Raw genomic sequence first — 143,207 nt, 5'->3', positions numbered from 1 at the left:
AAGGAATTTGGGGAATGCAAATGTTGATAATGGTAGTTCCTGTGCTATAGTTAGCCTGAGGGCCAGACGGCTGCCCTGAAGCACACCCCTCCGGGTGCCAAGAGCTGCACACAGGACAAAAGACACAGATCCCATTGCAAGGGGAGAGGCCGGATTCTGATGTCCCTGTCCTTTCTCTGTCAAAGTTATCACAGGGTATTTCCCAAAGAAAGACCAGGAAGAGTCCCAAGAACCTTAAATAGATGAAGACTGGTAGGTTTCATTTCTTTTTCTGGGAGAAGGTTGTAACTCTTCCCCCCCCTCTTTATTAACCTGTGCCTGAGTTGCTAACTAACCAAATCTAGTAAGATAATTCGGCCTGGTTGTGCAGATACACCCCCACTCTTACTTCATAACACAGATTTTTAAAAGCACAGAACAAGCTGCCTGTCCCAAATGACCAACAGTACGGTGTCACTTTGGCTAGGCTGTGTTTCAGGAGGTACACAAACAGCCCGTCAGATTGAAGTACTGTCAACATCAGCACTATTTTTAGTGGACTTGGAGACTCTTGAGGGTAAAACAAGCCTTGTTGTAGAAATGGCTTTTTCAAAAAGGCAAATTCTGTAGTGGTTTTGGTTCTTTTTGCTTTTTCTGGATCTGTATTTGGAGCCTGTGTCCTAAAGAGCTCAGAGGCACTGGCTTTAAGCTCTGCCTGCTCTCTGAGCCCATGCAGCAGTTACTGGAAAGTCAGAGGTCTGGAGTGAATATGAATGAAGCAAGGAGTGTCCCCTCTGAATGACAAAGGTAGAAGGGAAGAAGTATTGCTTGAAATAGACCTGGTAGCAAGCTTTCAGTATGGCTTAAGCACTGCTGCTCCCATCATGGCTGTACTCGGCTTCTGCTCTCATGGGCTGAACGTAGACATGAGCCTCTGCAAGAGGTTTGTTTCCAACTGCAGGCAGCCTAAGAGTCTCAACCTGCTGCTCCTTAATCATCCATTGTGTTGGAATGAGGATAAAAACCCTGTGTGCCCTTGCAGGATGCTCTGGGTCCTGAACTTGAAGTCCTGCGGCACTCTCTCCATCCTGCGCTGGTGCTCCCAGGCATCTCCTTCCCTCCTGTCCCGGCTCTGTAGATAACCCCAATAGGAGCTGACACCCTCCCGACGGCCACATCACTTCTGTTTAAGGCACTGGAAGCTGAACGCAGGCTGGCAGCGCTCACCCTGTTCCCTCACGAAGCCTTTCCTCAGTAAGGAAAATCTCCAGGCGAAACAAAGCGGTTCGAAGAGGCTTGGGATTCACCATGTCCAGTTTCCTTGCAGACATTGCATCAGACAGCTTTCTGGAGACTTAATCTAATTACACAAATCTAAGGTGCTACTAATCGCTTAACACCTCTCTGGTCTTTATACATGAAATGGGACTCAAAGCAGGGGAATTATTGGCGTGCATGAGAGCACATTTAGTATCCAATTTCCTCTGCTGGCTAGGAAGCCCTACAAGGTGGTGCTCCTACAGTGAAGGTGCCACAGATTCATGCTGCCATTGCTTCCTTCCCCTAGGGCAGTGTGATTTCTGGTAGAGCTTCCCACTGTGAAGTACTTTGCAGAGAGAGGTGAACATGGGCTGAGGAAGAAATGGAGTGCTGTGCAAAGATGCCCAAGGTGGCCAAGGCACCTCATTACCCCAGACCAGCAGAGCAGCACCACAACCAAGCCCTGTTTGTACCCTGGTGTGCAGAAGTACAGAGGGGAAACAAGAGCTGATGAACCTTTTAATTTTATTTTAATAATAAGTTTTACCTTATCTGATAGAGCTGCAGATGTTATTCTGAATCCTCCAAATGCCAGATCTTTGTTTAAAACTCACCTGCTTGCTTTACCTCCCTGACAGCTGATGGCTTTCATAGGTCACAGAAATCATCTGCTGTGGCAATGCTCAGCCCATGCCTCATGCAGGCTGGCAGTAGCGTCCTGACATCTGCTGTCAGTGAGGCAGGCAGAGCCCGTCACAGGAGGCTGCAGGGGAGAGCAGTGCCAGGCAGAGGAGTCACGTTCACCTCCGCTTCTGCTCCAGCCAAGAAGGAGAAGAAACATGCTCCTTCCCCCCAGGCAGCTGGAGGGGAAAAGAAACCACAGAGGACCACAAAACCATCGCAGGACAACATCTGCCAAGGCTGTGCTCTGCCTCTAGCAGGCGGGGACACAAGCAGATGAAGATAATGCTGTGTGGCAAATTCACATCAGTTGTTCTGCGGTCTGCTTTCACATGCAAGGAATTAGGTGGAATCCAGTGTGAGATCAGAGCTGACAATTATATTTTAATATGGAAAAGAAAAAAAAAAAGCCCACAGAATGTCTTAGGGACATACCCCTGCTCAGCCTGCTCCTAGCCCTGCCACTGATCTCCCTCTACCAAACAGGAGGGAGTGCCTGAAAGCCACCTTTATGCAGCTGGGGCAGCTTTTCCCATCAGGCAAAGCTTTATTAAGCAGACAGCGAGAGCCCAGCTTGGGAGCTCTTTTCTTGAGCTGTGGTTTTGAGGGTCTTTTTTTCTAGTTGCATTTTTATGCAAAAATACAGTGAAATCCTGAGGTTTTATTTTTTCTTCAGGGATTTCTCAGTTGATAATAAGCCTTCAGCCTGATCCTAGGAAGAAGCAGGCCCAGCTAACAGCTGGGGTAGAAAACCTGAGGAGCGCGCTTTGTAAGCCCCTACCCATTGCAGGTATGTGTTTGTTTCTCTTAGAGTGGTCTGCAAACCAACCTCTAGACAAGGTGTTCTAAGAGCTGGTAGATCATATATTGAGGCGCACCTGGGGGACAGAGCAGTCATTGGTCCCAGCCAGCATGGGTTTGTGAAGGGTAGGTCCTGCCTAACTAACCTGATTTCCTTTTATGATAAGATCACCCGTATGGTGGACCAAGGGAAACCAGCTGATGTGATTTTTTTGGACTTCAGCAAGGCTTTTGACACGGTTTCCCATAGGATCCTACTGGACAAAATGTCCACCATACAGCTAAATAAAAACATCATACGATGGGTGAGCAATTGGCTAACGGGCAGGGCCCAAAGGGTTATGGTAAATGGGGCTGCGTCAGGCTGGCGGGCGGTCACCAGTGGGGTCCCTCAAGGCTCCATTTTAGGGCCGGTACTTTTCAATATTTTTATAAACGATCTGGATGTAGGAATAGAGGGTATTTTGAGCAAGTTTGCTGATGACACCAAACTTGGAGGAGTTGTGGACTCAAATGAGGGCGTAAAGGCCTTACAGAGGGATCTGGACAGGTTGGAGAGCTGGGCGATCACCAACCGCATGAAGTTCAATAAGAGCAAGTGCCGGGTCCTGCACCTGGGACGGGGAAACCCTGGCTGCATGTACAGACTGGGCGATGAGACGCTGGAGAGCAGCCTGGAAGAGAGGGATCTGGGGGTCGTGGTAGACAGCAAGTTGAATATGAGCCAGCAGTGTGCCCTGGCAGCCAGGAGGGCCAACCGTGTCCTGGGGTGCATCAAGCACGGCATCGCTAGTAGGTCAAGGGAGGTGATTGTCCCGCTCTACTCTGCGCTGGTGCGGCCTCACCTCGAGTACTGTGTGCAGTTCTGGGCACCACAGTATAAAAAGGACATGAAACTGTTGGAAAGTGTCCAGAGGAGGGCTACGAAGATGGTGAAAGGCCTGGAGGGGAAGACGTACGAGGAACGGCTGAGGTCACTGGGCCTGTTCAGCCTGGAGAAGAGGAGACTGAGGGGAGACCTCATCACAGTCTACAACTTCCTCGTAAGGGGGTGTCGAGAGGCAGGAGACCTTTTCTCCATTAACACTAGTGACAGGACCCGCGGGAACGGGGTTAAGCTGAGGCAGGGGAAATTTAGGCTTGACGTCAGGAGGGGGTTCTTCACAGAGAGGGTGGTTGCACACTGGAACAGGCTCCCCAGGGAAGTGGTCACTGCACCGAGCCTGGCTGAATTTAAGAAGAGATTGGACTGTGCACTTAGTCACATGGTCTGAACTTTTGGGTAGACCTGTGCGGTGTCAAGAGTTGGACTTGATGATCCTTAAGGGTCCCTTCCAACTCAGGATATTCTATGATTCTATGATTCTATATATTTTTGTAGTTTGCAAAACTGGCAAAGGTAAGTGAGGATTGTTCATCTCAACAAGGGAGAAGTGTAGAAGTGGTGTAAGCAAGCGTACCTTCTTGCAGGAAGCTTTTGCCTTCTGCAGCTATAACTGCTTATTGGGGAAAGAAGGAGAAGATAGCAGAGAAAGCTGACCACTTTTCCTGTAGCAGCCGTATATTTACAAGCCAACAGCAAGCAAACTAACACAGACACCTGCCTTCAATCACTGGCTCACAAATATTTGAACTGGCCCTGCAGGCTTGTGCTCATCTGTCTGAATTAGCAGCCAAGGGAAGGAGATGTACCTCCTCACGTGTCCTTGGTGTCCTGTCGTCATACGCATGAGCACTTTTGTGATATGGGAGTTTATTTTTGGATCTGATGCTCCTTTCATCTGCGGTGTTGTGCCTGTGTGAGGGCAGCTTCTCAGCAGAGCTAAATGATGTCGGCTCTCAAATTCTTCATTAACTGTAACCTCAGTTGCTGTTAGAGGGGTTTAATTGTAATGTGGTTTAGTGACAGTGTAACTAGTGGTAGGGAGAAGAGGTGGACCTTGCCTGGGCTCCCACTTTTGCTCAGTATCCACTTTCCAGGGAGCGTTCAAGCTGTGCCTGAAGGATGCCAGGCGCCTCTGGAAGCTCTCCAAGGCAGCCTGTGGCACAGCTGCAATTCAGCAAAGGCCAGGGTGCATGGTGCGTGTGTCTCCTTGGTGAATAAATTCACTGCCTTTCAGCTTTCCCCAAGATTAAATGAATGTTTAATAATTACTTCTTGCAAGGCTGACAGAGAGGAGTGTTGTGAGGGGGCAGATTAAGGCGATGTTAAATAGCAGGTCCTGCCGTTGGAAAGCTGAAATGTGATTTAGGCCAACAACAGAGAGGAGACCGCCCACCTGTAGGAGGGATGCTGCAAGCTGTGGAGAATTTCAGTGCAGCTGCTGAAGCTCCTCTGCTTTGTACTCATCACTTTGGGCCAGGCTATGTGTTTCTGGAGGCAGCAAGAGCTGCTGCCCTTTCTGTAGTTGTAAATTAAGATGTGGTTTGGGGGTTAGCTTCTTGTTTTCCCTCCTACAAAGCTTCCCACCAGTGAACAGCTCTCTCTGGGTGCAGAAATGGACCCATGGGGCGACACCCAGCAGCTGGGCCTTGCCCTGCCTGTGGGGCTGTGGCCTCCCAGAGCTGCTGAGGATTTCCTCCTCTGTGGGCTCGGGCCTGCTGAGATTGTTTATGACCCCTCTGAATGGGAAATGTGTGTGACAGGGCAAGACGGAAACAAAATAGAGTCCAAAGAGACACAGGAATGGGGCTTGTGGGATTAGACCAGGCGGGTCTGTAGGGCTGTATCCCGCCCTGCTGCTCCCCTGTCACACATGGCGCTGAGGGGCGAGGAGCACCCGGCCCTGGCCATCACCTCTCCACAGGCTGCACCCAGCAGGGTCTCAGTGCCTGCGGTGCTGCTTCAAAACTTCAAATTCCTTAGACTTTGGGAAAGCCCAAATTCACATGCTAATCTCCGGGCCCCTGATGATGCCAGAGTGGAGCTCAAAAAACCCCTCACAAACTAAACAGGTTTGAAAGAGCAGCAGTAATGAGCGGACCGTGTTCGCAGTGGGTGGCTCTGTCTTTCCTGTGTAGCCAAATGTCAGAACCACAGGCAAAAAGATTTATTGCTGTACAGTACAGGGGGAGGCTGCGGAGAGCCACGGCTCCTTCTTGCTGCTGCCAGCCACGTGGGGAGGGTGCCCCAGCACCGGCCACCGACAGGGCATCCCCCCTCCAAATAACGCAGGATTGCACTGCTAAGTGCTAACAGCTGAGGGCTTTCCACAGGGAAGTAAATAAATGAGGAGCTGCCCCCTTCCCTCCACCTGACTTGTTGCAGAAAAACCACCCATGGTGTGTTTGGGGGTGGAGGGTTGGGAACAAGGTCTCTGATGTGCAAGTCTGAAGAAATTAAAAATGATTAATCCCTTCCTGTTGAGGTGCATGGCAAACTGCTTTGTCTTCAAGTGCCAGAAGAGGAATCATCCCTCTTGAGAGTGTGCTTGGCTCCTGGTGCACGCAGTGAGGGGCTGGGGCTGTGCTGGCCTTGCCCTGCTGCTGCCATGGATTTACGGTCTGACCCGGGTCCAGAGCACTGCTTCATGTCAGCAGCTGGTTCCCCAGGGGCAGTATCCGTGTGTGTGGCCCTGGGTAGAGGCTCAGGCAGATGGCTCCTGTCCCTGATGAGCCACACTGCAGAGACAGAGCGTCCCGGAGCAGGCACAGATGTCTTTGGTGCTTGGAGGGGGGGGAATTGAGGCACAGAGCAGCGGCTGCTGCAGCAGTGTCAGAAGCAAATCCTTGCCTGCCTCCACCGGGAAGGACAGGGGCAGCATCGCCCTGTGCCCGGCTCTCACTGCTGGCAGCTTGGCTGAGCCTGGGTTGGATTCCTCGTGCCTCAGCACGGCCGCGGCCCTGCAGTGCCCCCAGCCCCCTTTGAGCAGGGCAGCTCAGAGGGTGTGCTGGGATGGATGTCAGCTCCCTCTGAGCTCCTTTCATCACTCAGAGGCGGTCATTAGCCGCCAGACCTGAGGGCATCTCATCTCCCACACCGATTCCTCTCCTGGCTGCTGATCCGGGTCATAATTGCTTCATTTTTTTTTTTTTTTTCTTCCCAGGGCCAGGCATGAAGTAGACTGAAAATGAGTAGAAAGCTGGGGTCAAAGGAGGAAGAAGTACAAACCCCCAAGGAAAAACATTTCTTGGTTAATGAAGTGTGAATCCAAACGCGAGGGAGGGGATGAGGACCAGCAAGCTACCAGGCAGTGTTCATTAAACCTGTGAGTACTCGGAGATGTGATGAGGGCCCTGGTCCACAAAGGGGCCAGCCAAGAGGGAGTCGGGTGCATTGGGGCCTCTTGGTTTCTCTCCAGCTTGAAAAGGAGGAGAGGGGCTGGGATGGGGTCGGTCTGTGGGGTGGCTCACAGATTGAGGGGACCACATGGTGCCTGCAAGAGCAGGGTTAGCCATGGGGGCTGTGAGGATATCGAGGAGCTACCAAGGGGCAGCACAAGCGTGTTCCTGCTGGGTGGGGGTGATGTGGGGGTGCAAGGAGAGCCCTGCCAAGCAAGGCTGCCTCTCGTGGGCAGGGGGGCTGCACAGCATGGCCCGTCACACAGCTGGCAACCCAAAGGGATGCAGAATAAACCTTTCCCATCCCTCTCTGTTCTGAATCTTGTGGGGATATCAGCAGAGAAAAACAACCAATACTGAAAGGATAGGAAGGGAGTGAGAGCTCCCACTAAAAGGCAATAGATTTCCAAGTGAAAAGTGTTATTTCCATGGCTTCCTCCCCGTCTGCAGAGCAGACAAGACAAATATGGCCTCACGTTCACAGGTGCTGGGCACCCATAAATCCCTCCCACTTTAGCGGGTGCTGCAGATGCTTGGTTCCTCTGCAGAACAGAAAGCAGGTCATAAATCTCTCCTTCTGCCTGCGTCTTTTTCAAACTTTTTAATTAAAACTCTGCTGTCTATTGTATCTGGGGTCTGGAAATTAATTGTCATTATTACGGTTTAAGGCACTGTTGCTCAGATCCTTTTGTCCTTCAGGTGTGTGGTGTGATCAGAAATCTGGAGCATACCTCATCCCTGCTGCCTTAAGGGAAAAAATAATCCATTTTTAGAGTTCACCTTGCAATGGTCATGAGCCTCGTTAAGCTCGGTGCTGCTGCAGCTCCCCTCTGATGGCTGGTGGTATTTCTGTCAAGTTCCCTGTGTAACTGTGCTAGACCTGCTCTGCTACTGCTGGGAAAGCCAGGCCTGTGAATAAGTGAGAACAGAGAACTGGGCAAGTGACATGAGGTTGGTTTTCAGGTTGTGAACCTGGATGGATATTTTCCCAATATTTTATGTCCATCTTCCACCCTGACTTTTCTCCCCACTGCTAAGTGGCCATGGCCACGGCTCGCTCTGCCCAGCACTCAGCTCTTTGTGGTTTATTTGGTGCGTAGCGCTCACGGTCTCCTGTGTTTCACCAGAAGCAGCTGGTGAGCAGCGCACATCAACACACACTGGGCCACTGTGGCTGCTGGTTTAGTTTCTTACCTGCTTTTCTGCGCTTCGTGGGAGGATTTCTGATCTGTGTGCTGTGTATTTCCAGGCATGCTACGTGTTCACAGGCACACACGTTCAGATGAAAGATGTTCGTATTTAATGCATTTTCTGCATCTCCATCCAAAATCCAGCAAAAATAAACAAATCTCAAGAGTAAATGATCCCTCGGTGTATGTTAATTGCAGCTCTTCCAGATGCAGCTTTTCTTCACCAGCTTTTCCCTGTCACTTTGCTCTGCCACCTTCTGTCGCTGCTGGGCTGCTCTGTGCCTGCTCCATGCCCTCCTTGCAGAGCGCAGGATGGAGCTACTGCTGTTCCTTAACATCCAATCTCTTTTGACATTGGTGATTCCTGTGACATGGCAGGGCTTCTCTGGAGTGAAGGTCCAAACAACACCAATGTTGGAAGCTCTGTGTTTGCAGGGGACATGTTAGCATTGCCCCGGGCACTGCTCCCACGGGCAGTGAGGGCAAACGTGGCACTGGAGCTCTGTAGCTCTGCCCATCTCTATCTGATGTTGAGGCTGTTGAAGAAAGCATCTAGATCTGAGCAGCAGCAAACAGGTTTCATCTGTTCATGTAAATTTTATAAAATGCTTACAGGGGAACAAGCAACAGCTGTCATTTACCCTGTGGTTCATATGCAACAGCACATAACCCCCAGGAGGAGGGAACGCTGTCACTCTGGAAAGCTCTGTGTTAGTAAATTTACATGGGGAAGATATGAAGGAAAATAAAATATTCTTATCTGTAGTTGCAGGAAACTAGCCTTGGTGGCCCATCGAGTCCCTTCTCTATACTCTTCAAAACGTTCAAAATATTTGCCATGTAGCCTGGAAATGTCTTCCAACAGCTTGTGGAAGAGAGGAGCAGAGCGCCATGGCTGCCTGTGCCTGCGCCTCCACCCGGCGGGCGGCTCTGTAGGGACACAAATCATTTAAAATACCTCTAACGCAGACTGCTTGCTTTCTTTCCTTTTTTTTTTTTTTTTCTTAGTAACTAAAATGACTGAAAATGAGCAAAATGTGATCCTTGAGTTGGGGTTGCAACTCAAATCTAATCAGCCAAGTCATGAATTGGCAGCAGTATGAAATGAAGTCAACAGCTGATCAAATCATCAAACAAGCACATACAAGATTTGAGTAATGAAGCCACACAACATATGGCAAATTTCATGAAACAATGAGCACTGCTCTTCCTTACTCCAGCTACGCTTGTCACTTGCCCACGCACACTTTCTTTCTCCTCTTCCTTATCTCCTTTTTTTCCTAGGAAGTAACTGGAGAAGCGAAGGTAGGTTTGTTTGTTCCGATCTGGTAAAGACCACCTGTTGATGAGGGATGGTTTTGGTGTAAAACCACCTAAGGAAATACAAAGAGCTTGCAAAAAGGGGCAGTTGGAGTTTATTCTTGTTATTATGTACACCGTAATAGCTTTATTAGTTGAGACTATTCCATAAGATAAGGTCAGGGTTATTTGGAGAAGCAGGATGGGGAATCACACAAAGTGTCCACTTCTCTTGAGAGCTTAGAAGAGGCCCTGATGCATTGCACCCCAACTGGCTGCTGCAGCTTTTACCTGGGTTTAGCTTTTACCAGATCTGCTGCCTGCAAACAGCTCGGATGCAGCCAGGGCTACATGGGCTGTGCTGGGGGGTAAAGAGCAGCAGAACAAGTCGGGCTGGAAACCTGATGGCCATCTGTGCTGTAGTTTGGCTTGAGGTGTTTGGTGTGGGGATATAAGGAGATACCTTGTGGTGATTAAGCTAAGAAAAGGAGGTGCATGTTGAGAGAAGAGATGAATGTATAAAAAAAAAAAAAAAAGGAAAACCAACATAATTTGTCCTCAGCCACCCTCAAACTCTTACTGACCTAACCAGCAGCTAGCTGTCACAGTATCTACTTTTCTCCTTGAAAATTATGTCAGCTGTCTGTGCATAATGCTTCCGCTCTCATCCAGACGAACAGAAGTGTCATGTGTGCACGCGTGTGTGATCTCAAGGATTTCAGATTCCTGGGGAAATTCAGAGACAGAGCATTTAGATGCTCTATGCCTGCCTTTGTACTGCTGGTGTAGTTTACAGGCTCTCGCTGTCACAGTGAAATGCAGCTTAGCAAAGGCAGTCCTAGCTCCTGGACCCGTGGGTTGTGTGCTTGCGTGTAGAGCTGGGTCCCATCCTCCTGTCTCACACTGGCTGGATCCTGGGATGCATCTAGTGATGGTTCTTAGATCACTGCATATCCTTTGTGGGTAAGAAAGCATGAAGATCCTTTGGCAGGTGGCTCTGTATGGCCAGGGGCCCAACCAGCTCTTCAGTGAGCAGTCGTGGATGGCTGATGAGGTGGGTGGGAAGCCGCTCAGCCTGCTGCTGATGGCCTGGGTGAGCTCCATGCCCAGGGCTCTCTTGTGGCCCGGTGTTTCAAGCAATCTGAGCATGGGATCAAGTGGCACTTGAGCTGGGTGAATGTTTTTGTGGTGAGCCCATTGGTGTCTGGGGCATCCGTGTCCTTGGTTGTCAGCTGGGAGCTCTCCAAACCCCTGTTCAGCTGTGGGGATTTGAATTTGTATTAAGAAGGATGGAAAGCCAAAGACTCGAGGCGAGTTCCAAAAAATGCCAGATGCTCAGTGGGTTGATCCATCATTTATTTCTAGCATTTGTCATCCTGGAGTGACTCTGCTGTGAAAACATGAAAAAGCCAGGTCCCTGCTGACTGCAGGGCAGCAAACTCGAGGTTCAAAGGCATGGCAGTGAAACTAAATAAAATAAACAGAAAGAAGGCAATAGTGCACCAAAGGCATCGATCGCAGCAAGAAAGTTTCGGGAAGTTGTTACGAAGGAGGTCAGGAATGTGCTGGAAACTTGGGTCACTGTCTCAAAGACAACTGCAAACAAGCCAAGGTCGTTGCTACTGCAGGACAGCTGGCTACAGGGAATAAATTGGGTGTAGCCTTGGTTCCTGCTGCTTGGGGCCCCCTTGCCACCGACAGCCAGGGGGAGGACAGTCATTTTTTGGGTGACCCCACCTCCCTGACCACCACTGCTGAGGCCGGGCAGGGGATGCTCTCGGCACGGAGTGGTGGCTTGTGGTGTCCCTCAGTGTTTCCACTTCTCACTAGCATCACAGCCTGGCCCTGGGCTCTTGTTCTGTGCCCACACCTTTGCTACTTCAACATAGTAAGACCATAAACTGCTCCCCATCACGTTTGCAGAGGGCGCGTAACCAGAGCTCTGCAGCTTTTGGAGACGGATGGTCTTGTTAATAAGAGGGGTGAGGTGATGGTGTGCTAGAAAGGTCCCCAGGGGTGCATTTGCCACTCTTGGCACTTGAAAGATGATAAGCTGCTGGATCAATCTCCTAAAAATATCACTTAGGCCAAAGTGGGTTGGTCAAAGGTGGTCAAAAGAGTTTGCAAAATGCTCCTTCAGGCTTACACACTGACAGATGGAAAATATAAGGTAGAAAAGCATGGGAGCAGAGATTTTAAAAGCCATGAAGGGGCAGCCACATCAGCATGCCCAGCCACTGCATGCCTGCCCAACTGTAATGCCATCTTCTTCAGCCTCTTTTTGCACCTGAAAAAAGAGGTTTCACTTGTGGAGAACAAAGGTCTGAATGCAATTTGGATAATTGCGTGGTGGAGGGATGGAGCTTAGATCAGGTGAGATTGGTAACAGGGGAAGAAACAACCTCAAAGTGCTGCATTTTGTGGTCACCAGCATCTTTCTCTACCCGTGTATGACCACGGCGTTGACATTTCTTGCCTGAAGACCTGGCCAGTTCAGAAGATGTTTACGGGCTGAGGGCGCCTGCCTCTCTCCAAGGTGGGCGCAGGCATTTCCCCTGCTGCAAGGCATCCACCAGCTCCTCCAGCAGCATGGGGCTGGGGCTTCGCCAGGATCCAGTTGCCATCTGCAGGAAAGAAGAGCATCTCCCATCTGTGCTGGTATGAATTGTTCTCCGCTCCTCCCACTGCAGTCTTTGCTGCACAGGTGTCCTGTGCTTGGGCTGCAAAGAAAAAAAAACACACAACTTTTTATCTTCTTGCTGTAATTGTGCTTTGTGAGTGAGTGCAGCTGAAGGGCAATGTGCACCTGCTGGTGCAGACTTCAGACGGGCCCGTTTGCTCTCATGTTGAAGTTATTTGCTTTTCTCATCTGTTCCTGAGGGGTTAATGAAGACGTGTGTCTCTCCTGGACTATTTCTCGTCTGCAGAGGGGCTGAAGATGCAGCTTTGTTTTTATCTATGACAATGTAGTCAGATGTCCTGATGGCTGCAGGCAGAGCTGGAAGCAGCTTACCAGGCCAGCCGATATATCTCCCTCCCGATGCGAGGTTCATCCTTGAAGGGCAGTCCTCGTGTTTTAATCAATATGATATATAGGAGCTTTGATTACTTCCCTTGCTACCTCCCGCTTCTCTGCTGTTCGCAAATCCTAGAGCTGGCTGGAAACCCTGAGAAATTTGTTCTGCGTTCATAGCGTTGGCAGTGTGGGGAGGTCTGCTTCTGGTTGCAGTTAGCGCCTGGTAAGAGCCATGCATACAGATTGTTTGGAGGTTTGCTTTTAGGCTCTGGCCAGGCTGGGCTGCTCTGCCATAGCATGGCTGCCGATGAACACAGGAATGTGTCCTTTGAGTTTTGCCTCAAATGGTGAAGTTCAACATTTTCCAGGCTCCGTGAGCAGCACGGACGATGAGGGTGTTTTATCTTCATGGGAAGATTAATGTCAAGCGTGAGGATTAGTTCTCTGCAGCGCAGGAGATTAAGTTAGGATTTTGCAAGCTTTCCCATTATCAGCTTTCTGCTGGGACGATCCCCACGTGAGTGGCTCGCCTCGCCATTTCCCCCAGCTCGGCTGGTGCTGGTCAGCGGGGATGTGCTGGGGACTGGCCTGTGTCTGTCTTCAGATCACATCGCTCTCCTTGCAGGCTTGGTCTGTGGGACCCCACAGACGTGTAGCCCAACCAGCAGCCACGCCAGGACCGTGCAGCCCCTGCCCTGTCCCCATTGAGCCAGCACCGAAGCAGTGAAATCTGAGAGCTGTAAAAAATGCGTTTTGACTTGAGTAATCAAGAAAGTGTCAAAGGAAAGGCCCTGTTTTATTACGAGCTATAAAACACAAGGAAAAGGCCCCATTCATTCTCGCCGGTTTTATTTTTAATAGATTTACTTAATGGGTTGGTGCAGAGGTAAATATATGTGTGCATAAAGAGAGCTTCAAAACGACGGTGCCCATACTAATGACCCCTCACAATGCTAAGGAAAACAGAGCGTGTGAAAGTGCAGCTAGCTCTCGATCTGTCAGGCCAGTTTTTATTTTGCACCTTAGCAAAGCCGGTCTCCAAACCTCAGTCTCCAGCCATAACTCCTTGCCCTGCCTCCCGAGGCTTCCCCTTCCCACCCCAGCACCAGACCAGCGATCCCAGTACATGCAGTGAAGACCAGGGGAGCATGTGTAGGAGCAGCCTGACCTTCTGGGCAGGGTTTTAGGGGCTTTCCTGAGGGGCAGGAGGGCAGTGCCCTCGGTGGGGAGCGCTCTGGCTGCCGGGGCTGGCGGTGTGGTGCTCTGAGCAGCCGCACACATCTGTGTCTGCTGAGGTAATGTGCTGATGTGCCCTTCCTAAAGCAAAGAAAATAATCTCTGCTAACCTCGCGAGCCCTCTATTGTTTACTGGAAAAGGCTAATAGGAAAAAAGGAAGGAGACAGAAAGAAACAAGCCTTGAAATGAAAAGAAAATAATTGCATTGGATGGGATATGAAATCAGGGACAATATTTTTCCTCCCTGCTATAGGCATTTATTTTTACTAGTCGAGTACTGGGATAAGGAGACATTGTTCTCCTAACACAGTCAAAACAAATGTAAGATTCTCAGTCTGACATTGGAAATGACGGATGCTTTTGCAGAAGGCTGGACTGGGGCAATCCAGCTCGGTGTCGCTGTGTTCGCTCACGTTTAACTCGCCTCCTTCACGTCCACATAGAAGAATCCCAAACAGGCAGCTCGGGGTGCTGCCTGTCACATAAATGCAGTATCTGCGAATCAGAGCAAAATGCATACAGAAACAAAATGCCTTAAATCCGCAGTATTATGTAAATTTTCCTAATTGACTTTGTTAATCAGTAGAGCTTTAGGAGCTACAGAGAGCTGTGTGCTTGCGAAGGAGAGCACTAAGACCCCGAGCTCAGAGGGAGCGCGCTAAGGAAGAGGCTCTCTCGGAGAACAATAACTCAGCCTTCAGCTTCTAATAATTTTAGAAACAATTTCATGGCCAAACACTCGCATGTTGGGGATTACCTAGCAGCAAATTATATGACTGTCGGCAAACCGAATCGTTTTGAATAGGGACGAACGAGACACGTAAGCTGAGTCAGAAAACTATTGTTAACTAATCGCTTGTCTGACCTTAACTGCTCCCTAATAACAGCGTGTAGATGCTGGGTGCCTTAGATAAACGCGTATAATAACATAATGCCTGTTACAGAAAGACCAGCAGCGCCTTGTATTTAGGCTCCTCAAGTTGAGAGCAGCGTTAAGCCCTGTGAGATGGAGCCGGGGCTGACGGCTGTCCTCTGGTTATCTCCCTGCTGCGGGATGGACCAGGTGGGACTTGGGGCATCGCTTTGGTCCCCAGTTCCCCCCTAGTTGTCCTCCCGGAGCTGGTGTCCCACAGCCCCTTTCCTCCTATCAGGGAGGGATCGGCTTCTCCACTTTTATGGGTTTTGGCCGCCTGAGGCCTCCTGCTGAACGGCACCTGGCTGCGGGGGGAGCCGGCAGGGGCAGAGAGGCTCTGTGATCACCTCAGGCACACGCGGGGCTGTTCTCCCAAGCACGTCTGTCGTGACGGCATCGCAGGGGCCTCGGTCACGAGTGAGGCCTTCCTGGGGCTGAGCACGGCGCTAGCACACCGGGGAGCGGTCGTCCAAACAGACAGAGAATAAAAGGGAAGTGATTGCAAAGAAATTCTAGGGTTAGCTTTTGGCTCCCGAGAAGGAAAATGAATGGAATAGGATATCCTTTTGGTTAGCTAATATAACTCGTGCTGGAAAGGGTTGCCAGCACTCCAGTACTCTGCCAAGGCCGAGACTTTCTGGGGTAGTCTTACAGCACGAAATTGTTTTCCCATTCCTGGCTGAATTCCCCCTCTCTCCTCGGGATGCAGGTTAAATTCAAAGGTGTCTTCTCCATTTTTAATAACCGTCTTGTTTTTTTTCCAGGTGTCTGCTTTTGCATTTCTCTGATGTTTCCTGTGGGGATTTTCCTCCGCGACTCCCTGCGATGACACTCAGGAAGACAGACTGCTAAATATGAATCACAGATGCTCTGAAGAATTCCCTGACAGCGCTACCAAAAGGGAGGTGGAGGAGGTAAGAGTTAAGGGCAAAAAGTAATATCACAGTGGAAGAGATTTTTTCAATCCTACATGCTGCAGGAAAGAATTTTGTTAATGGAGTGTTACAATCTTTTGAGTGTGTCCCTTTCCCAGAAGGATTTCTTGGAAGCTCGTAAGTGCCTTTGGTAGGTCTTTGCATATAGGCCATACATCTCTTGTGTGGAGGACATGGAAACTCTAGCTCCTGCTTCAGAGCAGAAGGGCAGACCCTAAGCATTGCTTTAACTCTTTCATGTTTTATTTGGGATGGGATTGATGCAAGGTCTATTATAACATGCTGGACAGAAGTTGACTTGATGTGGTGATTTTAAGCTGTCTGATGTTAATAGCTGCTTGTTTGCGTTCTTGTTGCCTTGCTTCCTGTTGAGTTACCACGTGCTTTAAAGTATTGTGACAGACCTGATGTGGGATCAAGTCATTAACTCCTTCCTCCTCTGTACAAATAAGAAAAAAATTATGCCCTCCTGCATTGGCGTGAGATGAAGACAGGAGATTTGTCATGATCAACTAATGCTATTGCTAGGATCCCTCTCACTCTTGAAAAAATACTAAAATTTTTTCCTCATTTTAAAGTCTTCAACTCTGTTTGCCCTAGATTTTTCCCAATTTTATGTTTCTTTAGCCATCCATTTTCTATAATTTATAATCCTGATTGATTGTATACCATACAAACTTGTACTCAAACGTGTTTCTAAACTGGAGCTTCAGTTTTGTGCAGAAATCAGAGCAGGGAGGACTGTCTTTTAAATGACACTTCTTAGTCGGTTTTGGGCCAGTCTAATCTGACCTGCCACACCTCAGTGCGTGTTGCAATTTAGCCATTAATGTTGTCAAATTTAGAAAGAAGAACTGACTGATTCAAACATGAGGCTTTGAGGTGAGGATTAATAAAGATAGTTCCCATTTTCATGCCATCGCAGCAGGTCCAGCTGCCAGCATTTCAAACAGCTCCACTAGGGCCTGACTTCCTTTAATGTTTGCAAGCTCAGGGCAGTGCTCCCTGTTTATGTCACTAAATTTTTACAACTAACCCAAAGGAATGCCTATATGGCGCTCTAGTCACCCTTAAGAGGTTTCTAATAGTACACTGAATAAATAAATGCTCAGCAGTTAACTAATAACCGAAATCAATCAACCCAATGGCCATGTACAGGCAGGAAAAGCACATGCTAGGTATTTGTGCAACATCTAGCGCAGGACTGTAAGTGTAATACAAACAGTAATGAAAGTATTTCAGGAGCGTTAGCCCCAGCTTCTAAAAAAAGGAACCCTTTGGGCTTTGGGGACATTTTGTGCTCAGATCCAAATTTGCATTGGTTTTATATGAAAAATAAAATACTGTAAAACTGGAGCGACAGCTTCTCTGGCAGTGGTTCTGTGGTCTTCCTCTACACCCATGAAAGCTGTACCCTGTCTCTAGAGGTCAGCTGGACAGTCTCTTACATGATGCCTCGTGTACTGTGAGTATGGGCAAACACAGCTTCTCTCGTAGTCAGCGACACAGCACGGCACATTTCACAAACATCAGCTGTCCCGCAGCGGAGCACACACTTGCTCCTTTTGTCGGACAGAGAAGAAGCAGAGGCTTTTGCAGGGGGAGATGCACAGGGCAGGTGAATCTGCTGGCAGGAGAGTTTCAGGTGCAACCGCGCTGCTGCGGGTTCTGGTTTGCAGCACCATCGTGTGTTTCGCTGTCGGCCCTGCTGATGCTCCCAGCAGCCTCTGGACCTGCAAACCCCTTTGTGCTTCTGGTGTGTGAAACAAATACCAATGCACGCGCAGGAGAGGTCACTTTGGATTTCCATACAGACAGGTTTTCCTTTTTTTCTTTAATGAGATTTCAGGAGAGGGCGAGGGAAAGTGGCTGATGGAACACTATTATGGAGCTTGTAATTGCTTATACAGCTCTCCAACCTACCTGCACTAAGAAGAGCGTGAGGGAAGAGGCAAGGGGCTGCTGCTCTCTAGAGTGTGGTGGGGAAGGGCAGGGACGCAGGGGGGTGAGGGGTGGAGAAGGGCTCTTCTGACATTGCATGTGTAATCTAATCTAGGCCATAATCATTTCCTACTGGCTCAGCATCAGTCACATCGTTAGCCTAACGCTGAAATTAGATCTTGCCCGTCAGTGACATTTGCTTTCCTATCTGGACCATCTCCATACTGCAGCACTTCCTGGCTCAATTCATATGGGACCAGCAATCCCAGTTATGTCGATCCAGACATAGCAGAAAGCTTTTACTGAGCACTCCCTGCAGACCAGGGAAACCATCAAAGTGAGTGTTTCAATATGCCATTGCTCTCTTGTGTAAAATAAGAACAACTTCACGTTACAGTTTGGGGTCTTACGCCCTTCCGACTCCCTGCATTGATCACAAACAAGCAACAAAGACTAAAAAGGGATGTGAAGGATATCCCGTATTGAAATCCATGCCACAGCTGTGCCTATGCTGCATGCAGTCTGGGTGAGACAACCGGGCTGCTGGGCCAGATTCCTGCAGCTGTTACTCCGCTTCCCCTGCTGGCAGTAGGACCACAGAGATGCAGTACTGCTGGCCCCTGTACCACACCTCTGGCCATACAAGCTTGGGATGTGATCTTACTTGTTCAACTCTGTTTAGCCAGCTCGTTTCTCACTTAACAAGACTCAAAGTTTTCAAAAGTTGTGGCAAGGAAACGGGAGGTGCCCTTTCCTCGGATCAGCGCTATTAGAGCCACCACACTGACAATGCTACAAGCACTGAAGTTTTCCCTCTGTCCCGTGCCCCAAAAATGACAGATTATTCAGAACTACTTGTAATAACCAGAGACTGCTTCACACTTCAACAAATCAGCAAATCAGAAAAATCTGGACAAGTTCCTGTGCAGATCATAAATTTCTGCGGGGTCTCCTGCACTGCCCAGGGTGCCAACTGCTTGTTGTGCCCCACTACGCTGTCACGCTGCTGTGTCTCCGCCAGCCAGCCAGATGGCTGCACCTCAGAGGCAGCAGAAGTAATCTGGGCACCCCTCCTGCCCCAGGAGGATGGCAGCGAAGTAAAGGGGATGTGCTTCCTTCCAGTCGCAGGTCTGTCTGTGAATGCATGAGCGAGGGATTCGTCCCCTCTTTGCTCAAGACATTTCCAGTGTAGTTGTTTCCTCCACAACCAGGCATTGTGGTTCTTAAACATTCAATAGGCAAGTCTAGGCATTGAGCTCATCCTGAAGCAGACATTGAAAAGGCAGGTGAAGCCTAGAAGCGCTTTCTAGGAGGACGTTATCAGTGAAGAGCAGTAGCCATTGAAAAGTCTAACCTTTGGACAAACTCCAAGTTCCTTTTACCGCTTAAAAATGGAGCGTTTTAAACATTTTAATGTAAGCAAACATTCAATTTACTCTTGGTAGCAAACACAAAGTGACTAAATTCACAATTTAAAAAATACCAGCAGGGTTTCCAGTTAGGAACTGCAAACGCCGTAAAAATGCCCTTCTCCCATCATCTCATTGCCTTGCATTTCAGGAGGGCTTTGAAGAGCCAAGATGGGTTCCCTTTTTCACCTCTTATCTAATCTTGAAGTCCCTTTGTGGTCAAGACCGTCTTTCAAGCTCCGGGGAGGTTTGTCTGATTAAGGACCTCAGGGTTCAATTCCAAAAGAATAAATTTCAAATCCAGCACTCAGAAAATGCAGTTTAGCTCAGGTCTTATTTTCGCGTGAAGGTTTTAGGATCCTGGCTATTCCATTCCCTCCCAGCCTTGTATTTTTAATGACTTCTCTGCTTCTTGCTACGTTCCCTCTACCCTGTATACAAAGGCATCAGTGTGAGATAGATAGCACAAATATTTTGAGAAAATATTAAAAAAAAATAAAAATAAAAATCCCACATCTGCACATAAAAAGAGGCTTTCATGATGTGTTTTTTCATGACCTGGAGCAAACGAGAGACGCTCTGCTTTTAAAATAGGTGTTAAACCAGTGCCATGAATTAAGCTGTCAGACCTTCAGGTGGCACAGATAGGTGGTGTAACATTTTACTTGAGCTGGGGATTTACACACGTAATGCAGTTTTATGGCATTTTCCTGCAAATTGAACCAAATTGTCATCATCCCGACATATCGATTTGCCTTTTGTTATTTATTTGTTAAAACCTCTTTAAGGGACAATTGGAGCTAAACTGCTGTGGTCCTGCTAGGCGATGCGTATTGATCCGGGCATTCATTTATTGATTATCTACTTTACTGCCAAATAATCCTCTCTTGTTTGCTTGTCTTCACCTGCTTTGGATTCGGGAAGCAGACTGGAAATTTCACACACTGCCCATTACGTTAATGGGAAGTATTGATATGCTAATTGTCCGGGAGGTGAGCAGAAGAAATGGGAACCACATAATCATCCTGCTGCTCCACTTCCTGTCTATGATTACTGATTTTACAATCATTAGCTGAAAATATTGACATGTTGGGTAATGAATAAAACTCACATCAAAGAAACAAAATTACTTTTGGAATTAAAAAAAAAAAGAAAGCCCGCAAACACAATGGATTTCTAATCAGTCCTTCCAGAAAATACGACTCCTCAGAAGGTCAAGTATAATAAAACTGCGAGCTGAGGCGGTGGGAGGGGTGGGGGTGAGGAGCTCACAAACAAGAAGACCTCTGTCTGGCTTTGTAGCTAGAAACTGTAAGTACAGAACCGCCTAATTTATATGTACATTCATAAATACACAGAATGGCAAGGAGGCAGGTTTTTGAAAGTGCTTTTATATTGCAATTGAATCTGCTAGGGTAGTCTGCTGCTCCAGAGAAGGATTGAAAGGTAAAACAGGCATTGCAACTTCGCATCATCATCTCTGATTTTGAACTTCGTCCTTTGCGTCAGAGTTGCTGAAATTGGGACTTTGCTGGGCTTGGGGAAGTGGCGTAGGGATGTGGAGTTGTCTGGATGGACTTGGGCAGCCACGTACATGGGGTGGGCAGGGCAGAGGAGTAGGAGAACTGCTCTGAAAGTGCTCCAGATGAAACTTAACATCGCTCAGAGTGAAGTGGGGAGAAGGGAAGCCAGCTGTGTCACGGTGGGCAGAGCGATGAGCCCTGCTGTTGGGCAGAGCGATGAGCCCTGCTGTTGGGCAGTGCCCTGGGATGTGCTGCTCCCTGCCATGGCTTTGGCAGCAGGGGAGAGCTCGCAACCCAGCGCGGCCTGGGTCAGTAACTCTGGAGCAAGTGTGTGCCAGCATGGGCGCAGTTTGTGCTGAGAGCAGAAGGACAGGGCTGAAGTTGTGAAGGCCAAAGTTATGCCCTTGGCATGGAAAAGGCGAGGAGAAGGGCCTTGGCCCACCCCAGGTCCCACCATCAGAAGGATGGGAGGCAGGTGGAGGAGGCCTGGCACAGCATGGGGGCCTCCCATCTCCTGGGGGGCAGCCCCTCCATGCAGGCCTGTAAGAGCGGCCTAGGCAGGAGGCAGAAAGGTTGACTGTGCAAAAGAGAACAACCTCTGCTCCGTCAAGGGCATGGACAAACTGACCTAACACGCCTTTTCCATCTGTAATTCCTGAGTCACACACAGGGAATGCCACTACAGCCACAGCAGGGCCAAGTGGGAGCTGTGCGGCAGGGGGCTCTTTGCAGATGGGTGATGGGCGAGGAATAAAATGAAGAGGAATGAGCCAGAGCTTCGGGGCCTTCCCTTTGCATCGCGCTGGGACAGAAAGCCCAGCAGCTAGCGTAGAGCAAGGAGTGCTGCAGTTTCTGTGCATTTTGTAACATGCAGAGCCCACAGCCTGGGGGCTCACAGAGAGGAAGAAGGGGGGGTTAGCACTTAAGCTAGCTGAATTTGTACAAGCAGAACACCCCAGATCAGGTCTGCCATAACACACTTTTTCTGGATGCTCATTAAAACCCTCTCCGCACACAGAAAATAGAGCAGGTCGGATCTGCAGAGACCAGAGCTGGCGTTAACCATGTGCGTGCCCCAGGCAGCGCTCCGGGAGCGGGCAGGCTGGGCACGGTGCCTCTGAGGTGCTGCCCCCAAACCTGGCGCTTCTGGGGCTCCAGGACAGGTGTAGCCAGGTGCCTCCTGCAGCCGTGGGCTCTGCTATCCACAGTGTGCAGGGGATGGGGAAGCTTGTTGCTCTCTCTGAGCTTTGTTGTGGTTGGGTTTGCTTTTCTGAAAGGGCTGCCAGTGGAATTGCATGTCTGAAAACAGTTCCCTACTTTTGTGATGGGTACCAATGCATTAAGGCATACAGTTTTTGCATGTTAAGATGTTATCAGAGAAGCGTATGAGTGATATGAGGGAATCTGAATGCCTATTATGGCTCCTCCTTTGAAAACTGATCTCTAGCTCTGCTTTCTAAAGAGAATAATGTTGCAATATTCAGGAGAGCTTCAAGCTTGATGCAGAGCTAAAGATCAAAACACTCCGGAGCCATAATGGAGATGAATCCTAATGGATAGATGGATATAGGGTGATATGCTAATACTCCTGTTTAACTTGATAGATGTTAATGGTGATGACAAATTGATAAATGTATTTGGATCTACATTTATCATTTTGCTGCAATATATTAAGAACAGGATTACTATTATTTTGAATCCATCAAAAGCTGTTGCTAAGCATAGTGCCAAACTCTCTGGCTTCCTAAGTGGCATTCAGTCATATACAAAACATTGCAATATATTATTACAAATTTTTATCTTTAATTAACACGTTCGTGAATTTTCATCATCATTTTCATCAATCCCGTCAGTGGGCATGACACATATAAATGACTAGAATTAATTTTTTTTCAAAGCACTATTTCTAGATTGAAGTCAGCAAGTTTAGATTGCATCTACAGGCATTATTGCATTTTGCTTCTGTGCCTCAAAACAGTCCAAACGCCCTAAAAAATCAACCGCTAGGTTATAGGAATGACTGTGAAATTAAATAGGAGTTGTATACGGAGCTGCTTAGAAAGGAGAAATGAAAAAGGTCTGAGCTTCAGCTTACAATGTGCAGAGTGCCATTACCTCCTTAGCTCCTGGAGAGGTCAGGTGCTTGTGGAGGTGCAGATCCTCTGCAACGTATTTACAATTTGTCCCTCAGAGTAAGCACAGGCACATCTGCCAATATGAGATGAAGACACTCCACAGTCTGCTATAAGCTAAAGAGAGTAGTTCTTCAGTTAATAATTGGCAGTCATTAGCTATATTTCAATAAATACCTGCATAATTTTATGGTGGGAAACCCTTTAAATTGATACCTTTCATGCGGGCATCTCTAAAGAATATGTAACTAAAAGGGGTTTGAATCCCACAATCCTGGTGGCAGGCTTGCAATACTAAGCCTAAATGCCTGACCCTTTGCAGCAAAGTAGATCGGAAAATGAACTTGGTGCCAAAGCCAGATATCCTCACACCTATCCTGCTGTCATCAGACACCCAGACTTTAAGAGTTTGCTGAGGGAACACCTGACTTATTCAGAGAGATTGGGATGTTTATGAAGTAGAGGGCTGATGATTTCATTGCAGAAGGTAAAGCTGCATTTGGAAACGAAACGCCAGCAGCACAAACCCCGCATCTTTTAGAGCAGTGAAGAAAGCACCAAAACTTTTGGCTAGCAGCAGTTGTGCTCATATACATGAGCCTCTCTGATAAGCTGGGCTCGGAAGAAAATTTCCCTTTCTAGCCTTCAGTCCTCATGCACAAAGCTCCAGTAAGTGGCTCTCTCCCAATGGCTCTTGCCAAGACCCCAGGCCAAGCACAACTCTTCATTACCCTGGCATCATTCACTGTGGTGCTAATAAAAGGAAGGAAATAATATTTTTTCAGGGTGTATCTCCTTGTTTGTTCGGACCACCTTTCTCTGCTGGTGCCCTGCATTACTCTCGCAGAACACGCAGTCAGGGCGCCCTACAGCCACCCCTTTCTCCTCGCAGCACCCCCGTGGTGCAGGCGGCCTGGGATGGCTCCCTGCCTCCCCGTCCCGAAGCAGAAACCCCTCAGGTGCGGAGCGGGGCCTCGGGGCGGCCTCGGCGGGGCGGGGCGGCAGCGGGCGCCGCCCCCGGGCCCTGCCACCACCGCCACCGCCACCGCCTCCTCCCCGCCCCGCTCCTCCCCGCCCCGCTCCTCCCGGCCGCCGGCTGCGTGGGGGCCGGGCCGGCGGCGCAGCCCCGGAGCTGGCGGAGCGGCCGGGGCCATGTGGCTGCTGTGGCTGCTGCTGGGCTCGGCGGGTGAGTGAGGGCGGCCGCGGGGGGCTCGGCGGGAGGGAGGGAAGGCGCCGGGGCCTCCCCGCAGCGCCTGGCGGGCCGGGATGGGGGCTGCCGGCCTCCCCTGCCCTCCCATTCCCTCCCTCCCCTCCCTTCCCTTCTCCTCCCTTCTCCTCCCTTCTCCTCCCCGGTGGCAGCCCGGCCCCTGCTGGGGTCGCCCCTTGCAGGGGGTGAGCCCTCGGTCACACGGCGCGGTTTCGTTTTTTAAGGGGTGTTTGTTGTCGCGAGCAAGTTTGGAGCCTGCCGGCTCCTGCAGCAGAACTTGGCACCCCGTGGGTGTAGGGGGGAAATTGCTGAAATTGGGGAGCTTCTCAGGCTGGGGGCCCTGCTCACGGGTATCCCAGCAGAGCCGTGCTGGGGAGCCTGCAGGAGCAGCCTGGCGTTGTTTATCTGCCTGGTGTTGCCTCCTTCCCCACCGAGCCCCATCACGCTGCCAAACCGTGGCCCAGCTGCTCGCAGGACGTGCGGGTGCCCACCTGCTGATAGGACCTGCGTGCAGCCTCCCCATCAGCCTAACACACAGGACTCCGTGCCCCCAGCGCCCTGTCTGGGCAGGGGGAGGCTCCCCAGACCCCAGCCCGTGTCCCCTTAGGGCCCTGGCCATGCAGACCCAGACCTGTTTCTCATCTGGGACTCAGCGCCGCAGCCCGTCCGATGCTCTTGCACAAGAGTCAGGCTGCAGTTGTTTAACCAGAGCCCCTGGCTTACTTTGGGGCAGATTCAAGGAGTTTTCTGAAACTTCTTGAACGCCTTCGGTTTTGCTTTTGAAGGCCGAAGCATCGGGTCTTCGGGGATTTCTTAAAAATGTTTCTTCCTCTGTATGTTTTGGCACCCCCGTAACCTCCCCACAGGGACAGCTAGTTGGTCTTTGCCCAGCCTGCGCTCTGTTTTGGATTTTAGTTTTGATAACTCCTGAAAGTATTTCTTTCCTTTTGAGTCTGTTTTGGGTACGGATCAGAAACTTTGAAGCCCTGGGGATCAATTTCAGTTAACAGAAAATAAACGCTGATTCCAGTCTGCCTAAACAATTGTTCCTGCTGGCTTGCACAAGTAACTGGTGGCTTGGTTCGTGTCAGTGAAGACTTGCAAGGCAAAGTTCAATACTTTATTTGCATCTTTTTTTCTCAACAGTGTAGTTGGATTGAATACTGCTTTTGCTCCTGGAAGACCTTATCTGCATGGGAAAGGTTGTATCTTGTCACGATACCTAGTGTGAACTCACACAGGGCTGGTTTAATTTTACTGAGGGCTGATTAGAAAGAGATTGTTGATCTGCGGCTGCAACCTCTGCTCCCAGTGCAGGAGCTCCTCGCCTGCCTTGCTTTCTTTTTCCACTCCCCACCTCGTTTCAAGTCCTATCAAGCTCTCACATGCGAGCACACCCAGGCTCTTTCATCTCTCTGTGCTCTTGCCCATATACCCAGGTAGTGCTCGGCTCTGATCCCATCCCTCTGCCGTCTTTGTGCTATGCTCAGACCCGGTTCCCAGTGCTTTACGGTGGCTCCGTGTCCTCTTGGGGGTTCCTGGATGTGGGCTAGGTCCACATACTTAGGAGTCACACATACTTAGCTGAATGAACTGCTTTAAAAACGTGTGATTACAAAGTGAGCTGAGAAGGAAGACAGCGTTTCTTCTGACAGCTACAAAACTTGTTCCTGTGTGGGTATGAGGTAGTCTTACAAACATCAGCCTTCAGCAGGCCGGGCAGTCAGACTGCAGGACACAGCTGGAATGCCTCCGTGTGGCCTCTGGGATGTCACAGGCCATTGCAAAGACCTTTCTAAATATATAGTATAGATATTATGCTTCTTAAAATGCATTCAACCTGCTCAGCTTTAGGGGGAGGCTTTTTTGTTCTGCTCCCCCCAGTCTTTTGAGCTAATGCTGTTGGCATCCAGACCTTGTTCCATACAAAGCGTAAACATGCAGGGCCATGTGTGCTGTCATCACAATGTGCCACTACTTTTCAACAGCTTGGAAAAGAAATGACACCCCCAAAACCAAGTAGGAGTGGAAAGCTGCTGGAGAGTAATGTTACCTCCTCCGTACTCTGCATTGCAACGCCCAATAGCTTAAAACTTCTGCACACTGCGAAGGAAATACCTAGGATTTCCCTGTGCAGGTGTTCATTTGTGCTGAGGTACAGAAGTGCTGCCTTGGTGTGGAATTGCCTTGCTGAAAACCTCCATGTGCCGCATGGGAGCTGAAGAGTTTTACAGCTCTACTGCCGTATAAATGGAGCAAGAAAACCACTCTGTACTTGGAGACACACGTGTGTCCTGTGTGTACGGTACATTCATTTCATATTCTTGATACAGCCCTCTTAAAAACTCTCAGACTGGGACTAGTGAGTCAATAACCAATATTTTCCTCTTTCACCACGCAGGGAAGCTGCAGAGGGGTGTAGCACATGGGCATGGGAGAGATGAACAAGGATTCCTGTAGCAGCTTTGGCAAGTCAGGAAACTTGCAGCTTGGCAGACTAATGGAAGAGAGGTGTTACACAAGAGGCACTGGGTATGTGCTGGAGGAGTAAACCCGGCAGCAGGCATGGTGAGAGCAGCTGGAGGGGCTACCTTGGTGACAAGCTCCACGTCCCTTCTGGGGACGATGCCTGGGATCTCTAGCAGGAGACGGGACCCACAGGCAGGCTCTCTCAGGTCACTCGCTGGTTATGGGGCGTTTGATGCCTAAAGACTTCTTTTTTAGACAACTGGTACCCTGCTCCTTGTGTTGCTGTCTGAACCACTGCGTGCTGCAGAGTCTGTCACTGCTCCCTTTGCTTTTGGGGTGCAAACAGTTGCCAGGCTCCACTTTTGTAAGTACAATTCTTGATGCAAGGACTCAAGTAAGCAGATGATGATTTCGTGAGTTTCACGTTAATGTCAGGGACCTCTGATAGCGGCAGGGAAACAAACCTGGCCTTGACCAGGGGTTTGCAAGTTTCCCGTTGCTGCTGGGCTATGGGGAGTTGCAAGGCCCAGGAGCTTCCAGCCACCCTGCGTGAGACAAGGTGATCTCAGCAGTAGCCTCGGCTGCCTGGGCTTGGGAGGCTGAACGTCTGGCTGCGATGTTGCAGTCACATATTGGGATAGGAAGTGGAGCCTGTGAACTATAAAGTAGGTTGCAAAAATGCACCTTTTGTGCAAATGGGAAATAAAATGTTTAGGCTGACCATCAGTCCGCAGAGCCTGTTGCACCAAGAGGCTAGCAAGCTCTTTGGATGAAAAAAAATCATGGTGATAGTGTGACGCGGGTTGTGACAGCAGGAATCTGGCATCCCACTGCCATTTGCATGTTGACTGTCTACCAGGTGAGGAATAAAATGGCTCTTCCCTTTGCTGTAAATGTGGAAGACTGTCTGGGAGGTGATGGTTTGTTAGACAGCAATGGTGGAGCGAGCAGACGTTCAGGCATCCCTCTGTTTCAGGGCAGTGGGCTGGCAAGGACTGATGCAAAATTAATTTATCACCTGGGGACAGACTTTGGTTTCTCTTTTTTGCTTGTTTGCTTAAGCCAATAAATCTGAGCAGAATAGCTTCTGTGACACCCTGTCCTGTGCTTGCTCTCTGTGCAGGCAGAAAGGCAGAAACGTAGCAGGCCTGAAAAATCTGTAATGTGAGGCCTCTAGTGATGATAGCCGTGCTTTACGTGATGACTTTTGTGAGCTGGTAGGAAGCCTTGGAGGCTGTCATTGCTCGGTTGCCCTACCTGTTGCAGACAAGCTGTGGACGTCCTACCTTTGGTGGCAGGCACTCTGTGATGAGTATTTAAACTGGTGTCTTCAGAGCCTGAACTTGGAAACAATTTTGTTGTCAGCAGGTAGGTTTTGAAGGTGAAGAAGGAAAAAAAAAATTATATCTTAGTAGCTGGTTGTTCTTTTTTTGTTGTTTTTGGTTTTTGTCTTTTAAATATTAAAGCAAAACTCTCCTGCTCTGGCAAGATCTCCTAACAAGATATGCTAAGATGCAGAATGGAATATTTCAAGTGAAACCAGTTCTAATGATGAGATGCATTTTGAAGTGTCTCTAAAATGAAAAACTGAATGACAGACTGCCCTTTGCCTGAAATGTAAGTAGATCATGGCTGAGGGTAATTTTATAGTCAGCCATTAGTGTAATCAGTTTATGGTAAATTTACTGAATGCTGAAGAATTTTTGAGGGGGAGCTTTGTATGTCATTATAAACAACAACAAAAAAAGGCAAACAGTTCTGCAGAAAAACATTAAACTAAATTAACATCTCCTCTAATGAAACTTTTAACTTACACATGATGAATGGAAGATTCAGTCTGAGAGTTTTACACTGCTTTTGGCGTGGACTGAGGTTGTGTATCCAGATCCTTATTTGACAAGTAAGAACTTGTTAAGCTGCAGTAACTTGATCATGTTGAGTCTATTTTTTTTTTTTTATTCATGGATCTTCTTGCGCAGTAAACCTGTGAGATTAGGAGCCAGTTCAAGCAAGCCTTGTGTTGCATGCAGTGTTTTCCATCAGGTCAGAAGGGTCCTTTTCAGGGGAAAAAAAAGATGATGTAATGCTAATTGGTTTAGGTGTGCGTTTGTGTGTAGTTTAATTTGCACATGTGAGGTAGTGAGGAGGTTTCTAAACAGAGCCACTGCTCTCTTTGTTCATGTTTGTTCCCAGCTGCTGGCACAGATAGCTGCATCTTGATTGCAAAGAAACCTGTGGAGTTAGATCTCCGATTGAGCTGCGGCTCACAGAAACATGCCCTTCAAAGTCTGAGAGCAGAGAGAGGCTCCCTGGGAGGGCGAGAAGTGTGTGGAGGGGCTGGGGAGAAATGTGGTAGGTAACCCGCGTGGCCCAGGTGAGTGAAATAAGCATGGAAGCGATTTGCAGGAGGGCTGCTGGTCACCACCTTCGCTTTTGCATTTCTTTTTTTGCGTTTCTCCTGTGACGGCCGGACCAGCTGTGAACTTGAGCACAATTAAAACACACGGAGTAGAGCTGCTTTGTGCATGAGTAAGCAGCGGCGTGAGTCGCTCAGTGATACACCTCCGGGTGAGCAGGGAACCGAGGTGCAGCGATGTGGCAGTGGCACTGCTGAAATCCTTTCTGCTGTGAGGGTGAGCCTTCGCCCAGGTGTGCAGCATCAGCTAGGGCTAGGGGCTGGGGAACCCCCAGCAGATCGGGGAGCTCCTGAATGCCTCTTATCCAGGGCATTCCCATTTTAAAATGGGTATTGCACCTCTCAGGAGGCCTGTGAGGCTTCATTTATTAATGATCGTGAAGTGCTTAGGCTGCAGATGATTAAAGTGTGCTGTTGTGTTTTTGAAATACCATTTTTTCTGTAGGGCCCAAAATACAATTACTCAATTTTTAGTGGTGTATTTTTTTTTCTTTAGCAGAGTTCCTGATTTCTTTCTTCCTTAAATTAAAGAAAAAGTCCCCATGTTCCGCACCTTGCTGTGAGTCTCTGCTGTTGTGATGTTCCCTGTCATCCTCTTAGACATTTTTATATTTGATTTGGTTTATTATGGGGGGGGGGGAATAAATGGAGATTTGTTTTTTCTTTGGTTCTGGGTTCTTTTTATTACAAATATCGTTTGGAGACTAATTGGACCAGTCAAGGTAGGTTAGATGAGGTTTACTTTGAAATAACTGCGTGTGTGGGATGAAGAGTTCACTCAAGAAAATGTTACTTAAAATTGGTTTTATGGGGTTTTGATCAAGAACAGCAAGGTTACTGTAGCAAGTAGGTTGCAGTCCCATTAGATATCGAAGTGTGAATTCTGCCTGCTGAGTTATCACTTTCTCCTTCCTGCCCTGTTTCCTTCATTTCACAAAGTCCTTCTTCTCGCTTTATATATATTGCACAAATCTATTAGCTAAATTACGAGCAATTAAGATGACACACACCTACAGCTCCTGGCAGAGCCCCGTTGCCAGCCAAATCTGTCAGTGGAGGACGGGTGCTGTGCTGGGCAGAGCTCCTCAGCTCTTAGTGCAGCGCCTTGTTCTCCGGGCTGTGCTCCTGACCACGGTGTGACTTTCACACAGGTTGTTGTATTTTTTGGTTTTGGAAAGCAGCTCTTTGTTCCCTGCCTTTCTTCGTGCTATTGGCACTGTGGATCCCTAATTTTTGCCAGGAGCTACGTGCTGCAGGTAACTACAGACGTGCTTCTGAAGTGCAAAATAGCTCTTCTCCTTGACATGTTCTGTCCACCTGGTAGGAGTTGGGGACAACGTAAGTACTGTACTCAACACTATGAGTTTTTCTCAGGTATTCCTCTTCTCCCTCTCTCTTCTTTTTTCGTTGTTGCTGTTATGGTACAGATTCTTCAATTGGAAGAGTTTCAGGTTTAGCATAACATGAAACACGATGTAAACACACTGACATAATTATGAAAATCCATACAATTGGCAAGTTGCACGTTGTTTTCCTCTTGTAAGGCAGAGCAAGAGCTGGCAACTGGTAGCACTGTTGCTTGCCCGGAGGGCTCTGTGTGCAGCCCACTGTGCCTCATGCTGACCCTGTGGCTGGTGCCTGCTGGTTGCTGTCACAGGGAGCGTGGTCGTTGCCCCCACGGTGGTGTTTCTGAGTTTGGGGGCTGCAACAAGGCCTTCTGCTCTTCTGCTGCTGTTCTCCTGAAACAAGAGTAAGTTATTTCAGGGGCTGTGTCTTTCTATAAGCTTAAATAGCGCTCTACAGCTAAGCCTAGCTGCTATTTCTTTGACTGCGAATCCGTTTCTTGTCAGATTACAACTTTTTTCCCCTTTCTTTCTCTGCCTGTATCCCTCTTCTCTCATTCTGTAGCTGCGTTTTGATGGCTTAGCCTCCCTCTGCTTCTTACCTCCCTCCTACATGAACCTTGGTAACCCATCGTCTTCTTTGCTTTGTGTGTCGAGACTTCACCCAAAATTGTACCTGTTGGTGCTAGTTGTAGGCACAGGCTTCCTCCTCGTTCCTCTGTACTTGCTTTTAAATGGAAAGGTGACACATACACTTGTTCCTATACCTGCATGCTAGGATTGTATATGTAGGAGGGCAATATGCTTCTGTTGGCCTAACTTGCAGCTGGGAGTTGTCTTTCCCTTGCCTACTCGTGCTCTGCACCCCTCTGTGGCCCAGTTCGTGTTGGTAGTGAGCAGCATGTCAAGACACCGCCTTTACCAGGCCGTGCTCCATTGCATCTGCCTTCCGATTTGGATCTCACACTGTGTATTCAGCAGAATGTGGTGTCACTGGTAGAGGAACCTTTGACACACAGGATGAGCTTACGGTGCTGAACCTGCTCCTTTTTATCCGTCCTTCCCCTTACCCAGCGCTCTGTGAGGGCACAGGCTTGGTGCAGCTCCTGCCGTGGCTGTGGCTGGCGGTGTTTGCTCAGAGCAGGCTGCGGGGCCTCGCTCTCCCTGGCTTCTCGATGCGGTTTGACAGGTGCATTGTGCCTCCTGAGCAGATTAACGAATTGCTCGGTGATTAGTTATGAAGTTCAGTTAATATTTACTTGCCACACAGCGCAAGGTGTGCCTGTCTCAATGGCTCAGAGTTTTGTGGATGTCAGCACTGCTGGAGAGGCTGATACCGAATGTGCCAGACCGCTTCCTCGGGCTGCTCAATATGCAGAGAATATTGAATATATGCAGAGAATGTGCCAAAGCACATCAGTTCTTCGTGGATAGATAAGTTAATAGACTCGGCACTTAAAACCTCGGAAGGAAACACGTTGCAGCAATGACAATGAGCTTCAAAGGCAAACAAACTCCTCCAGCTTGCTAACCCGTCTCCTGTCAGTGGCACAAGTTGTGCTTGTGGCTAGGGCTGAAAATCGGCAGTTTCCAGGGCCGGGTGGGAGTGCAGGCTGCTACAGCAAATGCTTGGTCTAACTGGAACCTGCATCACGTGCATTTCTTCTTGAGGAGAGCAGCTGTCGACTGGAGGAGTTCGGGGCTCCCTGAGGTTTGTCAGGGTGCTGCTCTCGGGGCTGGGGATCCGACAGCCCTCCACGACCCGGACAACGCTAAGAAATGTGCCTTATCGGGGACCTGGCACATTGTGAAGCAGAGCCCACAGTGTTGCTCGTTTGGGTGGCTGGGAAGACACAATACAGACGCTGAGATCGAGATCCGCTCAGGCTGGCAGGATGCAAACGGCGCTTGGCAAATCCTGGAGTCTGGAAGAACTGTACTTACTGCTTAATCAGTTTTAAAAGACTGTGTCATTAAACTAATTAGGCATAATTCAAAATTGGCTAACAGAAGCAACAGCAGTGTGTTTGTGTTGATTGCAGTCTATTCAAACTCGAAATAGGCTTTTTTTTTTTCTTTTAAGACAACCTTTTGAAAGGTGGAAAGAAGGTGGAGAGGGCCCAAGAAAATCCACGTGGCTGATGTTAGTTATGTGTCTTAATGAAGTGCTGGCTGAATTTCAAGTGCGGGATTGTGACCAAAATAGAAGCCTCTCTGAAACAACAGGTAGAATTGTATTAAAGCAAAAACAAAAACATGTTGAACTTTTAAATGAATAGAGCACTCGCTTCACCGTGTAACTGAGGTCTCGCATGTTAAACCTGCCCTTTATTTAATCAAGTCCTGTTGGAATTCTAATTTACGTTCTCTAAGAAATTTTTGTTTGCTGGCCCCTACTGAAAAGGTCAGATCTACCCCCACTTGTTTGGCATTTTCAATCTTGTGGATGTACCAGTTTGGATGTCAGCAAGTATGAAAGCAGGAGAAAAAGGATGCCCTGTAATTTTTCAGTCTCTGAGCTCAAAAACAAACCACAAGTATTTGTCCCTCTTCAGTCAGCCTGAGGACTCCCCTGCTGATCTGTAAGCAGTGTGTGAGCTTCAGGAACCAATTCCTTTTTGCTTCTTGAAGAAAGAATCACCAGGTGCAAAGAACAAATCGGGAGTGTGCTTCTGGCCAAAGATCTGTGTGACTAACAGAGTGACAGAAGATGAAAATGACATTGCTGGTAGACTTCCTGGTGCTATTTATAAAGTTCATAAACGCACAAATTGGTAGTACCTGTTAAACCCTAAAAATCTTCCATGAGGGATGTTAGCTTCTGAATTGCAAGTTTGAGGTAGAGTGCTGTTCTCAGCTCTTTTTTTCCTGTAAGGCCTGCTGGCAGCATCACATTCTGGCTTTTTTTGAAACATTTTTCAGTTGCAACCTTTATCTTCCAAAAGAGAGTCCAGAACAGTTGCAATGACCTTATTTCATACTTGAATGGCGTGTCCATTAAGGATAAGAGCACAATTTGTCTTCCTCCTTCCAATTTTCATAAAACAGAAACAAAATATTTTATAGTATGCTTTCCTCTTTGCACTGCAGCTTCACGTGAACTTTTGAAATGCCTGTCCTTTGAACAGCTAGGATATGAGTAGGTAATTCGTGGAGAATCGAGGTTCCTGGCTGTTTGCTCTCCTGAGGTAAGCTATTACCGGTATCTGTCTCTTTGTTACCTGACCAGAGACCACCCAGATTTAGGGGTATATGATGGCATTGGCTTGCACAGCTGTACCTGGTCATCAGGCTCACCTCGTATACAAGGTAGGAAGTTCCTGCTGGTCTTGCACAGACTATCCCTAGTAAAGACAGCGGGCATTTCTGCTCCGATTCCTTGAATCAGCTTTGAAAACTTACAAGCTTTCGAAGTTAAGGGCTCGCTACTTGCTAATGGCTGCTAGATGAGGTAGACTTCAGAGTCTAATCGGATTGGGTGTCCTTAAAATTTCTAATGGGATCCTTGAAAATCTGCCAAGGGACTATCTAGGCTTTCTGATGAATTGTTTTAATGGAGCTCTGGCTTGCTATTTGGTTAACAGTCTTCAGCGTAGCCTCAGGCTGCTTACTTTCCAATTTTCTTGTGTTATCTGGAGATAAATGTCCACCTTATTGGAGCTTAATAGCCAATTAGCTGAGTGAAATAAAATCTGAAAATACAGAAAGCGGTTCTGATCACTGGCAGGATATTCTCGTCCTAGCTGAGGCTGAATCTGGAGCTGCTTGCCTGGTGACTGCCGCTGCTCCTTGGAAGTGGTCTCAGGAGGAAGCTGTGTTCAGCCTGTAAAGCACGGCTTAGCTGATTTTTCCCTGCAGTGCTGCTGCTTCATTTGTTTGCTCATCAACAGTTGCAAAATTAGACTGGCCACCTCGGTGAGCAGACTTTCCCATTTAAGAAGCAATCAACGTGACTTCCTCTGGGTCTGTATAGAGCCCGAAGAGACCTGCATAAGGCCTGTCAGATCCAGTTAAAATTAAACCTGCATGGCTTAGACTTCTGAAATATCTGGTGATTATCTCCGCTTTGGGCAGGAAGCATGTCTGGTAGGAGATATGTCAAAGGGAAAGTGCCTTGGGAAGCAGAGCCCTCCTTCCACCTTTTCAAACACCCAGCTCCCTGTACCGGCAAGGGCCAGGTTTGCAGACTTGAGCATTTCAAGCGACTGTATTCCTGTAAGAAACCTAACTTGGCACAGATTTAGGAAGTATTCCAGTGCTGGTTCAGTTTGGAAGGACTGCGTTGGCCTGTTTTGGAAAAAATGTGCTATTGGAGTGCTGTAGTGAATGTTTTGGTTAGAGAGCGCCTGGAGTGAGAGCAAGCTCAGCTGTCAAAATCAAACCCTCCGTGTAAGCAGCTATAGGAGGAGCCAGTCATTGCACGTTTCCAGGGCGAAATTGTTTTGGAGAAGGTGAAACATACAAATTCCTCCTGTTTTTAAACAAGCTTCCCGGGTTGTTCCTTTCTCCTCCAAAGCACGCCCAACATTAAACACAAGTGAGTGTAAGTATGTACACACGCAACAGAAAACCAAAAATTAACACCGTAGCAGGGGCCCAGTGAGCACAAATAAAAGAGGGCAGGTAATTTCTGTGTGTGCAATGACTCGAATTTACCAGGTTCAGGGCTCTCTTCCCTCTACAGTCACTGTGCAGGCGGTCTCATTGGTAGTTGGGCAGGCGGGGGCTCAGGAGGTGAGGTTGGTGTGTTGTAGGGGGCTGCTTGTTTCTGAATCACAGTCCCTGAACGGGGTTTTAGCTGCATACCTGCTCCCAGATTTCTGCATACGCCTTTGCATGTTTACTACCGAGGAATAAATTATTCAGGATATGGCTGTGGGCTTTTGCTATTGATACGCTGCGCTTCTTTATGATGCTCCTTCAAAAGCAGTTTGCTTATTTGGAAAGCTGCTGATCAGTATATGTCTTCAGGTACCCATCTCCTCAGCATCTGAGCAGCATGGAAACATAAATTATGGATGCCTGCAGCATTCCCGTGGGATAGGAGAGCATTAGTAATCGTTAACAGATAAAAAAAGCTGAAGCCAAGGAAAGCAGAGTAATATGATCACACGAGACATCTGTGGTAGGGCTGAACCCTGTCTCCGGCCTTCTCAAATTCCACCCAGAGAGCTGCCCTTTCCTGAAAGGGATCCTGTCGGCGAGGCTGGGCTGTGCCGCAAGTCCTGGCATTAATCTGCCTCCTCCTGGAGTCACAGCGCTGGCATTCCTGCCGGAGAGCGGGTCAGGAGTTGTCACACTCGACATGGGTCAGAGGAGATGGGGCTGCCGGCCTGAGGGGCTGAATCCGCCCTGGGCCCGGCTCCGCGCTGCTTCTGAGGGTGAAGCTCCAGGAGAGGCTGAAATAAGCGAGCATAGACAGTGTGTGGGGCTGGCAGCTCCACAGGTTGGGTAACACGCTGTGAGGTGAATGTCCACGTCACCCGCTGCCTGTTTGGTTTTAATGGTACAACTAAATAAAGGAGCAGGAGTGAGGTGTGGTGGGAGTGGACAGAGTTATCTTTCCTACATTACTTCCATGCATTAGTGATGGAAATGGGCCTGTGGGGCATTGCTGGCAGCCTCAAGTGGCTGGCAGGACTTTTTTGAATCCAAGACTCAATTCCTTATCTTTCTGGGCTCGTAGTTGTATTTATTTGCATTACCCAAAATAAACCAACCTAATTTGCAGGCATGCTCTGCACAGACTTGAAATTTCTTGAAATAGTAGGGCTTCAGGACCACTTTCTCTTCCTCAGGGCAAATCCTGCCACTGAACATATGTTGCAGATCACATTTTAAAAGTGGTTTTTTTTTTCCCCTGCCCTTTCCTTTGAACAACACTCTTCTCTTTCCTCTGAAAAAGTGGTAGGTTGTAGTATTTATCGAAATCACTCAATTTGGTACGTGACACACTCGCAGTGCCTCTCTGAAGTGCGAATTTTTTACAAACGGGGAGAGTGGGACACAAATCAGGGTGTTGTGTGATCGTCTACAAACAGATCTGAGATAACAGCCCGGAGAGCACGGCGATCCCTGGCAGGCACAACGTGAGGCGAGGCGGCGTGCTGTGCCTCCTCGTGCCTCGCCTCAGAGGGCGGTGCCGCTCGCCCACCTCAGTTCCTTTGGTTTCATGAACGCAGGTAAGTGCTCAGTTCCTCAAAGCGAGCACTATCAATAATTCATTACCACTTAATTGCTGGAGCTGGTTTCTGATTGATTTGGTAAGTGGGACGTGAGGAAATGGAAGCGTCCCCTGTCAGCCTCACTCCGCTGCGTTGGCAGATGCTTCACGGGGGAGTTGTCCATGTGCCTTCTTAGTCTTCTTCCTTGCAACTTTTATTTTTATTTTACCCTTTTTATGTGAGGATCACACTTCAGACCCCCCTGTCAGACACAGCCTGGGAATCGGGCAGGTTCTCCTCCCTAGCCATCAGCATTGCCCAGCCGTGCCAGCCTCCTCTGTGGCGAACAGCAGGTTTCTCTTCTGGCAGCAGGTTGGGTGCTGGAGAGGGGAACTTTAAAATAGATGTCTAGGAAAATGCGTGGTGCTTGTTTTTATTAGCATAGGGTGGTCTCTGTACCGTGCAGGAAATGGAATAAAACAGAAATGAGGAAGCGGTGCTGTGTGACAGTCTTACACACCTAGAAATGAGAGGTGGGAAAGGACTTCTGGTTTGTCCGAGTAGTTTATTCCCTAGTGCTACTGTAAGCTTTTTTTTTTCTTTTCCCAGCTCATTGTCCTGTCCAAAGGTAAGCGGGTACACCAGGACTTGAATCACGTTATCTTCTGATTGCTTTTAGTTCGTTATCGTAGAGAATCCGAACTGCTTAACACCTGGGTAGGACTCAGCCATGTGAATCCTTCCCAAAGGCTGTGCTGCGTCCTAATAAATAGCACAGTCTCCAGAGCATGTGTTTTATCTGAGTCTGGTTTGCCCAGGAGGCACTGGAAGGGAATGTATTGCTTTTTTTTTTTTTTTTGATATGAACTTACATAGATTCCAAACAGATCTATCTCTATCTGAAACACACATCGAGAATTAGTTTATGATTGTTTTGTACATCTTTGAGGCTGTGTGTCCAGATTTTTCTGCTCTTCAAATGAGCCTACACAAATGTGTTTCAGTGGGTCAACTCCCTGTTTATGTATCAACAGCCTGATTTTCAGAAAGGAGTCTTTTTTTTTTCAGGTGTCTTTAAACTTCATGGAAATGACAGGGCTGGAGAGAACATCATTGTCACTGAGCTGCTTTGTGGGATTTCCTAAAGATTACTTCATTTCTTCAATTTCCAGTCAGCAAGTTGTCTTTAAAAAATGTTGGCTTCTAAAACCATATTTCAAAAGATGAAATTTCATTGAAACGGAAGGAAGTTAATCATTTCAGCCAGCTGTAATTTGTTCTGTTCACACAGTGTCACTCTTACCTCTCTTCAGGGGAAGAAGAGAGTAATTGGACATAAAAGGTGCTGTTGCTTCGAGTGAAGCTGCTGTAAAAACTGGGAGTTTGCCTTGCGTTTGGTGTGGATGGGATGTTGCAAGCAGGTGTGCACCTGCATGGTGTGTTCCTAAAGCTGTGGACAAGTTTTAGCATTGCATTGTTTTCCCTATCTTAGTTTTCCTTTATATTTTTCAGCTAGTCCATTGGATATAGAAGGCAAGATCTATGCATGTCCATGTTATAGACTAAATCGTGTTCGAATATGTGCAAATTAGTTGCATAGGAGACTAGGAAGATGGGAAAGACGTATAATAATCACATTGCCTTTTCTTTTTCTTTTTGAGTGGTATATATTTAAGTAAAATGAATTCAGTTTATTAATAGACCTTCACACGTTAGCCCTTTCTTGAAGGGACTAACTGGTGAACAAAAGAGAAGCCCTGTTGCTCAAGCAGAAAGCAAAGAGTAGAAGAGCAGTGCTTTCAGTATAATGGACAACCGTGCAGTTAGTTTTTCCTGCAAATGCTCCAGTTACGTGGCCATTAGCAGTTACATGATTAATGAGGCACTGCTGAAGGAAGCCGCTTTGGGCTCTCCCCTCTGTGTGGCAGGAGCCCCTTCCAGCCGAAGCGGTGCGAGGTGCAGACCAGCTTTCCTCAGACTCGCAGAGGAGAACGGGGTGAGTTGTCGGTGTCTTTCACAAACCTCAGCACTTCTAGTTCTTGAATTTTCTTCTACACTACCATGACCGTGGGGCATCCTCTTCCATGCAGGCCAGCACGGGGCTGTGGGTTGTCCAGCCAGGTCGCTGCCTCCTGGCCGTGCTCGTCCCGTGCCCTGGGCAGTGCCGTGTGTTGTCTCCCACGAATGTCAGGGTTGGAGTAGCCGTCCTGTTGAGTTGCTGTGGCAGTGTGTCACACAGCATTAGCCTTTCTGAGGACCATGAGGAAAGGAATGTTTAAGAGGAGAGCGTCCCTTTTTGGAAGCATCTTAAAGGACAGTGACATTTTTCTTTCATACAAGATTAAAAAAGGTCCCTAATTCATGGTCTGTGTCATCTAAACGCAGGATTCTTCATCTCAGCCAAGTATTTTTGCTTTTAAAGGTTGACTTCTGTGCTAAAGTACTGATCTCCATGCACTTTGTGTCACTAGCACGTTACAGAAGTAGAAGTGAAAGGTAAATTTAGGGAAGATTATGTCTAATTGTGCTAAATGAAAGCCCCCTCCTACTTCCTTTGTGGGAGGAAAATTGTTGGTGCTTAAGTCTGCTCCTTTTCACTTTTTCCTATTTGCTTTGCATCTTGCCTGAAGTACTGGATCTCTTTCATAAGCTTTTAACTAATTTTCAGAATTCACAGCAGGGTCTGCTGCCTCAAAGAGCTTTGCACCCTACCAGTTTCTGTGATCCTAGCGAAGCAGATTCAGAGAAGAGAGAAAACCTCAGTATCGATGGTCTCAGTTTACCAGGCTTTTTTTTTTTTTCTTGTCTTGAGGAAAAAAAATAGTTCTGGTGACAGCATCGACGCTCTGATGTGATGGCTCACAGAAATGCAGAGGCAGGAGACCTTTGCTGCCAGCCTGTGTGAAATGGGGTGTGAGAGGCTTGCTGGTGGTCTGTTTTTTTTTGGCAGTGGCTGTCAGTCTAGCACAATCACCTGCAGAGTGCCCTTAAACCATCCATTATGTACAGTTCTCGTTGGCTTCTGAATTTCTTGTAAGGTGTTGTAATGTGTGGGAAGGAGAGGAAGGAAAGTGCCGATGTGCATGTAAGTGGTAGCGGAGAGCCGTAGCCAGAGCTAGCCAGTTACTGGTTTGAACACGGTTGTTAGAAAGAAAATGCGCTCAGGTTGTCCTTTATTCCAGACGTGTCTCTTCCTTCTTGCCTCATCTTTCCCAGATTTGATAGCTGCTTTGCAGAAATCTTGGCATTGCTCGGCACAAGCAATTCTCTGCTCATTGACCTAAAAGAAATTACTGTTGAAACTCAGCAATGCAGAAGCTGTGCTGCCTTTGTCATCATGCAGTAAATACAGTGGGTTTTCTTGTTATTATTTCTAACCAGAGGTAGGGAGAAAAATAAACAAGCTTTCCTGAAACGTGATATACCTTTCTTTTAATTCTGATTAATCAAATAACATTCTCTACCAGTAAAATAAACACAACGTGTGAGACCCACCCAGTTAAATTTACACCCTGCAATTTTCAGACATTCATTGCCACTAAATGGCTGGAGTGACTGGAGCCAAACACACCTGCTTTGCGATTACATCCGCTGGGTTGGTATTTGTGGCAATGCCCAGCTAAGCCAATGAGATGCAAAATTAAAAATTAACCCTTAATGGCAACATGCTGAAACCGCTTCTTCGTTAGCATATTCATTAAGGCATTGAGGAGCCCTTTTTATGGTCCATCTCAGGAGCTACTGCAAGTGATGACGCTTGCTTTCCTAGAACCTTGACAAAAGATTGGGAAATCCATACACTTAGTGGATCCCAAGTCTCAGTTTGGTTTTATTTGAAACTAAGCACATCCTGTTATGGAACCAAGCAGACAGGCATTTTGAGATCAAAAACTTCAATATTGAATATTTAGAAGCCATGTCTTCTGCCAAGGTATCTTGAGTTCCCTGTAATATTATTGACTTTCGATTTTGTTGAAGGTTTTTGCAAAATTCTTGAGTCTGTTCTCTCCAGGCCCCACCTGCAACTGCAGGCACTTCCCCAGCTTGTTGGTTTGCTTCACAGCTCCTGGAGTTTTCCAGTCTGGTGTTGTGTGTCAGGACATGCCTTTGCCCCATCTTCCTTGGAAAGTACGACTTGCAGCCTGCATGAATACGACAGATGCCAGGGGGCAGGTGGAGCTTTTGGGGATCATTTAACCAGCAAAATGATGCATGAAGCTATAGCAAGGTTTGAGAGATTCCCTGCATTTTGTTTTGGCGCATTTTAAGGATACCTGATGCAAAAAAAATGTTGAGTGAAGTCTTAAAAGGTGGGAGCGGTTTTGTAGTTAACCAGAAACTTGTTAATTTGTGTTAACTCACTGTCTGTCCCATTCTTGGTCCATCCTACTAAAACACATGCAGGTTTGGAAGCTGTGTGTGGTTGAAGTGAGGCACCCAAAATATACGGATAATTCTTCCTTAGCTGGAGTGTACTATGACAGTTTTCAAGATTTTTTGTCTAATAGGCACCTTGAGTGTGGTAGCATAACTTTTATCTTATTTTTTTTTCTGAGGCCAGGATTGGTATTTAAGAAGCGGGTACTACTTTTCTTTATTGGATACTGTTCAGAGGATTTTAAGAAATAAAGGAAATGGAGTTGGCAGGAATCAAAGAAAGTGGAAAAAGAAGAAAGCTGTTACGTCACGCAGACTAAATCCTGAACTGTTTCTTTTGTGGCTTCAGAGACTTGGGCCAGAGCTCTGCCACAGTTGCCTCCAGCTCTCTAGGGGGAGCGTTCAATTTTCTCATTTCTTTCTCAAACTTTCTCAAAAGTTTTTATGCTTTATGCTAAATCTTTCCTGCTCATCTTTGTCCCAGTATTCTTCACTGGGGTGTTAAATGTAGCAACCGTTGAAAGAGCCAAAATCCCTAACTGCATGTATTGCAAACAAGCCCGACTCCACTGCAAGCTTGAAAGCATTTTGTAATATATGGTACGCATGGATGGTGTCTTGCTGTGGCAGTGTTTGCTGGGAAGAATCGGTCACAACTGCCTCCCAAAAAGATGACACACCCACGCCGCCCACCCCACGGTAACTTCCCCTCTGCCTGGGGGCACTGCACGGGCTCCGCTGTAACGGAGAAACATAATTCCTCTCAGCTTCTGCTACAGCGAGTAAGTGAAATAGATAAGGTGAAACTAAACTCATGTGAAAGGAATGAGCCTCTCACTTCAATATAATCCCTGCTGTGTATCTTCCTAACAGCATGTTTCCCATTGACAAAATGCAAATGCCATTTATTTTTCTGCTATTGATTTGCTTATAGAAAGCAGCAGCAATCTAATCCATGCAGCAAATTCTGAGGCGCTTTATCTTCTGTATATATTTTTATTATTACTGCATAGAGCACATCAAAGAACTCGGTTTGAACGGGAGAAAATCACATTTTAGATAGGTGGTTATAAAAACTGTTATTTTTCACTTGAAGTGATTATTTTCTAGGTCTCTGGTAGTGATTATGGGAAATTCCCAACTTCAACTAAATAACCAGTTGTATACATCTGTCATGCCCATGTCCCATCCTATTCTCCCATTTAACTTGCTCTGAGGCTTGCTGAGTGGAGGACACAGGACCAGAGCTACCAGAAAGGGGCAAATGTGCACCATCTTTTGTAAAAGAAACCTCTCAAAAGTAAAAAGTAAAAGCGAAGTCTCTTTGGATAGACCCGGGATATGATGTTTGAAGAGGCTTGTGCCTTGTGATGTCTTGCTGATGAGTCAAACCAGTATTCGAGCAGCAATCTCCAAAATATCACTGTGAGAACGATGTGAAAGTCCTATACTGTCTAAGAGTGGTGTTGGCTGTGCTATGGCTTGCCACGTTTTCAGTGTAGGGTGGCTAAAAATTAGCTGTTGATAACCCAACCTGGTGATCCTCTGAAATCACGGCTCTGTTTTTGCTTGTTACTTCAGAATTGTTTTTTTGAAAGGTGCTTCTGTCCATTTCTGTGTTATCCATGTTGCACTGGAGAGGAACAGTTTGCCTTTCCCCTTGAAGCTTCAAGGATACTCTCAGTTCCCCTTGCACCGTGTTCTGTCACCCAAGCCATGTGGCATTTCCAGGTCCGTGTTTGGCCTTTTTTTTTTGGTCTCATCTCTCTGTTGGATTTACATCCCTGTTTGAAGAGGTTTACCTCTATTTCCAGCTGATGTTCTTTCCAGGACCAACACCACCCTGTCTCCACAGGTGGCGTGCTGCCACAGGCACCTAGCACAGTCCCTCTGCTCCTCCCAAACTGTTGCCTTTCCTCAGCTCTGATTGCCTGCTGCTAACTGGTCCCCTAACTTTAGCAGTCGTTTCTACATATTGTTTGGAAAAACATTCTTGTTCCTCTTCCAGGCTTTTTTAGCAGCCTCAGGAGAGAGGTTTCTGGTCTCCTTGTTTCTGTTCTGAGGCCGGGACTTCAAAGCAAGAGCCACGTTGCCTTCCCGGGGCAGGGGAGCCTGCGGATCTCTCTCTCTGCACTCCGATTAAAATCTTGGTTATCTGTCATCAATCTCCTCACACTTGGAAATTAGCTCAGTGCTGTTGAGTGAGAGGCTATGGGCTTTTTCCTTCTCGTTAAGGACATGGTCGCTGTTTTGTTTTGTCGCCCTGGCCTGTCTGGGACAAGGCCTCTCCTGTGCTGCTGGGCCCTGAGGCATGCCCTGAGGCGGGCCCTTCTCCTGCTGGCCCTCAGCCATGGTGCTCCCCTTGTTATCACTGCCACTCATTGTCCCGTGCAGTTGTGCTTCACTGATGTGCAGTCAAGTCCTAAGTGAATAAATCAGAGGAGAATATTATCAGAAATTCATTGTTTTGTTTGCTCTGCTGCCTTTCGAATCACTTCATGCCTACACTGAGTTTGCTTTCAGAGCCCGGCGCAGTGCCCTCTCCCCATAGCTGCCATCCTGGGTAAGGTGTCAGTGTGGGATCCCAGCCTCCTCCACCTGCGGGCTTACTGGGACACAGCGCAGCTCGTCTGCTTCTGGCACGCAGCTGCCTTCCTTGCTGGGAAAGGGATTTTGATATGCAGCTGCCAAGACGATTATTGCTCTTGAAAACTGCTCACCGCTTAAAGAAGAAATTGGAGCACGGTTGTTAGGGACAAGCAATTTTATTAGACTAAGTGATGTCTTTGGGGTTGAAAAATGCAGAACTAAGAACTAGAGGCTTTTGTGATATCTTCATTCAGGCTTGCTGCCACCTGTATAGGAGTTTGCGCAACAGGATATCAAGAGGGAAGATGAGCTTATAGCCAGGGAATGGGGAAAAACGGGGACTACTGAGCTCTGATTCAGATCAGCTTAAGCTGTTGAGGAGATGTACCTTTAGCTAGCTAAGCACAGCTGTGTACAAGCAGCAGCTACGGTAGGTTTGCCATCATGCTTCTGCCACTGACCAGCATCATTCTGTAATGTCATCCTTTCCTGTGTTTGGAGTCTAAGGTCTCTGGAGGTGCACAAGTTGTTTTGTTCTCCTTGGTGGGAGAAATATTCTTCTGCTTACCAGTCATCAGTTTCTCTGAGCCACTTACAATGTGTAGCTCATACTTAAACTGCCTTCACTTGCAGAGGTTGATCCTGTGTGTGATCGGTGCGGTGCTCTGGGAGAAAGGAGAGCAGAAATAATGAATGTTCTTACGAGTGGCTATTTGATGGAGAAGGGGCAAAATGATATCTCCCTAGCATCCTTCTGATGGAGCAGATCAGCATTCTCCTTTGTTACTGCTCTTCATTTTCTTTCCTCTCCTATGTTCTTCTCTTATTGCAAATTCAGGCACTGTTGCTTTCATATGCTGGGATGTAGAGAGGGCTAGTGCTTCCAGTATGAGCTACCAGCACTGAAGATCTACAGTGCTTTTTATGCCTGTAAATTACAGCACACTGAAACCATTCGATGTAGTGAAATGCCCCTAGAGCATCTGTAATAAGAGTTGTTTTGTTTATTTTTTGTTACTGTCCTTTACTGGTATAGGTTCACAGTTAACTGTTCCCCCTCCTTGCCATTACTTCTCATAGGAGCATCTTTTAAGATACTGTTATATGGCGCAACAGCACAGATTGAGCTAGCACTTGAAAGTGGGGAAATAAACTAATACTGAAATAAGTTGTTTTCTCCAGACCGAATGGCCATAGGATTTTTCTTATGTCTGGAGTAAGCCTGACCTACCAGAGTCTGTTCAGCTAGGAAGGCTGGACGTCCTAGAGTTTGCTAATTGTCATCTGTGAAGGTCCCTAAGTACAGGTAATTCAATACACGTTTTTAAGCAAGAAAATGTGGTTAACAACAGCATTTTATGACCTGTTGCATCTGTGTAGTGCAAAAAACCTCGAGAACCAACCTTGTAGAAGTAAGTCTCAAAGAGCAATTAAAAACCTTTGATCTTCGAATGTAGTGGTTCAGACGTTGTGACTGGGAAACTTAAGCCTAATTGTTCTAGGTAGGTGTGTTGTTTTTCTAATTTTATTTCTATTGACAATGCAATATTGTGTGAGGGAATTTAAACTTAGCCCCTTCCGATTGTTAGGAAAACACAGCGAAAAAGAGCTCAGCCCTTGTTGTTAAATGGAATTCCCACTCACCAGGTTTGTTGTTACAGGCTATTTCTTCACATTTGGTTAATTTTGGTCACTGAGTTCACTTTTTCTCTGGATCTGCAGACCTGCTAAGGCAGTGTTTGAAAACTGTTTCTTCACCTACTTGTCTCAAAAGCATGTACCCAAACTGCACTGATGGGATTCCTCCAGGCTTTGCAGCCCTTCATCAAAATTCCTAATATAATTTCCGTTCAAACTTTGTTCTTCTTCTTTTTTCTTCCTATAATTTAACTGAACAATGTATTTTACTATTTTCTTAATCTTAGTGTTCACATTGTACGAGATTTACTGTCCTGCTCTGACAGCTGTCCCTACCGGTTTACACAAGCTTATGATTTACGCTGGGCGATGCTGTCGGAAGCGTCCTGCTGCCAAGGAAAACGTAAAACAAAGAGGGCTGTGTTTGCTGGGAGAACAAGTAGCTTGAACCTAGACACAACAGCAGAAAGTGACTATATACAGATCTGTATGTAGCAGTTCAGTTTCATCACGCATGAATATTTAAAGGATTGATTTATGGGTGACTGCTCAGGCCCTGTGCTGCGAGAGCGTTTTAAAATTTTATGTTCTGTTGTGTTTTGCAGACAGAATGGAGTTGTCTCGGTGGTCTGCGAAATAATGGCAAGCGTGTATTTAATTTCTTAGGGAAGGAAGATCCTTGAATAAACTAAGACTCGGTGGTAGTATTCTTCCCCCCCCTAAGATGTTCATCTGTTGATAGGAGCCTGTTTCTTCTCTCCCCTCCCTATCAGTAGGCCAGGCAAGATTAGTCCTCTGACTTCCTGCTCTTGAAGAAAGGAGAAAAGAATCGGCCTGGAAATCTTATCGCGAGGTGGATGTGGACCATGAGTATGTTTCTCTCACCATATCTTATCAGCAGAGCAAGCAGCGAGATGAGACTGGTGGAAGGAGCTCCCACGTGAAGAGCTGCTGTAGATAGAGGAATGTAAGGCTGCCCCGACCGCGAGCGCTGTCGGTCCGCCCAGAAGGGGGGCTGCAGCCTCTGCGGTGGGTCAGATGGTGGGGGCCAACTTCCCAAATGGTGGAGGCTGGGAGCTTGAGCATGAGGTCTACTAAACTGAGATTTTCTGTAATCCTATGGGGGGAGTTCGATATGAAGATGTGATAAGATCAGTAGTTTGGAACGTAAATAAGAGTGGGATTACTTACTCTGTACACTCTTTATGTCTGTGCCCTGTAAGAGAGTAATTTAGGCTGTGGTTTCAGGATGACTAGTACCAGATGAGCAGATAGGCTGTCTGCAGCAAGCCTGCACTATCTGTTCAGTTAGATAACACACAGCAGCGTTGGCTCTGGGAGGACAGATGATGTTGAAGCGATCACAAAGTTTACTTTTTTTGCTGCTCTCCCCATCAAGCTGTACAAAGTTGGGTTGATGATGAACCAGAGCGTGGAGCTGGTCTGGTGGCACTCAGCTTCCTTCTGTCAGACGCTCAGTTCCCTCTAGGCTTGTTTCTGGGGGGCTGCTCCATGCGCTGGGGGGCTGCCTGCTTTTGTTCAGCTGCACTGCTGGAATCTCCTTTGTGCCACTGAGTGTTACCTGCTCTTTTGTGAAAGGGGATGGGAACCTGTGGGTGAGATGAAATGATAAAAGATTGAGTGTTCCGTAACCTGAAGAGGATGGCTGGTAGAATATATTCTTTGTGCTTCATATTATTATTTTGTATTGTGTTAACTTTCCATTGAAGTGCCCAGAGATAACAGAGACTTTCAGCTCTTCTGAAAATATAAAGAACACGTAATTAGGGAAAATGTTTCCAACAATTAACATCCTCTGGATTGGAGGGTGCTGTGTAGGTGCCTGTGCCAATTTGCTGTTCAGTCATGGTTTTCACAGCTTGCTTAAAATCACTCGGGGTGGAACTGGAGAGGAGTCTGGGAAAGACAAAACAATCCTAAATTTGGAGCATTGATCTTGCTCTGGGGGTGTGGTGCGTGTCTGGGGATCTTGCTGGGGAATGCTCCTTCTTCAGGGTGTACCCAGCTCAGTAATCTAAGTAGTTCTGCCTCTCCTCCTCTTCCTCCTCTGTTGAAACTTGTGCTAGTTTGGGGCTGTGGATGCAGTCCTTGTTCACGCTGTGAGCCCACAGACCTGGGAGATGCATTATTGCTGCTGTGTACTCGGCAGCTGCGCTGCAGACAGACAAATACAGGGGCTCCAGGGAAATGCCCAGTCCCCCAAATATAGGATCCAGCCACCGAGGCTGTAGGATTAAAATAAACTTGTTCACCTCAGCTTCCTTTCTGCACTTGGTGTTGCAAGGAAAAAGCAAGTGGTTGTTTGTTAGGGAGTGATTTAGAGGGCTATATTTAATGCAGGATTTCACATGGCTGAGTGCTGAATGGCAGCCACCTGCTACGTGGAATGTGCCAATTGCCTCAGCTAGTACCTTAGGATGTTTAGAAAGAGATATCCCTGTTATATTACCTATGGTGGAGCTGGTGATGTGTTAATTGCCCTCCAGTTCAATAACAGGTGTCTTGCTGTGAGGAATTAGCAGGTCAAGGATGGGCATCCACTAGTAGACTGACTTCCTCAGCGCTGTATTTCTGTATAAATTGAAAAAAGCTATCCGTTCCATAGAAATGCTGTTTGCATTGACTTTGGTTTGCCTTGGAAACGTTTGGTGTTTTCATCAGAAGTACCCGTAGGAATTTCTGCTGCTTTGGCTGGGCCTGATCTATTTTTAAGTCTTGAAAATGCTGGGTACAGAACTTCCTGCATCTCAGAGATCACAGCTGGAAAACTGAGGGAGGGGAAGCTGAACCGAAATGGTGAGCAGTTCCTCGAATTAATCACTAACTTACCTGCTGCTCCAGCGAAGAAACATTTTTGAGAACTTGTATTGCAGTGGAGCTGTCAATCTGTCTTTACAAATAACCCTCATAACTTCTGATGTTGTGTAAGCAATGTAATCATCAGGCAGTTTAAATGAGGATAGGGGAGGATAGGGATTAAAATTGTTCAAGGGGATTTGAGTTGTCAGATAATCACTGGCAGGTGTCCTTTACTCCTGACAGATGGCTTAGGTGTTGTCAATGGTTTCGCAGCAGAGCAAGAACGAGCTTGTCTTACTCTTTACTTCCCAAAGCCATCCTGAACATGCACTGGGATGGTTTTCTTCTCTTCTGGCAAGGTATGTTTGCAGTAGCACATAGGAAAGCAAATCATGCCGAAGACAAGCATTTATGGGGATTTATGAGGTGTACACATGCAGCTGCAGACAATTGTTTGGGGTTTATGTAAGAGATGAAAAATAAAACGAGTTCTTGTAGTGTACGTATCCTCATCTGCCAGTGCTGTTAGTGGACACTTACGCTCCATGTACTTGGATCCAGCATGGGACATGCTCTTAAAAGCTAGAGTCTTATTTGCATTTGAACAATGGGTAAATTGTAGAGAAGAGGTTGAGTTGCTCTGTCACTGACTTCGGGCAGCTGCGCTAGTCCTGACTTCGGTATGATCTCAGAAATACAACTTGTCAGTACCTTGGGTTTCACTGAGCTGTTACACCTCATCGCCCTGAACTCCCCCGGTGTTCCCTCGCTGACCACACACCTTTGCAGCCAGCGAGGTTTGTGCGTGTGTGTGTTACACTGAAGTTGGTATGTGAAACGTAATGTATGGAATTTCTTCATGCTCAGCCTTTGAGTTTCTTTGCTGGATGCATCTGTGTTGGTAGACATCTGCAAAGGAGATGTGGATTTGGCGAGTCAGATGCTTCGTATCAACACGAAGAAGTATGAAAAGATGCATCTGTCCTCACCGCCTAAATCCCCAGAAGCAACTGGACCTGAATGTAAATATTTGTAAATAGTTTTGCAGTCTCTGAAGAAACAAGTCCTGTGATATCCTACCAGGCACTTAGCACTGCTTGTTTGCTGTCTGAGATGACTGAGGAAGATACAAAAACAGCTGTTGGAGTCTGCAGGTATCTTAGAATCAGAGAATATCCCGAGCTGAAAGACCCACAGGGATCATTGAGCCCAGCTCCTGGCTCCACAAAGGACCACCTCTAGTTTCTTCCAATAAAAAATAACGAAAAAGCCCACAACAGAATATATATGCCTATGTTAACTAAAAAACAATATTTTTAGAAAAGGTTCGTAACTGTTAAGTCATGAACTGAGGTTTCAATCACAAAAGAGGAAGTTAAAGTAACTCCTGTCGTCTTTAGTTGTGATACTGTTTGCTGGGGAGCAGGTACTGGAGGTGTCTTTTTGATGCCGCCTTGTTGCAAATTCCAGCTACTGACTTGTTCTAGGCTCTTTCTCATGTTGTTTTCACAACATGCCGCAGATCTCAGTGGAGTGAGGACAGATTGCTGATGCGCTGCCATCAAACCTGGTGTGGATTTACACCAGGCAAGGGAGTGATCGGGAAGAAAGGAGGAACTCATTCAAGTATGGAGCATACTGTGCATCCTGTGTTAGGCAGGTAGTCCTAAGTGCCCATCCAGCATCACAGTTACACGCCAGCCTGGATCCAAACATCTTCGTGTTTGGAAGATTTTGCACAGAGGTCCATTGAAGGTATCCAGGGCGGATTCCCACAACAGGCACATCAGGGGTTTGGCAGTGGAGTTCATCCACTTCATCCTCAGTGACAGATCTTCTCTGCAAAGAGGCTGAAGTTACTGACATCATGAGGATGCTAAACCCATAAGTGTCTTGTATTTCTTCCTCAAAAGCTCCTTGGCCAGAATGACTGCCTGTTCTTCCTGATTACACCTTCTGATACAGACACAGCAGTGTTATCAGCAGCGATCTGTTCTGTAATGTGCACTTCTCTGGAGTGCTTTCAGGTAAAGTGTCTTTTTTTTTTTTTTTTTTGTGAAAGATATCCTTGCCTTGCTTTGTTAATGTAGTGTGAAGTGTTCAGTGTGACTTGTCCTTTTATTTATTTATTTTTTCCTCTGATTCTTGTTTAGCAAGTATTAAATATTTAGATGCCAGCGTTTTTGGAAGTGGCTGCTAAAACAGATTGGCTTTCCTTACTCAGTCCCCTTCAAAGTGAAACACGAGTCCCTGTTTTTTCATTCAGCCCAGATGGTATGCTTTTTAAAGTGAGCAGTGTGCTGCAGTGAAAATGGACTACTTCTTTCCCCCCTTCTTCCCCTCCTCCTTCACTTAACCAAACACATCCGTGCAGCTCATATTTGGGCTGAATTCAAAATTAGTCAGAGAGGCTGCAGGGTAAATATGTCAGCTATTGGAAAGCCAGCTCTGCCAGATTGAAGGAATTTCTGCCCTGCCAACGAGCAGCGTAGCAAGTTGGCTGCACAGAATCTGACATCTCTACAGACCTCACGAGCATCCTGCTTCGGTCCTCCGGAAGAATGGACGAGGTGAGCTAATCCTGCCCCTTCCCTGCAGGTACCTCTGCTCCTCCCCACGTGCTCGTACACTCAGCAAGTGGGCAGGAGCATCGCATTCCTGCGGGCTGGGAGGTGATGACCACGTGGAGGATTGCCTTCTGAGCCCTGAGGGCTTTTATATCCCATAGGGGAGGCTTCCAAAGTAAAGGAAGCAAAACGAGCTATAGGATTTAAGCTGTTCCACGTGTGCCATCGCTCTGACAGTGCTTTATCCACCTCTGTTGGAGAGGGAGTAACGCACGTAGCCAGTTGCTGCGTGCATTGACTGGGACTCTGAAATTGCTCTGTCTGCAACCTGCGACTCCATTCCAGCAGCAGCTGAAGGTTACCTTTTAAGAGAAAGTGCTCGTGCTTTGAAATGGGATCGAGTCAGAGTTCAGCCTTCCCATTCCGCGACAGAGCCTGCGCAGGGCTGTCAGCGAGTAACTTAATCTGCCTGTATCTTTTGTTTCCTGTTTAGTAAAAAGGTTAGTGCTCCATCCTGACTGTAGCAGAACATTCGAGGATATATTTATCGTGTAACAAAGGAAACATAAACAAACAGCTTAATTTTAAACAAAAATTGGTATCTGTTCTTGGCGTGTCCCTTCAGTTCAGTAGGGCTGGAGTACAGCCTTTATTTAAAGGTGTTGATGGCTTTTTTTGGGCATTGTTTCTGGGTTGGAGTCTTTTGCTTTTTGAGACCTAAAACATTCTTCAATGGTTTGGCTCGGTCTATGTTTTTCATTAAAGAAGCACGGAGATGCAGAGACCGTGCTGAAAGCCTTTCAGGCAAGACGCAGCAGCAGATCTGCCAGGAGCTGAACTTTGGTTGCTCTGTGTAGGAGGTGTTAGAGGCTTTGGAAATGCATCCCGTTATCACGTTGTCTCAGGAATACCGCGATGCTTAGAGGGGAAGACGGTTTTCTAGCTAGGGCAGGTCCAGACCTGGCATCTGTTGTTAGCTAGCAGCTTGCCCAAGGAGGTCTCGCTGGAGTGTTGACAGCAGGGGTTTCAGTTTGAGAGGTGCAGCTTGCACATGGAAGTGGAGCAGGTTAGGGGAGAGCTGTAGGCAGGAGGATTAGACAAGAAGCTAGCAAAGAGCAACCACACAAATGAGAATGGCACCTTCTGATGGTATTGCCTGAAGGTGCTGCCTCGGTGCTTAGGGTTCGAGAGAACTAAATCCTTGGTGATTCCGAGTTTGCTTGTGGCACTTGAAACACCTTCAATTTACAGCAGAGATTTAGTCTTAGCTTGGAAACTAGTTTTGTCAATCTGCATTTGTAGCATTTGCAAACTTGTAAACTTGCTCTGATGGTCACTGTTTTGTCAACTACCTGTGAAGTCTGCCAGTGGTACCATACTGACAGGAAAGCTTTTTTTTTTTTTTTTTTTTTAAAAGAGTCGGGAAAGAGCTTAGCTTCTGCTCCTGAAGCTCTTGGACATGTTATAATGAAGTTAAGAGTGTGGCATATTGGCTGTGCCTTCCCATGGCAGAGAAAATCCTGATCTCTCCCGTGTCTGGATCTGCTGAAGGCAGCCCTCGCTGTGCAGTGCCGGGGGAGGTTCCTGTGGTTGCAGGCAGACGTGGTGTTAGCATGCTGGGGGTTTGCTAACGGGAGGTTGGGTAACGCCAACAACTTCTTCTGTGCAGCTGCTTGAGAGCGGTGATTTTGGCTGGGTGATTACTTATCAGGTACAGGTCAGTGACACAAAGAAGGATTTGAAAGTTCAAGGCCAGGTGTGAGGAAAACAAAAGCAAAATCCCACCCCACGCTTGTGGGTTGAACGTAAAACTGCAGCGTGCTGTTACCGGTGATGCTGTAAGACTGCAGATGCCCAGGGGTTGTTGGTGCTGTATCTGATCAGCATTTCCTTGCAGGACTAGCCAAGGACAAACCATTTTCATTGCTGGTTTAGGGACTGGGGCACGAAGAAGGGCTGGGCATGGCTCTTGCTGTGTTGCTGCTGAGCCGGAGCTGAGTTTTCCCCCGTCCTCACCCAGAAGCAGCCTCTCTGCGTCGTGGCACAGAGCAGATCCACTCTTCCTTGGGCAGAAGAGGAGTGATGCAGAGAATGGAAGTGATAAAAGCAAAAAGACACGAAATTGTCAGCTGCGTAGCCCGGGCTTGCTTTTTGCTGGCTGTCGCTGTCTTCCTTCAAGGAAGGAATAGCAGGAGCATTGCACATGGCTCGAGGTGTGTGGCCAGTGGTTAAGGTTGCCACATCTGCCTCGCAAGCCTGTGTTTCCACTTCGCTTCTGAATTACCTTGTCTTTCAACAGCTCGGGGCAAATTTCCATTAAGGTGTCTGCTCTGTGCTGGCAGAGTCTTAAAACATCCCAGGAGAGTCAGGCATTTGCAAGGAAGGAAATTTGAAAGGAAATGCGCTGTGTGGGGCAGAACTAGGCATAAAAATACTTCCCGAAGCATTCCTGTCATGCATCTTGTGAAACGGTGATGTAAACCTTAGCGGGGTTGCCTGTGCTAAGGGCAGAGCGTTTCAGTATGCTGGGGGGAGCCGTCTCCACCTGGCTGGGTCCAGAGCTTCGGGAGAGCCTCGTGCTCAGGGGCACGCTGCTTTGGCAGCACATTTCTCCAGGTACCGTCTGCACCAAACCCCTTCCCCTCCGTGCAGGACTGAGCTAGGAGAGGCTCCTCCCTGAACGTGGTGGGGCCAGCAGCCATGAGCTGCCAGGAAGGGTTTTATTTCTGGTTTTTGGTGGTATGTGTACTTGGAGCACACTGCCTAGGACTAGCCTGGGCTGTGGCAGAGGAAGGTGGGAGAAGGACCTTCTTTCTCTCGCCCTCTGCCTTGTCTTGCTGCTTCCCTCCAGATCGATGCCTTGCGGTGCCATTTGTGCTGCAGTTGTGTTGGGAGTGTCAGTCCTCTTGCACAGTCTCCAAGCCCAGCCTGCGTTTTGGCCCTGTGGATGAATCTCTTTGCCTTATTAAAATATTTGTGCCATTAACTTCCTTCCCTGGGGTTTATGTTTCTGTAAGCTGTGTTCCTAAAACAACCAAATTTGGAGGCACGGTAGATGGAAATTATTGGCTGGAGCTGTTACAACATTAAAGGCAAATCTATTCTCTCTATCTCTTGCATCCTCCTGCTATCCCCTCTCTACTTGGCAGCCTCTCTAATGTGCCGGTTGCCTTACTCGCCTGTGGACTGATGTGTGGCAGGGCATTAGGCTAAGACCAAGAAGCTCAGTTCTGACTTTGACCAACAGCCCCATGTTCAAAACTTAATTGAAAAGCTGATATGAATTAGTCAATGTGCTACGTAGCTCCTAGCCCTTGGGTAACAACAGCAACAAAAAACAACGAGTAATTCTGCAAGCTAAATGCCCATCTGACAGAAGCACGGGAGAATGGAGCTGATGTCTTGTAGCCTCATCTATTTTACTGAGGAATTAGAGAGCTTTTTTAGCAAGCCACTTTGACCTGAGGATATGCCGAAGGCTAAATAGACGTACCCAGGAAGAAAATAGCAAGAAAGAAATCGGTAAAATGCAGCGTGTGACTGGAGAACCGGTGAAATCACAATTTAAGGAATGAAGTGCTACCAAGTACTGTATTTAGGATGCTGATAGGGAGATAAAACAAGATAGCCGGCATCAAGATTGTTTGCCTGAAGTTTGTTGTGCTGCTGATCAACATCTTGCTCTGTGACTGCTTCTGCTGTCTTTTTTGAGTACCCTGTAAAGTTTCTGTTTCTCGTTGTTGTTGTTGCAGAGAGCCAGCTGTTGCCTGGGAATAACTTCACCAATGAATGCAACATTCCTGGGAACTTCATGTGCAGTAACGGGCGCTGCATCCCGGGGGCCTGGCAGTGTGACGGGCTGCCGGACTGCTTCGATGACAGCGATGAGAAGGAATGCCGTAAGTGACCCCTGCTGAGACCTTGGTGTGCCTGACACCACAGGGCTGGCTAGGTACCGTTACTGGTGTGTTTGGTAGCACACATTAAGCAAGCAATGAAGTCACTGCCAGTTTCTTAATTTCTTTATCGTTTGAGGAGATATAAGGCCCTTCCTATTGTTTCTGGTCTTTAAGGTTCTGTAAATTGGCCAATTTTAATTCAGTGCTTGGTAGCGGGTACCTAAAACCCTACTCACAGATGGATACACTGAGACAGACTTGACCTGTGGCTCTTCCAGTGGAAGACTGATGCCCTGTGTGTTTGCAGGGATTCAGCATAAAGGCCTATATAATATAGACCTTCGTTGTGTACTGCTTTAAATTGACCTCCACAACCACCAAGAGAAGTCCCTTTTGTTTCAGATTTTGGCTGTATCCTGTTACTTGTGTTTCACTCCTGTCAAATTGTAATTCCTCGCCCTTTGAAACTTAATAGTAACTTTCTGCAAAATAAAGGGAATAAATTGGCTCATAATGTTTACATGTTTTAATCCTCCCTACAGTGCTTCCAGTTCTAGAGAGCTTAAAAAGGCTTTGTGATTTTATCTCTTTGTTAGCACTAATTAAGGTTTAGTTAGTATTCTGCATCATTTAGTTAGCATGAAACTTTCTGGGCTATGCGGTATATGCAGACAGCAAAATTATGCTGCAGCATAACATCATGATATGAAACCCAGTTGGGAGGGAAAAACCCTCAAATGCCATGTTCTTCTAAAGCGTCTGAGAAGTAAGTTAGTGCTTTTTGTCTAACAAATGTTGCTCCTTTACGTGTGTGCTTTACAGAGGTTTTTATTAATCTTAAGCCTCCTTGAGAACCTTACCTTTCAGCCAACACGCTTCAAGGACGTCGTTAGCTTCACTTGTGGAGCAGAATAAAGAAAGAATAGCTTCTTCCAAATTCAGTTTAAATGCTTGCTTCTTTAATTTGATGCCTTACCTTTAATTCCAATTTTCCATCCCTTTCAAAATAAGGAGTCTTTAATAACCGTGCTGTGGAAATCCACATACATAGTTCTGCTTTAAACCAGCGAGCTTTTTTTCTGCTTCTAAGGCATTAAAAGTATCTGTATAAAATATCTGATCCTTTGTAGTCTTTCTAAAGCATCAGACCTGTGTTGCAACATTGAAGACAGGTTAATTTATTGTTGTTGTAAGGATTGATCAGTTGTGCCTATATTTTTAAACCCTAGCAGAATTGTTATTAGGGGGAGCTTTGACAAGAATAAAAAATGTCCAGAGTTCAACGTGCACCTTTCGGTCAGATGTTCCTGCTGACAGCAGCTGCGTGACTCGCAGGTTCCTTATTACCTAGCTGTTGAATATGCTGCTGGCATGGCTTTTGGTGTGCTTCTTAAAACGAGCTGAATGAAGGCACTTCTCTGTATTCATAGGATGCAAACCCAGAGGTTTGTCTCTCTCCTAAGAATATTGTCATCCTCTGCCTTGCAGGAATTTCACTTCTCTTTGTTAGACTAGAAAATCATAATAAAAATTTACAGTAATCTTAAGGAAGATTTTCTTAATGAAGACTGGGCTGGACGTTTGCTCATGAATCAGTAATGGGAAAATACTCCTCATGACTCGCTGTTCGAAAGCCTTCTTACCACAATCAGTTGGGTCTAGTGAATTGCAGGCAATAATGAACATAGTAACTGACAATAAAATATAAATAGCTGCAAAATGACAGTTCTTACAAGTTATTCTTGTCATGACAGACTCAAATAAGCCTTACTGATCTAGGTTATGTTGCAACTATGAATTTCTGCGGAATTTTTCTTCTTTGGGTTTTTCATTTAAAGACTATCAACCCACTCGATTGGCTAACAGTTTTCAGGACGAGCATCCTTTTGATCATGCCCAAGTTAATGGAGGTAATTAAGCTGCTCTTTCTTCTTCACATACATCTATCTGCTCTAACTGATCACCTTCATAAATGTAAAATTAGCATGGAAAAGAGACAACAGAGAGCAAGGGATTCATATCCTGTGCTGGCTTGCTGTTAACAGGTCAGATAAGCCAAAACAGAATGGAAATACTGCTCATTTGAATCTCCAAGCAAGAAATTAATATTCATGCAAACAAGGCTCTGTAATGCATCCAGAGAGCTGCAAGCTGCCTGTTTTGCATCTCCTTCCTCTCTGTTGTACCAGGCAGCTTTTAACAGCCCCTGTTTGTGGGGTGCTACACCGAGTGCCTCCCCAGAGGCATGGTGTGTGTGTGTTTGCTTTCCTGTTTAGGACCATGTCAGTGACCACAAGGTTCACAAGAGAAATGATCTCGTCACCAGGGTCCCCTTCGTTGGCAAGTGTGGCAAAGGGGCAAGACCTGTCCCTGGGAGGCAGAATTACGCAGTTATGGAGGAGGCTGGAAAGGCTTCGTGGTGTTAGTTGTTGGCTTATGTCTGAGTTCAGGAGGCTGGTTTTCTGTCTCAAGGATGGATGATCCTTCTAACCTGGGAAATAGCCCATTTTGAATCCCACTAAGCACCTAGACCTCTAGACTTGCTAATAGCCTAAGAGGGTCAGTTCGGTCTCTTGTATAAGTGGGTATAGCGGGTGCCACAAAAAAAGTTTGTGTGGCTTTTATGATGAATTTTGAAAATGGGCCAGCTCTTCTGAGATACTCCTATAGCTGTCACCAACCAGTCTTTTACGTGGTGATGGAAATTTGCATCAGCTTCAACAACCCAAAAGTGGTGGTAGAGAGTTTCTAGGTCAGAGCTAAGCACTGAAAGGCATTTTGTTTGGGAAGGGTGGCGGATGAAAAATCACTTGTCTCTTCTCCCCTTCTCCAGCCTGTGCCAATCTGTAAAGAGAGGCTCATGGATGAATTGAGGCTGGAAAGGATTCTGGAGGTCTTTTGGTCCAGCTGCCTGCTCAAAGCAGGACTAGTGTGGATGGATCGGAGTCGCTCAGAGCCTTGTCTGCTCCAGTGCTGAGCATCTCCACGGATGGAGAGTCCACAGCCTCACTGGAATCCTGCTCCAGAGTTTGTATATCCATGCTAAGATTTTTTTCTCTCCCTAATATATGATCACTTCACAGTGATTGAAGCTGAAGCAAGCAACCTTTAAAGATAAGCAGTGTGGTTAATGTGCAGGTCTGTAGTGTTGGGGAGAGAGAGGGTGTAGGAGCCTAAGAACTGATCCTCTGGGCTGCAGAAACAGCAGTGGGAAATTGAGGAGGTTGGCACTCAGGATGTGAGTGTGTCACGTCTGGCTGTGTCACAGCAGCAGTGGTTAGCAGAGCCAAGTTGCTTAGGAGAGGGCAGCCGTGCCTGAAAGTGCCGTTCTAGGATCGCAAGGCTTGAGGGACGTGTGTGTTTGTGTGTAGGTAGAAAAGCTTTATTTCACTTTAATTGTTTTAGGCTAGGCTTTGTTACCTTCCTCCTACCAGGATAGGGCTCTGCTTACTACCGCGTACCTTGCGGCAGAAGCAGAGCCCTTTGTTTTCCGCTGAGATGTTGCTTTGCATCAGCTGAGCTGTTGATAGTGGAGACAAAGCCGTAGGAGTTGCATTAGCAGCACGAGATGGCTGAGTTCCCAGTGTGTTACTACCCTGAGCCGTGCTTTAAGCTGCTTTGTCTGTGATTCCTCATCGACTAACTGCTTCACATTTAAAGGCTTTAACCCTGCTTTAAAGTGTCTGTGTGTGAATAGGAGCTTGCTTGCTGGATTCAGACGGTCCTGCAGGCTGATATCTCTGAAGTGAGCTGTGTTTTGGCGTGCCCACGGAGGCAGTTTCACACGTGTGCCGCCAAGTGCGACGTCCTTCCCTCCCTTTTGGGTTGCCTTATGGTTGAACACGGGTGCCCAGCACCATCTGATGAGTTCCATTACCATGCCATTTTGTTCTGTTTGTTACCCTTTGGAGATGAAAACTTACAACTCTGCAGTTCTGCTTTTTGTTTTTTGCAGCCCTGGTGTGAAAAATGCTGGTCTGGGTGTGGAGGAGTTCTGTAAAAGCAGGATTATCAGCGCTTGGTCCACTCGTGGCTGCCCTTCCCTCTGTTCCACGTGTGCTTTTTCTGTCTGCTGCATAGAGGACCTTCGCTGTGAACCACGTCACTTTGCTTGTGGGTTTTTTCTTCATCTTCTGCCTTTGCCAGAACCCGTACCATCTGTCGTGTTCCTGGCTTCCTCTCTGCCCTGACCTGTGCTCAGTTTAACACTTCCCATGCCAGCTGTCTGTACACTGTTTGGCACACTGAATATCTTTACTCTTCCTTATGCCATGGTGACTTGGCAGCAGAAAAGCTTCATCCAGTTTTATCCAGGCAGGAGGGTTGAGAAAAGGCATAAGAGGGAGGGAAGAAGCTGAGATAGGGACTTGTAAATGAGAAATGCCTCTCCTTGAAGAGCATCTCTCTGGCTCTTCCTCCAAGCCACTAACTGGGCTTGGAAAGCAACTGACCGTGTCAGTGTAAATGTTCACGAGTATTTCTTGTTCTCAGCAGTGCAAATAACTTCCTTCAGAGCATCTCCCAGAATGGAGAACCTTTTTGTAAGTTCCCCCAGCTCTGCCACTTCTCACCCGTTGGATTGTTGGCTGGCCTGCGACCTCGCGTACTGCTCCTGCAGTTCTCCTTTGAACGCTGGTGGGCTTGTAGTTGCTGCTGCTGGTGCTCTGTAGCTGTGTACGTGATCTGTAACGGTGGCTGAGGCTCCCCTGGACAGGAGCAGAGCCTTTACCAACAGGATTTCCCTGGGGAGCGTGCAGTTGTTGACTGCACAGCTCCTGGATCCCGCTCCGGCTGTATCCTAGGCATGCGTACACCTGGAGCGTAGCGCTGGTGTGGGTCTAGAAGATCCAGAATCACACGTGAGAGAATCTGAAGAGGAAGAGCCTAGAAATATTTCTGGATGTTTTGAGGTGAACAGAGTATCTGTAGTGCTGTCCGATGTTCCTGCAGGGCCGAAGCCTCCATCCCGCTGCTGGGAGGGTTTTGTCTGGGAGATTGGGGAGTACAATACTGTTCTTAGTTAAGCTCCTAATGTACTCTGTCATCTTTGTTTCCTCCTTTCTTTGCTCTTTTGTACTCCTTTGTATTAGACTATTACAGAAAGAACAATGCAATCACTGAAAACGGCTTTTGTCAGCTAATGAGCAACAGCTAGTGGAGAGATGGCATGTTGCTGCCTTTGTCAGCTAACGAGCAGCAGATGGTGCAGATTCAGAGCATGGCACATCATCCGTGCTAAGTGCCTGGCATGACAGCAGCCAGAATGAGAGATACCAAATACCCAGAAGTCTAGATTTTCCTTCATCACTCTTCCAAAAGCCGTTTCTTACAAGCCACGTCGGTGTGTTCAGCTGCGAGCAAGTCGTGGTGCACAGTGAATACAGTGACCAGCTGTCTTAGTCCGAGGGCTGAAGGCTGTGGGTGGGGGGCTAAAAAGGTCTCACACAAGGACAGCCTCGGGGCAGTGGTTTCTTGTGTTAGGAACTTACATATCTCATGCATTTCTGTTTCCAGTTGCCACTGTTTCTTGAATCAACCATAAAGGCTTTGTTCTGAGAGATGGAGAGCAGTAGGGCATCACTGGTGCTTGTGAGACTGTTGCCAACAGTCTGACCTGTGCAGGCTGCTGGGAGCTGGCCCATGCAGGAACGCCTGGGACTGCAGGAGGAAAAGGCTCAGTTCGTCGCCAGCAGTTCAGCAGCAGCAGATCTTACTCTGGTTGTCCTTCAGACAGTTGAGAGTCTTTACATGCAGGTCTTCTCTGTGGGGGAGAGTGTCTTCATTAACTGAAGTGCTTCATGGAAATGGTGAATGTTAACTAGCGTTCCCCAGGCAGGTGTTGAGGCCACCTGCCAAGCGAGCTTCTGCTGAGGGTCCACCTAGTCTCACCTGATTGCAAAGCACATTCGTCTTCAGACACATTCTTCTTCTTCTTCTTCCTTAAAAAGGAAGTGTTTTCTGGGGGAATGTCTTTGAGCAGTGTGTAGCAGGAGTGTTTTCTTGACCTATTTGTGCTTTTATGATCGTAGCCGTACTTTCATTGCTCTTGCAAGCATTTTTAAATCTTTGGCAATAATACTTGAGGTAGCACTGTAGTTACTTGTACACTGCTGGCATGTTGGCATATCAATCCTTTATTTCTTCTTCTCTTGTATGTCTCTTAACCATGTTCTTGCTTTATCCCTGTAGAGTTTGAGTTGTGTGTTTATATATAAACACCGTATATTTTCACACTCCACTCCGTCTATCTTCTCTATATTGGGTATATTTTCAGTTCCATGTAATCTATCTAAACGCACGCAACATTTTATATAAATGTCTTACAGTCTCAGAAGACTTAATGAATCTTTTGGTGTTGTCAGGAGTGGAGTGAGGGGGTGGGAGGTGCGGCACAACGACGCTTGTACGTGTTTCTGTCTGCACTCTCGCTCTTCACTGACCTTGCATTGATGGGGAGTTAGGCTGGGTTAGCAGTACAGTGCAATTTGGAAACACAGGCACCAGTAACTGTTTTTAAGTTTCCCAAAGGTTTCCCCTGCGTTTTTGTTGCGACTCCAATTTAAAACCCACCTACCAGACAAATGTTTACTGCTCCCTCTGGTGTTCGCTTCCAACGGGTTTCACTGCTCAACGTGTCCAGGAATGGAGTCTCTGCAGGAAAGTGTTCATAACAAACAATTATCCACAACCATGTGTAAGACAGATAAAGTCTTTTTGTAAGAATGCTAAAGGAAACCCACACTCTGCAATTAACAGCCCGAGTTTCCTAGATTATGTGCTGGATCTTTTCCTGCGCTCTGAAACCTTTTCAGTTGGAAAACCGAAAATCTTGCAGAACAAAGGCAGGTTTGTGCAGTTTTCATCTTCAGACCGGCGCTTCAGATGTATGTTGACTGACTTAATTACATTCAGCTTCAACAAGAGGTAGTTTATGAAGAACTGTGGGTGTTAAAAGCTAAATGATGTCAGAGGGATGGAAGGTTTTTTTCCTCTTCAAAAAGCCTGCTGAAACTGAAGTCATAACTGATGAAGGTGCTCTGTGGTTGTGCAAGCCCAGCGCAGGCAGCAGTAGGAAGGAGGAGGACTGAGAGAGAACTGTACCAGCATAAAACCCATGTCATGTGCATGGAAGCCTCAGGTTGGCATGGTCAAACTCCTTGTCCTGCCCTCTTGCTGATGCAGGGTAGGTTTCAGAAGAGGCCCTTTAGATGATTTTTGCTTCTCACTGTTTTAAAAAAAAAAAGTTTCATGGGGTTTGCCCTTGAGATTAGGAGCATGCTTCAAATCTCTTCTATGGGAAGATTACACACTGGAATTACATCAAGGCACATCATGTACTCGTGTTTTTCCCTTTGTAAGTCTCAAAATTAAAATGGCGAGATGGATTGAATTTACTAATAAAGGGTCATTGCTCTTGACCCAAATCTTTCTGGTGACAGTCTGGATTTATGTGTTTGTCCTCACCTCTCCTTACACTTTGCTGTGAGAGCAGTCACATTCATGACATCCACAGTGCTAAGAATAAGTAAGCAGATCTAGTAGCCGCTTTAAAAGATGGAGAGAAAAGGTCTTGTGGAGACAGTGGGTTCTGCAATCTCTATAAGCTCTTTAATGGCTGCTTATTACCATCCTACAATTATTACAGCTGCAGTTGTTTTGCTTGGGGTTTAGCCACTCAGCAGAGTCAGCCTGATGAATGGCTTTCATGTAAAGGAACAAAGGGCACAAAATAACTCTGGCTGCTATCCTTTTAAATACCAGGCTTTAGGCTCAACGAGCAGAGCTCAGTGCACTGGAGAATGAGCTGCAGCATTTTGTTAATAAGAAATGTCTGCCCAGTTCGGAATTAAGATCAGTAAGCTCTAGGGATTGTCCAAACCAGCCGAGATCTCCTAGAAATGCAGCAGCAGGCCAAGAGTCTTGAGTAGGTTTAATCCTACCCATCTGTAAAGGCTACTGACTTGGTGGTGTTTAATATATCAGTGGTCACCACAAAGCTACTCATAAGGCATCAGCTAAAGCTTGGTGTTAACTAAGGGTAATGCCTCAGAGAAGGAGGAGGAGAGATACTTTCAAGAGACACCTTTGGATCCCTAGGAGTAAGATCCAGCAGTGCATGCCTTCGGCACCTTCTTGGACATCATCTCACCTGCTGCAGTCTATTGCTGCTGGCCAGGTGCACTTTTAGCTTTGAAAGGTTTCCATAGGTGGTTTCTGATAAATTGAGATTCTCTCTTGCTAGCTAACGGCTTATAATAGCGTGAGCTAATTAGTTGTGACGTGTGTCGCATTGAAGCTCATCACATTTTGGAAAAGATGGATAACAAATAATTGATACTTACAGGTAAGTGATTTAGCAACCTGTCACTTTTAAAAATGGAACTTCAGCATGAAAATCACCGTGACGCTTATGAGGATTTTATCTTAAGAGTCTGACGCGATGCAGAAGTAAGTATTAGAGCTGGGCTTGTGCTCTGTAGTTCTTCAAGCCCATACCCGCCACTGCAGGAGGTGTGGAGTGGCTGTGACATGGCTCGTGGTGCTAACAGGAGGCTTAGGTGGCTGCGACCTTCAGGCGTTGTTTGTGTGCAGTTCTGGAGATGGTGACGAGCCTCTGCTGTAAGTGAATGTGTCCAGAGACAGCTGAACGGCTGATCTGTGTAAGCGAGGTAGCAGACAAGTACTGGCTGATGTAAAGTACTCTGCAGTCCCCCATGAGCATGAAGGAGGATGGTATAAGAAGCAAGATAAAGACAGAGAGATAAATATAAAAGCAGTATGTTAAAATAACTAATATGATTACAGGAACTACAAGACTTCAAAACTCAGTGTTCCTGCTAATAAAAGACATGTGAAATAGTAGAAGTATGAAGTGCTTCTTTTCTTTTTTCTCCTCTGAGAGAATGATCTGGGAATTTAACTTTCCATATAAGCTGGACTAACAGTCTACCATTGTGGTCTCCTACTTTTCCATTCCATTTCTGTAATAAAGCCGATAAGTATTTTTTTTTTTTCCTTGACTACTTAATTTTTTTTTGAAAATGTGGGATGAGAAAATGTAACATCAGGACCAGAATGAGTGAAGAGAGCTTGCAAACTGGAAAGCTCGTGCCAGTCACAGTAAAAAAAAAAAAAAAAAAAAAAAAAAAAAAAAGCTGCAGCCAAAGTAGATTTTGTGTATTTATGTTAATGGAGTAACCATTGTCATGCACTAGTTTTCCAGGCTGACAGATATTGTGCAAACAACAATCTTACAAAACTATACAAAAACAATCTTTAGTGGCCCAGTTCTTATTTACAGTCCCGTAATAACGTGTGTAAAAGGCTAATGAATCTAACGTATTGCTGAATAACTAGAATATATAGCAGGAAGTTAGGAGTTCTGAAAAAGCACTTGTGCATATATATGCACAGAAAACCTCTGTCTTAAGATCAATGAGTGCTTTTAGGCGTCCTTGTATTTTTATTTATGCTTCCTGGTTGACCTGACATATTTGTTGCTTGATGCTAGTGCACCACCTGCAAATAATTTTCAGATACACCTCTGGGTTCCCAGACCCAGGAAAAACTCCTGGAGATCCAGGAAGGAAACCAAAGCTCCTAAAGAAACCCGGCTTCAGAGGCAGAACACAAGGCTTAGTGAACCTTCGCCTGCAAGTCATCAGTATATCACGCTGTCACTGCTTAGCTTCCACTGCCTCACACAGAGCAATGTTTTGCACTGATGCTTAGAATCTGGGAGGCTTTCAGTAATCATCCAGCAGTTCTTTTGGCTGTAGTGCTTCTGATCTTTGGGAGACTTTGAGCTACACCTTGACTGTGCTGCTTCTAATGTCCTGCCTCCTTGATCAGTGTGAAACAGGTGCCAGCCCTGCTTGATTATTCCCTTTGGAAGATTAAAAAAAAAAATCCAGCTCAAATGCCTGATTGGGACGCTTGGTCTGAGTCTTCCATTCAGTTGCTTCAGTGGAACAAAAAAGCTGATGTGATGGAAGGGGCAGGAGGGGATGGGGAAGCATCTGGCACACTCTGGCCACAGGAGCGAGGAAGGACTCGGGGGAATCAGGCAGCTCAGGTCCCCAGCGCCCAGCTCAGTCCCCTCAGGGGCCTGCTTTCCCAAGGCTGCCCATGGCATCGTGGTGGTACTCTGAAGGCCCACAGGTATTACTTCCCTCTGTGTTTTTCTGTGATGTCTTATCTTCCAGAAGTGGAATGTCTCCTAACAAGTTCTGAAGTGATTTGTGAAGTGTTAGACGGCAAGCCTGAAAGCTGAAAGAGAACCCAGCTCTCCCAACCTGCAATACATTTCCAACATAAGGCTGGCTTTGCCATTAAGCCGTTACTGTTTTTATGGACCTTAATTTTCCCCTCCAGCAAAATGCTCTTTCCAAAGCTGCTGTAGGTAAGATACCCCCAAGAATCCAGCCTGTATTACAGCACTCATGGGAAGTGCAGCAAAAAGGGAATTGGCTTCTGAAACCTCGCTGGCTGCCTTCAGGTGTACGTGCACTGCCACAACTCGTAAGCAATCAAATGTCAGGGCTTTGCTGGCATTCATGTGGAGTGAGGGGGGCAGGCACAGAGGTGCTGTATTTCATCTTGTGTTCATAATGCAGAAACTCAGCTGGGAAAGGAGAATCATCATCTTTGGCAAAAGGATTTCTTAACTGCTCTTTGAACGTGCTGCTCTCCAGGATGTAAAAATAGCTTGGAGTGCCATTTAGCCAGCAGAACAACTGGAACATCAGCTTTACTAAAGTTTTTTAGCAAATTTCTTAGATAGGTGACAAACATTGGGATTCTTAAACAAAGCTGAACTTTAAACAATGCATGAAATGAGCACCTGCATTAATTGAGAAGATGCTGCAAGCCAGCTGCTAATCTTTCTGTCACTTACTGAGCTGGCTCACAAACCTGGAATACCAAACTAGAATTAACTCTTACTTTCATTCATGATTAAGCAACCAAACACTTTGAGTTAGTTATAATACCGTTTATAATGAAGTGACCACGGTGAACATCTCATGTGAAGCTCAATTGCAGAAATTTACACATGAGTAAGGGCAAATGCAATAGCAACTAGCATTTGATGGCTTTTTATGCAAGGAGATCAAAAGGGTGTGTGGCGCTAAGTATTTAATCCTCCTGGTGGTCCCCTCTAGATGGGGGTCAGTACATAGCAGGTTTGGAGAGCTTGGGACTGGGGCGGGTTTGCCAGCTGGGAGCAGTCGGTGGCAGGATGCAGCGCGGATCAGGCAGCTACTGCCATGGATGGGGTGAGGGATCCAAGTCCTTGCCACACGGATGTCCTCAGGAGTGTTTCCCCTGCTGCTGAAGTCCATTACTGCCTCTGTTCTGCTTGTACCAATCCTGAACTGGCTTAGACTTTGTGTTTGTCCATGAAATTATTAAAGAAAACATTACTTTACTCTTTGACAAGCAAAGGCCACTGTCTCCACAGTACTCCAAAGCCTTCTCTTTTTCCCCTTTTCAAAGGAAGCAGCTGATTCTGTGGTAGCTGAGTTGTTTTTTGGTTTTGTTCTTGTTTTTTTTTAACTTTAGTATTTTTCTTTCTTACTATAAACTATAATGTAAATCCTGCCCACGTAAGCGGGTGATGGTTTATTAGGTCGGAGGCAACCTCTGATGTTTCCTGTGGGATTAGTTTCACTAATTTTTATAAAAACGTTGCTGCTTTTAAAACAAGCTGCTTGTTAGGCTCCCTTTCCGAGTCTCAATTAGCAGTTTCTGACTTGCAAGTTTTTCACATGAGTGGTTAAATAGGGAGCAGAGGTAAGAGTGCCCCAAGGGCTGTTTGTAGGTGCAACAAACGCTCTGTAATGGCTGTGTTTTGGATCAAAACTCATTAAAGTTTGTCTTGAATTGGAGAACTTCTGGTGTAGTAGACTTTTATGTGGATTTAATACTGGAAAATATTGCTCGAGTGCTAGCTGTTTTCTAGATAAGAAGAAGCAAGAGGAGGAAGTGAAACTTCTCCTCCTCGTTCTGCAGGGCTGCCCTGCTAGAGGGTTCAGTGAGCCCACGGGTGATGCATGGGTGTGCTGTGCTGAGGTGGCTGCCCGGCTGCAGGTAGTGGTGGCTTCCCTGCTGGGAACCGAAGTGAAAATAAGGCCCAGACAGCAATTAACCGAAGTTATTATTAGCTGGGTTAGCATTTGTAGCAGTGCTTGAAGTGAAAGGCTGTCTTGGTGTCATCCTGCCTGTTATGTTGTGTTGGAAAATCAATCTTCTGTAAATTCAAGTTAAAACCCATTTTTCCGAAGAGCGAGGAGAACTTGAAGAGATGGCTATTCCTGTCTCCTTCACAGAGTTGTCACTGAAATGCTGTGCGTAGCCACTCCTGGACCCACAGCACCGTCTGATGTGGCTGTGGCATCCATCAACACAAATTAACCTCAGGGATGCGTAAGGTGGTTCACTATCAAAGCCAGGAAAACACCTGTGGCCGGGCAATAGTGAGCATCCGCACACAACAGTTTCTGTTTAAAGAGTTGCTCTGGCATCTAAGTCCTCAGGTTTTGATGAGCTGAATAAATCCCCGGCCACGGCTGGGTTGAGCCGTGTGGGTGTGAGGCAGCATGCGGCTGTTTTGCCTGATTGCTACCTGGGGGGGTTCTGAGGCAACAGCTTGATTGCAAGGATGCTGATGCTGAAATGCCGTGGAGTTCACTCCTAGCTGCAGGTTGTCGCAAAATGTCTGCTGCTGATCTGCTGCATCCTGTTGTCCTCGCTCCAGATTGCAAAATGACTGAGACGCGTTTCAAAATAGAATCGTTTGTAGGGGTAAAAGAAGGAAATGTGCTTGTCCTAGTGGCTGCATCATGTGGGGTATGTTACGCGCTATCTTTGCATCTGCTGTGAAAAGAAGGGAAATGCCGGAGGTGTGGTTGAGCTGGCTCAACAGTAAAGGTCTGTCAGAAAGTTTCTTCCCCAAAGCTTCATTAGCAAGACTGTGTACTGGCTTCTGTAAGAGAAAATTGACTTGTTATAAATGTATAATGTCTTCTTTTCAAGCGATGTCTCATTAGAGTGACAAACAGATCTAAATTTTACTTTCTCAAAATAGTAGTTTAGTATCTCCTCACAGTTACGTAAGACTTTTTTTCCCCCCCAAGAGGTTGGCTGTACCATTTTGTCCTGGCAATATCCCTCAAATCCATAGTCCACAACTGCACTTCACTTGCTGATATATAGAGAAATCATTTCATGCCGTGCTGCTCAATTACCATATTACCTATGGAAAGCAAATTGCTTGCCCATAACTAAAGAGGATTTGTTATAACCTTCTAATCAGGTTAAAAACCCTGTAGCCAAGTCAGGGGTGTCAGAATTGCTGTTGTGCAAGGATGTATCTATATGCAGTATATGGTTTCATAAAGCATATGCTGAATCTGTTTTTTTTTCCCCCCACTGTTCATCTTTTTGCTGAGAAATAATAAAATGGATTACATTTTTCGAAAAATACTTCTGTTTCACACTTGGTCCCCTAAAGATAGTAATATATTTTTCTGTTAATGCTGTAGAGCTGTGCCTGCAAACTGTCACACCCTCGGTGGGAACGTACAGCCGGTCCTGATTGGAAGTTACCAATATTTTTTTTTTTTTTAGAACCTTAAAAGAAGGGGGTGGGAGGATGGGTTTCTGCATAGCATAAGGAGCGAGTTCACACACTCGCGCACATAACTGCCAAAATAGTTCTCTTGAACTTAAGTAAATCAATCTGGGGGGAACATTTGGCAAGCTTACACTGTGGCCAGCAGTTCTCTGCGAGCATCTTATCCCCTTCCTTCAGGTTCGAATTTCAGGAGATGAGAACAGCGTGTCAGTGAGGAGCAGAGTTTCTTCCCATGGTTGCGGGAGTCAGGGGAGGCTGCTCCTGTGCATGCCAGATCAGTGGCACCTTTTTCTTTAAATACCACAGGAAATCCATTTTGTTTAATGGAAAAACAGATTCGTGTTAATGTTTCATTCCTGGATTGCTTGTGCCATGACTAGGTAACAGCTGAAGACAAGAACCCAGGTGAATCTCTCCTTTTCCACCCTAGGTTTGGGGTGGTTTTGTTATAGTTCTGCAACAGATTTGTCATCTGGATCCAGATTGGATCCACTCTTTGAGTTGCCTTTCTTTAGACACAGTTTTGTAAGTTTCTGGGTGTTTTTTTTTCCTGTTTTCCAGGTGTGCCCTTCATTTCTTTCCCCTTCCCCTCAGCTCATGGTCCCTCAATTTCTCAGGTTCGGGAGTCCTGGGCTCAGGAGGATTTTTACCAGTTCCTTTGAAAACAACCAATTTCTCCCTTCTCTTTCCCTTGGCTGGTGATAACAGCAAGGCTAAAGAATAAAGAAGGTCAGATGATCCACATGTGTCTGTCCTTTTTCACCGCTCTTCTGCCATCTCCTGATACCCAAGTAATTTTTTATTATCCTGAGCCCATTTCATCCAAGTGTGACAGAAGGATATAGATTGCAAAGATAATGATGTCCTTGAGAGCTTATCAAGACTGAAGTCACTGAAGGAGCCAAATAAGTAGCTGCTGTTATATAAAAGTGAAGCCTTTCACATACAGATCTGCCTGAAAACTTGAGGCCTGTGCAGCAGAAGACACAATGATGCGCAAAGGAGAGGAAAACCTTTTTCATAACAGTCGTGTAATGGGAGTAAGAATTACAGAAGAGTGCTGTGGAGAGTGCAGCAAATGGCTTGAATCCACCACAGGCAGGCATGAGCCTGCTAGATGTATCTGTTAGTCATGAGGGAGCCAAAGACCTCAAGAAAACGGATAGCCTCATTGTGTTCAGGATAGCATTGCAGAATGAGAAGGTGCGTTTTTGCTCGGGAAGAAATAATTGTGTTTTCCATAGGAAGTTTTGTGAGCAATGATCAAACAGCTCTTGCCTGAATACCTCGGGAAAGCTCTGCCAGAGGACAGCGAGGATGTTAAATTGGAAATAAAGCAGAAATTCCCCAGTAGAGGTATCAAGAGTCTCAGGGTATGTGGCTTGGACTACATCCTCATTTTTCCTGCATTTAAACCCAGCACATGAGCAATACATTTTGTATTTGGAATCGGGCTTTGGAAGGCAGCTCTCTTTGGGAGTGAGCCTTGTGCCTACCAGCTGCTGGCTGTGTGGCTAGTGAGTCACAGCAGCACTTGAAACGGTCCTTTATCTCTTCAGGGTATCTAACATGAGAGCACCTTTGAGTTGGGATTGGCTGGTGTATGTATTATGCTTGCTGCAAGTATGCAGAGGTGCATTTCTTTTTTGTTTGCTGTTATTTCCTTCCTTCAAGGACGAATAAATATATAATAATAAAAAAAAAAAAAATCTTGTTCTCTGGCTTGCTGTTTCAAGAGGAGGAGGAACTAGGGAAAAAAAGGTTTGAAGAGAAAATTTTGAAGTAAGCAGTTGTCCAAGCAGTGCGTGCATTAATCAGTGTCCTGAATAGTGTCTCCCTCTTTTTGATGGGGTATTGGGATGCTTTGGACAGACAGACAATGCATTTTCCAGAAATAATGACTCTTTTTGTGGTCACTCCACCTCCCTTTTCCTCCAGATGTTGTGAAACATTAAATACTGCTTATGGTTTACCTGATGTAGCTGAAGGGAGCACACCAGATGTGCTTGGGGCCTTCACCAGGCGTGCCTGGGGCCTTCTCGCCTGAGGGGAGTGGTGCGGGGTGTGTGGATTTTCAGTGATGGCGGTATCGGCCAGAAACTTGATAGCCTCCAAATTCAGAGCCCAGATTGTGACGGAAGTAAACCTGCTTGAAGAAACAGGATGCAGGAGGTGCTAACAGAGGCAAACCCACAGCTGCTGCTGCTTCGCCCTCCGTTTATTGGAACTGTTCGGGCTCAAAATACTCGCGGCTGAAGGAGGAAGCTGTCCAGAGGCAGCCGTTTGGGCTGGGGTGTGTTCTGTGATGTGGAGGAGATGCTAGCTTTTAGAAAAAGGGGAAGAAAAAAAAAAAAGGGCAAAGCATTGGGAACCTCTTGATGTAGGAGCATTACAAGCACATGTTCCCAGCAGCAGTTCGGCTGCCTGGTTGGCGTGTCGAATGCTCCTACGGCCGGCTTGCTTCAGTGCCGGTTGTGGGATCTGTTCCTGAAGTGTTTGTATTGCTGCTTTTGTTTGAAGAGGTGGGGTATGGCACGGCCTCAGACCTTGTGGTTACTGAATTATTTAGCTGAAATCAGTCTGCCACAAAACTCCAGCACGGGAGTTGCTCTTTGAAGCTGTGTGAAGTGTTCAGGGGCTTGAGTGTCTTGGCTGAGGGTTTGCCATCGCTGGTGGTGTTGAGCACCGCAGCTACTTCAGAGTAATTTATCACCTGTTTTCCTACAAAGTAATGGCTCCTTTTTTTTTTTTTTTTTTTTTTTTTTTTTTTTTAACTAAGTAGACCTTGGATCTTGGATTCTCTTCAGACTGTGTAGTACTTGAATATCTGCAACCCAGTGATACATCCCATTTTACACTCCATAATCCTAACCTAAAACTACTGGTATAATAATGAAGAAAAACATGTAACAGAGGAATTTGTAGGAATTTGCCTTGGGAGGCCACTAAATCAAGCAAGAGTTACTGTAGCTGTGGTTTAAAGCTGTTTATGTGTACTGCACTGAGTGATGGAAGATGGCTCTGCTGCAGCTGCGCTTCGTTTTTATCCCCGCAAAAGAGGTTCCCTTCCAAATTAAAATGAAGCTGCTTGTCCCCATTGAGTATACTTTCTGTTGTTGTTTTGTCTGTACTTCTGTGTTCCCTGACTTTGTCCTAACCTTATAAAACTGCCCACGTTGTCGGATTGGTATGCCATATGGCTACATAAAAAGACTGCCTGCCACCGCCATCTCCAGATCTGTCACATCTCAAAACCTGGGAGTTGTAAACACGTCTTGTACGTTTGGTGTAGAATTAGGGAAAGAAGGAAAAATGTACACAAAATCCCTGAAGTTAGAGAGCTGACTTCTTTCCTGTTGTTCTCGTGTGAGTGGTCTGTGTGCGGCATCACGGCCTGTTGGCGTGCTCCGTGCTCACCTCCCTGCCCTCAGCCAGGCTCTGCTTTCCAGGGCACTTACTGCAGGGTCTGTGCAGAAAATCAGGTTGTGTGCTAATCTGAAAAAAAAGGGAAGGAAGAAAAAAATCTAAATTAGGTTCAATTGTCTTTACTTTGGGAGTTGTTTTTTTCTAGGCTGGTGATAACACAAGACTGCACTGGTGCTTGCCTTGAGCAATGTGGAGGAAGCATCTGCATTACTCTTGCTCAGGGCAGTGTTCCCTTCTCCCTGCCATGAAGAGTTGCTGTGCAGTGAAGTAAAAAAATGCAAAGTGCTTGAGATCAAATGAGATTCTGTAATCATTTGTTAAACATGTTTTGATGCCATTGTTAGTATTTAGTGTTATGAATTGCTGTGCGAGTACAAAATAGAAATAGATGTGGTTTATGTCCTGAAGAGCTTTATAATGAAAGCCATACGATAGAGAGATGTACAGTAACAGATGCAATTCATGCAACTCATGTTCCTTTTGCACCCAATTTTATATAATTTTCTATAAAATTTATATAATTTTTATATAATTTTTCTATAAACTATGCTAAGTAACGGCAGTGTTAATTATAGCATTTTCTTTTTTTGAATTTGACTTTTACAGCCTTAAAAGTACTTTAATTAAGCTTTCTTATATTTCATCTTTTCACAAAGACACTAACTCACTTCATATCTTTCTATTCCCCTTTCCCTCTCTGGATACTTCCTGGATCTTTATATGCCTGTCTTTACACATTTCTTCCTCCAGATCCCAAATTCTCCAAACTTGCTGCCGTGTTCATTATCCCTATCTGCCTTGGCCTCTCCACGTGTAGGCTTCTCTGAGCACCCTGTACTGCTACAAAAATGTCTTTTAACCTTTGTAAGACATTTCCCTAATCTTCACCCTCTTTTGTGCCTTTCTTCTTGCAGCAAAAGCCAAGTCCAAGTGCGGTGCCACGTTCTTCCCCTGCGCCAGCGGCATCCACTGCATCATCGGCCGCTTCCGCTGCAACGGCTTTGAGGACTGTCCCGATGGCAGCGATGAGGAGAACTGCAGTAAGTAAAAAGCACGAGTGAAAGCATATATATATATTTTTTACATTATCTATAGTACACAGAATGGAATCCTAGCTAGCCTTTAGCTTGAGTCAGATAACCTAGGTGACGTGTGCTTTCTTTGCTTTTTTGAGAGTCTGTCAGTTGCACTGAATATGGATAGTGTTAATAAAATAAGTCAAATCTGCCTCAAAAGGAAATGTAAACTTTAGTTCTCACCTCAGAGGAGTCTCATCAACCTCGTTGCCCTAATCACTGCCTTACCTTCATCTTCCTTAGGAGGTGTGTATGTTCTCTCATCCTGAAGCACTGCTGTTTGCAGAAGGGAAGCTGCAAATCTTCCCTTCCAACCTAGTTACTTAGTTTTGTCAGGCACTGGCACTGCCTCCTACAACTTGTTACAGGGTGTATTTTCATGGTTGTTGGTTCAGCAGCTCAGATGAGACTTATGCAACAGAACAACTGTCTCTACAACAAGCAGCTCAAGACTGGTGGTAGGGTGACATCCAACTGCTTTGCAAACCACTGCATTTTATAATGGCAGATGGCCTAACTAATGAAGGCAAGGTTTCACCTGCTTTCATCTTGGTTTTGGTCGTGTCCAATTTCCACCTACACATACATAAACACTGTCTTTTTCATTAGTATATTCTCCACCTCTTCTTCGCTGCATTATTTTCACAGTGTAAGTGGATGATTTCTTCAGCAGTGGTTTTTTTCCGGTTAATTTTAAGATGTTTTCTGATCCAATCGTTGCTACAGGATGGAGCCTGTGCTACTGTGTGCACTGTCAAGCAAAATCAGCAACACTCTCAAAATGTAGCCTCTCACTGCTGTCAGAGATAGAGAACCATGTGTGAAATCTACATCACAAAAACAGGGCTTGCCTTAAAAAAACTAACAAACAAACAAAAAAAAACATTTTAAGGATCCAATCAGTAGTAGTGATCTTTTTATAAGATCTAGCTCTGTTTTTTTTTGTACTTAATGTCTGCATATTACGTTAAGACCCATTTGTGATTTTGAAATGAGATTTAAGCTGCATGTTTGCTTTTAACAGGTTCTCTGTGCTCAAATGCAATTCACATTGGGCAAATGTACAAATATGATAAAATTGTTTAATTTTTATTTTCTCATTTCTTGTCACCGAATAAGATTAATTATTTGTTTATCAGAGCATTTAGTCTTCTCTGTTTATACGTGTTACCAAACAACAAAAAAGCAAAGAAAGGGTTGTTTAGTGAAACAGGTTCTTGGAAGGAGAAGCAGGTTCTCAAAGTCCGATGTGCCTGCCAAGACGCAAGCGTGAGCTCCTGAGTCGTTCAGCAGCTTGCAGGGAAGTCATAGCAGAGATATCATTTGAAGTACTACTTGACTTGGGCTGAAACCCTTGCGTGTGGCTGCATAGATCCATTTCCATCTGTAACTCTAGCAGGGATTTATCACAGCAGTAAGGAAAGGTTACGTTTGATCCAACAGCCCTGCTGCTATTATAGGGAGCTGGTAAAAGCCCTGATGTTGCGTGGGTCTGTAGGCGGAAGCTCGAAGCAAATACTTGCTCATTCTCCTGTTGGAGCGGGCTGGGTTTTTCCTTTTAATGTCATTTAAAGGTCAGGAGGAGGCCAACAGACACCGGCTTTCAAAGATAACAAAAGGGGCAGTCTTTGCCGTGATCTATCACTGTCTACTTCTTGGAGGACTTGCCTTTCTTGTTTGTGTGCTTCCCCCACATGTTGAGGTCCCTATGGCAGCGTGAGCATCCTTTAAAGGTGCCATCTGTTGTTGGTCCAGAGTGTTTTGGCTCCTGGGAGGCTGTGGCAGGGAGATGGCACCTCTGCAGTGGGGATGAGGGTAGTGGAAGAAGATCGAAGGCTAGGGAAATTACATTGCAGTCGTTGGGTTATACTTGAACAAATGGGTTATACAAGTGTGCTTTGAATATCTTGTAGGTAGTGGACAGACAAATGGCAGGTTTCAGTTTAGAACAATCACCCTGGAGATAGCTATGAATTCCTCAATTTCTCATGTGCTTGTAGCATGTAGCTCCAACAGGGCCTTCCAGCTGATAACAGCAGGCCGCTGATCTTCCTTTTTCTCTTTGCCATTTAAGCGCACTCGTGGTATTTTCCAGCATACCTAAGTGTCTTGTCACAGCTTTGCTTATGTAGAGAAACAGCTCTGTAGGCCCTGAAGTGACCTGCAAATCAACATGCTCTGCAAGTACGCGGCAGTTCCAGACCAAAGGAGATTTGGCATGTTCATAATAAATGTGCTTTTGGGGAGCTGGAGGAATTGCCCAGATGTAGGGAGTGTTTGTTATGTATACTGCAGATTACATGCATAGCAGACTTTAAAGGTCTTTTTTTTTTTTCTTTTTATTTTTGAAAGACTCTTTAAGGGCAGTTCTTACTTTAAGGAATAAAAAAATAGGAAGCCAGTCAGTATTTGGGAGCTGTAATCCCCTTTGTTATTGTGGCAGAGAAGCACTTTGAAGCAGACAAGGCATCTAAACAGCTTTTTAAGATTTTCAGTTGGAATGCTGCAGTCGGTTTCAGTCACCTCATTACCAAAAGTTGGCGGGAGTTCAGAGAAGAGTGACAAAAATGATTAAGGGACAGAGAGATTGATTTATGAGGAGATATTAAAAACTGCTAAATTATGCATATCTCAGCTAAGCCATGACTACGCAGGAAGATAAGGCTATCTACGCTGTATGTGCAGGGTGCAAACATTGTTCAAGGAGGGATTACGTAGTTATGTATGCTGGGGGATAGCTAAGGGTAGAAGGATGGAATTAGGAAAGAGAAAACAAAGATGAGTATCAAGGAAATCTCCTTGGCAGTGAGACACGTTGAAGCTGTGATGTAATCTCCTAGAAATGCTGAAACTGTGCTGCTTCAGGTTTGTAAATGAGACTAGACAGAGCAGTAAATAAGCTGTAAGGTGCTAGGTTTGCAGTGGGTGAAAAGACTGCTCTACCTAAATGAGTCTGCCTAAATACTGTTCTGTTCTTACTGAGCGTGCATTCACCTAACTCACAGCGCCTTGTTTTCCTGAAAGGATTTTCTGGGTGTGTATTACCCTCAAAAAGGAGTTTCAAATTCAAACTGAGAATTTGAGAAGTGTCAACGCTGCCATTGTATCAATTCCAAAAAGCAAGTTGGAAAAAACAGAACCAGTGGTAAATTAAACCCTACACAGCAGTTCTCAGCTGGGACTGTTGGCTTATAAGACTTGAGCTAAACTGAGTTTGTCATAAGGGGAAGCAAAAGGCAGTGCTGCTTTCCGTTTGTCTTCAGGGTGAACAAAAGCTGAGCACAGTGCTCGTTACAGGGACTCTCATGAAAGTGAACAGAAGGCTTATCACGCTGTGGGTGGACTAAACCTCTGTTAATTCTAATGAATCTTGTATGAATTAGAAATTTCATCTCCCTCTGCTCAGAGAGACAAGGTGTGTTTGATTGCCAAGTTACTCCCACATGTTCAGTGAATTGACCAACTGTTGCATTGTGACCTGTTGTTGTTGATTGCTTAAAGGCTATTTCACTGCCCGATAGGAGAGTCTCTAATGAAAGATCTCACTTTCTCTTTTCGCAGCAGCAAATCCCTTGCTTTGCTCTACTGCCCGATTCCACTGTAAAAATGGTCTTTGCATTGATAAAAGCTTCGTCTGCGACAGTCAAAATAACTGTCAAGACAACAGTGATGAAGAAAGCTGCGAAAGCCCTCAAGGTAGGCATAGGGTTTTTATTCTAATCTGCAACATTATCCCAACCTCAACTAATGTGGAGCAGGCACAGTAGAAAATATGATTCTGTTGGCTTGCTCTGTGTTTGCTAGAGCTCTGGTTTCCTGATCCTGCAAATGAGTGGAACACCGTGTGTGTTTGTGTGTATGCGTGTATTTCATTATCGGTGTTCAGAGGACTGTTATCTTTCTCAGATTAATAAAAATGCACTTCTGCAGGAAGTGTTTATAATCTGTCATCCAGAGCTCGCCGAAGTTGCTGGGAATGCGTTTAGTGACTTCCAAGAGGGATGGATTGGACCCGGAGGGATCAATAATACAACTTCACTTTGAGGAAGTTTGGTGGTCTGTCCGTTTACCAGATGAGTAAGTCCATGCAGGCTTAAAGCTTTAGATCCTCGTTGCTCAGTTATTTTCTGCAGGGTATGTTTCACTGTGGGACAGGACTACAGTGAAAGAACACATTCCTATCCATTTTAATTTCTGTTTTATGAGGAGAAAAAAAATGAAGTCAGGGAAAAAGTTTTTACTAATGATTGAAAATTGTTTGTATTGAGCCTGGTGAGAATCTCAAAACACAATCTCTGGCATTTTTCTTTCTTTTCAACTTTTGCTCTATCTCTGCATACAGTGTTCCCCGCATTTGTTTTCTGTAACTTAGTACCATGGTGCTTTATGAAATATGAAATATATATGAATGACCTGAGGGTGACGAATGATGTGTATCAGGCATCAGCTGCTAAACGTTTTCATGTCTGAGTTACTTCTGAGAGACCAGAGTAGAAAAAAAGGGAGACTGGGTCGATGTTTGCGGGGATATCGCAGTGCGCTGGGACCTATAGAGAGCAGGATACATGAAGGGAGAGATAAGGCAGGGTATGAAAGATGAAATCTGAGAAATTGAAGGAGAATTACTTCAATATTTAGCTGCACTGATGATTTAGTCCTTCATGAAAGAGAAAATAATTCAGAGCTCAACACGGTGATAAATATTCTTGACAACTCATAAGGGAAGAGGGAAAACAAGCAGCAGCGATGTCAACAAAAGAGGGTTTACAGCAGTGGTGTGTGATGAGCTCTGCTGTGTGGTTTCTCTGCCTAACCTACGAGCTCTGTGTTGGGGTCAAGATGTAAAAGCTGACTGGGTCAGCCTGGTACTTGCCCAGCTTGTGTCACATCCCAGAGACGTAACTCAGCTCAGAGAGAGCCTCCTGCACTGCAGTTGTCTTGGGGAAAGGGAAGGGAAAAAGGGCTTGTGAGCGGCTAGCGCTCTGTATTGCTACTGCAGTAGTGCTGCTGTGCTGAGGGGTGAATTGTTTTTCACTATGGGCCTAGGGCAGCCTAATAAGATTAATGTGTGTGGTAAGGTTTTGTTGGGTTTCTGTTTTTTTGGCATGGGTAGCTTGAAGCAGCAGTGTTCTTTTCCAAGGTTGGGATGGCTGCTTCCTCTGCAGATTAATTGGCTGGATTGCCTCCAGGTTGTTTGTTGTCATGACAATCTGCTTTTGGAAGTGACTGTCAGGCTCAGGAGAAGAAAAGAGCTGTATTTCATGAAGCCGCTACTTTGTCTTTATCTTTGGTCCTTCTGGAAAAGTCAGATTAGTAAAGGGGGTTAAGCAAAGCAATTCTGCCTCCTTCTATGCATGAAAGAGCCCCCACACAAGGAAAAAGGAACTCTTTCATTAGGACCAGAGCAGCAAGGAGGTGTTTTTATTTATATATTAAAAAAAAAAAAAAGCACTCAAAGGACAAGATCGGGAATAAGGAGATTCAGAGGTGAAATTCTGGTTGTGGGGTGTGTGTGCAATTGTCTCTGTCCTTTGGCAGTTGAAGAGCTTCCCGGAATTGCCATTTCCCCATCTGTAAGTGGGATACGTTTGTATACCTGTCTTTCAAAGCGAGGATTAAACAGTGTAATGTGCTCAGCTTCCCATCTGAATGTAAATGAAGATTCCCTCTGGAGTTCGCAGCTATGGGTATGTCAGTGCTGGCTCCCAAACACACCAAGTACTTTGTGTTAATTGAGAATTAGAGGCTACAGTGGACAGTCTCTTTCATTTCTCTCAATTCTTTCTATGGTAATTTATAATTACCATAATTATGATGAGTTTTGTGTTAACACAGCACCCAAGAATCCTGGTCATTAACTGGAATTTGAGTGTTCTGGGTGCTTAGGGACAGAGCAAAGCAAATCTGTAGGGCGTTGTAAAAGCAAGATGGAGGATTTTCTTTCCACCAGGCATGTTATCATGTCAAATGTAGTAGCTTTAATTCAGTGTAATTGAGTGCGGTCTGACATAGGAGATTGCCCTTGTGTGCTACTTTCCTATCTAAAAAAATGTTGATTTAGCAATCAGTAAGCTTTTGAACCACTCCCTGTAGTATGATAGTGTCATTATCGCCATTTAACAGATGGGGAAGAAGAGGCACAGATCAGCTGAACACAGCGCGGGCAGAGTAACATCCGGGCTGGTGGCAGAGCTTCATCTCTGCTCGTCTGCTGCAGGGGAATGTCGTGAGGTGTAATCAATGTTTGCAAACTGTTTAGAGATACTATGATAACATGTGGAATAGAAGTGTGAATTATTAATTGGTACTTTGCTCTCCTTCTGCTCTTGGGTTTACTGACAAGTTTTCTAAATTAACACCCCTTCCTACTCCTCCATGGACTTCAAAGGCCTCCTTTATCCTGCTGTCATTACGTGAAGGCTCCAGTAGCATATCTGGTTGGGTTGTGTCAGGTGCTCCTTCACTCATAGACTTCGTTTCAGTCAAGCACGGTTGCTCTGCAGGCTGGAAAAGAGGAGTGTAACCCCCTTCTGAAAAGTGTGTCCCATGTCAAGGCCAGGTCAACACTTCAAAATGCACCCTTCTTGACGAGTACTGGCTTTGCTCGAGTGCTGTGAGTTGAGGTGAGCCTGAAACTATGGGTTTATAACGATTCCTTTTAGTCAGAAATAGGGCTGGGTTTGTCTGGGGACAGGGGGAGGAGACACAGGCCCCAAGGCAAAAACGGGAGGAAGGTCAGATTTCTTGAAACATGTTCCTGCCCTTCTTTCTCCTTAGCACTTGTTGCACAACGTCAGGGTGCAAGCAAGTGCTGCGTATCTTAAAAGGGTCTGTATGTCATGGGGGAAAGGGTGAGTTTAAAAACTTAAACCATGACAATCTAGAAGCAAGTCAGGTGATTCTGCTCTCATTCCCGACATAGGTATTTTAACTGTGGGCTGCTGTGGTAATCCTCAGAGCTGGTCCTTTAGTCCCACCCCAACCACACTCCACTTGCCTCTGGTGTCCAGCACTGAAGTTGAACGGCCAGACTTTTCCCTTGGTCTAGTCTGTGGTACATTCATCCAAGTATCTGCCAGGTTTTAGGACTGGATCTCCACCCACTTTTTTCCTCTTGGAGCTCTGAGTCCCTCGCATGCCCTGACTCCACCGCTGGTGGTAACCCATCCCAGCAGCCTTCTGCCCAGCACGGGGGATTCCCCGCTCTCTGCCAGCCGTCCACCAAACTAGAAGGGAATTCCTTGTTCTTAATACTTTTCAACAACTGTGCAAATTTGTTCAGCTCTAGGGCTACCTAGCTTATTCCTTTAATTGCTTTTAATCTGAAGGTGTTTTCACAGTGCTTCTTCCTTAAAATTCTCCTCCATTTTGTCCCGTTGGGCTAGAAAGATTTAGCCCCAACAAAAGCACACTGGCTATTTGAATTCAAACTCCTCTTCCTTTCACGACCCTTCTTTTCTTTCCTACTAAGTTTGCTAAATACCTTTATTAGCCTTAACCCCGTTGCCTAGGAAAGAGGGTTTCTTTGCAGCCAGTCCGCAGTCCCTGGGGCTGGGGCTGGCTTCAGGAACGTGGCCACAATTGGAGCTCCGCAGTTGTTGGCAAACAGTGCCGCCGCCGTCAAGTTGCACACCACGTGTTTTGCAGGTGCCCTACATTTGCACATTTCTGCTACATTTCTGCAATATATTTGGCAACGGCCACTGTCGCACATGTGGACGCTTCCTTATTTAGTGTTGTGTATTTTTAATTGAATTCTCATTAGGATTTTGATGTACCCCAATATTCTAAAACAAATTTAGAAGTGTACACAGTTGCCAGAAGTCTCTGATCTTTCTTTCGTGGCATATATAAATTGCTTGTGTAAAAACTGGCAGCATGCTGCAAATTGAAAAATCTGACCGTGTCAAACAAGCTGACAGCCGAGTGGAACAAACACTCCAAATTTCAGTGATACAACACAATACCCGACCTATAAACACCACAAAACAAATAGCTCTCAGAGCAACCTGCTCCGTGCGGAGCTCGTAGCCAGCCCTTTGCAGATGGCAACCAGAAATCCTGGAGTTCCCCAGTGCTGTGGTATCACTTCGGCTGCCCAAAGCCGAGTCTGGCTGCACGCGTTTCCCCTTACCGAGTCTCTCTTTGTCTCATTATTGACTCAGTCTGTAAAGCGGAGCTCAACTGGCAATTACCGTGTGTCAGCTCAGTCCAATTCAGCCTACAGCTGGAATTTAATACTCGGAGGCAGGCTGAACAGAAGCACAAACTTACGAAGGGATACAAATAAAATGTCACTGAATGTTTTATTAAATCGAAGCGATGCCTGAGCATATTTAGCTCTCTAATAACCCTGTTTTATAACACTTGCTGGATGGAAGTCATCCTGTCAACCGTGCGTTCTGTCTTCTCTCCATTCCCTGATCAAGTTCAGGGTGCTGCTTTCCCTTTTCCTCTCCTCGTGAGATTGTTTGAGAGGGTTTTTGTCAAAAAGCAGACTGATGCCTCTGTGTGGAGTAAGGTGAGCTCCAGGATGCCCACGTTGGTACTCATCAGTACTGGCATTTTGGATGGCTGACCAGTTCGCCTGTGAACTGGTTCCAGCAGTGGGTTTCACACCACAGTCCCCGCTGCCTTTCAAGCCAGTCTTTTCCTTTGTAAAATTGTTTTTTGTTTTGTTTTGTTTTGTTTTGTTTTGTTTTCCATTTCATTTGAACAGCAGGTAATAACACAGAGGTTTTAGATGGCCCCAGCCCAGTTCGGAAGCATGGTGACTTCTGAGCAGGGCAAGGAGAGGAATCCTGACTTGACGGCGCATGGGGGCTGTGCAATTTTGGGAGTGTAAAAAGCTGCAGCAGGGATCGCAGGGAGAAGCCTGGGCAGCTGGTACGAGTGTGTTCGAGTTGCTGCGCCTTGCAGCTCCTGCAGCTCGCAGGGATGGGGGGGTTGGTGCAGAAGAGGCGTATGTGCCTGGGGAGAAGCCTTGCGGTGCCCCTGGGCACTTTAGCCTAGCGTTTTGGCAGAGTAACAGAAGTGCCAAAATGTTAGCCCAACGCTGTTGGGAGAGTGGCTATTGCACTAAAAGCAGCTGTAATGTATCCACAGTCCAGCAGTGACTTCAGGTTTCCAAACCGGCAATAAAACATATTTTTTTTTAATTTTTTTTTGGTAGCTGGGGCTGAAATTGTGGTTCTGTAGCTAGGTTCAAAAACAGTGCAGGCAGGCAGTAACCATGTATCAGTGACTTTGCTTTCAGCCAGAGGCTGATTAGGGAATTGAGGCTGTGAGTGGCATGTTTTTTCTCACCTGTGCAGAGACGAAATAAGAGCTCTTAACAATTGTGTCCAGATATTTTTATCTTCGCTTTGTTACATGTGCCTCATTAACAGCTCCAGAACAAGGTGATGACATGAGTATCCAGTTTCTTTGCCTGTGCTTCAAAACTTCAAAAACAGGTGATAAAATGTCACGCTAGAGGAAGACAAGTTTAAAATAAAGGACATTTTTTCCCATTGTTCTTCGGGCTAATTAAATTCTCCCTTGAGCTCTCATTAGTAAAAATCAATTCCTTTCAAATACTTTTTCTACGAGTTTTTAACAGCATGTGGGTGTTTGAAATACACCATACGTTTTGGCAATGTCATGCAATGTCCTGGCTGCTGAACTGCATTAACTTTTCAAAGGTGTCAGTGTCATTTAATTGTGGGGAAGGCTCCTGTTGCAGAGCAGTAGGCACAGCCCCCCGGTCTGTTCGCTGGCAGTGGAGAGGATCCAGATGAAAGGCACACAGGTTGATTTTTGACTTTCTCTAGAAAGACGACAGCTCCAGGTAAGGTGGAAAAGGATTATAATGTTTTTTGTTTGTTTGTTTGTTTGTTTTTAAAAAAAGAAACCTGAATTCCTGTTAGCACAGTTTCAGTACCCGGAAGATCTTTTGTTGTTTTTGTTGTTGGAAAAAGTCATTGTCATAGCAAATGGGAGAAAAGGGCCACAGCAAAGGTTTTGTGGTTTAGGGCCACCGCACAGGTTTTCTGGTTTAAGTATTGAAGAGTTCTCACTAGCAGAGTGAGTTACCTTGGCCACCTCTTCATTTTCTAGCCCTAACCTTCATTCATCAGACCTGGCTGCTTTAATTCTGCTTCCAAGCCCAGCCTAGAGCTGGTCTGCATGGCCTTCCTGCCACGTCTGGCCCGTCAGCCCTGCACCTTCCTCCGGGTGGCAATCCTTGGTCTTTAGCCTGACTGTTGGCGTTGATCTGAGCTAGCTGATAACGCTTCAGCATAAATCGAGCTTTGAGACCTATCTGTGCTGGCCATGGCAGCAGAAAGTCTAATGCTAATTTAACCTCCAGTGCCTTCACAAATCTTGGTTTGGCATTCTTGTGTCTGTAACCACTAATTAGAAATGATTTCCTAAAGGGAATGACAGGGGCAGCTTGCTACCTTAAGAAGTTTGTGCAGGAAATTGAGCGGAGAGCACAAGAATTTTCTTGCTCCTTAGGAGTTGAGTTGTTCTTTTTGTCAGCAGCAGGATTACATTGAAGATCAATTTTGCTGCTCAGACCTGCGTGAGCAGGAAGAAAACATCCCAGAATCTTCTGTGTGAGGCTTTTGGGTTTTGCTTTTTATTATTATCATCTTTATTTTATTTTTTTTTCCTGCAGCTGCTGCAGTAAAGTTGGTGGATGTGGCTCCTAAAATGTCAGGCTGCAATTCTGTCCCCAGCTGAAACTAGTTTTGCACATGGTTAAAATCTGTATCTTTTCACAGCTTCGGTTATATCTGGGAATAATTTGCGACATGTGAGCTCTGTCAAAGCTCATATGGGTGTTCTTACTAAAATGTAAAGCCACAAGCAAGTCCACATGACCAGGTGTAAAAGTTAGTGTCTGTAGGCAGAGGTTGCATCAGTTTAATACAGAATCAATTATGTAATTGACTCAAATCAGCATGATTTCTGTGTAGACAGTCCCCAAGAGCAGGGTTACCAAGGTCTGTTGAAAAGTTTTACTGACATCTGCTCAGCAAGAATAAAAGCAGTGCGGCTGGGTCAGCCAGATGTCTCTGCAGCTAGAAGCTGTGCTGGTGCACTGCACTTGCCTCAGAGGAGAGCAGTGAGAAATGCAGAATTGCCCTCAAAGGCAGAAGACCCTGTGTTGGGGGGACCTTGTTAGGCCTGGACAGCTCGTGTGTGCTTTCTTGAGAAATCCTTGATTAGATTAATTATGTGTTTTTTTTTTTGTAAGTGGCTTTACGTAGCTGGCATGGCCACAATTTTACCTTGCCTTACAGAAAAAACAGCTTCACGTATTTTAAGATAAATAAGGGAGTGGGAAGCTGTATGTATTTGAGGGATACCTCACAGCTGTGTTGTTATTAACATCAGTGTGGCTACTAGACATCTCCACGTCTTTCTGGAAGAAGAAGTGGGCATGAAAAGCTGGTTCCAGCCAGGTCAGTGGGAGTGTTAACTTTTTGCAGCTGAAGCAAATGGCTTTTGTGTCTACTGCAGGTCATGCTTCAGTTGCTGTACCAGTCTGCTGTGTTCACTGTGGAGAAAAATTGCTTCAGGGTGATGTTTAAAACCTAAAGAAGTTGCCAACTGGGGTTCCAAAGAAAGGTATTTCACGCTGCCTGGTCTAAAACTAGCAAATGAAACTTGATAAGCAAATGGATTACCACCACAAATAAAGTTTGTTGCCAGACTTCAGATTAAACCAAGATTGATCCCCAGTCAAGCATTTCAGTACCTGTAAATCTGTGAAGGATGGGGCTGTGGAATTCTTAGCTTTACCTTCTTCGCTGCTCTGGCATTAAAACTCAGGTCCCAGAGTCTGATCAAGCTTTCTTGGAAAGCTGGGCACCACAGCAGGCTTTCTGCCTACTGCAAGTTGTGAAATGGTGAGAGACACCATGCCAGTCTTCAGTCTGTGCGCTGCTTCCTCAGCTTGCCAAACTAACTCAAGCTCCCATCTCACATTACCAGATATTCTGTGCTAATTTGCTGTAAAAGATTACGTTAAAAATCCATATTTATAAGGGATGTTAAAAACATAAAGCAATTACATGGTTTTCAATTACATAAACATCAACATGCAATGGGAATTAGAAGCTGAATAATTAATTTTCTGTTCATTTGTAATACGGAGTTTATGCAAACAGTAAAACCTGGAGAACAAGCAGAGGGAGGAGTGCAGAGGGAACAGCGAGGGAGTGCCATCACGTCTGGTCTCCAAACTAGCTTTTAGTATCTCTGTTCCAATCCAGATCAGATGTCCAAGTAGATGTTGGCTGCTGAGGAAAGCAGCGATCTGGTGAGCACTGGGTGCAGAAATTGTGTTTGTACCTGCACCCTGTAGTTAAGTAGTACTTACATTATCCTGGCTGAAAGTTTGGAAACCAGGGTGCATTTCTCATGTCCTGAGCACAGAGGGAGCAGTAGCAACAGCCGCCTGGATTCTTCCTCCCATTGACCTGGTTGACCGTGGGCATTTTGGGTAAACTTTTGTCATATGCCTTATCTCAGTTTTACAGAGGAAGAATACCAAACTTCTTACTTTTGAAAACTTTATGAAGGATTATAAAGTAATGTGAGGAAAATAAATATCATGAATCATTTCTGAATATTATCTGTCAGCTGCTGTGCACCTGCAAGTCACTGTGAGGTCTGGGCATCGGTGCCAAATTACATCCTCCCAGGCTTCAAAGCAGGAGCTTCAAGGTCTGCTCTCTCCCTTCCCTTAATTTATTTTAATAGCATTATTGCACCACAGTAAACGCAGCAATTACCAACTAGTTCTTAAGTGGAAATAATTTTGGGAATCCGATGTTCTGGTTAAGAGGTTAGGTAATATGTTCAACTGTACTAAAACCTCAGGGATTTAAACAAGCATTTTCCATTTGTTCAGCTGCTTATTCCTAGATCCTCATTTCCCTTTCCTTCCTACGTGCTGAATAGCTAGGAAGCACCAACCTCATTGTAGTGAGGGCTGTCCAGGAAAACACTTCTAAGACTTCTTGAGATAGGCTCTTCCATGGTGGATGGTGCTCGTGATTTACCCTCTACAAACGAAGACTTAAGGTTTGTCTTCTAAAGGACAAGTTTTAGGATTGAGAGTTTTCTTCAAGAACGCTTTAACTAAAATTTGAAGTATTATGCCAAATGATTTTGAAGTCCCTAGTGGCTGGAGCCTTGCTGACTGGTTTGTAGGGAGATGGCTCGGACTAGCCTTGGGGGAAAGGGATCTTACGTGCAAATATATGGGAAGCTTTGCAAGGCACTGAACCGTGTGAGACGCCATAGCTATAGGAATATTTTACGGGAAAGAGAATGCCCTTATGGAGACTAACTTGCTGTCAAATTTAATTTCCCTATTTTACACTCCAGCAGTAGAAAACAATAAGCATATGACTCAAAGAAGGCAACGCTGTGAGGGAGGTTATTTCCTTGGTTAGGAGCTGGATGACTACAATCGACCAGGAAGAGGCAGGGGGGTGAGAAGACCACATGTCCATTCAAAAGCTAGCAAATTCCAACTAATTTTTTTCTGCTCTTGTTTATGCTTGCTAGTAAATCCAACTTTGGCTGACCAGGCCCCAGAGCAGGTGTGTTGGTGATCAGTTGGACTGGGAGGACCGTAAGAGTTGGGCTCAGACAGCAGGGTGGCTGCAGCAGGTATGGGAGGACTGAAGCAGCTGTTGTGATAAACGTGAAACATGGCAGTAGTGTGCAGAGCCTGGCTTTCAAACAGGATGGAGATGATGGGAAGGATTTCAGTTGTGTTCCTAGTTTATAAAATTGTGTTTTGTGTTATGAAAGGATCACTTGTCCTGTAGTCTTGCTATTTGCTCTTCTGTGGTATCCAGCTGATACAGTGTGAAGACTGAGAGGGTGGTAACAATCAGCCCTTACACCCACCCATACCATTGTTCCTGTGATGAAGCAGATGCCAAGGCTTACATTCCTGAGCCCCACATCTTATTCTTTCCATTGAGCTTGCAACACCCGTGTGATTGAATCCCTGAGTGTTTGTACAAGCCGCTGCTGGGCTCTCTCTTGTCTTCCAGCCTGCCCTTTTCAGCACTTCTTGATTTATAAATCCCAGGAAGTTGATGATTAGTTGGTGGCAGCGAGAGATCAGATTCTAGTTATGACTGATAACTGTAAGAAAATATCCAGAGAGTACTTTCCTGGCCAAACTGGATGTAGTTCAGGACGCTGTACGTGAGGGAATCTGGCTGGAGGTGCCTGAGGAAGCACGCTGAGGCGTTCTCGTGGGCTGCCCTACTGCAGCAAGGTGCAGCCTGATGCCTTTGCAAGCTGTACGGCTTGTCAGAGGTGGAAACCAAGCAACGTGGAAAAACACTTGAGAAATGAGCTAACCTCCTAATAATGAATTTTCCAATAAGATACAAGAATGCTTTTGGTCTCTGCCTTTCTTATCTGTACATCAGTCTTGAGTTCAATCTTTCCTGAAAACCTAGTATAAATACAGAGCAGAAAAAACAGACTGAACATGTTCTTCCAATTTTGTGTTCATCATTTTAGATGATGTCAAATTTGTGCTTCTCTCTGGTTTTGTTTATTGCATTCTCTCCTATAAGCCATCCCAACCTTTTCCTCTTGTTAGTTTGCTTTCTATCTCGCTCCAGTTCTTGTCACGTTTTCTTCATGTGCTTGGCTTTGGCTTTTGTTGACACATCAAACAAGGGGAGCTCTACATTAAGCTGAATTCAGACTTCGGTCAGCTACACAGAGTTAAAATACTATCAAATTTTGTTGCTCCGTTCAAGTAAATCTTTCCTATTCAGTACTTATGTTCTAGTGTCACCTTGGAGGGGTAGGCGGTGGTGTAGGCTTTGAACACACAAATTCAGAAAACAAAAAGAATGAGGGAGAAATCATACATCTCTGAGAAGACTGGATAGAAATTCCTTTATTGCATACAGCTCTCTGATATGGAACATGTCTCTTGTCTCTGATATGAGTGCCAGATAGTGGCCCTCTGAGAATATCATCCAGCTGGCGGTATTCATAGCAAATGTGCATCTTGTTTATAATTTCAACAGACTTAATGCTACAAGTTCAGTGGAGTCTGTAAGTCACAGGTAAGAGTAGGAGTCAATTCCTGATCCAGTTGTGCTAAAGCTGTTAGAGCAGGAATTTCCTTTCCACCTGTTTTACCCCATGATTTGTACTACGTATGCTTTATTGCCTTGATTTATAGCATTTGTCATCTGACACTGCTAGCGATTCCATGCATGCGGTTTGCCAGGTGGGAGCAGCCTCCTGATGCTTTTGCCATTAGCTCCGAGCTTTGGCAGCAGCGTTTTCCTGTAGGACACCGGAACCCAGCACGTGCAGTGGAAGGGGGAGTCTTGAAAGAAGCTGCTGCATTAAACTTCTGTTGGAGAGGGAAGTTTCCACAGGAGCTAGGCTAATAATCTACCTCCTGGGCGCCAGCTGGGAGCGACCCAGATCAGCCCTCTGCCACATGCAGCTCATGGCAGCAAACGAAGCATCGCAGCAGTTGGTGCAAAGCAGGAGCTGTGCAAGTTAAAGTTGCTCACTCCTATGTCAAAGGGAAGAAGGTGAGGAGACCCTGCAGTATGGCAGAAGGCAGGCTGCTGCTGCAAGTCATCTTGCATCGTTCGTCACAGCTGTGCATCCATGAGTGGTGTGTTGGAAGAAAATCTCTCCTGGGTTTCTGATGTTTTTCAACCACAAGTCTTCTTCATTTGGAACAGGGTTGAGTGCTCTGCGCTGCATTTCCCTAAGCTTTTCCATCTCTGGAGCTGATTGAGGAGAGCAAAAGGGGGAGAAAACCACCAACAGAGGAAGTCATCCTTTTTTACTTCTTTGCTGTTCCAGACGCTACAAGACTGCCTCTCCAAAACAGCTGCATTAACCTTATGGCTGTTGCCTCTGGAAGTGTAATCCCAACAAATTCTTCTCTCTCTCTCTCCCAATGTGTTCATCTCTTCTCTTGGCTGTTTGAAGGGGTTTCTTTAGCTTTTTCCTCTTCCTCTTTTCTTGTTCCTTCTACTCCTGTGCCGCGTACCTCCATCCCTTTCACACAGGGAAAGGAATGTCTCTCTCATGTGGGTGCTGTGGTTATGTTTCAGCGAGAAAACCAAAAGTTGTGATGGTGGATTTTTTTCAAAGTGCCTGTTCAGATGTACAAATAATGCCAATTTTAGTAGGTTCTATGCTCCTAGGCATATCTGAAAACACCACCTTTTTATGTAAGATACAGATTTTTAAAAAGGAGATAAAAAGCAAAGCACTGTAGAAAACTTAATGCAGGCAGAACTGTTCTCCGCTTGGGAGAGCACCAGTTTGAGCAGACACCACGTGGACTTTGTTTCACTTCCCTCCTAGATAGAGGCTTCAGAAATGATCTCCTCTCCTTGCCAATTCCATTTGCCCTGTGAGCGCTGCTCTGCCAGGCTTTGTGCAGTGCAGGCTTCAAATCCTCAGGTAGTGAGGATTTCATTGCGGTTCCCAGGTGATTATTCTACCTGCAGTTCTCACAGTGAGCTTTCCTGCTCTGACTTCACCTCTGCTCTAGAGCTCCGTAAAACTCTTTGAGTATCACATTCCCTGCTTGGTTTCTGGGCCCCTACAAACCTGCAGTGCAGGTCATTTATTGCAGATAGGGAATGACTCTAACCTTTACCTTTCCTTTCTGTTTTATATGGAGAACAAACTCTCCAGTTCTTAGATATACCTGGAACCCAAATCAAGGAATGGATTTACCTCAGGTTTTGTGGATGAAGACTGATGTTGAGATTAAAAACCACCACCGCACTACTTTACTTCCACTCTTACTGTAACCCATACCATGAATGTGCACCATGTGTTAGTGAACACCCATTCTGCGTGTGTTTTTTATGAAGGTCTCAGGCTGGTTGTTGCTGACGCTTGCTAAATTACTCTTGCAAGAAGATTCTGCTTGTCCTGAAACAGGGTCAGGTAGGACTGAGCATGCCTTCTGGCTTGCTAATTTTTCAGTGGTGAGATCAAGCTGAATTTGTGCCCACTCTGTCATTAGGAACCTATTAAGCTGTTGCTCTATGGCTTCATCTTTAAATGTGGACCTTACTGTTAATGTTTGGTGTGTGGTTCATGATGTCCTCATCGCTTTCTGTCCTCTGTTTTCTGTTTTTGTTTTTTCCCAAGTCTCATATGTTTGCATAGGTGCATCATTTCAGAGGAATACAGGAGGGATGCAGATGTTATGACTTCATTTATTTATTACACTGTTTGGGCTTTTTTGATCTCTGGATCTCAAAACAACATTCAAATAAGGATTCTCTTTCATTTTTCTTGGCACTGGTTTCTCTCCCCATGGATGGAAGTGACTTAAGTTGGTTCTCACAGTCAGTGACTGATAATAAAAACATGACTCCACCCTCAGTCTAGTTGAATTTATAACCTATTTCTGTTTTGCTAGATCGCAATTTCCAAGGCCTCCTTCTGCCCCGCACAGCTTACATTTAGAGTTTCAGGCTGAATGTGTGCCCTGTGGGTTTGGGGAGGGGAAAACTTTGCTCAGGGTTTCCCTTTTCCATTTTGCTTGGCTGTCCCTTAGCCAGAGCCCACCCCAGTGCTCAGCATGGAGGTGCTCGGGGGAGCAGGGTCCAGACCCTTGTCCCCAGCCTGGCCAGGTGGTGGCCAGGTCCTTCCTTGCTGGGGACTGTGCCTGGGGCTGCAAGCTAAAAGCAGCAGCTCTGCGGCAGCCCCAGCAAGTCCTAAGACAGCATCTATTGTCATAGGCATTTTAAACTGCATGAAAACACGCTTCCTTTCTTCTCAGGAAGCAGAAGCATGTCTTACTTGCCAAGTATTGCACGAAATGTCCAGAAAGAAGATCTGGTTAGGAAGAGACCTTCCTTGGGAGGGTAGGAGAAGAGGAAGATAGGATTTGTGGGGTTTTGTTGTTACATTGTGTTTTTGTTTTGGTTTACTGCTTTGAAACTATACCTATCACAGTTTATAAAATACTTAAATCTGTCTGCCTACTGGCTCGTTAGTTTCCGTTTCAAACCTGGATATAATTGACGTAATTTTATAAATACTTAAAAAATAATGAGACAGTGTAATACTACTTGAGGGACCTTGTTCTTCAGAGCATTATGTATATCGCTTTCTCTGCCAGTTCCTTTTGCAGAACGGTTTATTTGCAGCTTCAAAGTATTTATACTGCTTAAGAGCAGTGTTAAGTATCTTAATTAGCTTGGAAAATGTTCTGGGCTTTTTTGTTCTTTAATATATTTTAAAGACATTTTCTGTGGTGAGACTTCAAAGTGCCACTTCTGCAATTCCTTTGACTGTGCAAGTGAGCTGTCACATTCTCCAGAACTGCAGCTACCTGCTAGCATTTGTTTTGCTTTCAGGACATCTCATCAGATCATTTTTTTTGCAGACAGACCTACAAGTCACGTTTGAAAGTGTCGGGAAGAGCTGGTGCCACATCACTGAGCCATTTATAGCAAAGAGGAGGGAGAAGGCTGGAGGGAAGGCTGTATGCATTGCTGGGGTGCAACATGTTAATGGGCTGCATACATCCCCCTTGTACATTGCCCAAAGATAAAGGGGCACCTGCCCAGAGCTTGGGGTCGGCACAGGAAGCCAGCCTCTGTCCAGTGCTTTGGGGGCTGTGCCCACCCCTCCAGTCCACAGCTCTCTGCATTTTATTGTTTCATCCCAGTGTTTCATTGCCAGTTGGTGAGCTACTGGGAGATTTTAATAAACATATCACTGCTGGAAGAATATACTGGAGTGTTAAGCAGAAACTTCTGAAGCAGTAAGTGGGCATTAGAAGTTGTCAGAGGGAGTTCCTGGGGCTGTTTGCCACTAGAGATGGCAGACAGCCTTTGGGGAAAAAGCAGCATGTGGTTGGTTTGGTTTTGGCTCCATTGGTGCAGGAGCAGTACTGGAAAAAGCAGAAAAGTAAACATAAGTGGGAGATGAGACCCTTTCCCACCGTGCTGGCTCAGGGAGAGGAGGGCGAGGATTTCAGGGCTGTCCTGTGGCAGGTAAGTGTGGGTGGCGAGTGTTGGCATGCTCGGAGTGGGCGCGTTTGCAGAAGATGGCGTCATCCCGGCTTTTCCCAATTCGTTCCGTCCTGTAGCTTAGCCGCGTGTTCTGCCAGCCCTGCAGAAAGCCACGGCCTCTGCTTCCACCAGTCCACAAACCTCACAAGGAGGAGGCAGCTGCCTGCTGCCACTTGGCAGTGCTCACTGTTAGGGCTGTGGTGCCGGCTCTGCTCGAGCACCGCGCTGTGATGGAGGCAGAGGCTGGGCCCGCTGAGGTGGGGCTGGCACGGCGGCAGGGGGTCTTGGCGAGAATATGGTGCTTGTTCCTACAGGTCGTAGTGATCTTGCTGTACTGACTCATGGTCAGGTAGAAAAGCTATTACTGCATCTTTTTTCATGTTTATTATGTTTTTATCTGTCAAATGTGTGTTTTTAAAACACAGTATTTCGTGTAGGCCTCCAGAGCCCGGGCTGGTTCTCTCCATGTTCAGTTAGATGCCTTTTGCTTCCAATTTTTCCTCATGAACTACCAAAAACTAATTTCATTAGAATAACTTGCTCAAAAGAAATGTGTTTGGAGAAGCCCAGAAGGCTAAGTGGGAGTCTGAGTGCTCTGACAGAAGTCGCTTTGCTCTCGGTGAGTGCGTTGTGCTGTGGCAGTTCTGGTTTTAGGTAGCTTTCCAGGCGTGTTGTGTCGAGGGCAGTGGGCACAGACGTTGCAATAAGAGTCCTGTGAAAAATGCCAAAAATTAACTGCAAATCAGGTGTTGAAACCTTGAAGTGCAGGACCGTATTTCAGTCAGAATGAAGCCTTTGAACGTTGCAGAATCTTCTAGCACGATGCTGAGGCTTTCTCTAAAAATGACTGCCTCATCCGCAGAACTCCTGTTTCTACTGTTCACAGCAGTGTTTTCTTTTTCTTTCCCTTTCTCCCTCTCTTCACACCATCACATGCATCTCAGGAAACTCATATACCCTAATCCTATGCTTGGCCCACGAGACCCAATGAGCTAATAACCTGAGAGTAAATTGCTGTAGCAACTGCATTCACAAGTATCATGAACAGCTTCTTTAAAGTGGTGTTTGATTACTTGAGACACAGTTTTCAAAACATTAAAACAGCTTAAATAATTACTTGGCTAAAGCAATGAAGTTCTGTGAATAAATTTCATTTTTTACAGACCTCATTTTTTTCCTTTCCAGAAAATGGACAAGAAGCCTGTATTAAAAAGTAATTAAATCCGCAACCCAAGCAAGACAGAAAATTCAAAATATAATGCAAATGCAGTTTTTTCATTTTGGAGATGATTGTTGCCCATCCACACACACACACACACAGGTATGCACATCATTAGCATTGACAAAGAGCTGATGGTTAACTTTGAAATTCTTGGTTTCCAGGAGTTTATCTCACAATCTCATCATGTAAATGCATTTTTTTTTTTTAACTTGAGCAGTTGCCATGAGAATAAGTGTCTGTCTAGAGCCCTGCATAGGATGCATCCTGCAAAAGCCAGGCAGAACTATCTGTTCTGTTGAAAGGGAGTCATGTTGCTTTGATTTATAATTAATCTTTAAGAATCTAAAGCATCGTGACAGTATAAAACAAACAAATCTGACTGTCTGACAGTGGTGGTTGCCAGCTGAGACAGTGTCCCACATTGCATTGTATGCATGGCACTGAGGCTTGGTGGACTGCTGCTGTGTAATTGCTAGTTCTCCTGAAGAAAAGGTGCGTGGTGTGTGAGGCCATGCTTTCGTTGAAAATATGTAAAAAGGAACATGCTTTAAGAACGTGTATCTCTGGCTATCTGGTAAAAATAGAAGAAAAAAACAAAAAAAAAACAAACAAACAAACAAACAAAAAAAACCAGTATTGGAGCCTTAATTTTGCCATGCATATTCAGGACGTGTTTGTGGGGAGGGTGATACTTGACAAAACCTTATTCCCCTCGCTTCTGAAGGCCAGCTGTGCTTGTTGTTGGTTACACAGCTGATAAGCATGAGGAGGAAGGAGGGGAACTGCTGAAACCCAAAGCCTGAAGCAGTGCAGTTGCTGGAGCTCCTGCTTCAGGTAGTTGACCTACCAAAAGGTAGAAGAGAAGCCTCAGTAAAGTCTGCTATGTGGCTGTTTTCCTTCCCTGGAAGTATGCTTTATTAGAATGGATCTGAACAAACTTCAATCAGAAAGGAAAGGCAGAAGTAGGGATGGTTATAGAGAGCAGGCAGGGGCAAGTCAGTAGGTGGCAGCCTCAACAAAACACCCACCACCACCACCAAAAACCCTACACCTTTAGGCGAGATTGTTGCTTGGTATGAGATAAGATTTTTGTGTTAAACAGCCTTGTTTGTCAGTGAAGAACTTTCTTCCACCTCTCTGTTGTGCCCTGAAGATGGAAAATGGGGCATCTCAACACTAGAAGACTTGTAGTTTGATCATTGCAGAACATTTTATAAGCTATGTGTAGCTAGAGATGGCTATCCATTTTCTAATATGAATTCTTTTCATTTTCATGTGTGTATATATTTCTCCAGTGCAATGAGAAGGCTTAAACCTTAGAGTAACATACAATACCTTGATGATTACTCAATATAATCTCTGCAATATCTTTATCGTGGTTTGGTTTGAATGCTACTTTGCCATTACTAGTGCTACAGCGCATCCTTCTGATAATGCTTTATCTTCCTTCCTTCTCACACCAGCAAGGTAAGGACCTGAATTTTGTTGGTTTGGTCTTTGCAGCCAGATGCTGCTAATAATACTGCTTCAGAGGTGAGCCATCCCAGCATCTCAGCAAATGCAGTCTGGCTGTCAGCACGGTCACCAGCCAGGGCTCTGCCTCCTGGAGTAATATCCTCGTCTGTGACAGGCACAGCCCTGTGGGAATCAGCAGATCCAGATCAACTCTGCTGGTGGTGGTTTCCTTTGCATGGCTTCATGGCTTGATTCATGCATATGCAATTCACCACCATGGATTTTGACATTCAAAACACTTTTTTCCTGGCCTGATATAGTCATTGCTTTGAAATCTGAACTAATGTTTGGACTGCTTCCCATGTTTTGCCCCAGAGCTGCCAGTATGCCTGTTTCTTCATACTTCTATTACTTGAAAATGGGCCACTTCAGACACTTCCCTATGTGAAAATTGAGCTAGATCTTTCTTAAGATTAACCTTAAAATTAGAAACTTTGCACTTGAATGTCTAAGTTGTGTGTAATTTGCCATGACTACAAGCACATAGTCTCTGTCACGGAAAGGTGAAACACACCGAGCCATTCCTGAATAAGTCTGCCTGCATTTCACCAGCTTTGTGCTGCCATTGTGCAGGTAAAGAAAACTAGATTCTGTTTTGGCTGGGGTTTTCTAGTGTTTTATAGACACTGTGACTATGTGTGGTGGTGTCATGCTGTGTGTGACTGTGCTGTCTGTAATATATCTGTGCCATGCCAGGGTTACACCATTTATACGCACAATTTCTGCTTTGCTACCAAAGGCATCCCATACATGCTGGGTGTGGTTTGTGTTTAGCATACCACGGCACAGGGAAGATCATTCTTCTTTGGACTACACGTAGAAAGCTCTGGAATAATATGATGGTTGATTTCCTATCGGAACAACTTGCCATCTCCTCTGTCACTCCAGAGGATAATGTTTTCCCTTCTGGTTCCCATTACTGTAATTAGATGCATTCAGAGCATTCTGTTTCTATCTATTAACAAGTAACCACGTGGTTGGTTCTTGCTTGCCAAGCAGCCACTTTTTCCAAAGGAAGCATGTATTTTACGTGAGTTTTCAGAGCAGCTATGTAAACAGAAAGGCACAGTAACGTGCAGCTTGCATGCTAACTTTTGGACTTCTCTGTGCACTGCCTCCTTGTGCACCTCCCTAGCTTTCTGGTACTGTAATCACTGGTTCCCATGCTACGCTGCTTGCGTGGATGTGCAGAGCACTGGCTGTTTGACTTGCCAAGAGATGTTTCTGTATCATGGGGATTTTCTATTGATCAGGATTTAGTGGGAGGCTGACTTGTCTTTCTGAACAGATCGCTCGTGTTGGGGAAAGCTGCTGACCAAGGATATTTTTAGACACTTAATAATCCAGAGAATGTACTGTCAAATATTTTCAGTCTTTTTTTCTTTCAGTTGGTATCACATCAGGTTAACATCCAGTTTGTTCAGGACATGGCTGCATCCATTGGCACTATTAATTCTTTGCGTACTTTGCCCATAATAATTGCCCATAAAATTTTAGTGGCTGTGATTATTTCTGTACTCTGTTTCTTTCTTTTCCTGATGGAAGTGGGTAATACTGCTTCAGAACCACAGCAGAATTGCTAAAAGCAGTCAGTAGTTCTTCAACAAACACACACACAAAAAGCCCCTGCTTTTCAGTCCCGAGGAATTAAACTCGATGCCCATGGATAAAGTATGGATGATAAATGCAGCCTGCCTTCAAACTCTCTTGTTTCAAGTTGGTCTCAGCGTTAATTTTAGATTTGTGTACCTGCTCAACCAGCAGCTTTGTCGTTAGTCTTAACGCTGAGTTTAGTCAGCTGGAGGAGGCCAGGTGATACCTATCCAGCACGAAGTCTTCAGGCACAGTCACTGACTCATTTTCAATGAATTTCCTCAGTGTAGCGAGTTTTATTCCAAACCAGTGCTTTGTATGATGTGGCCAAGGTGGTTTTGATTTCAGATTACTGTCTGCGTCCTCAGGAGCTGCAGTGGAGATAGAGCTGCTCAGCAGAACGTGTCTAATCCGAAACACGGGTATTTGAAGCCACACAGATGAGCAGAGGTTTGTTGCACGTTCCATTTACTGAAATCCTGAGCTGAAATCGTCCTTCTTGCCTGAAAGGAGGAACCCTCCTAATCCTCAGAGATGTAAAGAATGATGATGTAATTTCATTTCTTCATCCCTAACTCTCCAGTCCGTTGTGGCTTCGGAATTTGTTGTGGTTTGTGATACAGGCCAATGGCAAGGGAGATGAGAACATCTCTGCTGCTCCTGCCAGCACGGCCAATTGCTTTGCTGATGGACTCCAGAGCAGGGTGTCGGTGATACGTCTTGTGCTCGTTGTAATCTGCTGCTGTATTGATACTCTGGCTGTAACGATCCCTCCGTACGAGCCTCTTTGTGGCTGGGAGTGTTCCTTACGAGTCTCGGTGGAGCCCAGCTCGATGACGGCGTCTTCCAAAGGATCTTCCAAAGGAGGAGCAGAGCCTGTGGCAGGGGGCTCAGCATCTGTCACAGCTCGGTGCTGTGACTCGGAGCGCTCACTGGCTGCATGCGCAGGGCTCTGCCTCGGTGCTGAACTGCTCAGTGTTCACAAAGGAGGATCTGCATTGTCGGCAACTAATTTTGCAAGTCAAAAAAGGTGTCATTTCTATTTTCAGAAATACTTCGGTTATGGTAGCTGGAGTGTAAATATAGGGATGATCTGTCAGTGGGCTTCTTGGCATAGCTCTAATTGTCACCGCAGATCATAAAGGTAAGGATCAAAGAAAGCGTCCTTGCCACTTGGGCCATCCTAATCAAAGGACTGAGAGATTGAATGCAGTTCCTTGATCATCTGTGATCCTACAATGCGATTTACAGCAGGTTTCTGCCTTGATATTTCCTTTTTTCTTTTTTTTTTTTTTTTCAAATTTTCAAATAAGAAAAGTGCTCCTGCATCTCTCAAAGATGTACTTGGAGATTATATAAACTTCTTGTTGATTGTTTACTAAGGCTTTCTCTTAGATAATGAGAGTTGCAACAGTCTAAAAAGTTGGGATTTTTAACATTATTCTGTGACACCCAAACCAGTGTATTCTAGCATTGACTCACGTTTGCGTGGTGCTTGCATCTAGCTAGTTGTTGAAGGATGAATACTCTAGACATCCCAGGTTTATTAGTGTCTCTTAGTCATCGTGTTGCTGTGTTTGTTCAGTATTTGACGAGTGACAGACATCAGCAAAAGCAAGGGCAGCGTTTGCCCTGTCCACCGCAGATGCAAGCAAAGCACAGACCTGCCAATCTACTAACTCTTTTTCTAGCAAAAGTTTGAAAAGAAAAGGGGCAGAGAAGAGCTGCCTTTCTTTTTCTGAAAGTAACGTGCGCATCCACAGCTCCGAAATGGCTGGGTTAGCACACCTTGTAGAGATGCCCAGTTGTGTGTGGCTGTTCTGCTGCAGCAAGATGAGAACTTCAGCCTGTGTTTGGACTTCACTCTTGGTAGATTTTGTGATGCCCATCTTCAGCAGACTCTCACTTGATCTTTGATCTTCGTAAGATTGTGACCATGGTGCTGTTTTACGTGCACATTATGCCTGTGTGGCTTAGAGAAGTGGGGCTGCAAGTTTAGATTTAACATCATTGTTTTTACGCTCCTCTCCAAGCTGTCAGAAAATAATGACAGGTGATAAACACACAGTTGTAAGCATCTGATCACAGGCACTTAACAGATTTATTATTTGATTTAGTGTTTTCAAGAGGCAGCATAAATTATTTTTAATTGCCAAACCATTATGTTAGTAGGGAACACTTCTTTCTTTGCAGTCCTAAGATTTTCTTATAGTGAGTATCTCTTCATGCTTACAACCATCACAACTGACTTATTTTTGACAGCATACATATAAAATAGGTTCATCTCTCTCCTTATGGGCTCTTACAGGCTTTACATGAGGAGGAGAATCATTTATGTAATTTTAAGCTTGAAAGAGTAGCTGTAATTTCAAGTAATTAAAAAAGAGGGAAAGAAAAAAAAAAAAAAAAAAAAAAAAAAAACAACCACCAAAGCTCTGTTGTAGGTAATCAGTCAACTGAGTGCTGACAAAGGCAAAATTTATTTTTTGCTGAAAGATTGTATCTCTGTCTGCTTTTAGCAGCAGGTTTTGTGTTACCTACACAAGCTGCAAAGCAAGAAATTACTGTCTAAATAGAGCAGGGCTACTTAGAAATGGGAAAAATGCATTTCATTGAATTTTTTTCTAAATGAATTGTGGCAATATCTTGCACTGAGATCTGAAAGCATTTATGGCAGTGGTCTTACAATGGCCGGTAGGTGCATTTTAGTAGGCTGCCTGAGCACTAACATCTGGTCTTCTAGGATCCAGCAGGGCAGAAAGATGCTGTCACAAGTTCACCTGAACACACTGTTCATGGAGAAGTTGATGAAGTACATGTTGGGAATCCTTGTGTCTCTTGGATTTACTCTTGGAAAAGGCTAAGAGCCAATGCATGCAGTTTCCCAGGGCATCTACTGCAAGGTGTGTTGGAGTAGGATGATGATTCGTGTGCTGGGATCCTGCTGTATGTTTTGGGATTTGATTCAATTCGTGCTTCTGCTAGCAGATTATGTCAGTGAGAGCACAGAGCTTGTGTATGTGGGGTTTCCCAGCAGATAACAAAACTTCATTACCCAAAATACGAAACAGAACTGCTGTCTGACTGCTGCGAGGATGAGGTGGGGGGATCTTTCTGCATGTGCAAACACTTGTATACTTGTATCACTCAGCTCTTAGAAGCGCAAGAAACAGATGTATGGAGTTCCCTTTGCTGATCAATACAGCCTGGTGCTAACTTTTTTATCCTTGTTTTTAACACGACTTTTTTATCCATTGTTAATCCTCTTAAGAAGTTAGAGGACAAGAAGACCCAGTCACCTCTGAGTTCCTAGAAGGTAACACATGAGAGTTGTATGGAGAAAACATGGAGACGAGGATATTATACACATCTCCATTCTGATCTCAGAATACTCACTTTGATCTCTAAATCTCTCCGTAAAATGTTTTTTATTTGCATCTAGCAAAATATGAGAACATACCCTATCTTATCCCATTTTGTATTTATACCTTTTCATTTGATATCCACCTGGCAGTTGGTAAAATAAGTATCAGAATCCCAGAACATAATTTAGTCACTGCTTTGCTTCCACTCTGCGAGTGAATAATGATGAAGTTTGTCAGTTGTCGCTTATTCTCTGTACTGTTTTTTTTGCTTACACTGGTAGGAAGCTTAAAGATTTCTCTGTGTTTGAGAGGACGAAGGGCTTAGGTAGCCTCTTCCTAATTTTGATTTACAGTTCTAATGAGTCTAGATATTTTTGTCCTCGCTTTCCAATGTAGTTTTTCATGGGTTTGTGTGGTTTTTTTTTGGCTTTTGTTTTGTTTGGTTGTTTAAAGGTTGGCGTGCATTAGAAAGGCAGATTTTAGTTCTTTGAAAGGTTGCCTTTATTAAGGCACTGCTCATCAGGAGGAGAATACCTGGTAGCTCAAGTAACGCCATGCATTACGAAGGGATTCACAGGGTTCTTTTTCAAGAGCTAAGTTTACGCTCATTCAGGGCATCTCTTATAAGTCAATGATACAGAAAGAGCGGATGTCTAGTTTTAAGTTAGTGAGGAAGGCCAAAACATGAAGTAAAACACAAGATGTAGCACAGAAGAAGGTGGGACTGAGTTGTGGTTTTTTTTTTTTTCATTTGACAGGATAGCTTTTGTTTTGTCACAGCAGCAGGGGAGGAGTCTCGCTGTTAGTAATTAACAGCAGAAAGAAGTGTCTGGTGTTCCCGAGAAGGCTTTTACTTACAAAGCAATTGCTTTGTTGGTCTCTTGATAATGATCATGTTCATATGGTTTGGGTACATGCTGGCTTCTGTTTCCCTGAAGATGAAATACGCAAGCCCCTGGGAGCTTGAGGGATGGTAAAAAGGCTGTGGAGGTACCAGGGGACAACGACTCCTTGCTACTTGATTTTGTGATGATCTGAAGGCCGTATGCTTGCGGTGTTCCTGTCCCCCCTCAACTCCACAAAGATCATCCTGAGTTTGTTGATTGTTTTTCTAATAAATACATGGGAAGAAGCTATTTTGTTTCGGCACTTCCAAAAGTTGCTTGAGTCTGCAAGGACAATTAAAAGTCTTTTTCCATTCTGAAGACACTTCTGAAGTTTATATGATTCTGTAAGTACTGAAAAAGAAATGATATATAAAACACACCATGCAAAACATATGCAGAACATGGGAGATAACACAGTTCGTTGATGTGAATTCCATATGCAGTGCTGCTCATCAACCTGCTGCTGTTCAATTACTTTGGATAACCAAGTGAAACAGTCCTCAAGTTACCCAAATTTGCCATTGATCATTTTATAAGATGTCAGTAATTATTTATTGGATAAATGTGATAGAAGTACAACCTCTGCTACTTGACATCATCAGTTCAAAGACACCAGTTGATGGAAAATCCAGCAGAAAGGGTCAGGACACTGTGTGAGGTGAAAAGATTACCTCAGAGTATCATTTTCTAAATAGAAAAGGCCAAGCGAGAAGAATAAAGGTTGCAACAATTATTGGAATTTCTAGTAGTCAATGACCAATAAAGCAGTTAGCTATTATTGCCTTTCCACATGGTAAGCACACTTTCAAGTGAATATGATTTACCACGGAGCTTCCCTACCTATCTCTGTAATACTAAGCTAAAGCGAAGCAACAATGGCAGCAGCGTGATTGTTATCGACTCCACGGGGAAGGCTGGATGCTGGCGGTGACAGCAGTTGTTTGGGTACTGGTCGTGTGTTGTGTCGCTTTGGTGGGACACCGTCCTGAGCTCCTCAGAGTCTTGTGGGCTTAGAATTGCCCCTTCCTTGAAAAGCGGTGTATTTTGTAAAGCCTTATACCGTGAGACATTTTGGGATTTGCATTTCGTGATTTCCTTCAGTGTCTGTAGAGGTGTGGAGGGAGGGAAGAAGGAGAAACAATGCAAAGAATACATACATTAAAATTTCACTAATGCCAGATAAAGTCACTTGATCTCAGCAGGAAGGAAAGAGGCTGCTTCCCTTCCATCATCTAGATTGGTTTTGTCAAAGTCTGTCTGTCCTAATACCCCTTTCCTAACTGGAAACTATTAGCTAACCTGTAGGCTGTAAGGCTGGCATCACGTTCAGATGGAGGCTGCCTTATTTTAACAGCACGGTATGTTAATAAACTTACATTTGCATCAGTCTGAAAAATGAAATGTCCGTCTCACTTCAGGCTTCAGCAAGTGCTCTAAGTTCGATGCCAATATTGGAGCATGAAGCTCGTACAAAATACTAATCGGTGTGACAGTATTTGTTCCACTGTGAGAACTTGTCGGCCGGCCCCAAGGTTTCTGAGTGTGTAAGTAGTTGAAATTGCTTTGTATTTGTCGCTGAGATGAATTTTCCAAGACGGGTTGCCCCGGGGGAATCAATATTAGGATTACCAAAATGTTAAGGACCTGCTCTCAGCATAACTTACGCTGTTTGAAATGGATAGCAAGTCATCTGGTATTGTTGTAATTAATACTGTGTAAATGAGATTAAAATCAGCATCAGATTAGTGGCTAATGGGAGGCCCCTGATTGGAGCGAGTGTGTCTTCAGGGGCAGGGGAGAAATCCTCCGAGCCAGCTCCTCCATGCAAACCCCTCTCTTTGTTCTTTCCCACGTTTGCTACCGTGCTTTGTGCCTGTGCCTGAACTTGCAAGCTCTCGTAACCTAGAGCATTGAGAGATACAATTAAAGAGCCCTCCTTGGAGGGGAGTATTTAAAAACAGACTGCTAATCTCTGCTAGCAAAGATAAACCTGAAACCAGAGAAGATGGTTGAAGTGTATAGCGCTTAAAGGGTAGACCTTACAAAACTTCCTACCTAAGGGTGGTGAAATTGGCGTGTATTTATTTGTCCTGCTCTCGTATCAAGTCCCAGTTCTGTCTGCCTTTTCTCACAGGCTTGCTTTATTGTTCTGCGCTGCTTGCATTCAGGTTGCCGTGCAGCTGGCTGACAGATGAGGGGGAATTGCATTTGTTTTTCTTTGAACAAACTGTATTAATTAAAATGCCTCCCACCGGGTTTGCCATTTGCTGTAAGTAGCACATATCATTAGCTTTTAAAAACCAACAGGATCATAAACTTAAGGCTGGCTTTAGCCTAAACGCTTTCTGATTCAAAATGCATAACCCCGAGGCAGGACACTAAACTTGGACCTGGGTGTCCCGCAGAAGAATGTGGGCTTTTGTTGAGGGGGAGGAGGCTGTACCCGCTGGAAGGGGGAGAAAGTTGCTTTTTAACCAGCAGAGTAGGTTAATTGTTTGACCAGAGCAAACAGAAGTGAAAATGAGAAAGGAGCAGACTGTTCAGGCGGCACGGTGTGCCTGAGCCTTTCTTACTGGGGAGCAGAGTGCCTGGGAGGTTTGCTTCCTGCCAAAAAGAGCTCTGTAATAAGGAGCAGGCTTTAACCACAGCCAAGTCGTGGCTTTCAAAGTGCAGGTCTGTGTCCCGTTTCCAGCCTTTCACCCTAGGTTGGAATATCTTTCTAGGCAGGTGAAAGAGCTTGCTTGCCTCTTTCTAGGACATTTTAATGACCCGGAGTTTCCAAGTTACTGGTGCGGCGCAAGGAGGAGCGTGCCAGAGCTGTTCCTGCAGCGTGAGAAACTTCAGGTCCCATGGCAAGAAACAGATTGGTTTCTCTGCGGGCCAGGAAGGGGTGGAAGAAAAAAAATCAGGCGTAGCTGGTCTGCAGTAAGAGACCATGGACATGGAAACATGCTCTGGGTGCTTCAGGAGAAAGTGGTGTTAGGTACAGGAGGAAGGCAGGGGCTCGGGCGGTGTCTGTCCAGCATCTGGGGTAGCGCTTATTGACACGACTCCTTGAACTGCTAAAAATAATTGTGCAGTGTACAATGGAAGAATGAATAGCAGCTTGCTGCTGCTGGAAAAGAAGGCATTTCTAGGTAGTATTTAAAATGTTTATCTTACACCAGAAGCCCTAGCACGGAATGTATTGCCATGGCAAACGCCTGCACTTCGTGGCATGCATTCACTCAGTGTCAGTAAATAGAAGAGATGAAGTTTGTCTGCTGGGCTTCAGCTTAAGGGATGTTTCCCTTAGTTAAGGAAGTATTGGCCTGGGATGATGTAATGCAGGATTTTTTTTTTTTCTGCTCAGCCCACTATAAAAAATGCACTGCATTAGGAAGGATCATTAAAGAAGGATGTGCAGTTCATTAAGTGAAGTTCTTCATATCCGGTTAGCAAAGGAACAGCAACTAGTAAGCAAATGAAGAATTGTACCTGGAGTTTCAGCCAAGAGCTGCCTCAAAAGCAAAGTCATAAAGAAAGTTTGTTGCTGATCTGTCCCCTGTTGTTTAGGGCCGCACTGCTGGCAATGGTGGAGACAGCAGGACAAGAAGGACGCTTGCTTTTGCCACCGAGGCCTGGCAAGCAGTTATTCAAAAACATAAAATAAAAATCTGCATAGGTTAATGGAGAGGAGGTGTTCTGTTTCTGCTCCCGTTTGGGCAGGGCAAAGCAGTTTGTCATCTGCCTCACGCCTCAGTCTGGTCGGGGTGCTCCCAGCAGGAGTTTGTTTACCACAGCCTCCCAAGGTGCAGCACTGCCATGCACAAACAGGATTAAATTCCACCTGAAATGGAGCATTTGCATCCACTCGCCTCAAAAAGAGCCAGGCTAAGCTGCTTTTCCCTTTCATCCACTATCACAGTCAAATCTTTGTCCAAGGGTATGGAACACATTGCTGCCCTCATCCTAAGGTGATTAAAACCAATATGCTTTAGGAGAGAGCTGTTAAGTGTGTGTCCTCAGGCTATTTGTGTGGAAACACTCTTTTCCTTCCTTTTCCTTCTTTGTAGGAGAGTATTTGAGAGTCTTTGGGCTGGCGAGGGTGAGACAGAGGCAGGATGCTGCAAAGATGGCTGGGGAGGAGGCAGCTGGGTATGCCAGCTTGTGCATTTGTACGTTGCACTGCGTAGAAAACCACAAGCAGTCCTTGGGTGAGAGACCAGAATTGGCATCTCCTGCTTCCCAGGTGAACCCTCTAATTGCCAGGCCGCACATCACAGCCCAGGTAGGCTCGGTAGCTTTGGGGAGATCAAAGGGCACGGGTCTGAATTCCCTTGAGCAGCTAAGATCCCACAGGCCTGATATCCTTTGCTGTCAGGTGCTGGTGAGGGAGAATAGAAAAAAAAAATCTTGTATTAAATGTCATAATGCTGCCATCCTCCTGTGGAATTAGCATGTGATGAAGAGCAGGTAAAGTACCTGTTCTGGGCAATCAGCTTCGAGTTTAAAGTCTTTGTATAAAGCTGCCGTATTGAGAAGAGGGCGTGCAGCACAGAAGTTCTCATTGATTTCCCCTTCACCTCTACAGATTGGTACTTCTCTGCTGGTTTAATTATTGTCCTGGGAATGGTCTCCTGCTGCTTATCCTTAAAGCGTCGTGGTTTAATTACCAAGCACAGAAAACCCCTCCTTTACTGAAGTTTGGCAAGTCACTTTCAAAAAGATGCAGTTTTTTCTGTTCTGCAAAATCTGATTTATTGGTTAATATCCCTCGGAGGATGTAGAAAGCGTCATCCGTTATGTTCTGTGGGGCTTTGCTTTTTTGTTTTTGTCTAGACAGTGTATTAGAGTAGGGTTATAAAGATACTCGGCAACATCTGCAATTTGTAAATGCGAGAGGGCCGTGTTACTAAGTGCCTTCTCAGCCGCTGTCTGTTCTCCGTGGCGCACGGATGGTTTTCTCAAATAGAGGCAAATGCCTGCTGTTATCTCCTAAACAGCTTTGGTGTTCAGCTGCTCAGGTATCAGTGAGCCAGCAGTGGCTTTTGCTGCTTGGGTCCTGCCCAGAACCAGAACCGCAGTCTCCATCTGATCGAGTCTTTTGAGGTTCTCGGTCCCAAATCTTAGTGCAGAAAAAGAAGGCAGATGTACGTGGCTTTGCTTTTACAGAGGACTGGAGATGGGTGAGGTGGGTTTCAGGCTGCCGGCAGCCAGCGTGGAAGTCCCGTTCGGACATAGGTGAGGAGAGAGCAGAGCTTTTTGTGATGGTGTTGGCCTCGTTCTGCACGTTTGATGGGGAGCACTCCTTTGCACGGATGCTGTGTGCCTTGAAAGACTTCCGTGCAGTGACTTACTGCTGGCTTGAAGCTACTTCCTCACTTTCCCCTTCTTTTTTCTCCTTTCTGTAGCACCTGCCATCCTCTGTGAGAGCTCTGGCAGTTTCCCTTGGAGTGATTTGACCCCTGGCTGCGGTGCCAAGGTGTCTGTGTGCAGGGGTTGCTTAGAATAATGAGCCAGAGGAGAAAAATGCCAGTCAGAGCTGAGGATGCTGAGGGACTTCTGACATTGAGCCCGCTCCTTCTGAAGTGACAGAGCTGGTGCTGAGCAGGCCATTTCCCTCTAACAGTCCTCTTCATTTATTTCCATCAAGTGCTCAGATGTCATAAATCTCAGGTGTATTTGTACTAACTTGTTAAAGCAGCACTTCTCTGAGAGCGCGGTACTGCTGGGAATGGCATTTCACTGTGCCAGAAGGGACAAATTCCTGTGTCCAGCAACTTGCCAAACTGAGGATTTTCCATTCGACTGAGGTTATCCCGCTAACCTTCACCGGGTCTCAAGGGGAAACAGCCTCTTTCGAAGCCGCAGCAGCAATTAAATCTGCATACCTACTTGACCGATTTGATATTTAATTAAAGCAGAAGTATTATAGTGGGTAGTTGAGATAAATGACAGTCAACATTTGCCAGACTGACATCTGATTTTTTTTTTCCTTTTTTATTTCTGAGGTTTTAAAAATGAATCTTATTATAGTATGTAGTTAGTATAGTGTACATAGAGAAATCCTTAGAAAATATGGACTAGCCTGAAATGTCCCTGGCACCTGTTTTCCAAGTTTTGAGTAGGATGTTGAAGGCTCACTACGTGAAAGATGAAGTGTACATTTAAAAAAAAAAAAAAAAAAAAAAAAAACAAGGAAGAATTTCACACCAAACCATTGGTTATGTTTTTGTGTGTGTGTCTGTGTAATGCTATTGCTAACTGTTAGCAGAATGAGGAAAAGCTATTTAAGGAAATGTTAGACTTGACTACAAAGCTTTGTGATTTTAAGTGACTTGAAGTACTTAACTACAGGCAGTCCATAAAGGTATTCAACTGAAGTTAATTTTTGCATCTCTTTTTACATTGGACATGGTAAACAAGCAGGGGTTTTTCATCATTGAATTTCAAATTATTTGTGGAAGAGAAATTGTTGCTGTCTGGCACTGTAGCCAGGTCTAGGTTGCTCACAACCCCCTGGTTCACAATACACACGTGGATCACAGCTTCAACAGCTCTTAGGGTACAGAGGCACAGAGCAAATACCAGGCTCATTTCCTGCACTGGTAAGGGATCGCTGATCATAGCTCTTTACAACACTTACTGAAAGTGTTTTTTTGGCATTCTTGGGCTCTTGACTTTCCATGCTTTTCTTAATTACCTTTTTAATTACTCCCTATCTACCCTGGGAACTCGCTGTTTGCTCTACACTGAGGAGTTTTAAAACCGGGAATTCCTTTTGGCAATTAAGGTTCCACCTTCCTTAGGGTAGCAACTCCAGTGACTACAATGCGTGTGTCTCCCTGAAGTGATGAAAATGTGTTTGTCTCTTACTGCAGTGGTGATCCAAGGCTGCTTTACCCACGTGCCCCCTCATACAACTTTTTATTGACTTCAGCACTATTGTCACATGCTCCGAGAGGCAGTTTCCCACACAGGAGATGGGATTAAGTGTCTGGGATCTGATTTTTGCTGCAGAGAGGTCCTGAAACATTCTGGTTTTATTACATTTGAGGTTGCTTGTATCAGTTTTTCTTGATACCTCCTGTACTGACATCGTGCTATAACTAAGGTGTTCCTCTCCAGCACTTTGCGTCTTCACTCTTGGTAAGTAAAGGAAAAGTCAGCAGTAACGAGTCCCTTCTGTCAGGATGGCCCGCCCTGTGGATCTTCACCACAAAAGACAAAATTTACCCATGGAGCTGAGTTAGGTAAATGGCCTAGAGACTGTGGAGGAGTAAGGAACAAGTGCTTTGTCTGCAAATTTCTCTTGTCCTTTTGAAAGCCTACTACCTGATTGTCAAGTTCTCTTGACAGAAGAAAAAACTTAAATTTGCTCAAACCCAGAAAGAAATCCTTTAGAATTAGGCTGGTGAAGGTGTTTGAAGAAGAGAGATGCTGACTTTTTTTGTTGTTTGTTTTTCATTGATGAATTATTTTAATTGGCCAGAAAGTTAATGTTGACATTATTAGGTAGCAAGGATATGGTTTTAAACGAAATAACCTTGATAGCTGGCTGATTCTCACAGGGCTGTGTGGTGCAGGCATATTACTGGTCCTGTTTGACCACCAGTTGTATTATGGAAACCTCTGGGGTCCCCATCTAGGGCTCGTGACTTGTGCCTGCTGTCACAACATGGATTTCGTAGACAGCAAGATTTTATGTTGTACTGGGTCCTTCATAAAAGGCCTATCCCAAATCAGTACACCACCACACGTACAAATGAAGCAGACCACCCCAGCAAATGAGGAGACCCTGTTAAACATTTGCTTATAGCTTTGAATGACTTAAACTGTTTATTTAAAAATTTGCCACATGGAACATGTGTTCCTAGGCAATTATTTTTCTAGGCAAAGTCAAAAAAAAAAAATCACTCAATTATTTTTCTAGGCCAAGCTGGAATTTGGCTTTCCTATTTGATTCTTCCTTCCCCTCGCCTCCCAAGAGAAGGAATATTTTCAAATTCTCTTGTTGAACTGGACATCCAAAATCATTAGTCGCCCTTGAAATATTAGGCAGACTGTTTGAACCACAGACAAGAAACAAAACCAGCGTTGAGCTTGATGTAAACTGAGCGTGGCACTGATGGAGTAGCTCGTGTCTCGGGGGATGACGTGCTCATGCATCACATGAGATGGCGAGTGGCAGTGGGCAGGCTGAGTGTGCTTTGAACAGCACACAGTAAATATGTATTAAGCTAACAGTCTCTTACTTTAAAAGATAAAATTTGCAGTGCTACGTTACTAAAAGCAATTAAAAGAACATTCTGGTGTATGGCACCATCAGAGGTAAAAGCACCAGGCTTACAAGAATGACTTGGTTTGAGAAATTTTAATTTTCAATTAAGCTTGAAAGGACAAAGTGCAAAATTAACTAACTTGCAATTAATTTCAGTAGTAATTATGTAAAAAATTCCAGGCATACAGAAGATGAGAAGCGTGGCATAATTAGTTGTGGAGGTTTTTTTACTCCTGTAATTACAGTGATGAATATGCATGAGGCTGTTTGGGGAAGGGAAGCACAGCAAGCAATTGTATTTAATTAAACTTTTAGCTGGCTTAGTTATGGAGGCTGTTCTTTGTTTTAATTCCTTCAGAACTGCCGTGAAACTCGTGAGGCAGGGTAGTTGCACCCCAGAGTGCGAAAATGGCCTTTTAGGATCTGGTTTTTCCATGTAGAGGTCTCCAAGGTCATCTGTCACTTCAAGAGTCGTAGGTAACCATTATGTTCTAATTCTTCTGCTCTTGAAACTTGTGTGAAAAGCCCGATCAAAGCAAATTGCACCGTTTTATTTTTTGGGTGTTCAGAAAGTTCGGAGAGAATGCCGTAGTGTTGCACAGGTGAGTGTGAGTTCAAGGAAGCAGCCTGATCTTTGAGAGCACCAGGAAGGAGTGACTGTGCTTCGCTCAGTGATGTTGGGGTCAGAGTCGGGCCCTTAGCCTCCAGAGGTCTTTTTGATGGGGTCCTTATCTACAGAAATAGAAATCAGCTGAAAGATTCAAGGAAAATGGCTTGGAAAAGGAGAGAGGCATCATGAGGAGAAAGTGTTTGTGTGTGTGTGTGTTTTTCCCCGATGCTTTCCAGATGTTTGATATGTTCCACTTAGTCTAGAATCTGATTTGATTTTATTCTTTTTTTTTAGTATTTTCATTCCTAGTTCACGTCTAGTCAAGTTTTTAATCTCATATGTAGACATGCTAACTCAATCTCTGTCTCGAATGATGGACACTTTAGATTACGTGATACAACATACAACATAGTGCTGGGGAGGACAGCTCTGAGTTGCTTGAGAATAATTAGGTTTGCTTTAGAGGAAAGCAATAAAACTACCTCTTCTGTAGTAGTAAAGACAAAGCAAATACCTATAAAAGTATGTGTGGAGAGGAGGGTATGTGTGATGGAAGCTGAGAACTCCTGCTTCTGATCCTGATGTTGCTTTCAGCAGCTTCAGGTAAGTCACTTTATCAGTGGGAGCCTTGCTTTTTAGGCAAGGAGCGTATTTGCCTATCTTGTTGCGTTGCTGTAATGCTTTAGTGATTTCTCTGTCAATGCTTGAAGGAAGAGTACTATAAAAGAACCAGCACAGTTATTTGCATATGCACTATCAAGGAGTAGCAAATGGTTTTGTGTCTTACGGTTTGAAATGATACGTCCCAGCTATTACAAAAGCTGCTGCCAAGAAGCTTGTCCCACATGATGTGGCTATTCCCCAGCACGTAATTCTGCACACTCACCCAGCTTTTGTTTATAATCAGGCAACATCGTGTCACCTATTTACTCTTGTATCTGTGAAATGGATTGTTAAATTTGTCCTGTATCTATTCCCTCTTGCCCTTGTTGCCTTTATTTGTGGTCTGCCCAACAGTCTAAAAATGAGTCACCCAGCTTCGCTTTTATAACCCATGGCTATTATAAATACTTCAATCATGTCTCCTCTTAATCATCTTTTCTCTAGACCGAATAAATCCTACATTTTTTCTCTTGATATTTAAGCTCTGCTTCCCCATTCATCATCTTTGTTTCTGATGCTGCGCTCTCACCAACCTAATTCTGTCTGTCTTCAAGTAAGCTGGCCAAAATAGGATGCTACAGTTCAAACGTGGTTTCATTGGGGTTTTGTGGAACCAAGCAACAATACTTTAATATCCTTTGCTTGTGATAAGCCAGTTTTCTATTAACCTTCTTTACCACTGCTATGCATTAGACCAAGAATCTGTCAATAAAGGTTCATTTTCATGCGACACATTAGCTAATTCAGGGCCTTTTAAACTATGCTTAGCTGTACTAATCATTATTATTTGCCTCCGGTCCTTCCATGCAGAATGTGAACTGTAAGTATGCTACCAAAAACCTCTCCATTTGTCCTTGCGTACAGTAATTATCTTGACATCGTTATTAATAATTATGATTCCTGCTTCTTAATGCAAACGTTAAAATACATTTTTCTTTCTTGCGTTGTACACAGATGCTTTTCATATCTGGGATTGCACAATTTAGTATGACTAGTTCAGTCAGTCAGCCAGGGTCAAAGGGAAGATAAATGTTTCCCCAATCTCTGTGGAAACAAAAAGCAAGACTTCATCTTCAGTGAGAACAAATCTGGCACTCTCACATTCATTAGGCTGTGTTTGTCAGTGCTGAATAAACAACCTTTCATCAAATGCAGCAATTTTCTTCGTTCTGTAATTAAAGATATTTTTTGCTTAATTTATTTATGTGAAAACTTGCTGAAGTGAGACCAAAATTTTTACAATGCATATTTCACAAAGAGGAATGAAGGTTCTGGAGAAAGTCCCAGGTACTATAATATCTTGATTTACTGTCTGAAATGTTATGCTGGATTCTTCTACAAAGGAAAAATGTCCAAGTTTCCTTTGCACATGAAAGGAGGAGATGAGCTCCTTCTTCCTTTATTAATGCGTGGTTAGCCTGGAAGGCTTGTACAATTTATAGGTTTGTCAATGAAGTATGAACTTCCACTGAACTTGGCAGTAGGATGAGATCATGCAACAAATTAAATAAAATTATTTAAGAGAAGATCCATGGTCATTGTTAGAGGGCTTTTTCAGTCATTTTTTCTGTTTCTCTCAAGACAGATTTGGCGAACCTAGTGCTGGCCTGTCAGCTCGCTTGGAAAAATAACCCGAATTTGGGTGTTGTGGGATATTCACTTGGCAGGGTCTGTTGTTTTTTGGGCTGCAGGCTAGCAGATATATTCAGGACTATCTCAGGTCTCAGGGGACCTCCAGAGAGGCATCTTGACCATCGTTGGCTGACCTGAAGTCATCTTTATCTCCGTTATTCTTGGCACACGTACCTGCCATGTTCTGAGGGTCTCTGAAGAGAAACCATGTTCTGAAGGTGAGGCAGGTGTGGAGTCTCTGGAGGTGATCTACTCTCATGCTTTATTTTCTCTCCCTGCCACTGAGAAAGCTGCCTGTGACACCGAGCTACACGCACGGCTTAGGAAGTTGACAGGAGGTCGCTGTGGGGCTTGGCCTTTTGGGGTAGGTGGCTCGGATGCAACCTGGCTTGATTGAAAGCTGTAGGATCTTTGATATTCTGTAGAAAAGCTTTGGGAAACTCCCCTAAGGACATAAAGGGATGTTCGTCCATGTGAGAAAACCACAAGAACAGGCAGGGCAACCAGAAATCAGAGAGCACGAGGCACGGAGGCACGTGGTGGTATTAGAGCTACTGCAGCTCAAACACAAGGTAGCAGCTCTAATCAATTAGACGTATGAAATAAAGATGTGATCTCTCTTTTTATTCATTCGGGACACTTCCCTGCAGCTTTTGAAGGCGCTGAGTTTATATTGTTAAATCAGGTATTTCGATTTTCTCTCTCATTTCAAACCCAAACCAAAATGCTTCTGTATTTGAAAATATTAAAAACTTAATTCCCATGTTTTCTGCAGCCTGAACAAGCCTGATTCTTGCAACCTTTCATGGTAGACTGTGTCTTCAGGACGTGCTGTTCTCCACCAAACTGTTTTCTTGTTGGTTTTTGTTGGTTTTGTTTGTTTGAAGTGCGATGTCCTGAGCTTGCTAAATCCTCCAGCAGACACCCTGCGAGAGCTGAGCAGCGTTGGGGTTGTATATTTCATCGCCAATTAACACCTTATTCTCTGCTGACACCTGACTGCATCTGCCCCAGACCATTTCAGCTATTATTTTCAGATCGTTTTGAATTTTAATCTTGTCGAGCAGGGCGCAGGTAGCATTGCCTAACAGCGAGCTGAGTAAGTGTGTTCTCTCTGCTTTGCCATTCAGGTAGGTACCAAACAGCAGCAGGTTGAGAGCAGAGCCCCTTGGGCCCTTCGGAAAAGCTTCCTGGTTTGTAGTGAGCCACTGGCAACCACAGTCTTTGAATGGTCCCCTCCCACTCCCTACTTTCCCTGTCACATTTTCTGATCAAGTGAGATTTAAGCAGATGATGAAAAGCACAAGTTTATCTTCTTCTTCCTGGTGTTAATGCCTTCCAGATGCTCATTGATGTCCCATTTGTACGCTCTCACTTTCAAAGGCAGGTTTTTGTTTTTTTTTTTCCACCTTGCTTCACTTGCTTCTCTCTTTTTCTTTCTTTGATTCTATTTTCTTTTTTCTTCACTTTTTTATTCTTTTTTTTTTTTCAGACTTTGCTGTCTGTTCTGTGACTTGGAAAGCCAAACCATACTCTTAGTACAATAACTGCTGTCACAGCCAACTGTTGTCATCTTTGCTGTTGCTTTTTAGGCGTTATTTCCTTTTCTTTTTTTTTTTTTTTATAATATTAAAGGAAAGATTTTGATTTTGATTTGCAACCGAGTATGACATTTGTTGAGACCTTTTTAGAAGTCCATCTTGAAGACGGTGATGCTTGTAATATGTAATGTAGATGCACTGGTTATAGAACAATTGGGATGCAAAGTTGGGGTGGCTCCGAAGCGCAGCATCCTGTCTTGGCATGAACCATCTGCCCAAATGCGCTCCGTTGCTGAGGTCTGGCTTTCCTCTCTGGCAGGCAGAGGCCAGGGCAGCCTGCAGGGCTCTGGCTGGAGAGGTTTTGCTGCTGGTTTCCTCTGTTGCATCCCAGACGCAGTCAGTGGAGGGGTGTTGGGTAGGTACGAATGGGTGATGTGTGGTGTGCTGGGATGGCGTCTAGGTGACCTAGCAGGTCTTGTCTCTGCTTTCTGCTTTGGTTTTTCCTCAAGGTCACGTCCTGCTAACAGTTCCTAAATCGTTAGGACACGTGGTGGTGGTTTTACAGCTCAGCACCACACAGCTGCTCTCTCACACTCCCCAGGTGGGACGGGGAAGAGAATTGGATCGGTAAAAGCGTGAGAACTCATGGATAGAGATAAAGACAGCTTGCTTGGTAAAGCAAAAGCTGTGTGTGCAAGCAAAGCAATCCCAGGAATTCATTCACCACTGCCCTGTGGTGTGGGGCATCCCTTCAGCCAGCGTGGGCCAGCTGTCCTGGCTCTATCCCCTCCCAGCTCCTGGGGCACCCCCAGCCTGCCCGATGGCAGGGCAGCTCGAGGAGCTGGAAAGTCCTTGGCTCTGTGCAGGCACTGCCCTGCAGCAGCTGAGAAGTGGGTGAGGTGCCACCACTACATGTATTTTCATCAAAAATCCCAAACACAACATTGTGGGAGCCACCACGAAGAAAATTAACTCTGTCCCAGCTAAAACTGATAGCTGCGTGGACTGCTTATCTGTTAACGTTTCTTCCTCTTCACAATTCTAGCAAAAATGGGATTCATAATAGTAATATCTGAAACACAGCGCGTGGACTTCAGACTAGCAGTTCTTCAGAAAGTAGATCCTTTCAAATAGTCCTTGAAGGATTAGACTAAATTTAAAAGCTGATTAAAAAACTTACTTTGCAGTGTATCTAAATCACACTTAAGCTAGCAATATTCCTTGCAAAGTACAGCTGACTCTGCAGGCTCCATAAACCCTGCACCACGTCTCTTCAAGCCTTATTATCCCTCTTACACACCAGCTGTCCGTACCAATACAGCATCTAGGAAGAAGTTAATGTGCACGCGCTCGCTGAGCAGTGTGCCTCTCTTCTCACCAACCGCTGGTAGAAACTCTGTAAAATGCAATTCATCTGCCTGTCCTGGGCAGCATCCCACGTTCAGCTTTTTCCAGGCGTTTTGCTGAAATAACGTGCATTTTTTTGCAGGAATGTAGATTTAGATCAGCCATGATAGCAGTATCAGTTTGGCAACATGGTGTAACCAAGCTTCAGGGGCAACAGGTGATAAAAATGCAAACATTTAATCTGCTGATTTTCATTCTAATTAGTTGAATTTTTGTTTTGAGATGTTTTGTTGTTTTCTTCTTTTTAGGTGCTAAAGCGATTGCAGGGAATGTCAGCTGAGCGTTTCATGGCAGCTTAGATTCCAAACTCTCAGGGTCAGACGGGAATAGGAAAGGCAAGCTCACCCGTGGCCTTTGATAAATCTATTTCCCTTCATTCTTTCAACTTGAAACTGCGTAAAAACCTTTCAAAATGAATCTAGGTAGTGCGTGCTACTGTGCTGGCGGGGAGCAGAGAGTTGATGCAGTGTCCAGGCTCTTACCAACCTCAGGCTTCTGTTACACCAATTAACCTTTACAGGAGGCAGGACTCTGCACTTACGCATAAATTTGCCAGTGTTCCCAAAGATATGACAAGTGAACTTTCTACCAACTATCTTTGTTTAGTTAAAGAAGTAAAGATGAACCTGATGTTGGAGACTAACTTTGAGTCCCCTTTGGTCTTGCTGTTTGAGTTCCACAACTCTGTTAACTTTTCCATTGAAATGTTATTTTCCTTTTTTTTTTTTTCTTGTTTTTATGCTATTTTTAATCTAAAATATTTTAGAGCCTAGGTGATTATGGATATTGCCTCTCAAGAACCTTGGTGACCTTGCTGAGGTTTGGTGGGGGGTTGTCCTGGAGACATCTCGTACACAGGTGACATCATTTTGTTCCAGCTATCGGACCAAGTGCTTTCTGTTTCATTATTTTTCATGTTAACTTTAAGACTATACAATACCGCTCATTGATTGTATGCAGAGGATTACACAGATAAAGCAGATAATCAGAATCTGGACTCTTTGTGCAGCTGGGGAATGCTGCTTGTGACGTGCACAAGGCAAGACTGGAACATCTCCTGGGAGATGGGGGGGAAGGAGCAGGCTGTGGCACAGGATCACTGGCTTTTATCTCCGGTTTGGATGCAGTGCTGGGGCTGGGGCTGGTACCTGGGATGCTGCTGGTTGTCACAGGTCTTGACAAGAGCCCGTTTGTCACACAAAGAGAGCACAGTTTTCCTTTGAAGCACTTTTTGCTTTATTTGATAAGCTTGGGCCAGCAATGCCATGCATTTCAAAAGAGCCTTAGATGTAGTGGTGCTGTTTGACATTTTCCTTCTCCAGAAGTGGTGTAACCAGGTGGCTGGGAGGGGGACAATGAAAGTGGAAGCCCCTTGAGCTTTCAGTGCATCAGGCTCTTGCTGAGGGGCATCTTTCTGTCATAAAATGTTGTTAGGAGAAATGTACAGTAACAAACTCCTTGCCAGTCTCCTTGATTTTGATATCCCCTTTTCAAAAGAGAAAAAGGAAGCCAAGAGGAGCGACTAAACCCCTCTACCTGGAGAGGAGGACTTTGGTAGGGGAACATTCATCCCTTTTGTGCTCTTTCCCTGCTTTTATGCAGTTTCTATTCTGACTGTGAATTAATAAGCAAGTGACAGCAGCCTTTTGGGCTGATATGTCCAGGAAGTGCTGCTTAGATCAATGTCGGTGAATTGCCTTCCAGTAACACTTCTTTCCTCCTTGGCTCCCATCCAGGTGCCAGGCCTGGCCCTTTTGTTTCCATGCTCAATGGCACGTTTTGGCTTTGCAGGTTTTTACACTGCTGTCAAGTTAATTTTAGAACTTTAGTTGCCATGGCTACTGCGAAGTATTTCTTAGTTCTCTACTTATTTGCTCAGTTTGCTGCTTTTTTTTTTTTCTTTGTTTCTTTCTTTTCCTTTTAACGTTTAAACTGCGATGTGTGAAGTGCAGTAGAATAATTATCCAACCCTGCAGAAGATGAAAAGGAGGGCACGTGAGAGGTGAGGCTCCTGATCCGCAGGCTGCTGACTCAGCTGCTCTTTCCGCAGCTGCACTGCCTTGAAAGCGTGGTCAGGGTGAGGGGCTGCAGTCTGGGGAGGAAGGCACAGGTAATGGACTCACTGTGAGGCACTGGTTTTGCTGACTAATGCTGTCTGGAGGCTCATCTGTGCTTCGCTGGCCAGTTGTACGTCTGTCTGTCTGTGTTTGTGTGTCCTCTGGCTTAGCCATCGCCTTAACCTCTGCTGGACGATGGCCATCATCTTGCTCAGAGCCTGGACAGGACATAACACAGGGAAATCCTCTCTCATTACTAGAGCTTCATGGTGCTACACTGATACCAATAACTTAAAAAAAATAATAATTATGAATGGATAAGAAGCTTTCCATAGCAAGATGTCCTGCTCTGTTTTGGCACTCAAGGTCACAAATGTCTCTTCAGTCATCTGAAAGAACAGGCAAAGACAGAGCACGCAGAGCTATTTAGGCTTCTGATTAATATTTGAAATGCTTGCACTTCTGCAGAAGGTGTAGTTCTCAGTGGAGGAGGTCTTGGGAGAAGGTCCTGAGAGCCCTTCAACACACCAGGAGCTGTGGGGCAGTCTGCAGGGTGGTGGATCAAGACAGCACAAAACCAAAACAGCCCATCCGTGCATAGCTTCTGTCCCTCGGAAAGGGGCAGCGGTTCAGAGGGGCAGTAACATCTAGATTTTGCATATTCCTGTTATCTCTGTATCCAGCATTTCTCAAACACCACGGTCAGCACAGGCTGAAACACAGAACAGCCTGGGGCCCTTCCAGGCCAGGACATCTGTGCAGCTCGGTGTTGTCTTGACGTGAAGCCATCGCTCTTGCAGACGAACCTGGAAGGAATCGGGGGCTTCAATCTGCTCGTTTCCTAGAAATCTTCTCTGTTTGCCAGGTACCTAATAAGGTGTAATCATACCGTGTTATTTTGGCCAATACCCACAGCTCGTGTCTGTTCAGCACATGTAACACCTCTATTAACAAATCTCCTCTGTGCCTGAAACAGAGAAAGCCAACGCAGGACAGGAATGCTCCTCCTTCAGTGCAGTTGAAAACAAATCCTTCTCTCAGGTGTCTAAGGGAAATATGAGGCTGCTTGGGGGAGGGAGAAGAAACAATAACTGAGCATGAAACTGCATGAAGCCAAGGGCCTGTGCTGTCTGCAGTAGGCTGTATTTGTAGCTTGGAAAAGGACAGTCGGGGGAGTTAAATAATAAATGACAAGGTTGGAAAGGTCATCACTTGGACAAAGAGTATTTTGAAAGTCCGGTGAGCAAGATCTATTTAAGGCTTGTTTTAGTGGGACATCAAGTCATCAAAGATGAGAAATTCCAGGTTTGGAGACTTAGCTGGACGCCCTGGGAAGTACTGCAGCACAAAAAGTAAATGCAGGGTGGGGGCTCAGCCCGTCCGGGTTTGATTTCTGTCGTCTTTCACCTTCCAAGCTGCAGATCTGCTCTTTAACCAGTTGGAATTTAAATGTGTTGTTACAGTAGCGTCTTTGTTGGAGATGGACCGTGACTTGTGTTCATTAAGGCTACAGATGTCTGCTCAGATTATGTATTTCAAAAGCTTTTTCTCTGATGAACTGTGAAAAGCCAGGCTTGAGCAGAGAATTGCGAAAGATAAAATAACAGCCCCTCATCCCAGCGTCTGGCAGGCTTAATGCAGTTACTCAGATCTTTTTAAAAACTTTGAGACAGCAAATTTGTTCACAGTCAATAAGATGGCCCTCTGAGCACAGCCCGTTACGTTTCCTGTATCACTCTTTTCCTAAATTATTCACAAAGGTTTTTACACTCCAAAAATCTCCAGTCTGCAGATTCAGCATTTCCCTGGTAATAAGGTTTAATAGGCATAAGTGGCATTGATAAACTGTTTATACGTGGTGTGATTAGAAAACATAGATCTTCTTCAGGGAAAAAAACATGAAAGAATAAATACGCCATGAATTTAAGCTAAATTAGACTGCCTGCTCACCTCTTTTTGTGGTGAATTTGCATTTAATAGAAGAGCAGACAAAACTTTTAAAACCTGCCTGGGTAAGACCTGCTGCTTCTGGGAGAAGATGACTGAATTACCAAGAAATTCAGCTCAGTGACTTCTGCGATGTGTAAACATTTGCTGAAAGTTACTGGAGCAGAACGAAAGGCTTGCAGCTTCTTCTGTCTGAAGCAGTATTGCATGTCCAGCTAAGATTTCTCAGGTGTTGTGTCTCACCTTCTCCCTCTAAGGCACACAAAGTGTGTCTGGCTTCATACAGCAGTCTCAGCTTCCCGTCATTCCCTTCCACACCCCTGTGTGCTCTCACATCCGCAGCAAACTGGGATGACACATTTTGGAAGCAGCTGTTTGCACCCCCTTTCTCTCTGTGCAAAGCTTTCTCCTCACAGTCAGAGGTGCTGTCAAGGCAAGGTAGTAAGAGGAGAGGGAGCATGTGTACCTTCCCTTGTATTCTGCACGTTAGGGGTACAGAAAGGCTGAGGCACTGCGAGGGCATGGGAGAAGGTGCTGAATCACCAATAAGTTACTCATTGCAACAGGATTGGCTAATAGAAGAAAAAGCATGCTCTAAATGTTTTGTGTAGTCAAAACTGTCTCATAGTTCTGCTGCTTCCAGCTGCCATAGAGATTAGTTGTCTCCTTCCAAAATAATGTTCCAGAAAGACCATTAAGACAAATTCATTTCTTTTCTTTGCACGGTAAGTGTTTTCTCTAGGACTGCAAGTCAAGCACTGATGACAGGCTCAGGTAACGTTACTTTCATCTTTTACAGCTTTTCATTTCATGATTTTGCTAGGGAAGGAGAAGCCGAGACATAACTTGGTCTTGGTTTAAACTGCACCACAGTGGAAGTGGCATACCCCTGGACTTCAGTTGCGACTGTCTTTTTCTAAGAGACTTTAGGATTTTGTGTTTTCAGCCAGGAAACTCACCTCCAAGGCAAGAATAAGTTTGTTTGTGTGATGGCAGAAGAAGGTATTTCAGTGTTAGCCAAATCTTTCAAGGCAGAGCTCTGTTTCTGGGGGTGCGGTGCACTCTGTGGGTGTAGAAACTGCCTGTTTGGGGAGCTGGATTATTGGTGTGGGGAGAGAACATCTCTGGCCAAGTACTCGGCACTGCCCTGGGCTCAAGAAAGAGCACTTGACAGACGCAGCCTGATTTTTTTCCCTCTTCAGAGGCTGTATCTGTACTCCTCAGTGCAGCATCATGTTAGGCATGCACAAACTCTCTGAGCTGATGAGATGCTGAGTTAGATCCCCAAAGCAACACCCACAGTGCAAACAAAGGCTTCGCCAGGGAGCGCTCTTACAAGCTGTGTCATCTTGGCTGTGCTTGTGATTCAGAGAGAGCTACGCTGCCCTTAGACTGCTCTTCTTCTCAAAGATACAGTGAATTAAGTGGGAATACGAGCAATAAATCTAAAATCCTGAAAAGGAATAGACCATTAGTGGCAAACAACTGATTAGCCACAGTGATCCCAGAGATCCAAACCTGTATGTTAAGTGCAAACTTACCCACATCTTTGTAAGATGGGTAGGTTGCTGTTGTGTGAAAAGGACAATAAAACCAGATGAAACAAATGGGGTTTTTATTTTTTTTTTTCTTCAAATTGTCCTAAAGCTGTTGTCAGATCCCTCTTTAAGACATCCGACTTTGGGCAAAATGTCTTTAGATCTGTGGAAGCTTTCCATGCGGGACCTAGAAGACGCTATGCTAAGCAGACAGATAACCCGAAGAGTTTTGAAAACAAGTTGACACACACTTCGCTGCTCACATTTTCCTTCCCTTCTAATAAGATGGTGATTATAAAGAGAAGGGGCTGTGTTGCTGCAGAGTGATCCCAGGGTGACTAATTAGGTCTCATCAAGTCTGCAAAGGCATCCTGGTCTCAGTCCTATGCCAAGGCACCGTAACTGGTGAGCCAAGCTGAATGCAAGTCCTGTGCCGTGTTACTGGGGTGTCAGAACACGTTTACTGTCCTTGCACTGGAGAATCTCAGGCGGTGGCATCCATCCACGGAGCAGTCCTTGCAAATCAACTCGGTGGTGTCTTCATAAGGCTGATCCCTACGCTGGCCCTTGTCTGTGGTATGTGACAAGCCTTCATGGCTCAGCTGGTGAATTTAGGCAGCGTATTAGAGAAGCCCTAGCGGTATGTGATGAGCTGTAATTAGATTTCCTAGTGCATGTACGCTCCTTTCTTCCCCTCTGCTCCGGCGCACATTCCTCACGCAGACTTTGTTCGCTTTGCTGAGCGAGGCAGAGCCCTCGCCTTGTGCGGTGACAAGGAGATCTGCTCTCCTTCCAGCACTGTTGTGTGGGGGAATAAATTTATGGTGTGACACTAGATATCATGAAAACTGGATGATTCTGTGGTGAAATGTGGCTTGCAGCTGGCCCACAGAGCAGCTCTCTGATCCGCAGTTAGCGTGGCGTCATCAGCAAGGCACGTCCATTCGGAGCAGTAGTTCCCTTTGTAGTCGGTCACTGGGCCAGTGATCATGCTCTCTTTTTTCTGATAAAGTCTTTCTTGCCCTTCTCATCCCTTCTAACTAAAAGCTCTTCTGTTCTGCCAGGTATGTTGTGTATCTACTTCATTATTTTGTTGCTGGAGAAGTTTGTAAGTGGCTCAGCTGCAGTCGTGAGTGACCAAGAAATGTTTTCAGTCAATAGGTGAAAGAAAGGAAAAATCATGTATTAAGATTTACTGTCCCTGCCTTCTGCTGGAGGGAATGAAAAATCTGGATGGATGGTCCTCTTGTAGCTGTATGGATTTTGGAGGGTCAGGGGGTTGGGATCTCTTGTTTGTTTCTATTCAGCCTCCTGTTTTTGCTTGATTGAGGAAAGTGAACGGCTTGTGTCAGAATAACATTGCTATTTTTGTGACTGTAAGGGGTTACAGCCTCCACAGAAATGGAAATTCTCCAAAAAGAGAAGGTGATGCTTAAATGCTGTTTGGCTTCGTCAGCAGGGTGCTGAAGTGGAGTCAGGAGAATGTGGTTGCTGGATCTGGCGCTGGTCTGAAGTGTGACAGTCACATCGGTGTGTCTGTGGCATTTTGCTTCTGAGTCCTTCCTCCTTTGCATTTTGTTGGCTTTTTTTCCCTCCTAAGATTTTCATGCTGTTCAAGATCCACGTGGATGTTGTCCAAAGCCAGCCCATTACCTTTTATTGCTCTGGGCCAAGAGCCTGGGTAGAAATTCCTTCTCCTGTGTCGTGACTCTGAACAGACCCTATTTTAACTTTTTATAACACTTGGTAACTGCTGCTTCCTCAGCGCTTCCTGCACGTAAAGCGTTGACTGTGTGGTGCGTGAGGGACCTCTTCTGATCTGGTCTTCATCTCCTCTCATCATCAATCTTCCCTCTACCGCTGCTGTTTGCAGCCATGCTCCTGCTCCCTGGCTCTCACTCACCTTTTCCAGCCTTTCTATGGACCATTTCCATCTCAAATTGAAGCTCACTTGTGTGTCATGGCCTCAGCCCAGCCCTGATCATGTTTGATGTTTCCTCGTTTTGTTATACCCCAACCCATCTTTTTAATTTGTTTTTACCATTCATTTCCTAGACTGCACACTTTGCTTTGAAGCTTTCACACCTTTTACTGGTATCACACCTTACCAGGCTGACAGCACTGTTTTTGTCTGCACTTCCAACACCCTTTCTCCTTTTGCGTTTCTTCCAGCAGGAGGTCTGCTGATCACAAACATCCAAATAAGCACACCTACCTGAGCACCTACTTGTGTTTTCTCTAGTATTTGTTTTGAACTGCTAGATCTCCGGGGCGGAGCGTGTAGTTCCTAAATTTTTTGATAAACTCCACGTAACCGTCAGCTGCACTGCCCTTTATCACTAAAACTAAAGATCAGGCTCTCAGATCTCTGATTCTAGTGTGCTTTGCAAGGTATAAAGAGCTAAGGTAGTGTGCTTGTGTCCCAGAAGTGGATGTTCTAACCTGTGGAGAAATAGTTATGATTGATAGGCAGGGCTGTGGGAGATATTCTCAAGGTGGTGCACGTTTCATACCGGTGTGTATTTTCCTGTTCTTCCGATTCTCTCTCCCTGTTAGTTTGTCTGCAGGCACTGAATGCGGGTGAGGATGGATCAAGTGATGGCCATCCAATCTCTGAATTGCATGCGAGTGGTTTCAATGTGCTCATTTTCTTTCCATCCAGAAGAAGAAAGGAAAACTTGCTATGTCATACAGCGTGCTAATGGGAAGCACAGTGCAGGCTGAAGAACACAATTTTATCGTGAAACTTACCTCAGGCTTCCTTCTCTTGTCTTGCAGAGGCTGGCAGCGGACAGGATTACGTGACCTCAGAAAATCAGCTCCTCTACTACCCTAGTATTACGTACGCCATCATTGGCAGCTCCGTCATTTTTGTCCTCGTGGTGGCCTTTCTTGCCTTAGTCCTGCACCACCAGCGAAAACGCAACAACCTCATGACCCTGCCGGTGCACCGCCTGCAGCACCCCGTCCTGCTGTCCCGCCTGGTGGTCCTCGATCACCCACACCACTGCAGCGTCACGTACAACGTCAACAACGGGATCCAGTACATGTCCAACCAGGCCTACCACAGGCCCGTGGATCTGGACTCTCCGCCGTCTTATTCAGAGGCTGTGCTAGACCAAAGGTATGTACATGGGAGCCGATTCTGTTCTTGCCAGTTTCACACTGCTGGTTGCAGCTCTGTGAATGTGTACCTGTGCTTCTTGTTTACCCTTATTATTCCTTTAGGTGGAGGTACTGTGCTGCTATTCCGTCAGGTCCCCTTGCTCTTATTAGTATTAAAGGCATGTAAGGCAGACTTAGGTCGTGCTCTCTCTGCACGTGCAGTTGAGCACTGCAGGACAATGCAAAGAAATGTATCGCTTCTCTCATAGAAATATCCTGTGCTGGTCTGGAATCAAAACATGAAAACTGAATTTGGATTTTTGCCCAAAGCCGGCTAGGCTGTAGGACATGTTATTGAAAACGAAAAAAAAAAAAAAAAAAAAAATGACGCTGGAGATGAGTGATAAGTATATGAAGTTGAGATCTGCATTTGGCATCAAGAAACTGTGTTGTCCCTCTGCTCTGTACCACTTCCCCTCTCACCCACAGAAGAGAAGTACTCAAACAGAAAGCTCTATTCTTATTTTAAGTAGCTGAAAGTGCTTTGAAGCTTTGTGGGTGTGTTACTTTTTGTAGCAGCGATACTGGTTTTATTTGTAGGTCATTAACCTTTGTTTTAACCCTATCTGTAAATCCTTTCCAAAGAAAACTGCTGAACTGACATCCTCGGTGCACAAAAAGGGCATGGTATGAACTTGGATGATCCAGATCGTTCACTTGCACTCTGTCGGCATTCTTTAGTGCAAACTCTGGGAATGATAATATAATAATTTATGTTCCTTTTCTCTGCTGCATTTGGCAGCAGCTTCCTTGTCTTAATATTGACATTCATAATAGTGATATCTTTTCATTAGTAAGGACAACTAAATGAGCAGCAGGCCAGATTGTAATCGCTTCGCACCTGGGCTGATACAAACCATCAGCAATTTCAGAGCTAATTGCTCCCGAGACCTCACATCAGTCTGCTAAGCCCTTCAGTCCCTTTACGTGTTTACTTCCAGAACCAAAAAAACAATTTTACTGAATCCAGTGCTCATTTAGTCTATGCCTACTTAGCAGTTGCTCTTCATGTGATATCATGACAACAAAAATAATTCGTCTTGTGTAGAATACAGTTCATTATTTATTTGTAGACTGTAAGCCATTAATCTCTGTCACTTAACAGAGCTTTCTTCAGAGCTCTCTTGTGTTTATATCTATATCCATAGCTATAAATCCAGTGCTTAATTTACTTACTTTCTCTTAGTGCTTTCTCAGGTTGTGTAAATGTTACAGAAGAAAAATCTCACCTCTTGCAGCCCTCTTTGAGGGTGAGCCAAGACTTGTTCATAAACACATGAATGAAAATCCGAGTGTGGCATGTTAAGCAGGAAGTCATCAGCTGTGTTGCATCCTGACCAGAAACCTTGGTACCTGATGGTGCTGTGGAGGTTTTGAAATGACATGAGTGCTGTAAGGCACCGAGGTCTGTTTGAGATCACCTGATAGGAGTTATCACAGAAATGCCAAGAAATATTGCTCGTTTTATTCTTAACTAAAAAACTCTTCTATACTCCATGCCACTGTTTTCAGTAACTCTCACTGTGTTGTGTGTCTTACAGCAGACCACCTTGGTTTGACCTTCCTCCACCCCCTTATTGCTCTGAGTCTGAATCCCCTAATCAGCCAGATCTTCCTCCTTACCGCTCACGGACGGGAAGCTTGGTGAGCACAGACACCCCCGTGGCTGGAAGCCCTCAGGGCACAGACAGCAGTCGGAGAAGAGATGTCCATGACAGCATGGATGGCCACAGGACTCTTCTTGAGAGGACAACAGATCCAAGTGATCCTCTGGTCAACCATGTTGATGAAAGAGAAGTGTAACTGCTCCAGCTTGGATGCCCATTTGGGATGGGCTGGAAGGGATTTACTTTTTCTTGTCTATGTTGGTTAATCTGCTGTTCCTAAAAGGTTTCGGGCAGGAATGTGCCTCAGTGATGACTTATTTGAATCCATGTTAAGTTAATTTTTTAATTCAGCATTTTGAGCTCATCAAAGACAGAGCTGGAGTCACGTCAGCTCTCCACAGTATTCTTGCAAGCAGGTTCCAGTTCAGACTAGCAAGAGAAACAGTGCTACGTTGAAGAACTGATGCGATGTATTTCTTGGAATGTGTACTGTATATGAATGTATATAGGTGCATGTATAATGTATACAGATGTTGCACACAAAATCTATGCCAGAGAGCTCTTGTTTGCAGACTGTCTGCTGCCTTGTGCGAGCCTTTTCCTCCTACTGCCGAGTGCCAACTGGTGGTCGTCGAAGCACGAGAGGGGCAGTCTTTCACCTTGGAGGTCTGAAGCCCAGTCCTAGCCCACTGGCAGTGCTCAAATTGCAGAAAATGCTATAGTTGACTCTTCTCTTCCTGGCCTGGAACATTCTCACTCTGAATGTAATTTTCAAAGTTTAAACTTGTGAGGATGCAACAGAACAGCTCTCTAAATGAGCAAACAAGCATGTATTGTTGTTTTTTTTCCCAGATGCTAGTATCAAGGCCAAATTTTCATGGACTTCCTCAGGAAAATCACAAAGGTTGGCTTATCAGTCAAATTTCACAGCTGAGCACAGAGGCACTGAAGCTTCTCAACAAACGGGCGGAAGACTTCTTTTCAAGCATGGCAAAACAACATTGCTCCATGCGTTTCTTCTTGGACAAACAACAAAATACCACACACACAAAAACCCAGAACGCTTTTCCAGCTAGATCTTGAACACCAAAACCATCCTGAAGCAGATACCCAGCGTGGAAAGCTTCAGTGTAAATGACTAGTTTGTTAATCTTTGAAATAACTCAAAGCAGGTGATGTAGTGAAAGGTTTGGGGCTTGTTAGCATCATCTAGACCGTGCCTATGTACATGAATGGATACACATGTTTAATACTCTATGTATGTAAGTAGTGTATTGCATAGGTTTACTTCTGTTTGTACCTGTAGAACTCTAAAATTTCAAAGTTTCTCTTATGATATTCTCATTGCTTTTTATGGTTTGCCATTATTCATATTCATTTGGTTGAAATTCTGGTCTTTTCAGAAAAACATTGTCTTTTTTTTTTTTTTCTTAACTCTTAGAGTGTTCTCCCACGAAATGTCTTTCAGTGCACAGTGTTGAATGACCCTTGAGAAAGCAACTCAAAGGTAAAGATGTTCAGAGTGGAAAGAGGGAAGGTAAGCTGTGAATTTAAATGCCACCGCAGTGCTGTGCTTGTGCTTAGTATACAGAAAATAATGCACTGCCTTTCTCTTGTCCAGAGAGAAACTGGCCTTGAAAAATTATTTCCACTTGTGTATTAGACACATTTCCCACTTCTCTTCCATGTAACGGACAGTGTCATTAAACAGGATTTTCTGTTTAATGGAAAGGGCATAAACTGTTTTCCCACAACCTCTGCTTTTTTCCACCGTATCTAAGGTAAATTATTTCCCCCAAAGGTTAGATATTCAGGACTCAAGAATTCTTGAGCATGGCTATATGTGGAAGAATGACTCAAGTTCAGTCTTAGTTTCCACACGTAAACCTGAACTGGTTTTGTGATTTTTTTTTTCCATGTCAACTGACATGGTATGTGGGAGGCAGGCACCAGAGGGATTTGCAGAGGTCCTTTAGGAGTGAGATGGCACTGTGGGGAGACTGTAGAGCTCTAGTACTTACGGTCTTGGCTTGCTCTGGAAACAAATTAACAGCAGCCTTTTCTTATGGGCTTAGGCAGCCTATCCTGCAGTGCACCGGAGAATCAATGGTTGTAAAGCAATGTGCAGTACTGGGGCAGATTCCACTCGTGGTGGGAGTTCAAGCAATGCAGTTATGCTGTCCTGCACAAAGCAGGACCTGGCTCATTAATCACTCCTTGCAACTCACCAGGCAGGCAGCTGTTCCTGTCACACCGCAGACGGGTGTTCTGTGTTCTGCAGGTGGGTTAAACTCAGGTACATAGCTGAATTTGTGGCACAGGGCTGAGCACCAGGCCCTGGCGCCGCCTTGCCTTTCTTTCGGGTTCTGCTCAGCCTTTTGTAAGAGCTACATAATACAGCCTCAGAACTGGCCTTAACATTTTTCTGTTGCGGTTTTTAAAATGTTTTATACTTTCAACTGTACTATTGAAAAGTTTGCAGTGGTTTCGTTAGAGTTTTATGTTTCCTGTTGAAGTGCCCTAAAGCTACACTAGTGAAACTAAATCATTGTGTCCAGCGTAAATCATGTGGCACGTAGCCCTCAGGCAAGCCTTCCGTGGGGGGCTGCATTTCACCATGTGTGTTCAGAGTCACCAGGGTGCGTGCAAACCAAACACGTTTGCCTGTGGCATCTGAAAAACATTGCCTTGCATTGCTAGGAAGTAGGAGAAGAGTGGACATAGCCTGCTGCTTCTGTCTGTGTCAGTCACTGTTATACGTGTACATATTTATATATATAAGATGCTCTTTCAGGCTGTATATATTCATGTAACTTTTGCATTAAGATAATCCGTTTGGACTTTACAAAAAAAAAAAGAAAAAAGAAAAAAAGGAGGAAAAAGCATTCTAAATGGTGTGACATTTTCCCTTCCAGCTAAGGGTGTATTTATCTTTGTACAGGAATCTTTTAGTTTTTATGCAAGTTATAAAAGGAGATTGTGCCTTTCTGATTGAATGTTGATTTGCTGGGCTGTTGACTACATTCCTGGGTGTTGTTACATATCATTGTCTAGAGATCCAAAAAGAGAACCAAGTCTTGTCTTCCTCTCTGTTGTTACTGTTGGGGACCATTGACCTTGGAGGAGTACAGGAGCTCAGTACCTTGTTCCAAAAAGGGCATGCCAAAACTTGAAGGAAGGTTTTCATCTTACTCCAGTTTCCTGGTATGTAGAACAGATTTGCTAGCAGGTTGCTTTGGAAATTGCTGTAGTATCACACAGAAATTGTTTATAACGTGTCACTTTTGGTAGTGTTAATACATCTCTATACTGCATTATTCAGTGGAATCTTTGGAGGAGCATGGTAGCAACAACCACGCTGATTAAATTAAATATTTCATTGAAAATCCTGCAGTTCCTTGATCTTCGCCTTGTAAGGCTGAAGCTAAATGTTCATGAAATACCACGTAGTAGGATTTCTTTTCTGTAGCCAGTAAACTTGGAATTAATCATTCCACTGTTTGCAATTGCTCTTAACCTTTGAGTTTGAGGTGGGTCCTCCAGGAGCTTTCCTTTGTACTTAATATTTAATCAAATGAATGGTCTTTCAAAGATCTATTCTCACACAAGTAAAACAGATTAAAGTTTTCCTCCAGAGCCAAATTCTGGTTCCATATCTGTGTTGAATAGTGACCACTGGAATGAGCAGTTCCACTCAGAGCAGGGATTAATATATTTGATTTGTTTCAACAAAACAATTTGAAGAAACGACTGACTGCTTGAGGTAAATGAAGGAATTAGGTTTAGCCTGTTAGAAATAAGATTTGGGTTATTTAAAAAAAAAAAGAAATTAAACTGCAGAAGTTCTGAGTGTGTGTAACCTCTGCTGAAGTCAGAGTGCTGTGTATTTTAAAATTAGGCCATTAGTGAATCTGCTTGGTAGTAATCTGAAGTTCCTTGTAAGGCAAATTGCAATTTACCTCTCTGGTGCTATTGTGCTAATGGAAAATTGGCAGTAATGTTTTTAAAAGAGAGCCTCTGAATAATTTTCTCTGCTCTTGTCTGCAGTGACATACATGACAACACTGACTGCAATGCGATTTTTAAATAACTCTGCATTCGTTCTTCTCCTCCTTTTAAGTCAAATCAGTTTTATTTACACCACTTCACTTTGATACAGCTAATAGGGCCCTCGTGATAGATTTAGAAGTTGGGTGGAGGAAAGAGATGATTCTCATTTTAATTAATGCTGCAGCTTGTTAATCTTGTGCGTTTTACTTTTTAGACATCTTAGAGAAGACAAATGGTTTTAGTAGATAAGAAAAACTATTAATGATGAAAAGGATAGAGGGACACTGGTTCTGAATTTAATTTTTAATGAATATTTAAAAATGTCTTAATGAAGGAGGGATTTAATGCTGTATTTTTAAAGTGGTGATCAAATGGCACGTACTGTTTTTAACTGTTGCTCATTGGTAGCTATTTTGCATATGATGCCGGGAACTAAAATTGTAAGACAAGTGCTCTTCTTGCAGTTCGAACTAGATCTGAAATGTATCAGCACAGGGCTGTAACTCACTCGTGGACTAAAATATGTGACTGCAGAAAGAATTTCAGTACCATGCTGGATTCTGCTCGAATGTATCCAAGTACAGGATTGTGGCCTTCATTTGTTCCTTTTTTTTTTTTTTTTTTTTTTTTAACTGATTTGAGTTTTTTTCAACTTGAAATTGAGATCTTATGTAAGAGCTTTAAGGGAGGTTGTATGTTGAAACCCAACCTTGTCTTAAACTTTTGTAAACTGGAAATCTTTGAAAATGTATTCTGTATTCCTGAATAAAGTCGGTGTTTTAATACTGTTCACAAGTGCAGATGTCCCCTATCTCATCAAGTCTCGTTTGGGTTAGCTTTACAGCCGCCTACCTGAGGTGGTCTCCAACTTCTGCATTCCTTGTGAAGTTTTGATAAATCGGTGTGGGTTTTAAACACTATTTTAAGAAAGGAAGTGATAATGGAAACCCACATGTGCATATGTGTATAAAAGCATACTGATACATATGTCTCATATTTATACAGATGAAAATTGCTTAATTTCTTTCTTATCTTCCCATTCAGTTTGTGGTGTCAGAGAGGAGGTCCCGAAGCCCTGTTGGGTTGCTCTCTGGACTGTAGTAAAGCTCTGGAGACCTTGGCAGAGCCTGGTGCTCTGCCTTGGTGCTGCATACAGATTTATCAGCAGAGCTGCAGGGCCTTTAGCATTAGCTTCTACCCCCCTCTTTCTGCCTGCCCCTTTCCCACCACGTGCACCCCCGGTACAACATCCCTGTGTATGTCCAGCTCCGTGATCCACGTGCCAGCCACGTGAGCCAGGATCGAGTTGAGACGCTTTGTGGAGGGTTTGTGTCTGGCTGGAGTCCCATGTCGGGGCGCTTCCCCCAGCACACGCCTGCTGCAAGCACCGCCGTCATCGTGGGAACTGCTCAGCCCACCAAGCCCAGCCCCACGTTGTGTCTGGATCGTAGCCACTCTTCCTGCCGAGGTACGTGATTAGCCACACTCCTCTCAGAGGGCTAGCGTTAAGAAATACCCTTTCTATGACAACGTTATTCTCACAGTCTGAAGAAAATGGCTCCGAATACCATGTCAAAATATTTCTGTCTCAAAAAGAATATGGAGGCTGACATATTTCACTTCCATGACTCATCTCCACTCTCTACCTTGGCAAAGGCATGTCAGTTTTATCATTATCCCAGTTAATTAAGTCACATACCCTCACCAAAATGCCCAGACAGTAATCTTTGTTTGACACTGGCAAACTGCCCCCAAAATAAAGAGCTGTGGATTCAGAATTCACTCCAGCACCGCAAGGGAGAAGGATCTGTTGATGCTGCCACAATGCGTCCTCCGCGGGGGGGGAGCTTGGAGCCAGCTCATTCAGTCATGTCCCAGCAAGGGCTACGCTTCAGAAATGTTGATTCAGAAGACAGCCGCTTATGAAAACAAATAGCATGCTCTCCAGCTAAGCTCCCTGATTAATCATTTTTATTCTCTCTGCTTCCAATTTGTTTAAAGACCTTAATTTTTACACCTCAAAAATTAAATATGCAGTTTATTTCAGCAGTGATTTTATGGCGTCTTTTCTTGCTGATTTGTGGCAGCCTCCTAATCTTTCAGCCTCGGTTATCTATTGGTGAGAGAGCTAAGAGGCTTTTCACCTTTTGGGGAGCTATAGTCCAAAATGATGTGCTGTTATTACTTGAAGTAGAGGCGTCTTCATGTGGAAATTCACAGCTCTTCAAGTGCGCTTTTCAAAGGAGAGTTGAGGGTATGCATATTGCATAAAGCCCTTTGGAAAAGTACTGGATTGATCTCTCTAGGGAATTAAATTTTCTGTTTATCCACAAAACATAGTGTGAATAGCTAAACTGAAACGTGATTCTTTCCTTCCTAAAATCCCAACAGTTCCTTAAGGCCACATTGAGGGGACCGCTGCTGATCTGGCCCTTAGCATTTCTGTGGGAGTGCACCCAAAGAGTTTCAGTCCTACAGCTGCTGAAGACCACAGAGAAGACCACTTTTTCATTGAGAACTGATTTGGGACCATCAATGCCTCTATTCTTCTCAACAGCCAGTGTAGAGGCAAGTACTTTTTCCTCAGTAGATCTCACCTAAGATTAATTCTTACCAGTCACCTTGAGGTAAAAACAAAACAAAATCTCATTACTTAATGCCACAGCCTGTAACTCCTTCAAATTTAAGTGTGGTCATTTCTCAGCACAAAACCACAAGAGCCTTCATCAGTGTAAGAACAATAGGGGTAATAGTCTAGTTTGACCCGAAACTGCTTGTTTCAAGAAAAGCACCCTGGCAGTGTCAATTTGATTGAATGAATGAGTGGTCTGTCACATTTGTATGGGATACCTGCTGTTTCCTTGACAAATGTGAGCCATGTCACAGCACAGTGATGAAGAAGTATGATGTTTTATTTGACAGAGTAGATTTTTCTTCTCGTTTATTTGTGACAGGGTTATCTTAGAAAACGCTGCTTGCTCAACAATGCATCCAAAGTAACACTTGCTTGCACAGCTTTGGGGTAGGGAGAGGAAGATCTGGTTGGTTGGTTGGTACATGTTAAACCTCCAAAGGGGTTATACATCTCCATGCATAGGAACACTTATGAAGTGAGAGACCTGAATTTTTCACATCACAGATGAACCATCTCCTGTGACTGCTGAATGTGCAATGGGAGGGACAGTACAAAATTTACTGCACAATACTTTCTAGAGGGGGGCAGTGCTCTTCATATAGCCTTTGCTGTGTATTGTGGCCTCGTGTTGTAGCGGACCGTGGATGTGCTCACTGAAACAATCCTGATTCAGGTCACAAGGAGATAGCAGGTACATTTGAGAGGATTTATTTGCAATGGAGAAGGCTGTCTTTCCAGTGTATCGTTATATGTGGGAGGATTTTTCCCTTATGTTTAATGAAAACCGGTGTTTCCAACTGGTGTTTTGTTTCTATATTCTACCTGTTGTACCTGAAGAAGTATTTAAATGCTGCACAGTAAACGTGTTTGCAAACATCATTGATATTTGGCTGTTTTCTGTTTACTCAAATATGATTCAAAGGTGAGAGCAAAAATTCTTCATGCATCTGGTTCTGTATTTATCAGTATCCCCTGGTAGGCTGTGCAGAGCAGAGGAGTCAGCAGAACCGATGAATTATCCAGAGTGGATTTGGAGAATGCTCTGCTTCAGAAGTAATGGAGCTGGCTTAAATACCTGCTTCTAAGGTGTCATGTTAGATATGCTGGTTAAGACATGGATTATGTAAAATAATACAGTACCTGAGCTTCTACAGAAAGAAAAGAGCGTGCCCACCTGAGAGATGGAGCAGGTTTTCATTAGTGAAGCCTGCCTCCAGAAGCTGCTTGGCCCCAGGCTTCGAAGTTCCTGTGCTGTGAGCCCTGGTGGGCCTGGTGCTGAGACAGCAGTCACTGCTGTGAAAGCTGTGGTTGTTACAGGTTCTGCAGCACATCTTGGTCTGTCTGGTATGTGAAAATAACTCTGGAATGATTGCCACCTTCCTTCAGGAAGCTAGATAGAAATCCTCTGGCTTCTTTGCTGAAGTCATGCTTCTCAAGCAACTAACTGCTCTTGTTACTCTGAACAGCTGACTCCTCTTCTTTTTTCTCCATTGCAGGGGTGTGAGAAAGATTTGCACTCTTTTGTAAGTGAGAACATCTGAAACAGGGACAGACATCAAGATTGGTTTGGGGAACAACAAAACTGTCATCTTCCAAGATCCAGCCTCCCGACCATTGGGTGTGCTGTCTGATCAAGCCATTTATAATCTTCTGAATCCAATCAGTTTTACAGAAGCGTATCGCTTGCAGATTTAAGAAAAAAGACAAAGGGAAGTCTGGACCTGCAGGTAACTCTTTCAAGTTCTCTTCTTTTTCAGAAAAATTAGGGCAGCAGTAGAAACAAAAATTTAAATTCTGTATTTTCACCTAACCTCTAGGTACTTGTTTGCATTATTTATATTTGCAGACTTACTGAAACAGTTATTCTGTATAGCTCTGCGTGGAGGCTTCTGTTCTAGAATAAGTTTGCAATTAATCCTGAGTAGGCATTTTGGGAGGTTTCCACAGGTTAACAAATAAGAACGGACTGTGAACGTCTCCCAGAAGGGAGCTAGGGTGCATTGCAAGCAGCGTGCCATAAATAATGCTGATATAGATGCAAACTGCACTTTGTGTGTGAATTGTAGGGTTATGGGTGCAGGGGCTGTAGCAACACCTTGCCAGATGACTGATGCCGCCAGCTTTTGCTTTACACCATTGGAAAGGGAGCAAGGGGGGAAGTAGGAGGAGGAGATGTTGTTTTTAACCCGAGCATATAGGTAGCCCAAAGTGATGTGGGAAACTACAGAGAGAAGAGAGCGACCCGGCTGCCTTTTATGCTGACATTTGAAAAATGAGCTCAAGATAGCGCTTTGAAGGGTGGCTTGGTGATATTATTTAAGAAAAAGAAGAAAGTTCCCACTTTCTTTCCTTGATACCAGTAGTGAGAATGAGATGACTAACGTGTGGGGGAGAGAGTGGTTTGAAATGATTTCTGGATTTTTTTTTTCATCCTTTGAAAATTTAGGTGAAGTTAATTATGGAATGGCAGCAGTGTCTGATCTGAAACAGGCGCTTTCATCTCACCTCCTGCTTTTAAAATCGCTGCGCTCTTATCTCTGCTTGGAGGAAGGGGCATGGTGGGGAGCGCCCCGGTGCTCTCGTGGCCTGGTGGTGGCTGGATGAATGAAAAGCCTTGCAAGATCGGGGCCATTAAAGACTGCAAGCAAAGAATTAACAGGAGCTTAGGAGCAAATTCCCCATGGTGGTGATGACCGGAGGAAGAAAAAAATCTGTGGTCTGCAAAAGACAAAGAAAAAAAATACAAAAATGTAATGAGCCCAATTGCCTTAATACTGTCCCAAATAGGTTCTGTTTAAAAGGAAGATGAAGCAGGCAGGAGCTTGGAGATGCGATGGGTGTTTCCCCTAATCTCTGCTCGCAGTCTCAGTCACACAGATGCTGACATTAACCCTTCCCTTCGTTAATCAAGCCTCGGTTGCAACTATTACTCATTATTAAGAGCCTGCCAGTGTGCCAATAGCATTTTTTGTGTGTATTAATCTGATGAAGCAAGCAGAGGAGCTCAGTTTCCAGCGCAGGTCAGGTGTGGTGTGCGGCACGCAGCAGCGAGGGCTGAGGTGGGTGTTGTGTGTCAGGGCCCCACGGAGCTGGTGCTGCCACGCGGCGTGCTGGGTGGCACCGGCAGCTTCAGGCACTGGCCAGGATGTCCAAGTGACCCAAAGCGTGACTGCATAGGCACACCTGAGGACTTTATGTTCTCTCAAAGAAATAGATGCTGTTTTCAATGGAAGCAGAGGCAGAACTGAGCTGAGACAATCACCTCCAACTGGTTCATCCCTTGTCCTGCTGAGCTGTGTTGAGTTGTCCTTTGATGATGATTGTGACCTGCTGCCCTACTTCTGAAGTAAGAAAGCCTTTAAGTAATTAATCACTCCTGGGATTTTTATTTTTCAGGTCGCTGAGACAAGATCAGCATGAGAGGAGATCGTGGACTGCTGGATGTTTTCCCACTGAGGGTTTCAGGCGTCTTCCTCTTCCAGTCACTGCGTATGGCAGCTGAGCCATGGGGTAAGCCAGTCTGAAAGCCCTTCGCCATGTTATGGGATACAAGCACCCCCTTAAACAGAAGCAAAGTGGTTCATCTTTACCAAATGGACCGTGACAGATCCAAAGGGGAAGAAGTGAGGGGAAGGGAGAGGTAAGATTTAGGTGGTGTTAAGGCTGTGATATCTCCTAACAAAAGCTTGGAGCTGTTGCTTGTTAACATGAAATGTTGTCATGAACCAAGCACGTGCTGCAGTCTCTGGAGAGCAACTGACTTCTCACCACCAGCCAAACAGCAAGAGGCCCCCAGAGGTGGTGGAGAGCCTTCCCTCTGTCTGCCCCCATCTCTGTTTATTCTGCGAGTTTAATGGAGGAGGCCCTGAAGAATTTCTTGTCATGCTTGGGCCCGTGGCTAGATCTCTGTCAGCTTCCTGTTGCGTTGCCCTGTGGTGAAGACCTGCTGCTTCAGCACGTGCTCAGCCTGAGGGCTGCAGTCTGCCATGGCAGTCCTTTTACATCTGCTTACGGGACTGCTGGGCAGTGCCCTGCTGACGGAAGATGACTCAGGCAGTTAAAGACCATCACTGAACTTTTCTGGGACGTTCTCACAGCCCAACATCTGCCCGTGGTTCTGTCGGAACAGGGGATGAGGCAGCCTGGTATGGATTTTGTACGGTCATGTACAATGGGTTTTGTCCTCTGGCTTGCAGCAATGGAGCTGGTCTGGGCTCCTGCACTGCTGTGACTTGACCAGCTGCTTGGTTCTCCTGTCCCACCAGAGCTATCCTGCCCGTCGTGTCTTTAGGTGGCCTGTGGGAAGGAAGCAAGCATCTCTTCAGAGGCAGCAGGTTGGAGAAGCGTCTCCCAGCAGTACATCAGCTATGGCTTGGTAGCACCAGACATCCCTGGGGGTTGAGGCACCGCTTACCCTGTCTTAATGCAGGGATTTGTCATAGTCAGTGGCCCGTGCAGATAGAAGTGGGAGCATCCTTCTCTGTGAGAAGCCCGGGTTCAGGCTGATTATCAGCATGTTAGTTACGACGTGTTTGTGTTTTTCAAGTGTCTTGTCTTATCCAGTAGGAAATTATAGCTTCGGCTCTAGTCTGGTGAGTCTAGGAGTCACAGCCTAAGGAAGAACCTTTCAAATCCAGGATCTGAAACTATAAAACATCTGGGATGGTTACTGCTGAGTTAATGGCCCAGTGAAGAAACAAATCACTGTGTGCCACTTCATGCTTCTCATCTGCCTGATCTCTGTTTTTCCCCGGCAGTCAGGCTGCCCTCACTAATCAAATGCAATCCAATATAATCAAATGCAATGCAATAGTGTCCTTTTCCTTCGCAGGCCGGGTTTATTTTTCATCCCGTGCTACAAGGGGGCACATGGACATGAGGCTGAATTCATTGCTCTCCATCTGGGTCAGCAAGAAATGACTCGGATCTTTTCCTAGATCAATGAATCGCCATCACGTCCCCGCAACCTTGCACTCCCTGCGAGAGACAAGAAAAATCATCCTTTGTCTTCTGTGTGGCGCTGGCACCGTGGCTGAAAAACGCTCCCCTTTTTATGCCTGCTTATTTTATGGCATTGTGCATTTTTCTCCGTGGGCTGTGACGGCCCTCTCGTTAATCTAATGAGTGCCCGCCCGTGAACTGCCAGCCCGGAGCGCTCGCTGCTAGGTTTGACCCCAGTGAAGGTGGGATAGAGGGGCTGGTGATTCTGGGATGGTGTCCAGCAGGAACACCGTGCTTCTCTGAGAGCTGAACACTCGGATAAATAAGTGAATCCATCGAGGATTAGCCTGGTTATTTACCAGCCTGTCTTTGAAACACGTGAAGCATTTATTCTTTGGTCTGCAGGCAGAGCAGTGATTCTCAGTTAAAGGTAAAAGAGGAGGGGAAAGAATCGAGAAATTGGCATCGGGGTGCTTTTAGGCAGGTCTCTGAAAAACGTCAAAGAAAAGCACTTTGTCATTTTCCAGTCGATGATGTTGCTTCCAAGGCTATTAATTGCTGAATGTTGAATGCCCTGCTAAATACACCCACCCCACAGATGAGGCAGCTAATGAAACAAACAGATGGCGATCCGAATAGAGTAAAAGTACATAATAAAGATGTGCTTTGAAATAGCCAGACAGAGCAAATCATGCAGGAGGTTGAGAGAAAGAAGGTGATGGAAAACTGAGAACAAACCACCACCACTCCTCGTGTTATTCACCAACTGGACCAGCATGCAAGTGGGAAGGTGTTTGATCATCTTTCATAATCCGATATTCAAAGAGAGACGTTTTGTTCTGTCCTGAAAGTGGTGGGGTGATAGATAGGGAAATAGAGGCTTGTCCAAGCAGGGGGGTCAGGCAGTGTCTGTGCATCTCGCCGCTGTCCTGGGGGCTGCGTGTATTCGCAGTGACATTTGTTTACTTTCTATTTTAACATCGCCTTGGGGGGGAAGAAATTGTTTGCCTCCATTCCCAAACTAATGCAATTTGAAATGTTGTGCTAGAGATTGTGGGAGGCCTGGGGCAAGTGCTAAAGCTGTGACCCTCTGGATATTAGGCTGTGTTATAGCAGGCAGAGGATCTTTCTCCCAGAGTCGAGAAGAGGGCTGGGAGAGCATGGCTCCTGGGCTGCCTGCCTCACTGCCTCCCTCCCCTCTCCTGCTCCCTCCGCACCATCTCTGGGCTGTCCCCGCTCCGTGCCAGCAGGCAGGCTGGTGCTGCAACGTGCTGGCCTTCCAGCTCTGCTTTCTGGAGACAGCAGAGCGCTTTGTGAGCCGTGTATTAAGATTTATAAACCTCCGTGAGGAGGCAGAATGACCAGAAATAATTTACTTCCAAGTCCAAGGTAAAGGCAGGCAGTGGACTGTGCCCTAAGACTGCAGGACAGGCAGTGGGGAAGCCTGTGAGGGATGCTGTTGCTGCTCACCCCAGGTGCTGTTGCATCTCCCCTTTATGGCCACTTTCCTAGCTCCCTGCAGCCCGTTTTGCTGGCCCGTACCACGGTGCTGGAGGCAGTTTCTGAGCTGCTGGGCACTTTGGGAAGTTACAAGTGGTTCACTCGGACTAGGATGAAATTCCTCAGGGTGGGAAGAGGCGAGGCGAGTTGACACCTTTGTTTCAGGCATAGCTCCTAAGGCTGGGAGGGAAACAATGAGATTTAAAAGTATGTTTAGCTCCAGATTAACCCCTCCCTCATCTGCACTCAGCTACATGCAGGGTGACAAGCAAATCAATAGCCAAGACAAGCACATCTCCAGAGCTTTGTTATTTCGGCATCTGACATTGTGATACAGCCAGTAAAAATTAATTGTTCCCTTCTGTTGGCTGAAGTCTCCGCAGCACCCTCATTAGCACACAGCCAAATTTTTCTTTGTTCTGTCTTGCTGGACTAGAAATCTGTTTTGTTTGCTTGGCTTTTGTTTGCTGTGAACAAAAGGCTTCCTCATGTCTCTGGTGCCTCGTTGCACCCCGAAGGGTGGAGGAAGGCAGAGCCGTGTTCAGCGCCTCCGTGATCATCAAAGGACAGTTTTGCAGCCTGCCTGGAAGCATCACCTTGCACCTTCCCCTGCTCTGTGGCAAGTTCCTGATTTGCTCCTGCACCCTTTTCTCTGATCGTTACAATTGTTATGATCACATCTCCCACAGAGGAAATAAATAGGAGCCCCGGCTGCCCCGATGGCCCAGCTTGCTGCAGCTCAGTTCCGTGCCAAAACAACTGTGACAGCTGCTCACTCTCGCAGAGAAACTTTAGTATCACGTTGTGCTTTCTGCTAGGTTTATTGAATAATAAATATGTAACTTAAGAGCAAATTCCTCTTGTCCTCAGCACAGCATCCGCTGCTGTCTCTGGTGAGGACTGAAACAACAAGCTAGCCCTGCCTTGAAATCACGCAGACTGCTGTGCAGTCCCTGGCAGAGAACTGAAGCATTTCAGCTTCTGTGAAAGCAAGGAAGAAGCGATGGGTCCGGCTTTCATCCTGCTGTGCCTCCCAGGCAGAGAGAGGAGCCACAGCCTGAGCTGCAGGAGCAGGACAGGACCAGTGGCTCCTGGCTGGTGTTTCAGATGCCCGCGTTGTCCGTGCGCCCTCTGGAGAAGAGGGGTCACAACAGGGAGATCTCCCAAAGCACCCACGGGATTGGGAATTGCAAAGCGTGTTCCAAAGGGTGCTGCTGCCCTGTGCACGCTGAATACACCAGCGCTAAGGCTCGGCCTTCCGACAGGCTGTGTCAAAACTTAGGTTGCCTGCTGTGGTTTTGAGGACAAAAGCTGGGATATCGAGCACTGGGATATCTGAATGTCTAGGCCAAAGCACAATTAAGACACGGTTGTTTTTCATTACAAGGAATTAGCTTTTTGCTGATGTGTGCATCGGGAGCCCAATACTGCTGACAGAGATGGGAGAGCTGGCTTCTAGCTAAAGCGAGGTCTCCGATTTACCCCTGCTTTCGCTGCCTGCCACGTGCAGCACAGTGGCAGCTGAGGCATCCAAGTAGCCATCAATTAGTAAGAAGTGTTGCCACCTTTTTGGAAACAATAAGGAATCATCACAGTAATGCCTAAAAGTGAATTCTGCTATGCTTTAGCAGACTCTTGGTTCCCCAGCTCTGAGTGTGGTAAAACCTCCAGAATGTTATTTGAGGCTGGTTTTATTGCCTAGGCTTTCCTAGAGGTTTGGGTGTGGTGCAATGGCTTTTAACCTCTTCATTTAAGCTTGCCTTGCTTAGACAAACCTTTTTGTGGTCTTCCAGAGCCTTTGCAAAGGGATGGGGCCAGGCAGAAGGACTCCAGGACAGCCGGGACCTCTCCAGCCTTCCAGAAGGGTTCCTGCACAGCTCCCCGAGGACGTGTGGCTGCCCTCTGGGATGGCAGGTGAGAAGGAGCCTCTGCAGTGCAGAGAGGAGTGCTGCTAAAAACCTTTCACTGAGGTAAAGGCTTGGAGGATGTCCATAGGACAGGTGCAGTGGGCCTGGGAGCTGAGCTGGAGTCCAGGAAGGCGGTGAAGACGTGGCCAATGTAAATCACTCAGGTTCTGTGTCCTCTCTGCAAAACCTTCCCATCTCAGCACCTTTGGCAGGAGGTGTCTGTTAACAGCTACACGGCACGCAGCTTAAAACGTGATGGTTAGTGCAGGTACAGCCTGCTGTGTGTTTGGAGAGGCTGCACAAGAAAGGCTTGGGGCTGCAGCCTAACGCTAACCCGTGGGAGGCTGCAGGTTGTTCAGGGTCAAAGTGGAGGCAGCGTTGTCCATCAGGTGGGTGTGAGCGGTTCTATTTCACTGCGCCCTTTCAAGCAGCCTCGGATGCTGTGAGGGGAGGCATGAGGGGAAACTTCAAACACGTAAAAGGCTGGGAAAGGATCATTTGTTCTCCCACTGCCAAGTAGAAATTGGCTAAAATTTCGGATCCAGGCTGGCGACCAGGGAACATAACTTTGTTTAATAATTTTAAAAAGTAGAGGGGCACGGGGTTGGGAAGTGTTTAGTACCAGCTCGGAGAAAGAGGCGTTAGAAATGACCTTTTATCAGGCTCCTGCTGGAGTTGGTCTGTGGAGACCATCAGCCCAGCTTTCTGCCAGCTTTGATGTGGAGAGATGAGAGATCACACTCATCCACTGACCCTGTCCTCGTGCTACATTTGCTGGGGCGTCATTTGTGGAGAGACTTTCATGCTTAGGTGCTGTTTTGCTGTTCTTTCTAAACTTTCCCTTGCTTCATGCCTCTCGGCTTATGGCGTGGAAAAAACAGAGAACTCTCTAAGCAACCTTTCAGTAACTTTGAGCAGTTTCTGGCCTGGCCTCGTGACACGCAGGCAGCTGTTTATTTATAAAGGAAGCTATGCAGACATGGCAAGGAGTTGGCCGTTGACCCTTGCAAAGTGTTGTAATAAACTGGTGATGGAAGAAGGATAGGAAAAAATCAAAGCAAGGCTTTACATCAAAGGCAGAGAGAGGAGCTGCAATTAACATGGTCAGATGTGGGAGATTCAGCAGGGGAGAGAGCCGGTACCAGAATCTGCGCTGATGTCCCCCCTGTCCAGACCCTATCAATCTTGCCAGGGAATTTGACAGGCGAGGAAAGTCAAAGAGCAGCTGAGGGATTCCGAAATCAAAGGACTTTGAAAGCTGGATCAGAGAATGGAGCGCAATTTCCCCATCTGCTTTGAATTTATTGTTGCTAATGAGGAAGCTGCCTCTGGTCTGAGCGAGCACGCTGGACCAGAGGGGTCACTCGACATTTCCATCACATTCAAAGGAGGGTATCGGGGGACTTCTTCCTCCACGTTAACCCTTTCGCTGTTAAGCACATACAAAAGAGCAATGTAAAGTGAGGTGGAAAAGGGGAAATACGTGTTTACTGCTTTCAAGTTGACCGAAGAGGTCAGTGGGGTCCTGTTTGGGTGCCTGACTGCTGGGAGCTCCTGCAGGTGGAGCTGAAAACCCCAGCACCAGTCCCTGCTGCTGCCCAGCTCTGAAGCATATCTGTTCCTTCTGCTCTGTCGCTGATGTTTGCCATGCTCAGTCTTCTCTGCAGAGCCAAAATTACAGGGCTGTGAATCCGAGACCTGCAAGTACCTTTGCTCTGTCCATGTAATTTATGCACAAAGCTGAGCCGACCAGGTATTTACATCCAGGCTCCCCATCCCCTTCAGGTCAGGTGCTGTCCCCGGGAGCAGAACGTGTGTGACCGGGGCAGGCCTCTCTCCTCCGCCCCCCTGCTGCTTTTTCTAAGCAACGGGGACTGCACAGTGTGTGGGTGCAGGAGCAGATGAGAAAATTGGCTGATGAGCCTGAGGCGAGCATTGGAGCTAATTGTGAGGCCTCTCGCATCACATGGGAGTTAATCTTGAAATTGGCTGTTTTGCATACCAGACGCTGACCTCTCCATCCCAGATTCCCCAAAACCTTTCTGTGCTTCCTGGCCTTTGCTGCCCACTCATGCTGCTGCCATCACATTTGATGTTCCCTGGCTCCTCCTGATAAAGCTGAAGGCACCGAAAGCCACGGGGATCTGCTCGCAGAGGTGGTGATCCTTGCCCTGGGCTGAGCCAGTTGTCGCTCCGGGCTGCTGCTCACCTGCAGGGCAGGAGCACTGGAGGAGACTCACAGAGCTGCAGATCTTCAGCAGGGGACAGAGAGTGCAAGGCAAAATGTTGGTGTGAGAGCTGACTCCGTGGCATACTCAAGGAGCTTGTTTGTGCAAGCTGCTGCTGCAACAGGGGCTTGGTGGCTTGCACGCAAACTGCATCTTGTCCTGAGCACTGCAGAGCTTGGAGCTCAGCTGGCTGCTGGGATGGATGCTGGTTGTGAACAGCTCAGGGTTTGGGGCTGGGAAACTTGCAGAGTGGGTGCTTGGAGTGGGTTCACCTCCTGTGAATCCTTTTCTATTACATTTTCTATTAAATCGTATTAAAACACAGCATGCAGTGAGACACATCAGCCCCGGCCATTCAGGAGGCACAGCACGGCCTCACCTGGCACTTCCAACCCAACCAGGTCCTGTCTGACTGAGGCATGGCAGAGGCAGCTCATTTTGAGAGACAAAAGTGTCTTCCCAGGCTGTCTGATTCTCTCTGGCTCCCTCTTCTGAAAACACCGTGGCTTACTTTTCATTCCTTTCCTTTGTCTTACAGAAAGAATCTTTGGGTGCCGTTGTTCCTGCTTTAGTTCTTTGTTCCCCTTACGCCGTGCCGCTGCAGTGATGTGCTTATCACACTCATAAAATGCGCTGATGTGGGCGCTTGCTTAACCGTGGTGGGCTGACTGGCTGAACCGGGAGGTTTTCGGGAGCTCAAAGCCCTGGATGGACATTGCTCTTGAAGGAGTCACCCACGAGCAGTCTCGGTTTGCAATCAAACTCAGGTGCGTGACAGTGGCTGCTGTGCCCTCTCCTTCTTACTGCTCTTCTGAAAGACTTTCCCTTTCCTGAGGTATTTCTTCCCTGGTTGCCTCCCCGACTGTCAGGGTGTGTGGTTTTAGGGTGATCCATCATCTCTTAGTCTCTTAGCAGCACTGCTGAGGCTGGATGGGTGGATTGCGGTCATGTAGGAAATACCAGACAGAACAAGGTCCCAGAGTGGATGCAGGGTGCCGTGGCCATTGGTTGCTGTGATATTTAGGATTATGCTTTCAAGTGAAACACTGGGAATTAGCGAGACAATGAGTTTTCAAGGACATTGTGTCTACTGGGAATGTTTAAACCCAGCAATATCCAGTCGATAACGTAACAGGATTAAAGCTTGTTGCATCAGAATCAGCACAATTTTGTTGCCAACTAGGAGCTAGGCACAAAAGCCCTTATGCAGCAGTTAATGGTCTTATCTGGAGACTTTCCTGCTTACAGCCCACTGAATTGCAAACACTGACCGACGATTTAAAGCACTGCCTGGCATCAAAAACTCCTCTCTGAGCTGCCGCCCAGTTGGTGCTGCTGCTGTAGCAGCTGGAGGCAGGGCTGACCGAAACCGTGGGCACAGACACGTCCTGTGTGCGCCCAGCACTGCCTGCCGCAGGGGGTCTGACCCTTTGGGGGCAGGCTAGGATTAGTGGGGATATTTTCAATGCAGGCTGTGTTCTTTCTGGTGATCTATAGGTATCGATCCTCCAAGCCAAAGGTTTTGTGAAGTCTAATTTTGGCCAGGTGTTAGCAATCCACGGACGTGCTTTGAAAGATCAGCGTGCTGTAGGCCAGAGGTGCGCGCAACATGGCGGGGGGGGCTTGGTCTGTGCTGTGGTGTGCTTGGGGTG

The 143,207-nt window shown here is 45.6% G+C and overlaps 1 protein-coding gene across 1 annotated transcript; it reads left to right on the top strand.

The window, feature by feature from the left end:
- Positions 1 to 23,749: 23,749 nt before the first annotated feature.
- LDLRAD3 (low density lipoprotein receptor class A domain containing 3) lies at positions 23,750 to 124,490 on the top strand (the record flags this gene model as incomplete). Its single annotated transcript, XM_084287336.1, has 6 exons — positions 23,750 to 23,783; positions 53,940 to 54,086; positions 72,063 to 72,188; positions 75,786 to 75,920; positions 122,301 to 122,646; positions 124,229 to 124,490. The coding sequence occupies 6 exons, from the start codon at positions 23,750 to 23,752 to the stop codon at positions 124,488 to 124,490; spliced, it is 1,050 nt and encodes a 349-aa protein (XP_084143462.1).
- Between the last annotated feature and the right edge of the window lie 18,717 nt (positions 124,491 to 143,207).

Source organism: Netta rufina (assembly GCF_964035555.1).
Source record: "Netta rufina genome assembly, chromosome: 5".
Classification (NCBI taxonomy): domain Eukaryota; kingdom Metazoa; phylum Chordata; class Aves; order Anseriformes; family Anatidae; genus Netta; species Netta rufina.
This window is presented reverse-complemented; position numbering and strand designations above follow the sequence as displayed.